This window comes from Corvus moneduloides, chromosome 3 (assembly GCF_009650955.1).
Source record: "Corvus moneduloides isolate bCorMon1 chromosome 3, bCorMon1.pri, whole genome shotgun sequence".
NCBI lineage: Eukaryota > Metazoa > Chordata > Aves > Passeriformes > Corvidae > Corvus > Corvus moneduloides.
In genome coordinates this window covers 50,030,956-50,175,134 of record NC_045478.1, presented here as the reverse complement: position 1 = coordinate 50,175,134, position 144,179 = coordinate 50,030,956, and the positions used below count along the sequence as shown (strand labels likewise).

General features: G+C 37.9%; 1 long non-coding RNA gene across 1 annotated transcript; it reads left to right on the top strand.

The window, feature by feature from the left end:
- Window positions 1–59,113: 59,113 nt before the first annotated feature.
- Window positions 59,114–62,132, top strand: LOC116440595. Its single transcript, XR_004238698.1, has 2 exons — window positions 59,114–59,242; window positions 59,764–62,132. It is a non-coding gene; the product is annotated as an uncharacterized LOC116440595 (long non-coding RNA).
- Window positions 62,133–144,179: the final 82,047 nt, after the last annotated feature.

Genomic DNA, 144,179 nt, shown 5'->3' with positions numbered 1-144,179 from the left:
CATTGTCCAAACTCCGTCAGGTTGGTGCTGCGAGCACTTCCCTGGGGAGCCTCTTCCAGTGCCAAACCACCCTCTGGGGGAAGAATCTTATTATAATATCCAAACTAATCCTCCCCTGACACAGCTTCAGGCCATTCCCTTGGGTCCTGCCACTGATCACCACAGAGAAAAGATCAGTGTCTGCTCCTCCTCCTCCCCTCACAAGACTGCAATGAGGTTTCCCCTCAGTCTCCTCTTCTTCAGGCTGAACAGACCAAGTGCCCTCAGCTGCTCCTCGTACGGCTTCCCCTCAAGGGCCTTCACCTTTGGACACTCTCCAATAGCTTAATGTCTTTCTTACATTGTGGCACCCCAGACTGCCCCCAGCACTGGAGGTGAGGCCGCCCAGTGCAGAGCAGAGCGGGACAATCCCCTCCCTTGCCTGGCTGGCGATGCTGTGCCTGATGCCCCCAGGACACTGTTGGCCCTCCTGGCTGCCAGGGCACTGCTGACTCATGTTCAACTTGCCATTGACCAGGAGCCCCAGGTCCCTTTCCACAGCACTGCTTTCCAGCCTCTCATTCCCCAGTCTGTCCATACATCCAGGGTTGTCCCATCCCAGGAGCAGAATCCAGCACTTTCCCTCATTGAACTTCATTTGATTGGTGATTTCCCAGTCCCCTAATTTGTCAAGGTCTCTCTGCAGGGCCTCTCTGCATGTAAGGGAGTCAACAGCCTCTCCCAATTTTGTATCATCTGTGACCTTGCTTAGTTTCCCTTCCAGTTCTTCATCCAAGTCATTTATGAAGATGTTGAAGCACACAGGGCCAAGGATGGAGCCCTGCAGAACCCCACTAGTGACATGTCACCAGTCTGATGTCACTACAACCCTTTTCCCCTGAACCATGCTTGGGTACCTGGATGCTGTTGTGCACTTGGCAGTGGAAGCCTATCAGGATGCAACATAATGGAAGCGTTCCAGGGTAATGACATCCTGCTTCATTCACTTCCCTCCTCTCCCAACATATTTTTAGCACAGTTCTAAATGTCCTGGTGCAAAAAGTGCCTCTAGGATTAGGGTTACCACTCTTCTGACTGTCCTGCTCACTCTAATTTTATTTTTTTCCCTTCCCTTCCCTTCTCTTCCCTTCCCTTCCCTTCCCTTCCCTTCCCTTCCCTTCCCTTCCCTTCCCTTCCCTTCCCTTCCCTTCCCTTCCCTTCCCTTCCCTTCCCTTCCCTTCCCTTCCCTTCCCTTTCTTTCCCTTCCCTTCCCTTCCCTTTCCTTCCCTTCCCTTCCCTTCCTCTCCCACTGTCTATTGTTCTCCCATTTCCATTTCTTCCTCCTCCTCCTCTTTCTTCTCCTTCTCCTTCTCCTTCTCATTCTTCTCCTTCTCCTTCTCCTTCTTCTCCTTCTCCTTCTCCTCTCTTCTTTCTCCTTCTCCTTCTCTTTTTTTCTTTTTCTCCATCTCCTTTCTTTTCCTGGTCCTCCTTCACATTTAAGACTTAGGATGGCCAGAGAAAAAATCACAATTACTTTGGTCACTATTATGATTCATTATGGGATTTCTGACACTGAAAACATGATCCACCTCAGATTCTTTCACTAAACTAGGGTGCTGCTTGAATGAGAAAATCTTGTCTTAAATTGTGAATCACAGACTTGCCTGGAGGTGCAATTTCAGTTTCAAGCTTTTATGTTTCTGATTGAATTCAGTTGATAAACTGAAATAACAGTCCATGTGGGTTATATACTGGTTGAAGTGCAACTTTCTCACTCAGACAAGTCTATGAATATACAACTGACAGTTGTAGCTTTACATCCTCTGAGAAACAGATACAGAAAGAAATTTTGGCATAAAATACCCAAAACAAGGGAATTTTTTTTTTCATCAGTGTTATCATATATTTTTATTTCCTATAAATATTCAAAGAACAGAACTAGAATGTTAGGGAAGAATGTTCATGGAAATTTTGATGCAAAAAGAGAAAAAAAGCATCAGATTTCCATGTTTCGTTTTCAAAAGTATGCATGAATCTCTACTTGGTGCCTTTTTCCCCAACTTCACTCCTGATGCAGCCAACTCTCTCACTGGAGTCAATGAGCTTCTGCCCCTCTGAGCAAAGGCAGGGTCAGAGACATCCAACATTGCACCTCAAGTCTTGTGACAGAGTGCCTTGAATGCTGTGTTTGCAGCCTGACCTCCTTCCCTCCTGATTCCTCAAAACCAGACCATCCAGAGTGTCTCCTGGGTATCCAGCCCCTCACCATCACCCTTCACAACTGACCCTGCCTTCCTTCCTGTTGCAGCCCAACATGGTGTGTGACAGAACCATAACTTTTCCCCCAGAGCTTTGCTTGCCCCCATGGCTGCAAAGCTTATTAAAAAAAAAAAAAAAAAGTGAAAAAGTCAAAAGAGCAGCCTGTTGCTGACTGGGATGGGGATGAATCGTGTCATAGTTCAGAACACTGTTGTTGCTCTGGCACCGAGTCACCGCGCTCAGTCTCTGCCAAGACGGGTGTCAGCTGGTGAATTATAACATTGGCAGACAGGACAGAGATAAGCAAAAAAACACAATGACAGCTGCTACACAGAACTATTCTTTCTGGCCTGCTGAATACAGTAATACATTGTGTAAATAAAGACAGACAGCTTCATTATGCAATTGTCTATTACTAGGTCTTTGCTGAAGAAGTACTATTGATTCAGGAAACTATACCCAAGCTCATCAGACTAATGTGTTCTTGCTTTTGGACTCCCAGTGTAGCAAGAAATACAGTAATGTAGCTCTCTAACAATACTTCCACAGAAATATGTTCTCAATGGCGAAAGAAGGTCCTGGTGATAAATCTAGTAATTTTGTTTCTGAAAAATGCTTTTAACATCTATTTGAGTGCAGAGCAAAACATGAAAACAGATACACTGACCTTGCATGGCAAGTGTAATATCTAGCAGGAGTTAACAAATAATCTCTATATAGAGATATCAGCCTATCGTTCCAGCAGTGCAAATCAGGAAGCCTTTTTTTTTTCTGTTATGTTTTAGCCCAAGTGGCAAAGAGGAACCACATGGCAAATTATAATAGACAAACCACAGAAATAAGCTGTAGTTTTCTTACTGTAATGTGTTTACTAAAGTGTTTTTTCTACTTTCTTTCACAAAATTATCTTTGCAAACAATGCAGAGGGTCACTTTAGAAAGAGAGATGCAAGAAGGCAGCATTTAAACAATCTTTCAAATGGCCCCATTCACCTTTTCTTTAACCTGAGATCACTGAGCCCCTTAGCTGAACAAAATGAAGTGAGAAATGACTGCAAAAATGTTCTCATGGGTGAAAAGCAGATGAAACTATTCATTTTGAAAATAAAGGAAGGGAAACTTAAATCAGAAGCATATTGTGCTGAATATTGCAGGGCATCTGTCTTTGGAAGTGTTAGGGAGTAGAAGACTCTTAAACTTAAAAAAAAGTGGGAGTATAAATAGACTGTAAAGAAAGGGTAAGCAGTGTTATTCTCAGAAGGAATTAGTCAACTATCCAAAGCTCATGAGAACGATTCCAGTTTTCAAGGGGCAATTGTGTCCGAACTGGCTCAGCTATACATTTGCTGGGATCCTGGAAGCAGTTGTGTGAACTGTGAACAGAATATTGAGAAGGCAGAAACTGTGTGGGAAGCTACTCCTGATTCCTAAACTGACTCTTTTTTAAGTGGGAAGAAGATGTGAGGAAGGCCACAGCTTATTTTATACCCGTTTTAGGTTACCTTGCTCTAGCATAGGAGGTTATCAGCACTGTGCAGTTGTTTTAAAATGGTGATCTCCTGAAAAAGTCAAGTTAAATTGTTTGCATAGATGTATTGTTAACCAAAGAGTAACACAGTGATGGGCAAAGGTCTTCCTGGATCTTTTTGCAAGCTCCGTTTGCACATGCACTCTGGTCTATGAACAAGCACTTATCTAGCCATCTCACAACCTGTGTAGGAAGTATGCAACCATCTGACTTCATCCAAACCCTAGGTGATCTCTGCTAGAAAAATGTTACCAGGTATTAACTGGCATGACTATTCTGGAGCTGAAGCTTCCTCAGAGGAGTTAAAGGGAAGGGGGAGACCTGGGCCAACATTAGGTGACAATTTTCAAAACACTTGTAAAATCACATAGTCTGTTCCATTTGGAGTTGAACACCATCAGTTTGTGGTTCAGTTACTCTACTGCTTCAGTTATGTGAGTAAATTCACACTGCAAGTAATGTTTTTGCTATGACTGTCTCTGTGATGTTTACTTGGTAATTAATTTTAATGACATTGCAACCATTAAATTAGGGATTGAAAGTTTTTTAAAAAATGCAATAGTTTTAAAAGCTGAAAAATCTATTACTGTTTTTCAGTGAGATCTTTTCTGGAATAAGGTATTCTAAATCTAGGAGTACATAGGATATTATTAACATATTTGGGCAAATGGGTGAATTGATATGCTTAAAGATTTATGAATCAGATAATTTAAATATTTCTGTTTATCTTTTCTGTTTCAGTGAGCTTGGCTAAACTATTTTTTAGGTCATGATTGCTCTGAAACATGGTCAAAAGTCTGCAAACTTTTAAACTCAAAGAGAACAAGGTTATTGGTAATACTATTTAACCTAAATTTTCATAATTTTTGAAAAATAACCACTCTGGGACCCAGACAAAGGGCATCTGATATGGCTATGCTCTCCACTTTTACTGCTCATTGTAAATGTAAAAATAGTGACAGCATTGAAAGAAAAAATAAGCACAGATTCAGCAAATAATATAGACAATATTTGCTCTCCAGAAAACCTGGGTTTTCTAACCCAAGGAGCAGGCTTAGAGGGCTTACAAGGGCTGAACGTGGCTGCAGGATCTTGTGAGAGGCAGAAAGTTTCCTCCTTTTACCTATTCTTTGCCAAAAACACCACCTTTCTCCCACACCTGCTGCAGTGTTGCTAGAGACCCACATCTAGAATCCAGTGGGTGAGATCTGCATGCTTCCACCCACCTCCTCCTGCAATGGGAGCTGGAGTCCCATTTACATGACCATGGCAGGAAAAAAAGATGATGCAGAGACTGATTAGTGTGATAAAAAGTACTGTTTGAATGGCTGGACTCTGCCTTTTCTAGTGCAGGTGATGCCTTAGGTTTTAACTTTCATATTTTTCAAATCCTGTACTGCCTAGTGTGTAACTCTGAAGTTTCTTGTAGCCTGTTAGCTTCTGCTCTCTCATGCTAGGTAGACATAACAAAGCCTCTTCAGGCCTGCTCTGCAAGGACACTCAGACCATCCTAGGCCCAAAAAGTATAAAGCAAAAGCCTCTAAAGGGGGGAGGGGGCAAGCTGGGGGAGATTACATCATTAACTGAAGCTTTAATTAGAGAATTAACCCTGATATGCAAATGAACCAAACCTATAAATGTGTGAAGAACTCCTGACCTGACATCCATTTTGGGGTCCATCTTGGCAATGGCCTCTGGCTCCCCAGGGGTACCTTTGAAGGCCTTTCAAATAAATACCTACCTTTATTCCCTTATTCCTGTCTAGTCTCTGGTTTTTTAGGTGGCCACTTCAGGCATCACAGGCAGAAGCAATTTAATGGCTGTAGTAATTCTGTTACTCCCACCATCCTCTGCTCTGAGTAGGTCATGCTTTCCCTAGTCTAACTAACTCTAACTACGTTTATTTAAACATACCCTGTATCATCACGTTTTCATCCACATCATGAGCGCTTTTCATCCATACACCTATGCAACCATAAATTGGACTTCTCAAATGAATTATTTCAGGATATAAATAACTTGGTTAAAAAATAAGTGAACGAAGACATGATAATGTTTCTGAAGAATATTGGTTTTGTCAATAACAGCTGTCTATATTTAGCGATTAAAACATGCAAGTGGGATAATATCTTCCAGTGTTACAAAACTTTATGCCCATGTAACAACTATTTAGGCTAAACATGGTATTCTTTCATTGCTGCTGTTCATGTTTCTCCTGCTTACTCCCAAGGTGTGATATGCTTCCAATTAGCATTATACTGTAGTAACTTTGGACATGAACTCTAATCACTTCTGTGGTGTTCCTAGATCTGTGAGTGGCTGGACCCTGATTACTTGGCTTGAATATCATAAAATTAGATACACACATATATATATTTTTTTACTATTTTTTTTAAATTATTTGTGCTAGCTGTACCTAGATGAGGCTTTAAAAACCATAGCAATGCTATTTCTTTTACTGTCACCCCACTGTGACTTTATATCTGCCATTTGAAGAGGATACAAATTTTGATATACTGTAAGCAAAGCTGTTCACAGGCATTTTCAACATTTCCAGAGGCTGGAAATCTCCAGAGAGTTTTCTCTGAAAGTTGTAAACCAAGCCATTTGAAGAGCATTCTGTACCCTAAGACCCAAGCCTGTGGCTTCACAATTGACTTTCCAAACTCTTTTCTGCATACTAATAAAGATAACTTGAAGAGCTTAGTGCAGCTTAAAGCTTGGTTTTCCCTCCCCACCCTGTCAATCCATATGCCCAGCACCCATTGTACTATTCTAGTGCAAAATTGAACAGCATAAATAAGCTGTTTAGTTTTCAGTACATATAGTTCAAGTTACAGGAAAGGTTGAATACAACACAAATCTACCACAAAATGGCAAAACTGTTCAAAGTGCAGGGAGGCAGATGTTTGAGAGGTGGCCTGAGATGCTTTTCTCTTGAATCTGCCATCTGACTACACACACTTCCTTGCCTCAGCTATAATACAGCCAGATCTAGCCAGACAGCTTCTTGCAAAAGGCAAAAAACCTAATCAGACTCTAATTTTCCCAATCCACCCAAACACATTTTGTATGTTCTTCAAGCCAGATATTTTCTGAAAGCGATCACCACCTCAAAACTGCTATTGCAGCATAGTCACAATGACTTCTGAGAAGTTCCTTCTCCTTTGCACTAGTACTCATGAAAAATAATGCAAACCCTTCCTTCTGCTCTCCCTTCCTTCCTTCCTTCCTTTCATCCTTCCAGGAGGTATGCATCATGAGGTAAAGGGGAACTGGGAAAAAAAAATGCTGTCTTAGAAAGAAAATAATAGCAAAAGAAACATCCTGATTAACATTTTGAGGGTTCCAGTAGTGTTTAAGGCCATGTCTTGAATGTGTACAAACATCTTTTTTCCTCCTACAGATGTTGGGGTGAAATCCCTAAATGTATGCTCCCAGAAAATTAATTATATTTTTTTATTATTTTTCTTTTTTTGTTGTTCTTCACTCATTATTTACTACCCAAGCAAAATTCTGGTTTTCTACAACTAACTCACTAACATATATAATACATTCATCATATTGTAACAATACAAACAGAAAATAAGAAAGGACACCAGCTTCCTGCCTGGCTTTTCTGAAAATAGATGCCTGTTTTCTAGAGCCTGAATATTTCAGGTAATCAAATCAAGAATTTTATATAACTTCAAATACAATGAGTAAAAGATTGAAAGTTATTTCAAGCTTTCTTTAGGATTTCTCAAAGTATTGTGTGATGCCCGGGAGTCCACTGTAATAAATGCAATACAAGTTCATGCACATACAATTAAAATACACCCCATAAAATAAAGTACACATGTAAAAGCTTCACCTCTCTGTTTCTTACCAGATGCAGATCTCTAAAGAAGAGCTTTTTAAAGCATCTTAATCCTATTTTCCTCAGTATAAAAGCTATGTTTAAATGTATAGTTAACATTAAATATATCTGTAAAGTTTTTGGACTACACTAGTAGTCCATATAAAACATTATTATTGACTTGTGAAATAAATATAAGCATATGTAACTCTATTACTGCTTGGACATTTAAAATTCTATGCTGATGGCAAGTAATTGACCTTCAAAATATTCCAGTAAGCTACATAAATGTTAGTATTTCTGTTATACAAGGGAGGCGGGTGGTGCTTGTAGTGGCCATAATTTAAGCAAAGACCTTTAAAATGTCAGCAGCAAGGCTTTATTTGAAACCTTATGCACTTTTGAACTCCAGCTTTAAACAACTTTATGCCCCATAGCAAAGAAATCGTAAAAAAAAACCCTTCTCTCTACCTCTTGCCATGGTTCTCCCTCCTCTATTCTCCTACTTTTGCTGTCCCTTTCCCTAGGAACCTTTCCTTACATCCCCTCTCACAACTAGTGTGAGATGCCCCACCACAGAAAACTGAAGCTATTTTGTCAGGGTATAATCTATTCTTCACTGAAACAATGTCTCCACACAAGTGAGTGAAAGTTGTTCCATTATAATTCTGCTTATTTTTGCTAGAGGACAATCTTCCCCAGTGTGTTTTGTCTTCTTGCTTGTTTAACATATGGCAAGAAAATCACTATGGAGACTGTAATTTAGTAACTCCAAAACCATTATCTTCCAACATCCTGAACTTCTTGGCTCTGTGCTAAATCCTTCAGTGCAAGAGGCTAATATACACTCGGGATTAATTTGGCCAAATAATTTCTCATGTTTACTTGGAAAATCTTGACCAAGATGAAATTTGATTTTAAAAATGAAGAAAACATTTTTGACTAAACATAGTTCTAAAATGTGTTTTCCATTTTCTGCTCATCTCTGAAATTTAGAAAAAGAAAATTCTAACTGCAAACAGAAACAAAATTCATCCTGAGTCTAATTACTGAACTGATGAGATATCTGATATGATCTTATCTGCATTGGTTGTTCATGACTGGATCCTAAAGTGAATACTGCCAGTGATGCACAGTCCCATGTGCTAAATAAGAAAGGAGACATGAAGTCAGCCTCGGGGCTAATTTCTGATTTAAAAATAAATTGCTGGGTACAGCACAAAGTATTGATGTCAGGGATCTGGGTTCTTGAGCCCCCTCTGAGCCCACACAGGGTCAGAGGGATAGGGGACAGAAGACTTACACTGGACTTCTCCAGTTCCACAGCCGTTGGCTTGGTCTGTGAAGGGGTCCTACATGGATGAGCCCTTGTCCCAGACTCATCTGCCTTGTTTCCAGATGAGCAAATGTACCACTGCAGTGTGACCCTTCTGAGTTGTGTCAGGGATGGGTTACTCTATGCTAGGTCTTCTGTCCTAGCATTCAGCTTCTCTCCTGAAGAAATACAGACATGCTACATCACTTTGACAGAAACTCCTGGCAAATTTATGAAGATGCTGTCTAAAACAGATACACAACTTGGGACCTGAGCTGGCTGTGTTTGTCTAAACTTCCTGAATGCCTTTTTTCAACCTGAATGGTTACCAATGCAGATTGGATTTTAAGTGACCTGAATTTAATATTGGGCAGCTATAGATTGTACCTATATTGATACATGGGGAAGGATAAGCGCTCACTGTGATTTAGCCTAGCAAATATGACTTGTCAGGGCAAAAAAAGAGTGCAAGATCCCCACTTTAAAGGTTAAGAGTTTTGATCAGGTCTACACCCATTTTTATGAGTTCTTTCCACCCCAGAAGCTGCCCTGAGGCAAGTAGTCATTGTTTCTGAGTCCAGTGCCCTTGTTTCAATGTTAACAGAGACATTACAAGTTTTCTTCCTAGTGCTACTTGGCAGTGATTTCTAAAAGCTAGCTGTAGGCACAAGCAGCAATGGTGCTAATTTATTCCAATCAACAATGTGTTTGGAGAGGTGCAACTAAGCTGAACCTCCATCAATTTCCCTAATAATTAATAGTAATTATGCAGCCAACTTACCCCATCCAGTGCTTTACTGGCTGTAAAACTGGCCTAAAATGCTGTATGACTGAGATGGGATTGAGGTTTTTTTTCTGATGTCATTACATTCACAGGTTTTTGTTGGTTTTGTAGTTTTGCAGACATTCAGTGTCTCTTGAGGCACTCAGTGCTTTAAACATCAGCTAGTCATTCTACTTACAAAGCCTGTGAATGTGCAGATTTACAAGCCATGGTGTTCCCCATCTCTGCTAGCTTTGCTCTCACTTCTGAAACTGGTCTGTGCTTCTCCCTGACATCCAGCTGGTCTCCAATGCCTCTCTTGCTTCCTTCTCCTCACCAGGGAGCACGTCGTCTGAGACTGCATGAGGCCAGTGTTGGTACTGCTTTTCTGTCACCACAGGTCACTCCCTGTGAGTGTTACAGTGAGCTACACTGGTCCCCCAAGCTCACTGGAATCCTTTAGCCTTCACAGAAGTGACTTGAGTCTAGCTTAAAGTGTCTGTAGGAAGGGTGACTTGTCCAATGAGCAGTGCAGTGCGGTGCAGATCACAGCTATATGGTCTTTTAAAATTAGCAGAGCTTGTTGGCAAGCCAGTCAATAGTTTTGGAGGATGAAGATCAAGGGGAGTGAGGCAGGATGTTCAGTGTCCTGGACAAAATCTGTGAGGTAAAGATAGGTGATGACCTAGAGGAAAAATAGTTCATGGCTATAATAAATGATAAAAGTGAAGGAAAAGGAAAAGTTAAAGGACTTGAAAGAGACAGAGAGAAAAAACGAAAGAGCAAAATATGTTAGGAAATTTGGAAACAGCAACATAAAAAAGGAAGACAGAGGAATTTTGAAAATTAAAATGAGAAAAAAATAAATTAATGAAAGAAAAGAAAATATGCATCCAACTTTGGGATTATGTTATTTATTAATATATGTAATTTATTAATACATTTCTACTATACCAGTATTTTCCCATCAGTAAATGAGACACTGAAACATGAGGCAGAGCCTATGTCAAATGAAGAGGAATCTGCTACAGTCTTCTGAATTGAGATATGGAGATCTTCAGGACAACTGTAGCTGGAGAGTAGCCTAAGTGTCATTCATTGCATTCCTATTGCAACCATTGGTTCAATTGCTCCACAGTTTGCAGAGTTGATAGATAAAAAAAGGCATGGAGAATATTTATACATTCTTTATCTAGAGAAAGCTTGCCACCTCTGGCCAGAAGAATAGGACTTTGTAATTCTGTGTGAATGAGGATATGGTGTCAAGGTGTTGCCTAAAACCCAGAGAAACAGCTTGTCTACTCTCCTTTTCTTGCACATCAGCCGCCTTTCTTTTATAATGCCACATTTATTTCAAAAATACAAAATTCTTCTTGAATATGCTGTTTCTTCAGCTTCTCACCCCTGATACAAGCACTGGGATTGCCTCCCTTCCTTCTTTGCTTTGCTGGGGAGATCCTGCAACACAGTCATCATGTTTATGGGCAAGGAGAAAGAAGGAAAGTGAGAGCAACAGGACACTTGATTCCAGATATTACAAAGTACAGTTTGGACAGGCTAACAAATGCAAAATTTTAGAGATGTGACCTGCAGTTTTGGATAGGAACAGCCTAGAGTTAATCTCTTCAGGATCTAAAGATACTCTGTTCTCTGTATGCTCAGTGTCATTTAACCCATTGAATAGCTGTGTATACACCATTAAAAGATGCATGTATTCTATGGAAATTATTACAATGCCCTGATTTTGTACCCCAAAACAAGTCCTTCCTGTGTGTGGTGTTACACTGGTTTGATCGGATCTGCAGAGTGCTGTGAAGATGAAGACTGCTAAATATAATTACTATTATTACTATCATGTGAAAACTCAAACTGTGTATTAAGCTTGACATAAGGAGAGAGAGCCCAATGTTTTTATCTTTTTAAAAATATGTAAGTGCAAGGTTAAGAGCATTGGGATTAAAAGCAGTCAGAGACAGTGTATATTAAATGGGCATATTTGGCAGAAAGCAGGGAAAGGACCTGGGATCACAAACACAATAAACAGAGCCACAAAACTGTCAGCAAAATGTATTTCTGCAGTCAAACAGGAAAGTGCCAGAAAGCGTATAGAGGGACACAGAAAATAAGACAGAGGAAATCATTCCAGACACATACATGTGGCATTGCAATCTAAAACGTGGAACACTCGTATCCAATTTTACACCCTATACTACAGAGATAATCACATATTACAAAAAACAGGCACAGAAGTCTAGCAAAAGGAAAAGTCTAGAAGTGCTGAAATAGTGGCTGTACTAGATTTGCAGTCTCTGGAGAGAAAGTGAGTAAAAGCAACATAGAAATCGGCCTGTTACCTCTTTTCTGATTTGTGAATTTAAGCACACCAGAGGCATGGTCAGTATTTTGTAGATTTTTAAAATGTATTGTTATAGTTAAGGGACAAATTACATGGCTTCAGTGTATGGCTGTTTTCTATCATCTATTTTGAGGCATTACTGATTTTAGAATATTTTAACTGTCACCCACCAACAAATTTTTTTGGCTGATGTTAATACTTACAGTTAGATATTAACAAAACCAAAAGAAAAAAAACATTTCAATGTTTTAAATAAATAGCATTTATTTAAATAACTAAAATATTGAAAAATGTTGTGGGGTTTTTTCCTCCTCAAAAGACTTAATGTCTCTGTTATGTGTTGAAAGAGAGCAACATCCTATATACACTTTTTTTTGGTGCTCTTTCACACTTATCCCTCCCCATCATGTCTACATTGTCAGAATAATATAATGCTGTTTCACTTCTAGAAAATTTAAATATGTGTACATCTAGTATTGCTTGTAAATACAATCATGCTTTCTTTGTCCCACTAAATAAAGAATAGACTTTGTGCTCTCATAATTTGCTTCAGATATTCTGTGTTCTCTTTGCACCCTCTTATGTAAAACATACTCTTTCATTCCTTTGATTTCAGCAATAAAACCATAAAAGCTGCCAAAAAGTAACTACAGTTCCCTAGGTGGAGAGGTCTTTCTTCTCTACAGTCCCTGACACTCTACAGGAGTTGTGCAGAATGATAAACCTGCAAGTACATCATTGCAGCATTTTTAAAGATACAACTTTATTTACAGCTTTACCAATATGTATCTTTATTTACCTGTGTTATAAACAGGGTATATATATTGAAGCTGCAGGACTTGTAGAAGAAATGCCAGTCATCATATTCATTTGGTGTCATCTTTCATGTAGAAAGACTTTTATTTTTCCCTTGTTTCACTTTATGAAGCTATAGATCACTTTCATGGTCCTGAATCATGTTTAGTCATTTCTTACAAATCAAGTTAGTAATACCTATAAAGCCCCATCATTTAGTGTCCCTCTCAGTTCACTCATTTCAGACTGCTACTGGCCTCTGAGTTAATTATGGTACATGTTAAATCTTTATTGTCTAATTTATGCTGTAACAGGAAAGGTAAGGCTATGGGGAAATTTGCCTTTCTTCAGCTGAATTTAAAGCTGTAGGACTACAGCTGAACACGAATTCTGTAAGTATGAATGACATGTATAGCTCCATCCCTCTGAGACTTCAGGGATTTTTAGTTTTGGACAAACAGCCTGTCCACTAGCCAGAGAGTCTCAGGATGCTTGTAAAGCTGTTGAGTTTCTTCATCAAATGTCCCTGTGAGATGACCTTGTTCACTGCAGTTCCACGCTGTCATTGTCAGTTACTAGGCAATATTTCATCCCTTCTCTCACTTCTCGTACTGACCCCTTGCCATCATTCCCTGCATAGCCTTACCTGTAAACTTGCACACCAAAGCTGCAGTGGCTTTGAAGAGGCTTTAGGTGTGACCTTAGGTCTGGCTTTACATAGAGATACATGCCAGATAATATTACACAGCCGATCACATGCCCTCGTTTTCGATACGTACAGGTCTGCCTTCCCTCCCCTCACACCACCAAAACATGTAGTGCCTGAATCACTGCTTGCAGAGAGCTATTATTAAAATTGTTTTATTTGAAGGGTAGAATTTAATTGCCATAGAATTCAGCTATTATTTATCTGCTAGAATAAAACTGTTAAAAATAAGCTATGCATAAAATTTAAAAGCAGTTTATCAGGTAATGCGACAAATGTTCTAGTTTCTCATTCAGTAGCAAAACTTAAAGGCTAAAAATGTGATACTGACTGTGATTTTAGCAATGGTTATGTTGGTCAACAAATGAAAATTGCAAAGCACTTGGTAGGTAAGAAGTCAGAATATAGGACACAGATTTTCCTCACATGTAGACAAGAGATTTCCTCTTGCTCTAAATTAATTAAAATGAACATCTAGTAAGTATTATTCTGTGAATGTTTCAATTTCAAAATAGGAGCTATTTTAAATAAAATAGAACTGAACTTCAGACACAGCCTTTGGGTAGCCAGCTGTCTGCTTATGTCAGCATTTGACTTTGCTGACACTCTGTCCAAATGCTTTTGTATACAAGCTCAGCTTTCTTTAAACAGTTCGGCCAATTTAATCTTGGCTGAAAACACAACCACCAGGTCTATGATGACTGTTTGAGTTGGCTGCAGGGAAGAAGTCAGTTTCTGGCTAGGTAGCATTGACAGGAGGAAGATTACACTCCATGTGTGAGGGTGTTCCCTGTGTATTTTAGGCATGATCATTTAAAAAACATCATGCCTAAGTAATGATTGCTAGTTAAGAATGTCCTGGCCATTTCCAAAGGGAAATGAGGATTTTGGAAGATGATCTTATTTTGATTCCATGGGTTTTGAATATGTCTCCTGACAGAAAAGTGGGACCTCCTTGCTGAAGCTTGGAAAAGAGTGAAATTAAATATTCAGTCCGAGCTGGACTACCATAATTTTTTTCTGCAGTTTTGATGGATAAACTGATGTTTCATATATTTCGGCCATGGAAAAAGACCAGAAACTGCCTGTAGAGGCACAGGCAGAAGCTCCTGCTGCTCCTGTGATTCTGTTATTGTCAGCAGCAAATCAAAATCCAGTACAGAAGCAAAGCATCAACAGTATATATATTAAATATTCCTGCTATGTAATTAATTCTCCTGGGCAAAATGGACCTAATTCAAAACAAGCTGAAAATGGAGATAGCTACAAGTTGAAAAAAAAAAGAAAAAAGCCTTGTTGCAATCTTCATTTCACTGTTTTCACTGTTAAAAGAATACTAACATTAATACTACTAATAATAAACCCAACTGTTGAGACAAGCTCTTAAGTTCAGCCTTTGGGTCATGCACCGCACAAAGCACATGCCCAGCACATCTATGGCATTTCATAGTATAAAATTTAGCTATTTATGTCCAAGTATTCTGTCTGCACTCTGTTGTCACATTTTCTCAGATCAACAGATTGCCAGGAGCAAGATTGGCAGATGAGTTTACAAATGAAAGCAGTAGATTGATATAGTTGCTTGTTTTGTCTCAGTTCTGAGCATTATTGTACCGATTTATTGTTCAATAAGGAGAACTTACAGTTCATACCAGGATTTTATAGAGTTTTTTCTAAGCTAATTCAATACTTTTCTCATGCTGGATTGGACTTTGTAAAGGCTATTGATCTTAAATGATTTTTTTCTCTTCTAGATTCTCTTTGCAGTGTTTTCACTTTCCAGCATTAGTAGGTGTTTTTTCACAAGTGTCAAGGGACCTTACCACATCTTTTACAAAGAGATCACAAATTGGATTTCTTCCCTATTAAAAACCAGTAGAAAGCAAGTCTCAGTTTTAGACTAAAGGAGAAGTAAACAATGAAATAATAAAAAATCCCAACAAAACAAACAAACCAAAAATAAAATAACAAGAACCAGAAACAAACAAAACCTCTCCCTCCTGATTTACTGTGTTTTTGCTATTACAAGCTACTCCTTTGGAATCATCCAACTCAGCTGATGACAAACTTCTATTCTGCCTTTTCTACCCCACCAAATATCTGCATATGTAACAGGTATTAATCCATGAGTGATGTATCACCTAAAAGAAAGCCAAGTTAGAACACTTGTTCAGTGGAATGACTCTACTCTCAGTTAAAAACAGGGGAGTGTAGAAGTCAAGAAATCATTGCTAGAAGTTCAGATGTACACACCATCTAATGTTGCTATAAAAATCTAGCAGTCCTGTAACTCTCATTTTGCTTTCAGAACTCTGTGGAAAAGAAATATTGTTTGCATGAATTTTTCGGAAATATGAAGTAGATTTTTTCCCTTAAGGGAGAGAAATGATGGGGGGTTGAGGGGGAAGAAGGGAGAGAAGTAGGACACCTGTCCTCCCACTCTTATTTCTCTTATTTCTCTTCTTCTCAGAAAAAAAATAAATCAGTCTTCTCTTTCCTACTAATACAGTCCAAACCAGTTACCTAGATGTCAGTAACTTGAAGACAAATAAAATAAGACAGAAAAATAAACCTGAATTATGGAGTCTCAGAAGAGCACGAACAGAAGTGATAAATATTGTTTTAAAGCACTGGAATATTACTGATAAGTCATGGTTCAATATTTCATATTAACACTTAGACTTTCTTGGAGATATGGTTTCTTTACACCTACTTCAACAGTTACATAACTATTTGACTGTCTGAGTAATAGTGGAGTTTTCCTTTTCACCTTCCTGAGATCAAGTATGTATTTACATAATTCTGAAATATGTAAAGAACTGATTTATTTTGTACACAGTACTGTAGATTCTTTATCCAAAGAACCTCAAAGCTTTCATTAAAACAGCATACAGCTGAGCATTAGGTTTGAACACACTGTACTAAAACAGCATGTACTGAACACAGCAGTCAATCTAAGGTAATGGATTAAGTCTTTCTTCTGAAAGACATCACTGAGCAAAAGCTAAGATATAAGAAATGTATTTAACTCATGTGAAAAATGCTTATAAATGGGTCAAAACCTAATCTGGCATAACCAAAAAAAAGTCCCAGTTGTAAAGGATACAAGCTCATATATTGGGATGACACAAAAAGAAGCTTTGGAAGAGCACAGCAAGTGACCATAATTCCAAAATGAATAAAGATGTCACAGATAATGTTCACTGTCTGAAGCCCCCTATATACTATAATAACACTCAAATTATTCAGTAGGTTGTAAACCTTTTAAACTTTCATCAGATCTCAGAGACATGATTGGCCTAATATACATGAGTTTTTAATCCTGTGTGGAGCAAAACTAATCTGCCTAAATCTCAAGCCTGGTCTACTGGCATTTTCAGCCAACACAGTTGAAACCTGAGATAGCCTGGAATACGGTAGGGAGAACATGGAAATGACTGCTTACCCCTCTGAACTTCTCATGTCCCATACAATTTCTATAGTAGTTCTGGTATTGCTTGTGAAGTGAAATATTTAGATGTTAAATTGCCTGGATTATTGGGGGGAAAAGTTTATTGCAAGTGCAAGCTGAAAGAACTGTATTTCAATCTCTCATTAAGCCTTTTATAAGATAATATGTTCCCAACTTTTATACTACTGCTAATATTTCTCTAGTATAAGAGTCATTTTTAGAAGTTATTTTCCCTGTAGCTAATCATACTTGAATCTGGTGAAGCCATGTCTAAAATACTGTACCCAGCTCTGGGTCTCCATGTCCAAGGTGTATTTGAGAGTTTGAGGAAGCTGGGACTTCACCTAGAAAAGAAAAACTAAAGGGCAATTATTTGTTTTTTACAAATTCTTTCCTTTTATTTTTAGACAAGAGCATCCTTCACTACTTAGTTGTATTATTTGGACAAATATATATATACATATATGTTTTCAATTTTATTTACAGTTATCTGCTAGCAAATAGTTTCAGGACATTGTTGTCTCCTTTCCTTAATAAAGCTTGAACACCATTTATCAGCTTGATTTTAGTCTCAGTATCAATAAAATACAAAATTGCAGTGATATCAGATATCAATGTTGATTTAATTTGTATATTGAAGAAATAATTTCTATTTACAAGCACATCATCTTAGCAGTGTATAGTATGAAACAACTTCAATCTACTTCTCAGGCAAATGTGCACAAGAAAATATTTTATGGATACAGAAGAGATGGCTAAAGTCTGAAGAAGATAACGAGAAACTTTGCATATGCCATTCCGTCAGCCATTGCAGAACTATTGCCTATTTCAACATTTTTTAGTTTCCCAATTGAGTTATGGCTCCCTGTAGAGATGAAATATATTGGTAATAAACCTGTTTTCTTTAGAAGCATTTCACAGACCCCTGAGAAGTAATCCAGCAACCCCAGGGAGCTGCCTAACGTAGTGTTGGAATAGGTCAATGCGCTTGAAGACACATATGAAAAATTTAGCCTGTAAATCCAAAAAGGTATCCTGACTTCACATAACATCTGGAAAAATAGCCAATTGATCCATGATTATTTTTGAATGCCACTGCAATGAAAGTTAAGAAATCACATGTAAAGAATACATATGTTCATTATATAACTTTATAATGTATTTATAAAGACAATGGTGAGAAAATTAAATTGGCACATTCTATTTCTTGCCTATGAAATCTCAGGCCAAAATATATATAGGTCTGTTAATGCAAGCATAAGACATTATGTAATTGAGAGGTTTTAAGTTTGCAGATATTATTTTTATTTATATCATTATTATTATTATTAAGATTTAGAACTTTCATATACTAAATCATTCTGAACTTTCTGGTTATTTTGATGCCTGTAGTGCAACACATATGGATGATAGGGAAGTTCTTTTATTAGGTTTGTAAATATATCTTGATATCATCTAATAGAAAATTGCTGGAGAGATGGAGAGAAAAATATTGTTTTATCTCAAATCATTTATTGAAAAATAATGAAAGACACAAGAAGAGTAGATAATAACAAAGAACTTGCCAAAATCTTGTGAAAAATATGAGAGATGAACTGTACTGAATTGCTTTAGCCAGACACAGACAGAAACTTCAGTGTCTTTCTGTCTATGAGAAACAGATTCAAGACTAGCACAAATGGGTGTCTTGAGTCAGAATGTTTGAGCCAACTCAGCTATATAATGTGAAAGCAATTCATTTATACAGTAATCTTTGGAATAAAGGCAAATGGAAAGGAACTGTTAATTCTTGTCAGTATCAATTATGTTGAAGATACCACAATTTTCTCTTTTTAACAATGAGAACATAATCCATACTAAAGTACATGTTAGCTTAAACTGAATGGGGAATTATTAGGCTTCATGTAAGTAGTCTATAAAATCAGCATTACTTTGTTACTGGAAGATTATGCAGTCTGCTTAATGGAAACAACCCAACCTGACTAAACCCTGCATTGTATTGGCTCTTTAGTTAACAGTCTGCAGTGGACAGTCATATGTACCACATTTGAAATACAGCTGAATGGACCCCTAGCTAAATGAAAACCCACATGCTAAAAAGTAAATGTTGCAAAGCAGGGCACAGAGCAGTTAGTGCACTCAGCACCCACTGACTGTTTTATAAATTAGTTAAATAATTTCTGAAAATCAAAACAAACTAAAAATGCATTTCCTGTTTCTCAAACATGGAAATATTTGCTCCAACCCTCTGTGCTACAACGTTTCTTTTCTATGATGGGCACATCTGTGGGCACCTATATGTTCTACTGCAATTCTACTTCCTCTAACAGAGGAAAATCTCTCATATGTTTTTCTAGAAGTCCAAAAAATCACTGAAAATCTACTTACCCTGCAACTCCATTGGACCCAAAGAGACAGGATGAGAATATCATATGGAGCATAGAAGAAGACTGGGATCCATGCAGAAGTTAATAAACCTGTAGCACATTTCATGTACCTACATGGTGTAGTACAGCATGAACAAGATGTTTTTGGTCAGCAGGCCTGTTAGATCTGCACTGCAACTTGCAAACATGGGGGGGTGGTTTGTTATTTTTTCTTTTCTTTTTTTCTTTTTTGTTATTGCCACTCCTTCTGAGCTGGGGCATCCCTAGCCTGGCTCATTTCACCTGCAGCTCTCCACATGGCTCAACACCATTCCAGCTCTCCGGCTCACAATTTAGACATGAATCAGCTGCTGAGATCCAGCCCAAGCACATCCATGTTGATTAGACCAGGCAACCTGCTAGGCATCTGTGTAATAACTGTACACAGCCATATGTGCAGTCACATATAGAGTGTGGAACGTGCAGCACAAGAGGCCAAAGAGCTCAACCAGCTGTGGACCCTGTGGTCGAGAGCGTCACATTCTTGCTTTCACTCACAATAGATCCTCTGCATTTTTGAACTGTTCAGAGCCCTTCAAAAAGCAGAATGCTGTGTAGCAATAAAAATGTAGAAGTTTAATTTATTAGCTCTGGATAATAACAGTGGGGTTTGCTTCAGGTCTGCTGGTTGCTTTTTTCCTTTCATAAGTTTGTGCACATCCTTTGGCAGTTTATGCTTTACACAACCTTGACTAATGTTCATCTGTGGCAAACAGCCTCTTAACATGACAGTAATGTTGACCTTGAACTAATTCCTCTCCAAGAATGCACATTGCAGAAGTTCTTGTGGAAGTGAAGGAAACAATTCTGTTTTACATTGTTTTCAATTGCCTCACACCTGCTGTTGGGTCTAGTAAAACAGATGAAAAACACTAAGATACAGCAGGAGAGACCTTAGGTCAGAGCTGTGAAAACAACTGATATTTGCTTGTTTTGCATAAAAAGAAATTATCATTTCCTCCACTGAAGACTGTTGATAAGCACCCCAGGGGCTTTTGGTTGTATTCCAGGTAAAATTAATCTTTCTTGATGTCATATAAAAAAATTATCACCTGTCATTATTGATTTGCATATAAAGGCTAATTGAATGTGGGTTGGGTTTTTTCCTAACTTTTTTTTTATCAAGAGAATTTATTAGATTAGTATGGTAGAGTTTCCTTACATTTGTGTTTACTCTTTCTAAAAATAACAGAATGGCTGATAAAAGTATTTAAGAAAAAAGCAATGCAGACTTTCGTCATATTAGAAGTAAACAGAGGCAAGAAATCATCATGATATTTCTTTTCAAATCTATCATAATCAAATACGACTACAAATGAAGCAACAGGTATCTTGTCAAGAAATCTGTATCTGTTTTCTTCATAAGAATTGCTCTCCATACCTCAGAGTGTATGTGTAGAAGTCAGCAAAGCCACTTTAGGCCAGCAGTGGAGAAACAGAAACATTCTGGGATATTTCTTTACTTTTTCTGAAAATATTAATTCACATTCTTAGTGATCATGAGAGTGGATTCTGGCTCCAGTTATCTTCTTTTGAGAAGGACATAAAACATGAAAAACTGTAAAACAAAGATTGCTTTAAAAAATATTCTCACAACTCAAATCTCAGATATAGGAAACATTTTAGAGAAAATACTTTGTCTTTGTGGCATGTGCCACTTCTTCAAAGTTTCTCACAGAGTGTGTTTGGTATATGTTGATGGGATTAAATGTTAGAGTTTGAGAAAGTTAAAACATCTCTCTTTCAATGGGGCTCTAGTGTTATTTTACAAGTTTGTTTATAAAGGCAGTTACATGATCAGAGAGTCATATATCTCTTCTTTTAAGTCTTCCTTTAAGCCTCATGTAAGTTTCCATCCATTCTGATATCACAGCCTACTGTGTACAGGTGCTCATACAAGCAAGAATAAAATACTGGAAGCGTGACAGTAGGTTCAAAGGAAAATCTCTACATCTCCTTGAAAGCAATCACTTTGATCAAAGCCACCTAAGGGTCATTTGTGCTTTTAAAGGTAATAATACACATATTTAATTGTAGACATTTTAATATAAAGCTCTAAGTGAAAAAACAAAAGTGCAAATAAGTTACTTGCCTCTTTGGAGGTCATGTGTAAAGGGTAAGATACCACTACAGTTCCATCTCACTAGCTGGATTTAATCCACATCGTGTCACAGTTCAAGGGTCTCAGCCAGAGTCATTCAACTGTTTTAGGAAACTTTGGGATGGTCATTCACAGGAAATCATAAACTGAAACAATGCTGCTGAGGTACCAAAAAATGATTTGTTTATAGTTTAGAAGTGGTATATATAAAGGTAATTCATTTGGTCTGCTCACATCATTTAATGCAATTGACCTCCAGCTTTTGGAGGAGATAGAGGGGTTGAGATGTTTTTTCAGAAATTCCTGACTTGGATAGGGTTATACTGTATAATTCTAGTGGCTGGTAGTTAAGCACATATTTTATTATTCTCCAGTGATTTGTTGCTTTCATTCTTTCATTCTTTCATTCAATTTTTAATCTCAGGAAAGGCAATACTAATAACTTCTGACTCAGTGTCTTATTAACATAATGTCTGTGCATCTTGTTTAAGCATGAATGAGGTAGCATTTTTCTCACCCTTCTAAACTTATGCAATCATGAAAATAAATTCTTCATTTAATATATGGGACAATATCATGACATAATTAAAGGGTATAAAAAAACCAAAAGCCACAAGAATGTAACAACCAAGGATGTGCTTTAATCAGTAAGTAATGCTGCCTTTCACTTCAACAGTAAAGAAGCTTTTAATTCATAAGCACTTTTGCAGCTGTATATACTGATAGACATTATAGCTATCATCACATCTACCAATCTGTTAATTGCAAATTCAAAGGATCTCAACTGGTAGAAACTGGTACTACTTTAATTTCTACTCATGTTAGTTATAATTGCTACTTTTCAAAAAGTAAATATGATGGGTTTTTTCTTCAACCGTTTTAAAATTCTTTACAAATCAAACTTTCCTCTGCTCTTTCCCCTTAAATAGTAAGGTCTCCAGGCCAATGGACCATTTCTCCTTTACATGTTGTACAGCATTTTCAATCTTACAGTCAATCCCTGGGCTGATATCCAGAATTTGGTCTCTGGCCTCCTGCATAAAGCCTTGGGTTTGGTTGATTTTTTTTTTTTTTTTTTTTTTTTTGCTTTCTAAATTAGCTGAATAGCACTGGTGACCAACTGCAAAGAAGATATGTTTCAAAATATGGCAACTTCACTGGCAAATCCTTGAAGCACATCTGAACAAGCATTGTACTTTCATTGCTACTAGCATCCACCTACTTTTGTTGTGATTACCTATGTCTCATATCTCAGTGTTTGGAAATCTGAAGGAACATATGCTGAAGGAAATAAAATCTCCTTGCTTTATTTTTCCCTCTGTGCTCTGTACTGGTATTTGGCATTAAATCCAGCTGAGGACTGCATTTCCAGCATAGCAGCATTTATATACAGTATATAAGGAGAATCACTTGCCTCAAGGCAAAATAGGAACGAAAAATGTAAGAGGAACGAGTGTGCAAAATTATAAAGATTTCCCTTTCTCAGCTCTTCAGTGTACCAATTCTGAATACTGTGATGAGGTTTGAGTGTCCAAGTCCCCTCCAGGAAAGAGGGAATCTGAGTAGATATTTCCTGCATCCCAGATGCTCCTGTCATGAGGCTATGGGGAAAAGGAGAGCCATTACCGTTGTGTTAAATATGCCTTAATTTTGCCAATTAAATGGCTCTTGGAAAGCAAACTACACAACTGTTGGTTTGTGTCTCTCTAAGTTCAGTACAGAGTGAATTAAAGCTGGACACATTGTGAAAAAAACCAAAACACCCCAACAAACAACCCAGATTTGAATTAAAAAGTGTTAGTTCATTCAAGACAGAACAGCTGTACCAGACTGTTAAAAGTTCACCTAACTTCTGCTATCTCAGGCAAGTTTAGGAGCAAAACCTTCCAATCTCCAGGCAGGTTGGGCTCTGTTCTGGGAACTTTTAAAGCTTTAGGTCCCCAGCCCTAACACAGCATGGTAAGGAGTCTCTGGGGTATCATTAGCTGCTTATATTAGTAGTGAAGGCTAAGAGTCAGTTCTTCTGAGCAGCTATCCAGGCCAAGGTTAATGTTCAAAAACATTTAAAAAAATTGCTATGATCTGGGGAGAGGAGAGGAGGAAAAGAGAAAAGAAAGAAGGAAAGGGAAAGGGAAAGGGAAAGGGAAAGGGAAAGGGAAAGGGAAAGGGAAAAGGAAAGGGAAAGGGAAAGGGAAAGGGAAAGGGAAAGGGAAAGGGAAAGGGAAAGGGAAAGGGAAAGGGAAAGGGAAAGGGAAAGGGAAAGGGAAAGGGAAAGGGAAAGGGAAAGGGAAAGGGAAAGGGAAAGGAAAGGAAAGGAAAGGAAAGGAAAGGAAAGGAAAGGAAAGGAAAGGAAAGGAAAGGGAAGGAGAAAAAAGAAGGGAAGGGAAGGGAAGGGAAGGGAAGGGAAGGGAAGGGAAGGGAAGGGAAGGGAAGGGAAGGGAAGGGAAGGGAAGGGAAGGGAAGGGAAGGGAAGGGAAGGGAAGGGAAGGGAAGGGAAGGGAAGGGAAGGGAAGGGAAGGGAAGGGAAGGGAAGGGAAGGGAAGGGAAGGGAAGGGAAGGGAAGGGAAGGGAAGGGAAGGGAAGGGAAGGGAAGGGAAGGGAAGGGAAGGGAAGGGAATTCCCTTTTTTTGGTGACCACCAGAAATTTCTGTCTAAGTGGAGTGACTTACTGACCCAATAGATATTTAATGTAGACACAGCTTCCATTATATTCTCTGACAGTGTGATGAGTAAATGCCCATCAATCAGCCAACCGACTGGTACAGCTCTCAACTTCCTTCCTGTTGATGCACCAACATCACTCATTCAACTTGGGCAGCTCCCTGGACACAACTGACAGCATCTCTCAACAGAAAATCAAGCCTGGAGCTTGGGCCTCTGTCCTTGCTTTGCAGCTAATTCTTTTTTTTCACTATGGAAATGGCTTACATTCTGCTGTTAAGTCTGGTTTACTGCCATCCTAGGAGGATGTATGGAAAATTCCTATGTATCCCCTATGGAAATATATTACCAGTTTATTACAGCATTTCCTCACACACATTTTATTTTCTTAGACCCTCAGGGGGAGAATTGCCTTACACTGTTCTCAGGAATTTAAAAACTCAGTTGGATCTGGTCGTATTGTGTTCCAGCACTAAGTTGATCATTCATTTGATTGTCATTTGGTTACTGGAAGTGATACATGGTGTCTGTCTACCTGCTAAAATTTGGTGAATAAAACTAATAAAAAGTAACATAACGATACTGACTGCAGATTTTTGCAACCCTTGATGAAAAATGTCAGACAATCTGGAAAAATAGTTAAGTATGTACTGGAAGAGCCAAATCTGGACATTTTTCAAGATAATGTGCTTAGGGCAAAGCAATGCACAAAAATCAAAATGATTGAAAAGTGTTAAGGTAAATTATAATATCCCTCTTTCCATCATAGGATAATTATATCCATCTTACATTTCAAAGACTACTGAGCAATGTAAGGTCACTGTAAAAGACTATTCAGAACTGTGGGCACAAAAAATTTTGGAGAAACTCTGTTTCTGCAGGGCGTATTTCACTGCATGTTGACTTTCATGACAGTTTCCACACTGAAAGAAAATAAATCGTTGAGTTCATGGGCAAGTAGTGTCCTGCAACATCATGGGGCATTGTCTAGTCCATGTAGATTACCAGTTTAAGTAGGCTTCTTAGCCAGAATTTTCTAAATACATGCAAAATGCACCATGTCACTCAGGGTAGGAATTAATCCTAACAGTAAGGCCAGCTGGCAAAAATCAACTCCCACTGGTCCAGAACATGTTACCAGCGATAATTCTGTAATTCTGATTCAGTTAAGTACAATGTGCCCAGATTTATAGGGGCTAAATTTGGAGTACCAAGAAACAAAAAAGTAATTCAAATGTTTGATTAATTTGTGTGTATTTTGAGGGTCATCAAAAAAATGAAACATCTTAACGCTTTCACATCTTTGGTGGGCATCATTAGTGTGTTTTTTAGTAGCTTGTATCAGTATCACTTTCCATGGTTGATGGGCATAGGGGTCAACTGATAATATTCAGTCTATCAGTCTCATAGACTTATGCAGTATGTTGAACTGCATAACTTGTATGTAGACAAGAAAATTTCTTCAGCCAAATTTCTATATTGTTTTTTATTTTCTGAAATGAAACAAACAGCTTTATAAGGCAAATTGTCCAGCAACCTTGAGATCAGGCAGTGCTGATAGGCTGCCAACTATAATATTTTCAGACTAGCAGCCTTTGTTAATTCCCAGTAGACTTACTGAGAAGATGATTTCAGAGAGTCATTATATTCTACTATCTTTCCAAAGTGACACTGAAGGTTAATTAAATCTGCAAAAGAGGTTCATGGTAATGTCTCAGAGAATATGAATAATTACCATACTAGTTTGTTTTTCTTGATTTGCACCAAATGAATAAAATGATATTTTGCAAAAAATTATAAGGAAGATAATTTTTCTGGTGATATAGTAGAATAATTTAATAGTATTTATGGAGTGGATTCATTTGGCTTATAAAATCTGGGAAGTTTTGAGATGCAGACTTAAAATGTTTCATCGTGTGTTTGTTGGTCCACAGTCTTAGTATGAAATATATTGGATATCTGTGAAATCTATTCCTCTAGATAATTTATGTGATGACTAAGAGTCACAGAATGGTGAACTAGGTTGCATATGTCTGCATTTATCATGCTCTAGTGTGTTTGGTGCACCTTGACTAAACTAATGACCATTACCAATTTTTCACAAAAAAGAAAAAATCCTTACCATTCTTTTTTGTTATTTTCCTTATTGAGCAAGAATTATCTGTTCTTTTAATAAAATACTATTGGTTTCTAGAACAAAAAAAAGGTAAAAGAAAAGGGTAAAATAACAACACTGTGAAATGGATGTCTTCCCAATATAAAAATATAATCCAATGTCTGATGAAGACTGATATTAAACCTAGCTAAGTTGTTTTTAAAAACTGTCCTTGGTCATAATGAAACAACAGTGAGGACAAAACTGGCTATGCCAGACACTCAGGTGTTTTCTGACTGTTCATTGTCATTTTACATCACTAAGGAAACAGCAAGGCTACAAATTTGAAAAACAGATGGGTACTGTGGACCCACCAATTTCAACAACTTCATAGTTAAGTCAAAGTGCATAATAAATGTCTAACCTGATAATTGTGGTTCATTTCAGATGAAGCTCTTCTACCTGTGAAGAGTGCTTTAAACCCAGTGTAATACCATGTGATGTCAGTGGAATTGAAGCACATACTTTAGTGCTAGGCTGAACTGAGTGCTAACTCAGTGAATAGCCTCAGACCTGCCCTCAGCCTGCATCTTTGCAGGCAGACTCTATCTCACAAGTTCAACAATAATTTGCAGAACTGAGTTTCATTGTATTTTGAAGTTTTTGTAATTTCCAATGTCAAAAAAAGTCAACTAGAACCCAACTGCTTTTAAGACATGAAATTTCATAGTACTACCCTGTTTTGCTCATCTATTTGTGTGACATCTAAGATGTGAAGATGAGAAAAGGAACAGATAACTCTCAGACTTGCAGTGTTAATTTGTATGTGACAAGATAAAACTAGCTGGAAGGTATTTAGTAGCTATCAAGTCAAGGGGAAGTCGATAACTTTGCTTTATTTCACAGAGAAAGTGGGAGACTATTCCAAAGTAGTTTCAAGTTAATAATCATCATTAGGTAACATTGTTCTCCAAAATTGCAGTAGATAGAGCACTAAAGAATATAGTAATTGTTCTTATTTATTGTATAAATGGACACTTTTACCTTATGCTGGACTTCTAAGGTTTAGATCTTTCTCTCGGGTACATTAATATCAATTGACAAGTAATTCCGCTGCTATCAATAGTGTTTACACAGTAAATTGCATAGTGTAATTCATCTTACATTTGGGCTCTTGGCATCCACCTTTAAAAAATACCATTTTCAGAGCAATGAAGTAGAAATATTTGGCAATTTATTTAAATCAGTTTTTTAACAGGCGGTTTTCCAGTATAGTAAGGTAAGACCATCCAGGTTTGTGTCATCTTCAGTTCCTTGAGTGCTTTAGGAATCTGCCCTCACCAGGAGGTCATATTATATATTTTGAATATTCCAATGATGAATGTGATAAATGCTGAGAAGGGATCCCTTTAATCATGAAAGAAATTGATTTTGCTCCGTAAGTCCATTAAGACATTTCTTGTGTTCCCAGATGGTCTCTTGGAATAACTGGTCTTAATTACAGCCTTTTTAGAAATAATGACTGTGTCACTTTCCCAAGTATGCTGGCAGATTAATATGAGCTATTCTGGGGTATAGATAATTCACCTTTTGGATCTCGGAGAACAAAAATTTTTGCAGTATAGGTTCAGGAGTCCCAGATCTGCTGTCTAAAAATTGAAGTTTAGTCTGAAACAGAGTAGGCACTTAGTACAGGACACTACAGGACCTGTTAGGGATAAGACTACATGCCTTCAGCAGCACATGAGCTTGTAGGATGGGAGCTAGGAAATCCCCTGACATCAGTTGAAAATTTTTTTGTGATCTCACTGGCCTTTCAGACTGGCATCAATGTCCCAATTCTGAAGACATTTACACTTGCTCTTCATTTTAGACAGATGAGCCCCACATATATTCACTGAAAATGTTCAACTTCTTGTCTGCCATTTGCTTAACTGTTTGTTCCTCTTTAGTCTCAATAAAAGTTTGACCTTACTAACAGTATTCAGAAACCTGCCCTTCCTTACACAGTCTCTGTTCTTGGTGTTTCTCCAGCACAAGAGCTTCTTGGGAAGAAGCTCGAGTTTCCTCAGAACACAGTGAACTTACGCATGTTTTCTGTTAACACTGCTGTGAATGAACATCCTCTTCCTTTTTCATTGCCTTTACCTAACCAGGATTTTAGTGTGCAGGATTTGAAGTATAAGCTTGTAAAATTCACAGACAGAAGTCAACTGCCTCCTTCCTTTTTTACAGTAAAAATCCACAAGTGATTGGAAGCAATTTTGCTCTTTTAACTGTTTTTATGGCTGATTGTGGGACAAAAGAAGAAACATATGAATTGCCTACTTGTGGTATCTCCAGAGGAAGGTAGTTTCTCCTTTTGTTGTCCTGTTCTTGCACATCACTGACTGCTCCTAAGTGAGCTATAAAATGATGATACGATTATGCATAGCAGTAAAAGAATCAAGATTAAATGTTTCTCAAGGGCCTCTCTGTGTTAAAGGTAAGGCTCCCCACTGTTTGAAGCCCCGTGAATGCTCCACATTGGGCAGTTATTGTTAGGAAAGTTAGCTGAGATTCTGCTCTGGCTGAAAAATGCTGCGTAGGCACATCCAGTGTAGGAGTGTAAGCCTGGGCCTTCCTTTATAGTTGAAAACAGATTGGAAGAGGAAAGGAACATTTCTTCCTGTGGACCCGCTCTGCCCTCCTGGCAGGAAGCTCTTTGCAGCTGCACTGCTGGCCACCTGTGACAGCAGCACTCAATAGCTGGATATCCTGTTGTATGGCTCGGCTGCTCAGTCATCCAGGACTCCTATGTGGAATGTAAATTGTGACTTTCCAGGGTTTTAAGCATGCCAGGATCAGGTATGAGAAAAGGATGCTGGAACTGGCCAAGCACCGATTCTTTCTGGCACACTGCAAATAATGCATTTGGTTTTCAAGACATGCTCATGTGAGTGGATGAGAGCATGTGTGTAGCAGCAAGAGACAAAGATATTTAATCTCATCTGTGGTTCCAGATCCTCAGGAAGCTATTGAGCAGCTAACATTTAGGGGAGAGCAACTGAAATGAGCAAACATCAAAACTAGCCTCAAAATTTCAACCTTCAGTTGTAAAATCCAAATTGGTTCAAACAAGAATGTCTATGAAAGAACCTCAGTTTGGCCCTTCTCCTCTCCTTTGTGCAGTGAAAGTAAAATTGGAGCATGTGATTTCCTCTCCCAGAAACATGTGCCAGAGGGAGAAATGGATACTAAAGTCTGGAAAATCTAAGTATTAATCACATCTTTTGATCATGTTAGATTTTTCTTTAGGGACTTTACACAGGTGAAGGCATTCCATGTATCCCAGGGTCTAAACAATTTGCCTGAAAGGAAGATAAGGGAACAGATTTCCTTCATGATATTATACATTTGGGTAAATGTTTTACATTCATTCTCTTTGTAGCACCGAATCTTGCCTTGCAAGAGACAGGTTGTCTTGCTTGTTTCTGTTGTAGTTCTATATTTTTATATACCTAAGTTAAATAAAACATAGGATTCCTAGGAGTTCAAAAGCTGAATGAATGGGCAGACTGTTACTTAGACTTAATTCCATCTGGTAATTAAATCAGCATGGACTAGTAAAACACCACTGTACTAGGGCTGGATTCACCTTTTCTACAGGAGGTTCCTTGGCACTGAATTTTAGTGAATCTTGCTAACTCATTTAGATGTTTCTGAAAGGATAGTGAAATTTGTTTAAATGATCATCAAATCTAAATTTAAATCTAGGAGAGAAACCTGTTCGTTTGATCACCTGCAATGCCTATGTTTTGGGGTGTTTGTTTTACAACTTTAAACATACAAACTTAACTTCCTTTAATGCATTTATTGTTGTGCACTGATGAAACTGCAGCAAATGTACACATGCAGTTTTTCCATCTTTCTGCCCATGAGAAATACTAACTATGAGGTTGTCTGGTGTCACTCAAGGCTGTCTTCAAGGACTTAACATAAATTAAGAAAAAAATTAGACAGTTTTTTCAGAAACAATAGCTCCTATAACAGGGGCCACAACTCATAGTACAGCAATATAGGAGATACACGGCTGTACCAGAGGTTTCCTTCAAGGCTGATGTAGCAGTTATAGGTGCTCAATTACAGATTAGTGTGTTTGAGTGTGAGAGAGAAGGGACCTATTCATTCAAGCAGAATGAAACAAAGCTCATATGTAGTAAATGTGTTCAGAGATAAAGGGACCCAGTAAAAGTGTTGACTCAGTGTCCTCTGATAAGAAATTCAGAGAAGTGAGCACAGAAATTAGCTCTTTTTGGGGCCCACCTTTGTCAATATCTTAGGACTAGGTACATCCTTTCTAAATAATGAAAGGGCATTGAATAAACTATACTCACTCTTTCTAAAAGAAAAAGTCTCTAAGATTCACTAAAGCAGACAAGAAGTTGAATCTGAAAGAAGAAGGAATGGTGTATCTGAAAATTTTGCAATGAAAACAAATTTTGAACCTAACTAATTTAGGAAATTTAACACTGAGTTGTCAGTCCTTTGTCTCATCCATCTTTCACAAACCCCAAATTAACTTAAAGCAAATCAGTCCATCCTAATGGAACACATTTAAATTAACTGGACTTATGCCAGAGTTGCATTTGACCACAAAAGTGACAGAACAAACAAAAGGGCTAACAGATATCTCTAACACGATTTTATTAAAAAATTCAGATGAACTTTCATGGAAAATGTTGTGTGGTGGACCCAGAGTCCCACTTGGCCTGTTTCACTTTCTGTAGTAAAGTAGAAGTTTTGTTTTAAGTAACAACTGTCTTCTCCTATAATATGAAAAATATTAATTTTTCTAATATATATTAAAAAGTACTATTAATCGAAACAATTTGATGTCTAGATTTTTTCCAGATGAGCAAACATTGGACTGGGATTTCTCGGAATTTATGATCTCCCCTTTTAATTTCACTGAGAATGCCTTTGTTTTGTTTGCAGGAACTAATCTTTCTCCATATGAGTATGTAAAAGGTCATATGTTTCCACAGCATTTCTGCCAAACACAGTCAAAAGAAAGGGTCTTTTGAATCATGACATGCTCACGTACACAGTGGTTCAGAAGAATGCTTATTTTGTTTCTCCTTTTCTCTTTCCTGTTAAAGTAAAAATTATAATCTTAGTCCTGTTGATTCACTTGCCTTTTATTGAAAAACTGATTTTCTTCTTTGAAGACCTGAAGTGTTAAGTCTACCCTGAAATTATATGTGCAAGCCCAGCTTTGCTGTGAAATTTACCCAGGTGCTAGTGCTGTTTCTTTTACAAGTCTTACAGCTGATAAGAATAATTGCTACCCTTATGTCTGATTACAGCACATACAAGAAAACAGGACACCAGTCCATGATGGTGACAAAGTACTCAGAGACAACCACAGATTAGAGATATCATTATTGTACATGCACTGGTAAGTAGGAGCTACAGTGCAACCCCTGGAGAATATGATGGCATTTTACTGTTTATTAATGTATTTGCTACTATTATTATTTTGTATTACTTAGCTAATTATATGTCAAAATATCTCAGAAGTGTCCATTGACTAGACTGAAGTCTTGTCCTTCATAAAAAGATAAACCAATGCTCCGGATTTTCTTTCAGTGCCCCAGTAGCTCTCATTATCCATTTTTTTCCCCCCAAATCTGTTAGACAGCTGGAACACTTCTTTATTTTTTTTTCTCTACATTTTAGAGTTGATGAGGTCCAGGCATAAGGCTGTTTCAGCTTCGAAGAAACTTGGTTCTTAACTATCATAAAGCTTTTGTTCCAAGCAAATGTTCTGCAGAAAATTTCACAGGTTAAGAAAAAGAAATAGGCCAGATTTATTTATTTGAGCCTGAATAAAATGCAGCAGTTGCAGTAGATACACACACAAAGATCAAACACATCTCATATAGATTTTTTCAAAATCACTGCTCATGCATAAGAGCAGATTTCCCTTCTCAATAGTGACATGTTCCAGCTATAAAAAATTGCTACATAGTATTCCTGCTAAGCAAAAGACCAGAACATTCATGCACAGTCTATTATGGCTCCCACAGTTCCACCCCATGAATCTGACTTGGAAAAAAATTGGAGATCTATAGTATTATTGGATAGGCAGCCTGAAGTTAGGCTATGGGAAAACAACACTGACTGCATGGCTCTTGGAGCGGAGAAAATGTTAGCTTAAAATATTAATGCACGACAAAACATGTTCACTGCATGAGCATGTGAGCAAAACCTGGCAACAGTAGATCCCATTAAGTGATTCAATATACAGAGCAGGCCAGAAGAAGTTATCCCTTTGTGGTGAAAGTGTGACTTTTTGTTTTATTTTCATGAAGTCTTCTCGCCTAGTTCAAGTGTGCATCCTGATGGAGCATTTTTAAGGAGGCCCTTGGAATCCAAGTAGTCACTTTTTTCTTTACAGTCTGGCACGAAAGTTCAAAGTAATCATAATAATATCAAATAGGATTGAAACTTGACTGTCCTGAAATGGACATTATTTAAGAGAATATACTTTAGAGCAGCATTAGCCTTTTTTAATCTATACTGGAACTAGAACTTGCATAAATCTCCCTAGTATCATGAAATTCCTCCTTTCAGAAATGTGAAGTTGTATCAATGTCCAGCAAAACATTTTAAACATACGTGTTCCTCTACATCCTGACATCTCTATTCAAGGACTGTTCACTCTGTCTCTAAGCTTTTCATTGCCTTTTCTCTAGAACCAATCTTGGTCCCCTGTGACTTGGAAGAAGCAGAAAATATGTGCAGAAGAGAAAAAAATATATGCAAAAATATCAGCTTGAATTAGAATGCAGTTTTCTAGACTTTTTGTGGTATTGGTGACCTTATTAATAGGAAAAGATAGGTATAGCTTTCCCACAGAGACTGGAAGAAAAGAGGAGGACAAAATCAAGACATTCATTTCCTGAAAATTTTAAAGGTTTCAAAATTCATTTTCATTACTGAATGGAATGACAAGGACTCATGTCCATATTTACGAAGAAAAAACAAAAAAAACCACTCGATAAAAAGCAAGAAGTGTCCAAGAATTGTTGGCAACGACATACATCTGGTCCTGCTGTGACTGGAACAATCATCTTAATCATCTGATTGCCAGTTATTAATTCCTCAGCTGAAACTCTTTTACTTCATGGGAATAGTCTATCATTTGTTTTCATATGGCACAGCACTACAGCTCTAGTACCTGAACTGCCCCATTCTAACAGACACAAATAAATAAATAAATAAATAAATAAATTACACTAGTAGACCTCATGAAAACATTTGTATTAGTTACATCAAGGGAATGAAATGATAATACTGGACAGAAATATGTTGAATCTTCAGGATGTCTGGCCCTTGAAGAGTTAAATTTACTCTACTGATGGCTTAGTCAAGGCAGACTAGAGTGCATTGAACCCAAGAACTCTAGTCTTCTGCTTCTGCATTTTATATAATCTCTCTGGTTCAGCACATTTTCCTTTAGGGCATGTCTGCACTGAGGTAGACATGCCGCATCTCACTTAAGGAGCTTTCTGAATTGAGCTCTCTGCCAGAAGACACATAGCCATGTCTGTATGTCTGTTTGGAGGTTCAAGCATCCACACAAGGTCTGTGGCAGTGGGTCTGTTTTGTGCGTGGTGCCAATTTCAATGAACCTCTTAAGGGCAAAACCTGTTTTCATCAGTATTTCCACATGGTGCCAGGAAATCACAGAAGGATTCTCTTATACCAGCCTTCCCGGCTTCTTGGTTTCCAAACTATTCACCTACCTTTTCCAAGCATGGTCAGGGAGTGAGATACAAAGTATTTTATGCCAGGTCTGCCAAAACTGGACTGGAAACTCTCTTTAAGCTCAGAAGCTTAAGCGGTACAGCTCTGTAGGTAATCAGGGTTTGGGATAGATGGGAAAAATAGAAAAGCAAGAGTTTTCTTTTCCTGTTCTTCCTTGTAAAGAGGCTTGATGAAATATCTATTTATTTCAGGCCCAAAAATCTCTCTGATTTTACATTGTATGGCTGTTTAGTTTCAGAGAGAAAGGCCCCCAACACACTATGAGAGCTTTTCATCATCTTATAAACAAAATAATAATAGTTAAACCCCACAAAAGAGCAAGAAATTTGGCTGCAGCTGTGTGTCAAAATCTAAATATACCTGTTATGAGACTGCACATCTGCTGAGGAAAGACAGCAGTGATAGCTCTAGCCTATTTAACATCTCTGAGATGTAGTTATGAGACTCACCCAATACAAAATCAATAATTTATACAAGAAATCCTACATATGTCTCCCCTAACTACCAAATAATAGATGAAAACTGACAGATAAAAGCTCAACTTCAACATCTCAGAGAAACATACTGTGTACGTGCAGGGCGTCAGTTAAATTTGTTCTGAGTATGTACTATGTGATGATTGGAGCTGGAAATAAAGCACAGCTGAGAGAAAAAAATAAAAACTTTAGCTTTGGGTAGCAATAAATTGGCTTGGATCTACTCCAGGTAATGGGCAAGAAAGTCACAGGACATTTAAAAGGCAGCCCTGATTCGCTCTTTCAACTTCATTTAATATCACATTGGAAACCTACAGGGGATGTTACCAAAAAAAACTGTCTAGACCACTCTGCAGTCAGACATGTAAGATTCATGGGGATACAGAGCAAGCTAGCAAAGTAAGCAGGGGCCTGTTTCTCACTGTCTAGTGTAAAAGGCACTCTCCTGGGACTGCATCCTGGTCCCTGTTCCCATGGATTTTTCATTAAACTGTCTTTGGATACAATGCATTAGCAACACTCATTGCAGGGAGGTTGGACTAGATGACTTTTAAAATGTCCCTTCCAACTCAACCTATTCCATGATACTGTGAAATAGATGCTGAAGTACGCAGTCAGAATGTGGGATGAACCTGGAGTACATGCACCTACCAGGCTCCCAAACCAACCTGTACTAGTCTTGTCCCCTTTGGCCCTTTAGGTGTTGCTTCTGGGAGGCATTCCTCTTAGATCCTGCAAATGGTGCTGTGTGGCTTTTTAATGATCCTGTTCAAACCCAGGCATCTGACCTGAAACTGAAGCTGTAAAATCAACAGTCTGTCTGGTCTACTCTTAAGGGGCATGAGCAGCCAGGAAATGTTTTTAATGATTCCCTTTCTTGGAATTAGAAAAGAAATTTCCCCTAAAGTGAGATTTGTCCCAGTTCCTTAGGAGACCTGAAACCCACAGGCAGTGGTCTTTCATCTGAAGCAAAGGAAGATACAATACATTTCAGAAACTTGTTTTATTTCACACTCTTAATGTTTTTATGCTGATATAGTGTCCTGTCTTTTTTTTTTGTTTAGTTTTGTTATACTCCTCTTGAAATATGCTATTGACATAACAAAGAAGGTAGAAAATTAGATGACAAGTAGTCTGAAAAATAACATGTAGTTGGACAGATAGGGAGCATTTCACTCCATATATGTACTAAGGAGCACACAACATTCTCCTCACAACCCTCTTCCCAGTTCCTTGGCTTTGACACTGATGGTGTCACCCAATGAATCACTGACCACAACAGAGAGAGAATCCAATCCTTTTCATGAATTCCCTTGGCCACAGATGTTGGAATGACACCTGAATCTTCAGAAGAGCATTTGCAATAACAGCCTGTGTACTGTACAACCAGACTTTGGGCAGTAAAGTTATTGGCAAATTTTATCATAATTTTTTTTCTGTGAAGTTAACTTGAATTTAGTTCACTCAGGCAATTTGCAAGCAGACTGTTGAAATTATTTGCTATCCCAAAAAGATTATTCCACTTTTTAAACAGGGTTGTTTTAACAAAGTCCATCTAAGTGAAAGAAAACCAAACCACACCAAAACACAAAAAAATTAAAAAAAGAAAGAAAGAAAGAAAAAAAAAAAGGGGTTGTAAATAAACTGTACAGGAACTAAGACCTCATACACTTAATTTGAGTTAGATGTGTCAAAAAAGAATTTATCCACCAAATGCCTTATGTAGCTGTTATTTAGCAGCTAGTTATTTAACAGACCTGTGATTTTTTTTTAATTCAAATTAAATTTTTAAAAAACCTTTTTTCACCAGAAAAATTTTTATTGCTTCTGAGGTGTTTTTTTCTTGAAAGGACAAGAGATCATCTTTAATGAAGAACTGGAGTGAAAAACTGGGGTGGAAAAGTTGAGGGCTTTTTTAATCCCTATTAAAATCCCTATTATTTTATTGGGGAAAAAAAATGCTTTTCTGTCTAGCTAGGTCTTCTGTGATAACTTATATTTCATTTTGCTGCATGTAGCTGCCTGAGAAAGTTTTACTTTTGAAACGTCTATAAAAGATGAGAAATACAAAAAATGAATTATCAGTCAGCACAGCCAATCACACTCTTCCAAAGAAATAAAGAGATCACACTGTCTTTAATAATTGGCTGTAAAAGTGGCACCTTCTAATGTAAGAGGTCTATCCTTTGCATATAATAAAACTGTGTATTAAAAATTGTATCTGGTTGGGATTATTAGCTGACAGAAACAAATTTACTGCCTTGTTAAAACCTTTTATCACAGGAGAAAGAATTTAACAGAGCTGTAGTCTTTTCCATCTTGTATGGCAACAACTGTAAACAAGTTACAAATTTTGAGCAATTACGTGCTGAGAAAGTCCACTTAAAACAACTGCATTTACTTTACTGTTGGAGAGATGAAGTGGTTTGTGTTTGGGGCTTTTTTTCTTCCAATTCCAAGTGGATGATTAAGCGTTAGAAAACATGAGTTCAACCTCACTTTCAGGTTCTCAAATCTGAGTTTGCAGCACTAGAAGATTCTACATTAACTTTCAGTTTGTCCCATTTGAGAGAAAATGATCACAGACAGGTCTGCATTATAAAATGTTGCCAGTATAAATTTTTCACTTGCATTTGTGAACAAAATTAAACTGCAAAACACTTTTTTTAAGAAAAAAAGTTGTACTGGAAGTACAGTTTATTTCATAGCATGACTGAGGCAATTTAGGAAAATGTCTTAACACTACTATCAAAAAAAAAGCCCTTTGCAGTGTTTTGCCAAGTATAACTTTGCAGAAAATCTACAGTGATATAGATGAGACACAAGAACTTACCAAAGATAGGTCTTTCATGGGTGGTTCATATAGCTTTGTGATACTGTGCTGTGTTTTAACCCCAGACAGCAACCAAGCTCCACACAGCCACTCACTCACACACTCACCCACTCTCATCCTCACCTGCAGGATCAGGGGGAGAATCAGAAGCGTAAAATGTGGAAAATTTGTGGGTTGAGATAAAGACACTTTAACAGGGAAAACAAAAGCTGTGCCGAAAGCAAAGCAAAACAAGGGATTAATTTACTGCTTCCCATGGGCAGGCAGGTGTTCAGCCACCTCCAGGAGAGCAGGGTCCTATTACACATTGCAGTGGCTTGAGAAGGAGAAACCCATGGCTCCAAACATCCTCCACTTCCTCCTTCTTCCTCTCACTTTATATACTGAGCATGATGTCTCATGGTCTGGAATATCCCTGTGGTCAGTTGGGGTCACCTGTCCTGGCTGTGTCTCTTTCCCACCTCTCATGCCTCCCCAGCCTCTCTGACAACATGGCAGTATGAAAAGCAGAAAAGGCCTTGGCTCTGTGTAAGGCCTACTCAGCAATAACAGAAACATTTCTATATTATCTATACTGTGCTCAGTACAAATCCAAAACACAGCCCCATACTAGCAAATGCGAAGAAAATTAACCCCACCCCAGCTAAAACAAGCACATAATAGAAAGGCAAACTTTTTTTCTTTGGACCGTGAAGAAAAGTTCAATGGTGTATCATATGCAGCCCAAGAAAAATGGGTCAGCAGAAAACTTGCTTATAAGTCTGAAGACCTCGTAGGTGTAGACTGTGAAAACAAAGGTTCAAACCTTGGTCTTGTTCAACCTTTTGGTCTTGTCAAAGCTGGGGTACATGTATTCCCTGGCTTCTTCCAGCCACTTCCAATCTTCAAGTAAAAAACAAATGAAAAGCCACTGAATCTAAACAAGCCAATAAAACACGGAGATAATGCCAGCTTTCTCTGGATGTTAACCTCTATCCATTGATAGACCCTTCCCTCCCTTTCTGCAGCCAGAAAGGTTCTTTTCTCTGTCTGCCCATGAATAAAACTCAGCACAGCTGTGCCAGCCATGCTCCAGTGCACGTCTCTGCAGAGAGAGCCAGGCAGCTGTGGCCTCTCCCCGATGAAGGCTGGCCATTTGGATAGGAGCTTTGGAAGGAGTTATATACATCACATCAGGAGAAATATGCCAGGCACATGTGATGGTTGGGAAAATCAGTCTGGAAAGAGAATTAAGAGTACACAACCTAACAATGATTCCTTTAATATGTTGTGGATTGGTAATGTTTTTGAACAAAGTAGAAGAGAATAGCCTAGAGTACCTGCAGAGGGGGAGGAGGAGGAGACAATGCCCTTATTGTCTTTTAACAAAAACAATTCTGAAGTGTACCTTAGCAAAACTCATAGCTTGAAATCGTTTTTCTTTCCAGTTCAGGCCTGATACGCAGCATGTTTCCCTAGTTTTGTCCTGTCCTTAATTGCATGTAGACCGAAGACTTTTGTGCTGAGCACAGTTTACTACTGAAAGGAGAAAAAATTATTGAATGTTTGAAAAGCTGATTGACATGGACCTTTTTTTCCCCGATCTTTTAAATGCTTCCACCAGTGCTTCCTTATAATCCTAGACAATGCCACTGACCCTTTTACAAATCACTGTACAAACTGAAGACTGAAATTTTATACACAGTTAAAGTCAAGCTTTTTGGCCAGGTTTTGACAGCTGTTATTCTAAAACAATGTTTTGGCTCTGATCAAAAATATGACTTTATTTCCTTTTGGGTTTCTACCAGGAACCATATGACTCTGTCTGATAGATGTGGAGGAGGGGTGGGAGCAAGAGAGCAAGAAGCTCTTTCAGCTGCTCTCCCAGTAGAGCTCAGACTGCAAAATGAAATGACAAAGGAATCTCATTTATCCAGGGCATTGGGTGTGTGGTAGGTGGTCCCTGAACTACTGTTTGAAGAGAGGCGAAAGTCATATTTATGTTGCATATTTATTATCAAAGATCAGGTCCTGAACCGCAGGATCAGTGCATGAGACAACACTTTGATTTTCTACTCTTCTCTGCGAACAATTAGAAGTTGCTTATGCACAGGTTGGTATTTAGCTTGCTTAAAGAGTCAGAAGTCGAACTACCAGTAGATCCATGAGAGCCCTGGGTGGAACCAAGGCAGGTGGGGGTAACACATCCCCTCACCAGCACATTGCAATTACTTGCTCAAGTACCTAACATTCCTTAGCAGGGCCTCAGCTTGGCTTTTGACCACAGGAAATTGCTGTGGTTGCTTTTGCCAACCTATTCTGGTGAGAGATCATATCAGTTTAAGAGGTGGTCTGAGCATATCTGTTGTGCTGGGCAGCCTGAGCTGTCACTGCCTGAGTCTGTAACCCAGCAGTGTCTGAAAGGTGACACGAGCTGAGAGCGACTCCGAAATCCTGCCAGGTTTCACTGGAAAACCATTACTGGCTGCAGGAGGTGGTAATTTAGGAATAGAGAAATTATTTCTGTGGGGATTAAAACAGGGTGTTTAAGTACTAGTGTTGGCTGGGATTTCCTATTACCTGAACTAAACCACACAAGTTTGGAATTCCCTTTTAAAGGTCACTTTTAAATATTGAGCAAAAAGCTTTAAGTGGAAGCTTTCAGATGAACTCTGATCTAACTCCACCGAGCTTTGTGTATGTTGTTGCACACTTTGTGCTAGTAACCATCCTAGCTAGCTGAATTCTGTCCATCTCGCCCAAATACTGCAGAGGGGAATATGGCCACAGCAGCATTAATTCAGGCATTCTCCACTGTCCTTTCAGCAAAATACATCTGTCCTGAAATTCTCCACATCTAGAATGAACAAGTAAATTCTGGATGTTGGAACTGGAATGTGTATAAACACAGATTCTTAGAAAATGGAAAAAGGAAATAAACCCTTTGTTTCTCTGCAGTAGGATGTCAGCAAGAAAAGGCAAAGTATCTAGTTCATAAAATAATGGGAGACCATTACTCTGGTTGAAAAGTATAGGTAAGCTCTAAAATGTGGAAAAAAAGTACTTAAATAATTGCTTTTCCTTTAACTTGGAAAGGCTATGGCTTAGGGTAAATGTCTGAAACTTAGGATGGGTTTGCTTTTCCTGTACTTATTCCACCAAGTCAGTTCTGATTATTTCATTCACTGTAAATATTTTTTTCACTGACATTTTAAGGAATAAAACCAAATATTGAGGTATTAAGTTGCAGATTCTTGCTGTAAGTTTTTGTTCTGCTCCCAGTTTTTGTGACCCTTAGAACACAGAAGACAAAATCTCTGCAAAGATGACAGGAGTTATTCAACCTTTTATAGAATCATAGACTGGTTTGGAAGGAACCTTAGAGATCATCTCATTCAAACACCCCTGCCATGGGCAGAGACACCTTTCACTAATCCTGTCTGCCATTTAAATATTCAGCATGTGGGAATCAGGCTATTACTGTCACAGATCTACGACTTGTCTCTATACTTAGTTTAGGGAACATATTTTACCATGAGAAAAAGCTAACAAGTAAACACACACACAGATAAACAACCAAAAAACCCACATTGACTGGGCTTTTAATAATGTATTGCTTTCTTTATAAAGTTTGAAAGGAAAAAACACGACTTAGAGGTAAGATACAATTGTATTTTCTTGCCTAGTAAAGTTGTCCGATAACATTGCTTCAAAAGAGGCCTTAAGTGGACTCCAGGATAAAGTCTAGTACTCCTGAAAAGTGACTGACAATTATGACATCATTCTTGACATTTATCAAATTTTCCTTGTTTTTCATATGGATGTACTTTCTATTCTGTTCATGTGAGAACATTAGCAAACTACATTGACAAGAGATCTGAGTGCCAGTGGCTGGAGTGGGCCCTTAAGGACTCACAGGTCCATGGGCCAGCAACCAGATAGACTGGGCATTTAAGGTTAGTTGTAAAGAGACAAATATTTTTTGTTTATATATTCCATTATTGCAAGTTTCCGTCCTCTCCTGCAAGGAGAGAAGGAGCTGGAGGGGACCATCTGAGCCCTTCATGGCACTGGTACCAGCAGCACGCTCTGATTGCAGAGGCTCCATGAGGACAAGCATGTCTGTACTCCGCATGTGCGCGTGTGTGTGTGCCCCTACCGGGAACACTTGCTCAGCCAGACGGACGGCTGGGAGCAGGGAAGGGACTTGTAGCATTCTCACCTCTGTGGGGCCAGAGCAGGGGAGATCAGCTGGGACCTCCACCCTGCCAGGTTCAGCCATCCGAAACCAATGAAAAAGATTCAAGCTCTAGGAAATCTGATCCAGATCTCTAATGTCTCTAATCTTAGAGCATTTTCTTGACATCTTCAATTTAAGGTTACCGTTTCCTGTCCAACAGCTATAGAGATGAATATAGATAACTTCATCTCTACATTCTTCTTTTCTGGAGAACATCAAGGGATAACAGACCACGTTTGGAGACCAATGTAATTTAAGCAAGCATACAAAGACTGCTGTGGTTAACTGGAAAAATGCATAGTTCTCTCCAGAGTACTGCTGCCAGCTTGGTGATATTTAATGTTTCCCAATGAAGCTTCAGCTTCATATTCTGTATATTTAATAGACTTGGCCCATGTTATACCACTTAATACATCGAGCAGGCCTGGCCTGTGGCCTAAGGAAAACCTTAGTGAACTCCACCTGTTACATCCCTCCATCCTGGGAACCGGTCAATCCCAGATATTATTTGAGTACACTTTTCCAGCAAGATTGTATCCAACAGTAGTTTCACCAAGACCATAGCTCCCTGGTGTGGCTATGAGAATGACACCTGAGAGAGTATCAAAAACCCCATTAAAGTCAGGATGTGATACTACTGCTTCTCTGCTGCTCTGTCCAGTTATCCTGTCATGGAACAGAATTAGGTTATTCTGACAAAACTTGTTCTTGGCAAACCCATGTTGGCTGCCACACAACTCCTTTTGTTACGCTAAGAGCTGTTGCACTGAGGGTGACCCCAAGTCAGGGAGATACTTCATAAGCCAGTCATCCAAACAGGGCTGGAAGGAAGCACTTGGTGATTCAATCTGCATCTTGACAAGCACTTTCAGACACTTTGTCAAAAAGTCCCTGGCAAAGCATCCAATTCACTCTGTAACTGAATCATTAGTATAATATTTCATGCATTTTGCAACTTCAGGACAATAGGACTTTGGTTAAGAGGAAGACATAACCTGTACAAAAATGAAGATACATAGTACATTTGGATTGCTGCTAAATAAATCTAAAGAATCTCATTTAAGAGTATGACTGCCCCAATGGCACCAGCAGCTACTGAAGATTAGTATGTTAGATATATTGGGTTTCAGTAAGCTTTCTGGAAACACCCTCATCAATTGTGGCTTTTAATTCAGTATATTCCAGCTAAGAATTTTTTTATTGAAAGTTTTACTAGTACCTCTTAATTTCTCTTCTATTGTTATAATTTTAAATTCCCTCACAGTAAATGCACATTACAATTTTGGAAAATGATGCTAGCATGCAATTTGTTCAAAGCGTGTAACATAAATTACAGTTCAACTTCATTGCTTTAGAAGAAGGTTTCTGTCATTTATTTGCTGATTGAGGCCTCAGAAATGGGTTTGTTTCTTCCTTCCACTACCAACTTCCTCTTGTAATTAATGCAAATAAACTGGCAGGGCCTCATGTTACTGTGATTTGCTATATTCAGAATATTTCATGCTAATGAAAGGTTGTACCCATATGCTTACCAAGATGTGATGGAAATCTCTATTTGCAAAAATATTTTGTCCGGAATAGACAGAGGTGTGTACTTCTGCAGAATTACGATTTTATTCATTTGTCCTCTAGTTTTCAATCATTTCACCTTCAGATTCAGAATTACTCCGGCTGTGACTTATCCCCATTTTTAGTCTCATAACCATTTCAGATCATTTTTCAAAAATAAAAACAGATTATTCATGCAGGTGGTTTTCTAGGAGGCCATCAATCCAGCTAACTCCAGAATCCTAACTTAAGCAGAGCTTCATTGACATCTTCTATGTCTGCCACAGTAGGGACTGCAGCTGGATCAGCATAACTGTCTTTGTTGAAAAACAAATCAAACCACACCTAATTTATTGTTCTATGTGTACTAGAAAAGTGACAGGCATGGAGACACATGTGCTTTTGACCATGGTTAGAATAGCATATCCTCAAACCTCTGTGTTCATAAAATGAATGGATGTGGCCCTGATATCTTCCTATACCTAAAAAGGAACCACAAACGACAGAGCCAAGGATGTGCAGATGGATTTTATTTTTTTTCTAAAAAAGAGCATGCAAGAAGTGTGGTTGACTGGCTCAAAGCGGACTTGGTTTTTGGAGGTGGTAACTTCATTTTTGTGAATGGTTTTGAGGTTTCTCAGTCTTGGTTGTCATTACTCTCCTTCTCCAGATTTTTTCAGTAGTCCTGTGGTATGGTAAAACCATTGACAACCATTGTCCCAGATTCACCCAGCACAGAGGACATACTGCAGAGTTGTTCCATTTGGCTCAAATTCAGAGGTACATGTACTGGCACCAAAAGAAAGAAATCCACAGGCAAAATCATTCCTGCAACTTGATCGCTATCAAATGTGAAAAGAAAAAATAGGAAGGAGGAATGGAGAACTGTTGTTTAAACCTCTCTCATAACAGGCTAGTAACAACTATATGTCTTAGAAACTGCAGTCTTGTGATATCTTTATATGACTAAAACTATAGCTAGGAATAATAATACTTTAAACGTTTAACAAAAAGTAAAAATCTGTGTCTAAATACTTTCTCTATGAGGAACAATAGAAATATTTTAAAAGAAATCCCAAAAGTGCAATTACAAATTTTGAAACTCCTCAAGTCACCACTTTCCATATCATCCTGGAAGACAGTTCTAAAAGAATGGGAATATTATTGGTTGACTAAGTGATTGCAGGGGAATACTTACTAATAATTTATTTTTTTCTTAATTAGTAAAAAAAAGACCATTTATTCATTTTCAGTGACAAATATCTCTCATGAAGTTCGGATTTCACTGTGAAAGCAGAACCCTTCTTCCTGAATAACTCAATTTTCTAGCTATGAGGCTAATGTTTTCATAACTAAGAGAGTGATATTAGAGTTGTGAGACAGGGAAATAATAATAAAGAAATTCCATACATGAATATGTTCAATGGACATATTGGAAATTTTCCTTTTGCACAGGTTCATTGTAAAAAGTGTTGGCCAGATCTGAAAGCACTCAAAGGCTTGAACAAATGTTGAAAGATGCAGAGGAGCACAGGTCATGAAGGATATACAGCCTGAAGAATTTTTCAGAGTATTACAAGACTTATATATGTTTAAGTTTGAGAAAACTAGAAATTGTCATTTATCTGATGAACAGTTTATTGTGAAATACTTTTGTACTTGATGCAAATTTCCAGATCTCATCATCTGCTAATACTTAGCTATTTGTCTTTCTTCTTTTATTGTTTGCCTCTCTAAGTCAATTCAACATGTTGTTTATAATTGCTGACAGTCTCTTTGTTAGACATACACTGCATCCCCCCCAAATCTGATTTTATCTTTTACACAAAATAAAGCTGTTCTTATTACAGCCATTAATGGCTGTTAGCCAATCTCAGAACCAGTACTTCTGCTGCATCTTCTTTGACCTACTTCTCTGTTTATCCTCCCTTGTGATTCATTTCTCTGCAACCTCATCACAAAACCAAATACAATCACTTTCTTACTGGCTCCCAGATGTGTATTCTAGACTGATCAGCTTCCCTCTAGATCAAGAGTCACTCAAGGAGATAGCTAAAGTATTTTCATCCTCTCCCTCCCCACACCTTCTTTGACAATATTTCTACTGCTTATTTTTTCTGATCCATATCTCTAGTCCCTTCTGACTCAGACCCTCCTGTAGGTCTCTCTGCCTAGGCTTTGCCCAAATATTAGTTTCTGTCAGACAAATATGCTTACGAACATTCCTGTCTAAGCTAAATTAAGCTAAAGCATGCAACTAAAGAATGAAACTCCTTCAAATTCAAACCATCTTGCATCTTTTCTTCTTCTCCCTGATGTCAGATCATGTCAGATCCGTTATGAATGCTGCAATAAAAGCCATTTTCTGCTATGATCATGTCACATGTCTCTGTACATTCCTCTGCTTGCTCACCATTCTTCCTTATCAAACTCAATCTGCTTGTCTTCCTTGCAGAAACCTTACTTTTCATTTAAGACTCTGGGTGGAGATTCTATCTCTGTCTAGTCCTTCCAAAGATGCTGTTGCTCGGAGACTGGCTGGGCATCAGTCTGCTAGTGGGAGGTGTTGAATGCTTGCCTTTGCATCACTTGGGTTTTTTCCTCAGTTTTTCCTTCATGTATTCAAGTGTCTTTCTTGACCCATGAGTTTTTCTCACTTTTTCAATTCTCTCCTGCATCCCACTATGGGGAGGAGCAAGTGACTGGTGGGTGCTTAGTTGCTGGCCAGTGTCAACACATCACATGTGAAGAAAAAGCTTGACTTTTTTTGCAAAAATTCCCCTGATATGCTCTGATTAGGAATCCTGCAACTTCCACCATTTGATGGCAGTTGCGTAATTCCAGCTGTAGGAAAATTTGACATAATTTGACCTAGCTTATCACGAAAGCTTCAGTATAGCAAACCAGGTCATGAAAAGCTTTTCTCCTATTTAATTTCAAACTCTTAGACTACAGTTTCACATTTCAATCCTTGCTAAGTCAGACTCTGAGAATGAACCATTGTCCTCTTTGGAGTGCACTGGTGGGCAGGGCATAGCCCTGTTTCATTGCTTTTTCTTTTTCTTTTTTTCCCTTTTTGAGAATTTCTTTTGCTGGTAGAAATAAAGAGTATATAGAAGAAAATGTTGCAGATTATAGTGTTCTTTTCCAATCTTCATCACATGAATGCTAATGCCATCGAAGCACTAAAGAAGATACTTCCAAAGTTTGCACATTTGCGAAGCTTTAAGAAGAAAAAATCTCTTGCTATTTGAGCAAGGTGGAGCATATTCAGTTTCATCATGGATGACTGTTTATCCTGCATTCCTAATTTTCAAGGTTAAGAAATCTGCTTGCAATTAAAAGCACATAAAAATTTATAGAAATAGGAGAAAAAGGAAATAACTGGCAGCGTGTTACGGTCTGGACTATCAAGCTGGTTAACCCCCTGAAAGGGGGTAACTTAATGTTAACTTACATTTTCTATATACTGTTATCAAGACAAAAATCAGAGTGAAAATGAACTGGGCTTGACCCAATCAGTAAGATAATGTTTCACCCCTTGCATAACAAACAATTTCTGGCAGGTGGCAGGTACTACAGAATCAGTATTAAACTTTTTGGCAAACCGAGCTTGTGAAGTGATTGCCAGACACAGATGCCTGGAGCAGATCTTCAAGAGACAAAGCATACTAAAATAAAAGTTAAACAGCAAAAATAAAAACCAAACACCAAACAAAAACCCAAAAAACCAAAAAAGATTGCTTTATTGGACAAATATCACAGGCAACTTAAAGCACAATGTATGTCCAAAAGACACCTTGACCGTTACTATCATCGTCATTAACACATCTCCTTGCATGTGTACAGCACAAGCAACTCCTTTCAAGTGTTATTGTGCTTCTCCAGATAATGCAGAATACAACAATTTCTACATCAGCTTGTGAGTGAACTGGTATAATAAACTTTTAATTTATGCAATAAGTTAAAAGTGTTAATGATTTATTTAATTTTGCACAACATTAATTATCACATTGTCATATCTCAAACTACATATAAATATAAACCTAATACTTTGAATGGTGCATGTAAGAAAGTTTGTCGCTATTTTATTTCAAAAATATTAAGATGTTACTTAAGTGCTGATATATACCGTAAATTGGCAAAATAAAATCTTAAGTGTTTTGTTTAGCTTTTCTAGTCATAAAAGTCTTATCTTTGAGATTGCACGTAAGTTCTCAAAACTTATTCTTTTTTGTTGCTGACAATTGTAGCATTTTCATGGAAGACACTTCCAGAAAAGAAGCTGTGGACTTTGTGCTTTGAACTCAAAGACAATTCCTGGACCAGTTTTTCAAGCAAGGTCTGTTGCTTTCATGTTGTAAATGCTGACTTTAGGAAGAGAAACTGAAATAAATGTGGGATTAAAAACAAAAGTATCTTGATCAGTTTTGACATAAAAGACTTTCTGATTTATGTGCTTACTTAATAGCACTGGGGGAAATGTGACAAATGTAAGAAATACATGTTTTTTCTATCACCAAGACGTTCTAACTAGTCTGAGATATTTTTGCCAACTATTTTGCTATACAGACAAAATAGAAAATACAAAGAAAAATCTTTGCATGATGTCCAAAGAGTAGTAAGGACAAAACTGTTGGATTGCATCAAGGTCATGGTAGCCATGCTCTCTACTTTAGGAGATGTTTATATTTTTGGAATTAAAAAATCTTTGGCATAAACCTGCATTGACAGGAGGAACTGAAATTCAGGACTTTTCATTCCAGAAGAATGTGCTCATTTCCACAACCCAAATGCAGGGGTTTAGGTTTTCCATTAGGCCCCAAAATCTGTTCATTCTTTAGAAGAAGGAAGAGAAAGAAAATGCAACTCCGTCATGCCACTGTGCATCCACCTCTGAGTGTATCATTGCTCAGGAAAGTAGAACTAAGGACCCCAGTTACACACTGTCTACCACCAGGCTGTAATGACAAGCATGTGGCTTTTTTTCAGGCTCCTAAACACATAAAAGAATTTCTGTCTATCAATTCCAGTTCTAAAGAGTGACAAAGCCACAAGCCAGTGCTTTAGTCTGAGAAAGCAACCCGAAACATGCCTCTTGGCTGGCGTAGGCTTACCTCTCTTGGTATGCTGGGCATCAAGCAACCCATGGAAAAGTTCTATTCACGTAGGTGCCTTGCTCTGCTCTGTGAATTACAGAGGCCATCTGAGGTGTCTCATTGTACTGACTGACACATTGGGGATCAGGACACATACATGCCTTTGTGAGTTCAATGGGATCGAGCATAAAATCTAAGTTGCAAGGGGGATATACATATCTTTTTCTGTCTCCAAATATTTGAAGAACTTCCAGTCTAAGTCAAAGTTTTGTGGGAAAATTAGACTAGGTTTTGAAATCCATTGTGAGGGATTTTTAGAGGTGATAAGGATGATAAGCCTGACTCAGTAGGTCTGTGTTATACAAGGTGACACACACAACCATAGCACCACTTGGAATCTGCGCTAAGGACCTGTTATACTTGCAAATGATGACAAGCACTGCTGTCTGTCATGTCAAGCCATATCATGTGAAACCTACTCTGCTTTGGAAAAGCTTTGGAAAAGCATATTTATTTCAAATTCAACCTTATATTTACAGTGGTTTCTTTTGCATCTTCAAGTTGAACTTTGTGTTTAATGTCTTTCCATCCTCTACAACTCAAGGCTTTCAGAGGCAAAATAGGTTTTTTGTTGTAATGCTAGGTTTAGTTTAGCAGGCTGCAGCCTTCCCTGAGAGCTCAGCAGAGCTGCTTAGGGCAGTGCGACCATGGTCACCCTCCTGTAGTCCATTTCGGACGGTCCCGTGGTTTTGCTCTGGCAGCTGTCAGCCCTACAACCAGTGATGGCAAAGGAGGCGAGAAGGGTCTCTCCATGAGGGTTTGAGAGGACTTTTAATAGTTACATCTTGTCCCAGCAATCCCCAGAAGCAGAGGGACCTCGCGCCCGGGTGCAGGGCAGTTTTGTCAGATCGCAGGGGCGGTACATGGGCGGGGTTGGGGTACAGGAACCAATAGGGAGAGCCTGAGGGAACGGCCAGGGCTAGGAGCAAGGAACAGGGCGGGAACAATGTGGGACAGGAAAAGTAATGGGTAAACAGATCACTGCAGTTTTTCATTTATTCCTTTTTTAAATCTCTATTTTTAAAGCATGGACAAGTGGCCAGGAGTTGAACAGAGCTAAGACAAAGCAAAACAAATTTAAAACTGGTTGAAAGAAAAAGACAATGTATTGTCAGATATATTTAGTGGCCTGGAAGTTATTTGGCTCTTTCTGAATGCACAGGTAGCTGATTGTATAGTTGTACTGGTTTTGTCTAAGTTTCAGTATTTATTTTTACACATTTTTTGATTGTCTGACTGGCTGAGTAGGTACTAATTTCACTGCTAGGTAAAGCTCAATTTAACAAAGAACTTAAGTGTTCACTTAGCAGTAAGCACTGGGTTAGTGCCATTGATGATATTAAAAGAATTATATGAATCTTTAAAACTTAAATTGTTTTCTGCTCAGCTTTGCTGAATGGTTCCAAATTTTCCATGATTAAGCTTCAATTCAGCAGAATCACAGCAGAATTTGGCCTTTGTAAAACTACATTTCACTGAAACATCTGAAAGTAATTTTTAGAAATAATTTTCTTAAAAGCCTATGGATTTCTGTATTTCTGTTCTGGACTGGTTTAAATCTCCATTATACTGACCAGCCTTATGACAAAGCAAAAAGTATTTTCAGATGTTAATATTGGAATTGTGCATTGAGTTTATGCAATACAGATGTCAGAATCAAGATCGGTTGAAACATTACTGAGAACAGAAAAGTCTATTTACTGACAAGGAATCATGAATTCTGAGCATTTTCCAAATCAGTACACTTGAAATATGATAGAGTTCAGCCAAATCAGTGGAAAATTTTCTTTTGATTTCAGTAGCTATTGCCACTTAAGAGCATAAAAATTCATTTTAAAGGATTTAAATCTTTTGCAGCCTGTTTTACAGCCAGTTTTATTTCAACAAATCTTGTGTGTCTTGATATTCATTGACTGCTCAAGACAATCTATGATTCTATAGAGTCACGGAATTTTTTGGTTGGAAGGGACCTTAAAGATCATCTAGTTCCCACTTCCTTGCCATTGAGACAAATGTCTTCTCCTAGACAGATTGCTCAAACCATAGAGTCATAGAATCACAGAATATGCTGAGTTTGAAGGGACCCATCAGGATCATCGAGTCTAGCTCCTGGCCCTCCACAGGTCATGCCAAGAATCAGACCATGTGCCTGAGAGTGTTGTCCAAATGCTCCATCCAGTCTGGCCTTGAACGCTGCCAGGGAGGGGGCATCCACAACTTCTCTGGGCAACCTGTTCCAGTGCCTCATCACCCTCAGAGCAAAGAATTTCTTCCCAAGATCTAATCTAAACCCACCTTCTTTCAGTTTAAAGCCAATCTCCTTTGTCCTATCACTACATGCTCTTGTAAAAAGTCCCTCTCCAGCTCTCTTGCAGCTCCCTTTAGGCACTGGAAGGTGCTGTAAGGTCTACCAGGAGCCTTTTCTTGTCCAGGCTGAACAACCTCAACTTTCAGCCCATCTTCATAAAAGAGGTGCTCTAGCCCTCTGATCAACTTTGTGGCCTGCTCTGGACTACTATAGTACCACATAATTTTTGCCAACCCCTAGTGCTGCTTTTATCCTTTCAGAAAACTTGGTGCAGTTTTGTTTCTTCTATATAAAATACTTCTGAAAACAGAATCAAGCAGAGCAGAAAGCATTTCTAGATTTAATTGTTATTTTTTTCTTTGTTTGGTTGTTTTGGTTTTTTTTTTCCTTTTTCTTCTCTTTTATATTTTCTCTTTTTTTTCTCTCTGTGGCAGAATTCAATTATACTTTTGTATTTTGTAACATCAGGAGGAGCTACAAAACACACCAAATTGCTCTCAGGCTTATATATTAAATGAGTCAGAAGGGAGACTTAATTCCAAACACCAAATTGCTGGGATTTTTTTCATGTTCTGATAGAACAGATTATTTCAATATTGCAACACTAGATGTCATCACATCATGGTCCAACATGGTGAAATTATATTTAAGCTTTTACCAGGATACAGATGAGTGAATAATTCAAAATTAATGATTTATGTACTGGATTCTGCTGCCATTTTTCTTTTTCTTTTTTTTCTGCATGAAATATTCAAAAGCAGATTACAAGACTCTCTTAAGTATTCCCTACTAGAAATTATTTGCAAGTTTCTTTCCATTTTGTGTCCCAAAAAATAAATTTTAACTGCTCATTTTGAAATTTAAATTCACAATTATTAGTTTTTTAGAACGTTGCTTCTGTTCCTGATTTATTGCACAACAATGTAATATGACAAGCTGAAAACACAAGTGAAAATCAGAACACAAATTCAGGTCTGTTGTTAAATCAGTATCTCCAGTAAAATAACAGTTAAAATTTTAAATTCTTCTAAAAAATATTCAAACAAAAGTAAATATGAAAAACATATTTATTTATGCTAATTATTAATCTTTCTGTAAAATGCTCTTTAAAAAAAGAAGTGTTTTCCTTGACATCAGCTTCAAACAGTATAGTAACAAATATAGATCTTGACCAATGAATGATGAGTTTTTAAAAATTTTTACTGCCCAATTATGCACTTCTCAATGCAATTTAATTGCATAATTAATACTGCATATATATATTTGTGGGACTTAGGCAGAAATGACCCTGCTTATACTGGGCCTTTTACTGAGCTGCTGTAAATTCAGATCTTTTCCTTGTAGTTTTAATTGTTGATAATGTGAAAAGGGCAATGTACTTTATAAATTATTTCTTGTTATGATCTCAGGTCATATCACGGATGTTCTCCAGTCCCTGAAACAGCTGCCATTAGGTTTACCAGCTCCCTTCTTTAGCAGCGTTACTCATGTCATTCTTTTTGATTCAGAAAATAGGATATCTGGTCTGTTTAATAATAGTAAAATTGTTGTTATTTTTAATAATGTATGCAACTCAGTGCCATAATTTCCTGTACTCCAAAAGCACAGGGAATCTCCAGGGCCTTTCAGTTACCTAATACTCTTCTTTACAGTCTTCCTGCCTTCTCTACTCTCTTGTGTTCTTGCATGTTACACCAAAAGGGAAAACCCCATATCTCCATAAATTTAGTCAAATACAAACAAAATCTTTTAATGCCAATAAAACAAAAATCAGAAGGAAAATGTACAAGATTGCTGCAACATCTACTTTTAAAGCAGCTACAAGTTCTTCATTTCGTTTTTTTTGTTATTCAGGTAATTGGGAGTTCTGAAATGTATTTGTAAATACAAAAAGGGCCTTTGAATTCAGTATCTTATCTGATGATCCTTTAACACAAAATGTAATGCCAGTGTGAGTAAAGGAAACGGAACCTTTTACTAAACCCCCTCAGACTACAGAGCAAGGCTTACTTATGTTTTTCTACTGATAACCCAATTAGCATCAAATTTGGTTCTGCAAAACAAAAGGTGGAGAAATAATCCCTGTCTAGACCAGATCATGAGGACTCAGCTGCTCTCCAGTCAGGCCCCACATTTCCTAGATGACTGGTCTACCAACATCTCTGTTTTAAAAGAAAAAGCTAATTAATCTTTTTTTCCTGAGGACAGAAAGAAAAAGTTCAGATCACGAACCTCAGTTTCACTGATAATTTCACAGCAGCAAAATCAAGGCATCCTGTTCTTACTAGTCTTTCCCATTGGTCACTTTATTCTCATGTATTCCAACACTAAGGTGTGCCACCACATTTAAGACACTTAGATAAGGATGCATGGAAAAAATACAGCACACTCTGGATGTTTTGCCGTTGTTTAGTATGCCCACCTCATGCATTTCTCTTACTAGACTGGAATTTTCTTCTTGCTTACTGGCATGAGCAATTTATTCTTTTTCTTCTTATTGTTGATGACCAATATCCATTTAAACTTAAGCCATATCTTAGATTAGTCTAAATGGTTAAGTTAATCGTAATTTTAACCATTCACATTTATTGTGTTTACCTACACCAATTTATGTGATTCAAAATAGATAAATGTGGTTGACAAATTTTGATTTTTTTAAAAATTATATTATCTGGATTTCTTTGCATTTTTTAAACTTTTTCCATTGCACCATCATTTCTGTGTCTCTAGTACGACAATTTGTGGTCTTGCACTTACTCCTAGACAGTGCAACCTGATTTCTTTTGATGGAACCACAGATGCAGGGAGCTATTCCCCAGAGCTCTTAGCTCTCAAGGCCTGTGTGCATTGGCTTATGATCTTGTTACCAGCCACTTCTTGGGCTGAAATCACTGCAAGAGCGAGTTAGTGCTCATTGCTGTTGACTGCTTTCTCTGCTGTGGTGATTCCTTAATGGGTATGATCTGTGGGGGATGGCATGAAGAAGGCAGTCACCTTGAAGAACAAAAAGGCAGAGCCAGGGTTTCTTGAAACAGATTTTGACACATCTTTTTGCAGCCTAGGGAAGGGTAATAGAACAATTCACTGTGATTTGCTGAATAACCTGGAACAGTGTGCCAGAGAACTATAAGTAAGAAAGGCACACGGTTATATTTCAAAGAAGTATTACAGCATTAAATCCAACTTCCTGCTCCTTTCATGAAAAAACCCTTCAGATTCTGCTTTATAAATATTCAGAAGATCTTGTAACAGCAACTAAGGTATGGTATATATTTAATGCTATTATTCTGATATTCTCAACTGACAAATGGGACTTAAGATATGAGGAAGTTCTCTGCCTCTTACTAATATCTCTTATCCATTTAATAGACAAAATGAGAAAGAATCTAGTTATTTACAGCAAGTCATTATATTCCTTTATATTTTGGTAGCACTTCAGTGCAAGAAGTACATTTTTATTAATTCTTTCGTTATTAGAAGTCACTTAATAAATATCTTATTCAAATACGAATAAAGAGCAAGTGTGCTAGCTGCTTAAAGCCTTGATGATTTGACACCTGATTGCCTAAATCCTGTAGATTTGTTACTGTTCCAGTAACTGATCATGCTTATAAATAGTTCAATAATTAAAGTGTTTCCGTTTCAGGGATGCAACATCATGCTCTTTACTGAGCTTCTAGACATAAACATTTGATCCTAATCCTCACATAGGAGCATGTTTTCCTATATGCGGATTGGGTGTAGAAGCTAATTCTCTCACTGCTACTATAAAAAAAAAGGGAAAGAGAAAGAGAAAGAGAAAGAGAAAGAGAAGAGAAGAGAAGAGAAGAGAAGAGAAGAGAAGAGAAGAGAAGAGAAGAGAAGAGAGAAATGTTTTTTTTAAATCAGTCTGAAACTTTACTGCAATAGCAATTCATAACTATCTGCCATTAAACTCTCCTGCCTTTGAGCTTTGACAGATTTCTGGAATGCTGGATGACAGTCATATGAACTCTTAAAATAGTAGCTGAAGGATGAGGAAAAAAACTAGAACCCAATCCTGTCATGGAAACTGAGTGGGTGCAAGGATCTAAGAGGCTATTACAAACCACCTCTGTCTGCAAGAGGCATTGATGACACAAGCACTGACAGAGGGGAGAAAAGAACCAATTCATAGTAAGAAATTTTCACTCATGATAAAATTCAGAATGTCACTCAGATTTTATATGTACCTCATGTATGAAATACAAAAAAAAACCCCATCTTTATAAATGCTTCTGCTCATGCTGGTATTGTATATACAGACCTAGCCCTCCAGGAGTTTCCAGTCTGATTGCATTTCATGCACTGTTTCAGCTTTACAGCCATTGTTTTAGTCAAGCAGAAAAATCCTTTTATTGTGTATTTAACTATTTTCATATTGCAGGATTGAAATATAGAATATTTTCATAACAACTGTTTTGTCTTCCTCCTTTCAGGGAGTTTAGCAGATGACAAAGTTATGGATGCAATTGTGCTGACTTTACTGTTATCATTTAATTCATGCCTGTGATTTCAACTATTACCTGCGTATGAGGGCTACTCCTCCATATTTCTGTATTATACCAGATCCCAAGTTAAAAGTATTCTTTATTTTGAACATAGTGAGGAAGAGTTTACATTGATATGGTTATATTTTTATATAAGTTTCTCTGACATAAAAGTAGCCAGTTTATTTAGATGTGAAAGAAAGATTGAAGAAAGAAAAAGAAAAAGAAAAAGAAAAAGAAAAAGAAAAAGAAGAAAAAGATCATTTGGTTCAAAATCCACACTCAGTTCACTTAGAACTGGTCCCTGAATTAAAACTATTTTGTAAACAAATTTGAGGAAAAAATATCATCAGCCATTTTTAATCTTTTAAATCAATTTTAAATGCCTATAAAACATGTCACCCACATTGGAATTATTTCCAGTTCACCCTTTGTGGATTGAGTTCTCATTAACATATAAGTTATTCTGCTTCCTTTCTATTAAATTCTTTTTTGTCTTCACCTCAACAGTAAGGTGTGTAAACCTTTTGGGACTCCTTTGTTTGTATGAAACTTGCTCTCCAAGTCAAAAAGGCAGTACTGCTCATACATCACGTATACACCAGTCAGGCAGAAATATGTAAGGTGAACAGTTATAATTGCTTTACATAAAGTAGTACCATTTTTACCATGTATTTATATGCCTACATTAATCCATCTTTTCTAGGCAATAAACCAATCAGTATTAAAATGCAATGGAAAAAAACTGTATCCTGCTATTTAAATGTCCCAGTGTTAAGAACCACAGGGAATTCATCATCATATCACACATGTGGGGTCCATGTAGAGGGTCCATCTCCCTTTTGACCTCATCAGGCACCACTGTGGCAGTTTTGAAGTGTCCTGACAGAGCTCAAGCACTGACCAGCCTTCAGGTAGCTATTCCTCTGAGTTCAGGACTGCTCATCCATGTGGACAGAGTGGAGCACACTGTTAGACCTCTTGGACAAAATAAATGCCTAACCTATTAAGACTGGATACATGTCAAAGGCTTGGAGAGAGTACAATTTTGGTACTTGTCTCAAAACATGTGTGACTCCTGTTTTAGTTACCTATATCCATTTTTTTAACCTGTTTTCTCTGTGGTAATTGAGTCTGGTCCACCCTAATTACAACAGTACCAATAAACTTTCATAATTTTCCTCGTTTCATTAAGATCTCTGGAAAACCTTTCATTACATCTTTGAGAGTTAGCATATAGCTCATTTCATTGATGAGATTTCTACATATTTTCTACCAATAAGATGGGATGATATACACTAGAACAAGACATTATTGGCCATTATCCATATATTTAGCTCCATCTTTACAACTAGGCTGGCTGCCCAATGAGGTAGCAATAATGCCATCACTTTAAAATGAAATTTACTGCTACATTAATGAGACTAAAAAAGATATCAACTAACTGTTTTTGTCCTTCTGTTTGCCAAATAATAGTAAGGCAGAGTTTATGAACTCTGTGGGAGCTTACACTACAAAGCTGTGCCTTGCACAGCTCATACAGAGCCATGTTGTCTGTTGATGTAATCACCATGCCAGAACTGATTAAACTCAAAATGACATTTTCTGGTATTTGCAAAGTTCTATAAAGAAGAGCAAACTGTATCTGATCAGAAAGACTCTTGCCCAAAATGTCTTCACATACATAAGGTCAGATCTGGCTCACTTTTCTGAAGCACAGTAAATGTAATTTTTCCTTTCAGCTGTTAAAAATAAATTTTAAAAAAATGCAATCTGTGCAAATCAAATTATAATACAAAGACAACTATAATTTAAGAATGTTGTATTCTTAGTTTATCCTTTGTCCTTACACAATGGCAGATTATGGTATGGGCATTTCAAATGCACAGGGCTGGTGGGAGATTTTAATATTTTAAGACATAAAATCATTAATTTTGCAAAAAGTCAAGGCTGAAGGGAAGTTATCAGTTAAAAAAACTTGTAGCAGTGTCTGTGTGAAAAAAACTACTGGGCATTTGCTCTTCCACCCTGTCAGTTTGATTGTTCATCAGTTGTCTGGGAAGCTTGCACTGGTGTAAGAAAGGGACTTTGTAAGAGCCTACAAAGGGAATGTGAGTAAGCAAAGCTTGGATTATAGACCGGGCTGGTATTGCATAGTAAAGTAGAAAATGCAGTATTCACATATATATTCATGTATATACATGTGTTAATACAGGAGTAGAGAAAAAACCCTCCTTGTCAGCTGACTACTTACCAATGTGTTATTCTACAGTGGAAATTGTATGGTTTAAAGCCTTAAAAATTCCTTACAATTTTCATTGGAATAAATGTTAGAGAAGACAATAGGGAACTCAAGGGCAACATTCTTTTTGAAGAGCCAGCAGGCAAAAATTGGATCAATTTGTTTAGTACAACATTATCTTTAAACTGATTATCCAGCATGCAAATATAGCAAACAAACTAACTAATAAATCTGGAACAAATTTAGTAATATATTAAAACTAAAAAAGTCTAAAATCCATTCAATTTATCAAACCCTTACCAGACAATAGAAATGTTGATTCGAGTGAAATGGATTCTGCCCCTCTGCTGAGCAGTATGAGGTACATGGCTCTTGCAGCTGGCAAATGAAGAACAAATCAATGATGTTGAAATGAAACCTATCTTAAATATAACTATGTTATTGATACACACCAATGTTCAAACAGGTCATAATGCAGTCATCTATCACAAGGTATTTACTCTGTAGCAATGTTTTGTTCTGAAAAAAAATCTTTTCAAGGGCTGATCTATAGATTTTATCTCCTAATACCTGTAAGTGTTTCACTATCCAAAGTCATGGACAGTCATTTTGACAGTAAGTATTTTTAAAAATTATTATTTTATTTGATCATAAGACAAACAAACAAACAAACAAACCCATGGGAAATTGTATGTGTTTGACTTCCAGAAATTATTGTTTTTGCCATTATGCCCTGATGATTTCACAAGAGTGACTATTTCACAGGATGTGTTTTACAGAAAGAAATTGCTTCCTAAGCTGTGTAAGTTTCATATGTACCTTTTACGTGGCAAACAGTCACAATCAAAAGATTTGATATTAGGTAAATAAAATGGGGGTAAAAAAGGAAAAAGTACCTACCAGGTGTGGGGGAGTTGTGTTTTTTTCCAGTGGAATGAGACTGACCCTTGAATCTTCCATAAGACACGGCAGAATTATCAAAGACTAAAACGTATTTTCAGCCCTACCCCTTTTATATAACTTATGCTTATTAGCTTGAACTAGAAGAATCCTTTTAATCAATCTTATTTCAAAACCATACAGATTTAAGACATATTAATCAGCATTGCAGATCAACTCTCAAAATATCATGTTATGGAATTTGATTGTTATTAAGAAAGATACTGTGATTTACTGTTTCATTTTTTGCAAATATCTACTCAGAAAACTTCTCCCATTATTTTAGGTGTCAGACTATTCATGAACAGTCTGATATACATTCTAATGTTTTAATTCAATATCTTTATTCACAATATGCAAGCCAAACATTTTTTTGCATTTTTTTTTGCATTTTGTTGGATATAACATGACACAATCCATGACTCTAGGTCAGCAAAGTTGTGTTTTTTCTCACTTCCTAGTTACATGAGGAAATAATTAAAAACCAGATACAGCCATCTTTAAAAGCTGATGTGCCTCACTGTAATTAGAAGCTGAGTCTTCTAGGTTGAAGGTACTTTCTTATTGGTGACATCTTACAAACAAGACAAGGGCTCCCAGCTTTTACCTAATCTAATATTCTATGGTCATTCTTTTTGTGTCATTTTTCCAGGTGCCTTTTTGCAGATTTCTGAGTCTGTATAAGCTTTTACTTCTACAAAAATTAATAAAACTGCTGAAAATACATGGAACAGATGATTTACAAATGTATCTGAAGTTATGTAAATGCTAATTCATTTTTATAGTGTATGTAATGAATTCTACCAATAGCAAACTAAATTCTATATTTCTTTGTAAAAATAATAACTAAGAATTACTTTGTTTTCCTGTTCAGATGCTGTAGTGTAAGTCCTTTTGAACCACCTTTATGGACCTTTAAAATGGTATGTTGGTATCAAAAGAGTTTGTGTATTTTTGTAACACAAGTTTATTGGTTTTCATGAAAACACATGTGGGCGACAGTTTTAAATAATATCAGTCAAGAGCTTTGCTCATATTTTTGGGTCAGGATCAAGTGCAGAGTAGAACAGAGAGTTTTTTAGTGCATTTTAGTCAAGAACAGAGACTCCAAACAAGAAGAAAGCACCTGGTTGTGTCATTCTCTCACCTAAATTGTCTAAATGTATTCAGGAGAACATTTTGACACAAAACTTGCTTTTTAATATAATGGTATTTTGTTTTCACCTTACCCCAAATTTGCTTTCCTTTTGCAGCTGTTATGCTGCTGTTGTCAAAATAGAAAATGCCTAAAATAATAATAAAACCAGATATTATTTTTAAAGAGGAAATATATTTGATTGACATCTGAAATATTATAGAGGTATCTCTATAAATACAAATAGATACAAGTCTTGAAAAATATGATTCAGCTGTGTCATTTCTCTGTGTTTCTCTTCTCCCCTAGAGAATGAACTTTGGATTTACCCTCTGGAATACAGTGCTGGGAAAGCTCAGGAACTATCATCTTCTATCCTGAAGTCCAAAAAATCTGTAACATCCATGAAGCACAGAAGCAATGCTTCTAAAGAAAAATCTGTATTCTGGTGGAAAACTTATTTAATTATTTTTTTTCAAACACCACATGTACACAGTTCCCATGCCGCAGTCTATTACATAGAGGCAAAGTTTTTGAAATGAAAATGTCTGACAGAGTAAAGATCTCTGATCAAGGGCTTATTTCAGGGATTTTAATGTGCTGAGAATTAAGAGGTTGCATTGGCTAAAAAGGCAGAGCTGTCACTCCCTCTCTTTGCAATATCAGACCATTCTTTAGGCATTTCTTAGACCATATGTGGCTTCAACAACCTTATCTTAGTATAAAAATCTGAGATCACTGAACAAAAATTAGAGTCCAAGCTTAGATAAGGGTAACACTTCCAGAGATCAATCAACTAGTCCATTATATAGTGTGTGAGGCTAAAGAAATTATAGTCATAGATCAAGGCTGGGAAAAAAAGTATTAATGAATTTACAATCAGTGTGGTTGATAAGACCTTTTTAGCAGTGTTACCTAAACAAACACAGAAAAAGTCAACTGAAGCTTTTTATTTGAATATGGATTTAATATTTCATGTGGTGTTAACTGATACCAATATTTTGGTATGTGTTTAGGCATAACTCAGTAAAGAGATTCTGGGCTTATCCATCTCCTGTAGCCAAAAGATATTATGCTCTTCAGGAGTCTTGGCTGTTACAGCATTTCTACCAATTCAGTACACATATCATTTCATTCTGCAAATATACAACATAAGAAAAAAGTGGGAGAAAATTAATAGTGACTGAAAGAATCCTAAGTAGTCCATGAATAACTAAAGTGGGGAATTGGTGAAATTGTCATAGTCATCAGAGGGTAAAGCTCTAAATGGTTTTACAGGGAAAGCAGTGAGAGAATATGGCAACCAGTTTTAAAATGTAACCACAAAAATTGCTGAACAAGGATGTTTGGAGTGATTGCTTAGATGAGATCACTCTGGAAAATCCTTTAACCATCTTAAGAAATAAAATTGCAAATAGTTTTTTTCTCTTTGTTTAAAGTCCTATAAAAAAAAATAGATAAAAATGCCCACCCAGCACACTGTTATGATTAAATAAAATGGACAGACCTTTTTATATTGGACACTTTTTCTTACACAAAATGCAAATTCATGAACTGAACAGCTGCATGAAAAATATATTTTTGTATATATTAACCCTATAATTATTAGTAAATGCATATTGTGTTTTGTGTGTGTTCCATCTATATGTGTAGAATATTATGGGCTTTATATACTAGATATATAGCTTGCATATGAAGCATGAATTTATATGTCAGGAGACATGGAACTGAGCAGTACAGATCAGGTAATACAAGAGAAAAGTTACCTTACTGTGGAGTCTCCTTGCTCATGATATTTTGCCATCTTTTGGTCCTCACAACCTATCAGCTCCCCACTCTAAATCTCTGGCTGTAGAGGTTAGGTGATAAGGCAGGCTATCCACTGCTTTTCTTCACCTACTTGTATTTTTAAGGCAGTGTCAGTAAGGGGAAATGTGGGTTATGCACGTGGAAACACAAAGGAGAGAATTTTGTGCATCATTTTAGCTTCTTGCTGCTTTATTTTTATTTTGTCCTTTTGTGTGTGTTCATATAAGACCACTAAAGGGATTTTAGGCTATGACTGTCAGAGAAATTTCTATTTCCAGAGAGGATGCTAGATATAAGAAATAATTAGAATGTAAGAAAACTAAATCGAAACAGATTCATTTGCAAAGAAGCAACCAAAGCTGTCAAACGACAGCCTTCACAGAATCATCTGTGAAACATTCACTTTGAAGTTCACCAGCAAATGAAATAATAGTCTGTTAAGGGGATTGTGATTTAGCCAAGGGTGTGCTGGCCTGCTGGTGACTGACATCTGATAAGCAGTAAAACTGCACTACACTTCAAGTGGTGGGTTCTTGCTTTCAGTCTGATGAGGTTATCCTATAGCCAAGTCACTTCATATTTCTCTTTTCTGCTACTCTCAGACTGAAAAGCTGCAAGATTTGTTCTTACTCTCTTAATCCTGGAAATGAAATTTTTGGGGAGGATGTGTAGATGTAACACATAAGAAAGAGTTTTAATTTCATGTAATTTCTTGTATATTTTAGAAGAAATTTAAAGACCTGTCTGTTCTGCAATTACTCTTGACAGAGTATGACAATAAAAAGTTTCACGAGGCCTACCAGAGAGAAAGAAACTAAACTGAAAGGGGCTTAAGTTCTTCTAAGCACTCACAAAAAAAAAAAAACAAACCAGGAATACAGTGATTGTGTGGCTTTTTGTCAGGGTGAGGAAAAATGATTTATGTGTTTACACTACAATCAAGAACGTTTTCATCACTTGTGTAATACAATGTTATCTCGATAAACTATTCTGTGAACTTAACAGAAGAACATACCTTTCAGTGAAAAAGTTAGTAACTTTAACGGAGATGTCACCTGAGATGTCAAAAAGAAAGTCGGGATGTGTCTCTTTTAAAATAGTGTCAATTTAATTTGTCTGTGAAGTTAATTGGAAAAAAATGTATCATTCAGAATAAAAATGGATTCAATTCTATCAGTCAAGGGTCTAAAACTAAAATCTAATGCAATTTTGGCTTTTTACTTAGGAAAACAAAATTAAATTGAGGTTTTGTACCACTCGAAACATGGTACCATAAGTCTCATGTCTGAAGTTATCCAGAACGCTTTCACCATAGCCTCTTTAGGTCAGCCCTGCAGGACATTTCCACAGTGCTTGTATCCATGTAGAAATCTTTTCTTCTTTTCTGAGGTGGTAAAAGTATCAGACATGCTATCATTAAAAAATACTAATGCAAAAATGCAAGTGCTGAATTGAATATGAGTTGCTGCTATTGTACGACTCTTGAAACCAGGTCATGCCCATCTACAGAGAAAACAAGTTTACCTGTGGGTAGATTTGTCAAATGCTTTAGGTGTGTTCAATTCTTGAACACAGGGGTACTTTGGTATAGGCAAAATCTTCATTTGACTAAACAACTTCAATCTTGTCGGTTATCATGGTAAGGATGAGAATTTTCTCGTCCTGTGTTGTTTGCATAATAAGACTGAAAGGTGCATTTCAGGAGTCAGTGAACATTTCCCGGGAGATAGGTTATCACATAAGATGAGCTCTCTAACAATTTTGATACTAAAATTTCTATAAATTTTAACTAGCTTAGGCTTTTCCATCCTCCACTTATCTTCCTCTCAAACACATACCCTGTTGGTATACTTTCTCTCTGTGGAGAAATACATGTTTATGCTAAGAAAAAATTAAACCACCTGGTATAAAAATAGTTGTTAAAAGACCTGACAATTTATTTCACACTGCATTCTAGTGAGACAAAAGTAAAGCACAGATAAAATAACACTTCCTTTTGCAGATATGAAAACAATTTCACTGGGAATAGGTTCTGTCATAGCACTTGATAAAATCTTTCATATTGTGAAAAGTAAGCCCTTTTTCTCTTTTTTTTTTTATTTTCTGGAATCCTGTTTCCAGGCAAAAAGATGCAAAGTTCTGCCAAATATAGTGACTTATAATTTTGTTAAAAAAAAAAAATGTTGGTTTGGGGTTTTGGCTTGGCTAGTTTGTTTTGGTGGTTGATTGGTTGGTTTGTTGGGGTTTTTTTTAATGTGGGCATTTTACAACATTTCAGGTGGTGTTTATCCAGCTTGAATCCAGCTTGTCTAGGATTTTTATCTTCAGCTTTAAAAATCTAGCATCAACACTGAAACTCGTAGATTTTTGGTCTGAGTTTTTCATCTTAGAACACAGATGATAATGCCATTGAAATTATGTGTTATTTGTGTCCATTTTACATGAAAAATGTCATCTATAATTTAACATATTGATGAGACACAGCTTGTTCACTGGTCTAGTTCAGTTCCCGCTCTAGAAATTTTCTTAACAATAAATAAATTAATATAGATAACAAGTGTAAATATTTAGTCATATCTGCTAAGATATGCTTGAGTAATAAAATTATCCCAGGAAACAAACAAGTTAAATTTTAATAAATATGACAGTAGTTAATCAGTGCTTTCACAAATGGGAGCAAACATTGGAAAGTGACTAGAGGGAAGTGCTTGGGGTATAGTCCATGTGTAAGTAACATGGGAAGAGTCACACCTTCCATACCAGTGGTCCTTCTTTTAAACCTGATTTCCTATTCCTGATCATTTGCTGAAAAATACTTTCTTCAAGAAGTATCTGTTTTAAAAATTTAAATACCTTATAAACTTTATGAGCAATGATAAAAATAAACAGCATCTGTTACAAACCAATACTTGCCAATGTCAGTAGTAAAACTTGAATTAATAGCACTCTAAGTTTTATAATGATGAGCCAGAAGTGCTAGGTGGAATCCAGATTAATCCTTATTTCACTATTTCTGAGTTTTTCTGGTTTGAAGAGAATGTTTTGTTATAAATACAATCGAACCATTATTTGGCCTCATTTAACTACTGCTGGAGTAATCAGAATTCAAAATGCTTACAATGACCAAAGGATTAAACAAAATCACCTTTAGAGTTCCTCAGAAATACTGCTTATTTTTTTTCCCGGGATGCTTTTAGATAACAGCTCTTTTTCCTTCTCTTTGTACATTTTGTAGTTTACTGGAGTCCAGAGCCTTGAACAAAAATTTTGGGAATACAGGGAACAAAGAGAAGATGAAGAACTTATTGTTATCCAGGTGATATTTTCTGCGTGGTCTTGCATATTCCATTCAGTTTCTAATACGTGGCCTGTGCTCTCTTTATTGGATTTTAGGCTGCTTTTTTCAAAACTTACATGTTCTAGGCTTTTTAGGTCAGTGCAAGTGTTGAACAAGACATTGATAATGATGCATCAACTTCACTTTTAAGGATGGTATTAAGGCCTGGAGGACCACTGACCTTCCCTATGTCACTTTTTGGGTTATTTTACTTCCAGAAGATGCATTACAAAACTCACTATTGTGTTGGGATCTTCCGCAAGCTGTTTAAGATATTTCCTTGGGTTTTAGATATTATTCCATTCACTCAGCACTCAACTACTTCATTGGTAGCAGGGAAATTGTCAGGATGGCAAAGCACACTTTCAATCCGTTCTTTAAAGCAGACCTTTATTTTTAACAGTACCTTCTCTGTTTATGCTAGTACTTGTACTTTACATACTATTTGTATTTACTGCCCGGTTAGGGGGTATTAGGAGAGTTTATGAGCTTCTAAACAAATGTATTTAGTTCATGCTCTGCAGAACACTATAACACCTACTTAATGGTAAGTAGCATTACCTACATGGCCACACTTAAAGCCTCATAAAACTTGAGTATGTCTATAACCGTCCTGTAGTATCAGCACCTTAATTCAGTTCGGAATATGCATAACTACCCTCTATAGCAGTGTGTGGTTGGTGACACGTAGGGAAAACCAGGTCCTCAAATGACACCTCTTCAAATGGTCCAGCCTGTCAAACAGCACCAGTGAAATCAGGAAGCTACATGACTGACATCAGCTGAGAATTTGGTCCAGGAAAAATAGACAATAAAACTACAAAATTATAATTCATAAGTAACTTATTCTGGAAACTCAGGCCCGTAATAGCAATCACTGATATATGCACATCTGGCAATGAATAGGAAAGAAATAGAAAATCATCTGGAAACTTTTTTGTGGAAAGTGCTTACTAAGGAAAAATGAGGTTTACAGTAAGTCAAGTAAAAATTAATCCACATGAAAAGACACATGTGAGTAGGTAAAGCAAACAGCCTATTTTGGGTTTAGATATTTTTAAGAACCAATCCTAAAACTGTGCAGTCCCTCTCAAGCCACTGATAATAAAAATGTTTAATTTTTTGATTCAGATGTATTTTATTTCACTATTTCCTGTGCTTTTCTTCTAACTTAAAAAAAAATATATGTGTGCTACAAGTTGGAAGCATGTGCTGAAACACTTAAACCAAGTTATGAAAACTAGCTATCCCTACAGCTTCTCAAGTTATAACCCATCTTCCTCCTTTTGCCCCATCACAAAATTCATAACATTTTTATGGGATCAACTCTTCAGACTGAAAGGATAGCCAGCCATGACAGGGAGAAATCTGGGTGGCTACACATAGATGTCCAGTGGAATTTTAGGCATTTTAGGAAAGCTTGCTTGGGTTCGAGTTGCCATTTCAGAAGGAGGTAGCACTCCTCTGGGTCCTGTGCCATAACTTCCAGCAGTGTGATACTTCAAACAGCATCAGGAGTATACATATTAGGGCCTTGTTAGATAATAGTTAAATATTAAACTCAAAGTTTAAGACCTTCCTGTAAAACTGGCCTACAGTTCATGATCACGCAAAGTGTCACTGAAAAAAAAAAATAGCATAAAATCTGGCTCAACATCAGAGAAAATATTTGCTGGCTTCAAACTGTATAGGGGTTTCATATTAAAATTAATACTCAGCCATTATTGGTAGTCAGTCAAGATTATATTTAATAAAGAAATACATCCCTCCTACACAAAATGGACTGAAACCACTATAAAATTATCTGCATTTGGATAGAGTAGCAGACAGCTCTAAGTATTTATATATCTGAAACAAGAGATTGTAATGCACAAAGTACAGATAAAAAAGTATTAGTGCTCCTGAGCATCCCATCAGTGCATCCATGCAGTACTTGAATGTGTCAGCTTGCTTTGCTCTGAGAGACTGAATCAAGTTATATCTATAACATTAGAAGTGGGATTAGCATAGTCTTCTGAAATATAGCAGTATTATAACACTCTCTTGTCTTTTTTTTGTCTTTTTTTTTTTCCTTTGGAAATACGAGACAAGATACATGATTCATCAGAGTGGAATTTCCTTTTTCTCAGAATATCCAAACATATCATCAACATATGATACTACTAAAAGTGGGTTCAAAGGGCTAACTCTGATAATGAACTTGAAGAGAAAGTAATCTTGGCCACTAAGATAGGAAAAAAATTTCATCTTGTGGGAATTTTAAAGTAGAATTATCTACAATCTGTACAGTGGGGAATACACCTACAATGATCTTAGTAAGAAAGACTGAATAATTCATCATCTATTTCTTTCACAGGTGATGAACTTTTTTGTCAGAAGAGATTCATGTTTTTCAAACTGTACAATTAAAACAACAGAAGCTTTGACCACAAAGCCCTAATTTGCTGATACTGTGTTTAATAGCAATATGTTAAGAAATCTAAAAGAAATAAGGTATTTCAGTTTTATCTTTGTATATATATATATACACACACATGCAAATAATGAAAGAACAGCAATTTTAGCAAAGTTAATAAAGGTTTACCTTGGAATAGGAGGTAATACCTAGAGTAATGATAAATATGAAAACTGCCAGTCAAGTAATATGTGAAAAGAGGTTAATAGCAACATAAAGGACACAGCAAGACCCTTAAAACTCAGAGGCTGTATAGGCTAATACTCCCATTTTAAGACTCAGAAAAGTTCTATTCCAGGAGCTTCAGATGCAAGACCTGGAAATAGTGAATTAAAAATAAAATGTTATGTTATAGAATTAGTGCCGAAAATTAAATTAGTGGAAAAATGAATCTTTTTCCTGAGCTTGCTCTGTTTTGTAGTTACACTGGGTTTTTTTCTGGATGGAGCTGAACAAGCCATTACACTGCAAGAAAACAAGTGGGGCAGTTTCCTGGGAAAAAAGTTCAACTAACAATTAAAATCATACAGGATTTGTCTTTAATAGTGAAATGAGAGAAATACCTCCAAAGGATAATTATTTTTCTTGTATCTTAAACATCTATCTTTATTTATCTTTAATGTGCTAAATTGCCATCCAGAGGTGTCTATCTCATCACTGACTTCACAGAGAGGCCGACATAGCCTGAATGCTTCCCTGGGGATAGCCAAAGGGAAAAGAGGAAGTCCCACTATAGAGTCTCACTTGGGTGCCTTCAGATGCCTGAAATTAGTCATGAGACTCAATCCAACCCTCACTCAGAAGTCATCTTTATTCATCAGAACACAATGCTACTATTTTTATCATGCTGTTTCAGTGTAACACATTAATACCTTAAAAAATTAACTTAGTTCACAGAACTGTGGTGAATAGTTTTATTTTTGTCTTTCAGAGTAATTAGTTGTGAGGCAAGTTGAAAAGACAAATTTCCTTCTGTGCTCAAACATTTATTTTAATGTCTCTAGGTTACTTTGCAAGGAAGCTGTGTAAAACTATAGTTTTTCCAACTTTCTCATTAACTCCAAAGTCTTTTGAATTTGCAAGATTAGAAGCTTGGATACATTTACACTGAATAAATACAGGAACAGCTATTAAAAGTAAGTTAAAATAAAATGAAAATTAGGTCAACAATTTGTTATAGACTGAAAACTCTCACAGAAATAGGGATATATTTTCATATGGCAGAGTGTATATAATATGTGTGTGAGTGTGTGTATACATATATATGAGACAAAAATTTGCAAGAGCTATTTAGGCAAAAAATAGAGAGAAGGGCTTTAATGTATTTCAATATTCAGATGCATCCATCCTATTACAATGTATCAGCATCCTTCCAACAGTGGATACAGTTATTGAAAAAGAAAATACTGTGAAATGAAGGACCAGTGGAAGCTCGGCTCTTTCAATACACTGTCAAAAAGATCATAAAATCAATTATATGTTTTAATTTTCTAATTTACAAACATTAATCAAGATGAAAAACATACCCAAATAAAACTCACCATGACATGACCTGTTGCTTGTAGGTATCAGAAAGGAATGTCTTATATAGTCATTAAAATTCAGCTCTTGGGATGAACATAAAAACATGCAATAATCAGAGTAAGATGCTGTGAAGTGGTAGTAGCATTTTTCATATGTGTGGACAGCAAACTCCACTTTAAGGGACAAATTGTTAGCCACATGAGGACAAACATTAATGAGTTAAAAGGGTCACTGTTCTGAGTGGTACTGAGTAGTTATTAAAACTATGAGCCACCAAAATAATGCTTGGAAAAGCTGACAAGAATGAGATAAAGCAAACCTTCTTTTTGCCTCTTTCATTTAGACTCTTGCCATTAACATATAAATTAATAATATACCTTAGTAATTTTAGTCCATATTATCAATCACTGTAGACCCTGGTGGATGCTTGGCTTCCCTCCAAAAAGTCAGGAGAGTGAGTACACTTCATACCATACTCCATTTGTCCAAACACCATTAAGACAGGAAAACTACTTCACCCCAGGTCCTGTGACAAAACTAAGTTTTTAAGGAGTTCGTTCCCCAGCAGGCAACCTCTTTCCTTCCAGCACTCCCGACTCCATACATTTGTGTGAGTAACCATACAACACTGAGAGCAACTAGAAATTGCCAGTGGAGATAAGGTAGTTCTGACAGTTCCCACTATGCTTTTAAAATTCATAAGACTCCTAAACCATGACTCAGAAGAGCAGAAACTGTTTCTCCTCAGCCTCTGGAATCATCTGATAAAGCAGTGAAAGCAAAAGGCTTGGATATCATGATCCTTCTCAGGAGCCTTGCAAGTATCAACTGCTAGTGTTGTTTATGCATCCTCCTAATACAGCTATTTCTTGGAATAATTAGTAAGCAAAAATACAGGGCAGACTTTCTTTACAGTATTTCTGCTTAATAGATGTCCATCACGTCTCAATAATCTGAATAGGTAAAGCTTCCTCCCATTTCTATCCTTTCCCATCAAAGCCAGGTTTGAGTAGGAAGGATTGGTATTGCTAGGCAGCGTTTCTGTGGGTGTCACTCAGGGGCACGCAGCCACAGCACTCTGGAAGTGCTTCACAATAAAAGAAGATTTTTGTTGGTACACAATTCCAGCTATTGTTGCACTTCCAGAGATTATCAGAGATAACAGGATCCCATCAAAAAATGTGTCAGGCAAGCCTGAAAATTCAGTCAGCATTCATATGAGATTATTCTCCACTTCTTGGTCTTTGCAAAGTACCTCTCTCATCATTTCAAAATGCTCCAGAGTGTTTGAAGAACAATAATTTAAAAGAAAAGTGCCAAGTTGCTGTAAAAATCTTACAAGTTAGTTTCATGGCAAGCATGCATCATATCTCAGCCATCCTCAAAAAAGAAAATATGAGTCCGCTTGTGTCAGCAATCAGACGTATTTTTCTGTCAAGCAGATAAACGTCTGATATCTTTCTGTCACTCCTGACTCTGTCAATGTTCTTGGGCTCTGTTTATGTGCTCTGATCCTAAATTTCCTGCAGGCCAGTGTGGAAAATCACAGATCCTGCTGCTGCTTTAGGCTGACCTATATTCCCCAAAAGATTAGGCAGCCCAAAACACAGTCTTTAACTTTCTGGGACATGTCTGAACAACAATAAGCTTCATGAGGAGGAAAACATTAACACAAGCTGCAATTCGCATCAGTTTTCTCTCCTGGCAGAGTCTCTGAAGTAGCAGTGTCACTGAGGGCCAGGCACAGCTCTCAGATCTTCTGCTGAATGGTGTTTGACTGGTGATCGTTTGCCTTTTAACTGCTGCAGAAAACAGCAGAAAAGCAATCCTGTTAATGTGGTTTTATTTACCCCAAAAGGGGGCCATGTGGCGTCTTGGGAAAAAAAAAGCAAACAAAAATCCTAATTAGATAATGATCAAAGTCTAGATGACACATCAGCTCCTTTGTGCAAAACAGACAGTGGGAAACAAAAGATTGTTGCAACGTAGGCTCTGCTTGCTTCAGTTCACCGAATACTGCATTCGTGTACATGATGTTCATCATCAATGTAGTTAAAGAAATTTTGGATCGGAATCCCTGAACCTCATTTGTGGGAATAAACTGTGTCCTTCCTAGGGAGTACTTACTGAGAGGAAGGGCTGGGAAGTCTGCCCCAGACTCATAGGTATGTATATTATACATTATACAATGCAGGTCTACCAGTGTACTGGGTGTCTAAGGTCCTTGCCTGGTCATGGAGATCTACTCAATCTGGTGGGGGAAGCAACTAGACCACCTAGGTCCTCTGAACTCAGTTAAACACCTGCAGTAAGCCAGCTAAATATCTCTCCTTTAATCCTATTACAAGCATACTTTACACTCATAATTGTTGAAATAAATATTTTTTTCAAACAAAAAATCTTTGCTAAATGTGGCAAGTTTTTAGAAGCTTTGGTGATGAGGTGCAGACATGGTGATACAGTAAAGGAAAAAGAAGGAAAAATTATGAAGGAAACATATGATATTTTGAAAATTATTTCTTGTCCGTGCAAGTTAAAGGGAACCAAGTGCAGCATGTGTTACAAGGAGACTGTTTCAGTATGTGGTACCTTTCCAAGGCTGTTGTGTAAAGAATTGTAACAAAAAGCAGAAAAAGATTGTGTTAATATGATTCACAATAATACTTAAGTTATCAAGTTTGCAGATCTTCTCCACAATATCCTAGTATGATTACATCTGTGCAGAAATATAAATGAAAATGATACCAGTAGTGGAACGTGGCATAGAAACACTTTATAGGTGAGTGACAACAGGCAGGAATTTTGGAACACTGTGAGAGCTGCCCCACCTGAAAGAGGCTCTCCCTGCCCTCTTCATGAGCACCTTCAACAGCAAACCCCAAGCAGGGAACCAAGCCAAGCACAACATCAGGTCCTAATCCGTGGCAAAACCTGTAACAGGGTGCTAGCCACAAAACTAGGCTGAAGTGTAAATACCCAGGGATGATATTCATTCATGCTTCAGTGATGTCAGGTATTAATGCCTACTTACCTTCTGTCCCAGTTTTATGCTTTTCACTTGATTTATGAATCCCAGTCTTGGCACACTGTTGCTTCAGCACAAAACAATCTGAAGTGTAAAAGGAATTGCCCAGAGAAACTCCAATGATCCTAGGTAATCCTGAAATGCTGTGGTGACTTCTCAAGATGCTTAGACCATTCCTATCTGAGCAGGTTTGAACAACTTTTAGGCTTTTCTTTCTGTCATGAATCAAATAAGCCCTAAAACAGTACTGTCATAATCTCCTAAATCTTTTTTTTTTTTTTTTTTACGGATACAGAGATTAGTGACAATGAAAGATCTCATCGTTTACCAAATCAAGAATGAAGAGGCTGTTAATATATTAATGGTATACAATTACTACCAACCAGTAAACTATACATCCAAAATTCAATAGCAGTAATACAAGTAAACCACAGTATTAGATGCTTAGAAAATGTTAATAAATAGCTACACATTTCTAGAAACCTTTCTGCAATTAACCCCAAGAGCTATACACACCCACACCCATGATTACAGAGGTGCATGCCATCCAACCAAAATTGCCCACACCATTGTGTGTCACCCACATGCTCCAGTTTCTGTGGGAGATGTGCATTACTTTTTGATAAAATGTGTAAGCAGACAATGCAAAAGCCTGTGCAATATAGGTGTTTCAGCAAAGATCCATCAGCTTTTAAAGAGTGCTGAGAGTAGGAGGCTTTATAAATTTGTTAGAAGAGATTTAATTTGATCAGGGCCTGGAATTGTAATGTTAGAGTGGGGTACAGCAAAGGGGACTTCTAATTTGCCGGACAAGAAAACTTATATTGTTATTAAAGAAATTACTTAAAAACTCCTGTGTTAAATCAGAATGGTTCATAAAAGGATTCCTTTAGGCAAAATGCATTTCTCGCTATGAAACTCACTTTGGTATTTGAGGTTCTATTGATTTCAAAAAAGTAAAAGGGATTTCCGGGTTTGTTTCTTTTCATGCCACTCTTCTACTGGTACAGTCTCTTCTACACAATGGTGTTTTTCTTCCTGAAAACAGCTAATTTAACTCTACTGTATAATATGATGAATCCAGCTAAATTTTTTTTGTTGCCCAAGATTTGTTTTTAACCTGGCTGAGCCTTGCAATGTCTTGCTTTATACTCTATGTATTACTCTATGTATTACTCTATGTATTGAAAACCTGTATAAGGATCAGCTGAAGAAAACAGAACGCGAAATTACCTTGACCATTATAAAATCCTGTTTTTATGAAGGTACCACATCGTCATCACAAAGGTCCAGTAGAAAAACAGTAGTTAGGGCTTCAGAAAAAGAGGTGATATAGACTTATAAAGATGGTGAATTACAATAAAACCTCAATTTACTTTGTAGAACTTACTAAACTTACACAAAATTTTTATTCTCTTTCTGTTCAGAAGATTCTTTGAAATCATTTTAATGATACAGGTCAGTGATAAGAATTGAACTAAAGCTGATGATGGAAAAAGTTTTGAACTATTTAATGTCACTCCATGCTAAGCCACACTTTAGGAGCTCACTACTAGAGAATAAATCTACCTGTAGAAAATAGAACATGAGGTACTGTAGGAAAATCCAGTAAAAAAAGATAAGTAATTTCATAAAACTGGCAGCGAAAATCTGCCACTTGTGTGTTTATTGTCTTATAATATTTATTGTCAATATAGAGGCAGAGCAACAACAAGGTAAGCAACCACCATGGGGTAGGATATGTTCTTATAAAGCAAAGAAACCTTGTCTTACTGTGTTCTGAGCAGGCAGTAAAGACTTGAAGTGGCATAAACTGTTCTTTGATTGCTTTTCATTTTGTAAGGCTTAGCATTTTCTGCTGTCTTTTGGAAAAACACTCAAATATTATGAAAAGAGGGAGTGAAAATAAATAAAGATCAAAATGTAATCTGAAATAGACTGTGATCATGGCATTTCTGTTCTGAGAAGCAAAATATAAAACAATAATAAAAAATAATGAAGAAGCATTGTACCCTGTGGAAATTTCAATTTCCAGATGAAAGAGGTCTACAGGTGGGTATCCAAACAAAACAAATCTTTTAAAGTTCACTAAGTGCGATGAATGAGTTCTTCTTATTAGAATGTATGAGTGCCTGTTTTTAAGTTATATAACTAATTTCACCACTGTGTTTGAAGTATGATCTTTTTTTTGAGCTTAGCCTCATAAGAATTTTTTTTTTTTTAGCAGAACTGCAATTCACTAGGCAGCAGTGCACATTCTGCAGACACATTACCTGTGTCCTATAATAAACAACTTCATATGATTCTAGGCCAAGCAATCAGTAAACACATGCATAAATTAAAAGCAAGACAGTTTCTGTAAAAAGTTATTGAGGAAGGAATATGATTTTAAGTTCCTCACTTCCTCTGGGCTCTGACTTGGCATTTTATTGTTCTTTGCATACCAAAGGCTGTAGGAAAACTCATGAGACCTCCTTGTTTCCTTGGAAAGGAACGGAAAATGTCACCTCCATAGAATAGCTATGCCTAAAAATAGCTTCTATTGAAAGATATGTCATGTAACATACATATCTCACATATATAGTTCATATATCTACTAAAAATGTAGAAATAATTTGGATTTCCTGTGGAGGCAAACCCCAACTTTTCTGAACATTTTTCAACATTTACTGAGTGAATAAAGCCTTGTACAAACGGGATCGAGAAATACGTACAGCACTGACCAAAATTCATATTTTTCCAGGCTTTGTTTCCCACTCTGGTAAGCCCTCATTAGAAACGCCTTTGCTCTGTATATGGCACCTTAAAAGTTTGCTGACCTTTTTCAAAAAACCAGTAGCTCATTCTTGAAAATAGAATCGGTGTGCTAAGCCATTTGTCCTAAATAAGGCTTTCCTCTAGCTTCCTAATGGGGACAATTTCTCTTGCTTGTTTTACAGAAACATGCAGAATAATTAATGCAGTTTTGTTTCACAAATTAATTGCAAAACATAAGCATTTACAAGTGGAATACTTAGGTTACAAAATATTTCACTGATAATGGCTACTTTATAATTAGAAGTATTTAGCAGTTACTACTGACTTCCTCTCGTGAGGAAGGTGAATGTAAGGCATTTGTGAGATGAGACAACCTTTGGGATGCAAAGAACAATATTCTATCCCAGCCATATACGAAAAGCCAATTTGCTACCTGGATTTTCTATTTTAGTGTTCAGATCATCCCTAAATGTCCTCCTTATAGCATTGCTAGGAGAGTTAAAATCATCACTTAGAAGAATGTCAGTGCAGTTATGAGGACAGGACTTCTTATTACTCACTTTCCTGATTTTTTTTACATCTTTCTTATAAATGCTATTGTCTGAGCTGCAGACTGGAAAACAATAAACCATGTCAAGCAGTGAGTAGAGATTTATTCTTTACTTTGGAAACAATTTTGGAGTTCTAAAATGTTGGCACAATGCAACCAATAAGCCATGTAATAAACAGGGGGCACTACAATGTGAAATTCCATTGCTCATAATATCCAAAATAGACTAGAAATAGTATTTAGTGCACCCGAGATTGTGGGCTATACTAAATGATACAAAAAATACTTTTTACTTAAATCTGAACCTAAATATTCCTGTTCCTCATTAATCTACAATACAGATATTGAATAAATCTACTCATGCCAGTTCAGATTAGTTTAGATTAGTTCCGATTTCTGTAAGAAAACTTTCTCAACAAATTAGCATGCAGATTTGAACTTTCACAACAAATTAGCATGCACTCACACACACATAAAGTCAAGGAAAGGTCTGAAAGAATAATTCTGATCTAGTCCAACCTCCCTGCTAAGGCAGGGTACCCTAGAGCGTGTTGCTGAGGATTGATGGCTTCTGAATATCTCCAGAGAAGGAGAACTTCACAACCACTCTTGGCAAGCTGTTCCAGTCCTCTGTCACTCCTCTGTCACTCTTGCAGTAAAGTTCTTCCTCATGTTCAGGTGGAATTTCCTGTGTTTCACTGTGGCCATTCAAGATGAGAAAAAAAATCCCCCAACAAATCCCAGTTGTTGCACAGCTAAGTCATGAGCTCCTAGAACTGCATTTTTCAAGGGCACCCCTGCCTCCACCAGCTGAGCTATTGCAGTCCTGGTGCTAGGCAGTCTGTATTGAAGCTCTCACTTCAGAAACCTCTTCAAACTTCATTCATTTAACAGACATATTTGGTGTTTCTTTGTTGCCCCACTGCTCATATTTAATATACTTCCTTAAGGATGTCTGTGTAGCAACTGATAGCAATAGTTACTGCTTGACAGCTATGATTTCTTAACTCTTTTAGAGACAAGCACAGATCTTTGGATCTACCGTTCCCTCTCACAAGATATCTTTTTGTAAACTCTCCTTCCTCTCCTCATTTCTCCCAGCTCCAAATAATCCTGGAGGTTAGAGGCACACTTCTCCATGACCAAGACCTAACAGGCTTTTTCTAAGCAAAGCACTCCCAGCTATTACTTCGCTGCCATTCAAAGATGGAAATCGTAACCAGTGATTTTCACATGTTCTAAAGGCCCCGTCGCAGTGCCTCTATACGCAGGCATCTTTAGGAAGCTGCTCAAAGGGTTGCTCCTCAGCAGGACATTGAGGACCTTTCTGTATTAGGGCTTCAGGTCAGTTCTTCTGGGACCAAATTCAGCTGGGAAATACAGGAAAGGGTTGGATAAATATCAGTCCTCAAAGGCAAATCCTACCCCACCTCATCTTACTGTCTCCAGCAAACGCACTAGTGGTTTTCAAGACTTTGTGACTGGAAAAGTGTGGGAAGCCATAATTGTTCTAATGTTTTATGTGGGAGATGCTCATATGTTTGAGCATATGTAGTTTGAAGGGTATGAAAATTAATCCATAGCTGGAGATAGCCTGCTTTCATTACTGCTTTCTGAGGTTTTCTAGAGATAAACATTTACTTAGAGTTTTAAAAGTCAGCAACTGAATTATCGTAACTGCTCTTTGGATTTGCTGTCCGTAATATGTTTGTCATTTGAGTAGTGGTTCAGCAAAATAAACAAAATTAAAATCCAAAGCCATTCTGTGTTGTTTCACATAGTAGTAACCCCACATCACTTTGCTCATCCTATTCTTTCTGAAATAAACATGCTTATAGCACTACTAAAGCAGCAAAGTGTTCAGTGCAAACAAACAAAATCAATCAGCTGAAGTAGATAACTCCTGGTTTGCACTCAGAGAAGGACACAGAGCATTAGGTCACTTTACAAAGGAAAGATGAAAACAAATCATCACCAATCAGAAGAGAAAAGATCATAATAAATGAGAAATACTGCTGCTACTGTTGCACTACTATAATTTAATAAATGAAACAAAACTGTTTAATTTTCTTACAGCAAGAGTATAGATCACTTGACATGAGGAGATGCCCATCTCTTTTAGATATGTCCAAACTCCTGTGAAACACAAAGATTGTCGGATATTGCTCATGGGGAGCACCTGGTAGCCCAAGTGCTGTGTTGAGAGGGAATGGGATGAGAGGAATGTGTTATAGTACATCAGCTGGAGGATGTACTATAGGGGACTCAAGTCTTGAACCAGCTATAGCATGCAGTGAAAGTAAGCAAGTAAAAAATGCTGCTAAGAAGCAATTAGATTTTCCACCAATGTTAAAAGTTGGTGTTTTCTAACATGAGTTGATTTCCTTTGAAATATTTATTTATACACTTATTAGATTTGTATATGGCTGTGGGAGACACTGCTTTGATCCTGTGTTTTCCCTGCTTTAAGACTCATGGGTCTGTCTTGGTTCATAGTAGTATGCTTGGGAAGAGATAATAGGAAATATGAAGCAAATAAGCATCTCCCACGTAGTCCCACTTGTAATAGTATCTGAACAGGTCACTATCTTAGATACATTTGTCAAAGACCTTACCAATGGCAGATCAAGGACTCCCTTCATCATGAACTTTCAAGGCTGTTGCTAGAGTGTTGTAGGTTATGTGGCTGATAGTCCACACCAGCAAGAAGCAGAGCAGATAAGACTGTGTAAAATTCTGTCATACATGCCAAGGTAAAATAAACGCACTTTACAGATAGTAGACATGTACTGGATCACGTGGAAATTCTCCTCTGACCCTGGAGAGGTGGGGCTATCTATAGTAGTCAGTCAAGTTACAGAACAGGGTGCTAAGGAAAATAAATTATGGACAAGGACTGGTTGCAAACTTAAAATCAGGTAATCTGAAAAGCATCTGGTTTTAGGCAGCAAAATCCCATCCATCAACCAGCAGAGGTTTTGCTTAAGCCTTGTTTTAAAAGCAAATTCCAAAGAGTCAGTGGCTGGCAAAACCAACAACCTCTTAGAAATATCGTCTGCATAAGAAATAAGGTTAAACAATATCCACAGATTTACTATGTAGACACTTCAGATCACTGAATAAAATTTTTGTTGATAATAAATGATTGGCCATTGCTAGAAAAACAATGTGGCAACCAGCCATGTTCTGTTGACATAGTACATATGCCAAAGCATGATCTGGGCCCTGAAGCCATCCATGTCCTCTCTCTAGACACAGACCATCTAGGGGTGATATTTCTGATTAAAATGGGGATTTGTGGATGAGTATATACAGAAGCATTGGCAGCAGTTAATCCAAAGGGCGGAAGAGAAAATGGTATCAAAATTCAAAAATGCCAAATTCAAAAATGCCAAATTTGTGTATCTGACATACCTACATAAAGTAGAACTAAACTCTTCCAGTTTGGATTTTAGTCTTTTGAGTTGCTCTAGAACTTGCTTGTCAAATTTGCATCTGTATAAATAGATCATTTTTGCATTAATAAAATGGTCTTGCTTCATCTCTGCCTAACTGCAGGCTCAGGCATGTATTCAGTCCCTGTTGCCAGTGCTCCTGACAGGAGCTGAGCCATGAGGGGTATGAGCTGGGAGACAAGCGTGGCCCCAGGGCAGGCTGTGCCCTCTCCACCTCTCCACCAGAGCAAGGCCAGGGCAATCATAGGCACAGCCTCTCCCAGGGATCCCAGGAACAATAATAGATGAGCCCGGTCCCAGACAGGAATCTCAGGAAAGAATTAAAGGAGATGCCTGAAAACAGGAATGGAGTCAAGGGTACCTACATCAGGTCTAGGACCAGTCCCAGCAGAGCAGCCAGTGAGTCCAGCCAGTGAGACAGGACCAAGCACAAGTACTCTGAAACATAGCTTGGGCAATGCAGAGACACCAGCCTGGACCAAAACAGAGACCCCAGACCAATGTGCAGAATCTGTAGGGATGTTCAGGCTGATGCCAGCACCTACTGCTGTGTTCAGAGCTGTGAGAGTCTGAGTTTTCCTATTCAGCCATCACATGCCCATGTGACTAATCATACAATAACAGCCAAAAAAATTTCTCCTGCACATATAAAAATTGTTGATTGGAGTAAGTGGACCTGCTCCATTCATCTTGTCTGGACTCCCACAAGGGCACCATTTTCCCATTGTGCCAGAGGTCCATTTAGGCTCAAACCTGGGCACCTGGTGGGCTTCAGCACCTTGGTCTTTCTTGGGCACAGTGCCCCAGCCAGAGTAATCATTGTCCCTGCCCTGTTGCCAGCTCCAGAAGTAGCCCACTCCTGCTGCTTACAGACAGAAAATCACAGTGGTCTGCAGCATGATGTGTCTGGGAGTGGTCCAGATGTCATTGCTGAGAAATATGAGAGTAGAGCTGATCCAGACACCAAGATCTCAGACAACACTGGTGGTTACAGAATGAGGCTCATTATAGAATGCAAACATAGAATTAACTTCTACAATAATTAGGCCAGGTAAAGCAGAGATCATGCTAGTCATCAGTTCCAGAAAAGGCTCAAAATTAAAAAAATAAATTGATTGACTATAAGTTTTCACTATGCCCCAAAATTGTGGTTCTTTCTCTTTCCATTGCCGATAGAGAAAATTTGAGATGATTTCCACAGGTGTAAGGATATGTAATATAGGTATACTGCAGTATGTTAGAAAGTAATCTGGAGCAGGAGGAGAAGATCTGTGGAGTGAAGCACATGATGCTGAGGAACAGATATGTACTCTGTGTCTGTATGGGGATTTTATGTGGCTTGGTCCTAGTCTCACTGCCAGGAGCATATATTGGCATGTCTATCATTAGCAGGTGCAGTACATTTTGTGCATTCTTGGAATAATCTTTAGCTTTAGCTTAAAAAGTCCATTTGTGTGTTGTGAGGCTGCTCTGTGATATGAACCAATGCCCAATAAATTCTGGATAACTGGGAGATTTGTTCCAAACGAGCAGTAATGGTCTGAATTTAGACACTAGTATGGCTGTTTCTGTAGTAGCATAAGGTGGATGAGATTTATCCCATGGTTACAGACACAGTGTCACGTATTGTTTTTCTAGCTGATAGCAAAGTAGTCAAATTTCTGTTCTAGTGAAGTGTTACCTGCAGGTACAGGTAGATTAGATATCAGTGCCTTTACAAAACCAAGTTTTCTAAATGATTGCATTTAGTTTAGTACTGCTGTCTGTGAACACCTGTACAATGGGAGCCAAAGTCTTATAAATAATAATAAAGAAAGCCCCCAGTCTCTTATTTTTTTCATACTGTTTCTTTAGTGTGAATGACTAAGATGACTAAGAAGAGATGAGACTCTCATCTTTGGGAAATCAGTTCTAAAAACTACTCATCCAATATTCTCCAAATATGCTTCCTTATTAATTTTCCTAGATTTATTCCTTGTTTCCTGCATTTTCAGGAATGAATGTTTGTTCATTTATATTAAATCATTTCTTTTTACCATCACTCCCATGGTACATTATTAAAATGCCCTAATTGTATCATATCATATTATACTATTATTTTTATATTTAATTATATATATATCATATATATATTTATATATATAAATATAATTTATATTTAATGCAATTTCATCAAAGTCCCTGATGTACCAAAAACATACCAAAATAGTCACAGAAACACATCTACATGTATGCAGTGAAATAAAACCAATTTGTCCACACAGTAAGGGGACTGATTTCAGAACATAAGTTGCCTGTGCTGCCATGTGGAAAGAGTCCTAATTTACTTGGTGTCTTTGAAGGCTTGTTCTTTTCCATTTGCCTTGCTATAATATAGAAACCCCATTATTGTCTGAACAGAGAAATCAATAAATTCTGCAGTGAAATTACCTTTGGTAGCATTCCCAGTTGTCTTCACCTGACAGTAGTTTTGATGGAGTGAGCACTTGACGAGGAACTCCCTTTTTGGCAGAAACCACCTTATATGACAGGGAATAACACAGCCAGGAAGAGGGGAAGGAAGTCATACTTTTCTGAACTAAGGAAAATGCAACTCTAGTTTTTTATGTCATCTCTTCATTCTCGCATTTCATTCTGCTCACACCTCGGATGCTTCTTGAAGGCTTGTTCTTAGGATTTCCATCTCTGTAAAAGAGGCCTTGAATATTGACATCCCAAACTTGAAACAACTCATATTATTTAGCCATTTTAAAATCACTACTGTCTTATGCAGTGAGTCTTTCTAGCAAACATGGGAAAGAATGCTGGAGTTCTCTTCCAGAAAGAGTGATAGGAGTTTATTTAACTAAATAATGCTGATGGATGTGTCAGATTTTCTTAAAACAGCAAGATATTTAAGCTATGGATTGAAATATTTAGTATCGCCATTGTAAAGTCAGACTTGACATTGACATCAATGCAGACCAGACAATGCCTCCTTTTAAAATTCTGGCAACAGTTATATTTAGTTTATGCTGACTGTTTTGCACACAATTTGAAATCATAAGTATAACCACAACTAATAACCAGGTCTTTAATTTTTTTTCCCACTTAGCTAATCTTTTATATTAAAAAGAGATTTAAGATTAAAAAAATTTTGCTTCCATGAAATAAAATGAAGACATTTTAGTGCAGCATCCAACTTAAGCAAAGCCAAGTCAAAAATTTGGAGATCTGTGAATATCTTCTCTTTGATATTCCTAGGATAAGAAATGAAAAAAAAAAAACAGGAAAAGTAGTTCTAAAATTCTACAAGACAAGCAAATTCTGTGATATTAGATGTCTGATTTTGTTATTTTCCCAAGTTAAATGTTTGAAGGAATCAAGAAACTTCTCACTGAGCCGTCTAAGTTCAAGGAAGTGTTTGTAACATTTGCGGTTAATTCTTATCATGCATGCGTTTGTAGTGGAACTTCATCAGATAGCTAAAATTATTTATCTCAAAGAAGACAAAAGTGTGCAAAACGCTTTAATACCATGATTTAAAACAGGGAATAAACACTTCATAAGAGGCTTAATACAATATTGTGAAAAGATTAGTATTTGGTTTGAGATATGGTAAAGCACAGAACACCAGCCAAATACTTATCATCTTTACAGAGGAAATACGGAGCTGGAATTGTCCTTGTACAGGCGAATGTTGAAGTAAGAATCATTTGGATACTTATTCTGCAAATATTCTTATGTGAAGAGGTAGGAAGATTCCACAGCTGTGAAGATGTATCCTCTCACTTTCAGCCTGGGTGATTGATCGCTTCCTCTGACAGCCCTAACTACAGCTTTGGAAAGGCTTAGATATTGGGAGCTGGTTTGCATCTAACCCGCTGACTCCTAGGAAAGGATCCCAGGAATATCCTGTTAAGAAATAGAGCTTTTCTGACGTATCATAAACCACAGCAATGAGAACCAGATATCTTGTTGGAGTTCCTTGGCTATGATGCGTGATAGTGAAGCGTGGTCTGTCCACGGCAGACTTACAGGTTAGACGGTATTAATCACCTCAGTTTAAGTGGCTGGTTACAAGCACTTTGTAATGTAGCTTGTGGATCTCTGTAATGCTCAAAATGAGAAAAGTCAAAGCATAAACTATAACACAGAAATTTTGTAAAAAGGAAAGGTGTAACAAGTTGGAAAACAATTATTTTAATGGAATTATGACATGATTAACTGGAAGGAAAATTTAAAATTTTCATTTTTTATATAATTTTGTTTGTGCAATCTCTTGAACAAAAATAAATATACAATAAGACATTTCTCTTACTCTCAATCTGCTTGTGCAAGTCAATAATATGTGCAATGTTCACATTTTCAGGTTTTCTATAATATTTTGCCTTTATCTTTTTGAGATTTCTTTTAAATATCTCTTCTTTCCCTTGCAGAGACAATATAAGCTGTCTGAGCAAACAAACTGGTTGAGTTAGCAACTGGAAGGAATGAAACACTTCTAGCACCTAGAGAGATGTGGTTCCAACAATCACCTTAATGAGGAGATTTCCCTTTGAAATCAGCCTGACCCGTGGGTAATAGTTTTATACCAACTCCAACACCAAGAGCAGCTTGCCAATATTCTTGTCCTTTAAGACTCACTGTAACAGCCATCTTCTGTGTTTTCAATTAAATAAATGTTCTACAGATATACAACTGCAATGATTCTCAGACAGAAGGAAATTCTTTCAATTGTTTTGACAATATAGGCCTTTTCCTCTTTATTTGAACATAAGTCAGGGGCTCAGATGTGTCCTTAGTAAAAGTTTGGACTGTGGGGCTAGTAAAGAATGAGTAGAAAAGTAGCACACCAGAGGCAGCGGGAGTCTGCAATCTGATTCTTCCGTTTATCCAATTGCCTGAAAAATAATAACAATTTATTTGAAGGTATTTTCTGTCTCCTCTGTCGTGCCCATAGCTATTCTCTATCTCATTTCTTTATCTTATATACATAAACTTCACATCTCTGGTTATATAAGTAAATAAGATGTGACTTACAAGATCTGCAACACCAAGCCATTTACTACTGTGATGTCTAATGAAGTCTAACTCAAAAAAATATCTTTTTGTATGAGAAGTGCATTTTTTTTCATTTTGTAATTTTCATTTTTATCTACGAAATATCTTAGTGAAACATTTCAAAACAAATCAGTACAGATAAGAATACTGCAGTCTGGTATTTTGATTTAAACTTTGATTAAACATAAAAATAAAAATGAAACATTGGAAATTGTGGCACGATAAAAATGTTTGTGTTGGACTAAACCTTCAAGCAAGAAATTCCTTTAACTTTCATCCTTCTCCATGCTCTTTCACTCATACGTATTCTACAAATTCAAAAAGGAGCTCTGCACCCTGCAAATATTAAGGCCTAACACATGCCAGAGTCAGTGTCAATCTGAATTCAGCTGAACCAAGTGTTCAGGAAGTTAAATATATGTATGCATGTGCTGGAGAGGGACATTATAGGAAATCTTACTGAGACAGAAATATTGGCAATTTTTCTTTCCAAAAAATGGCAAAAATTGCTTAGATAGGACTTAAGCTTAGAAGTGATGAGCACATTTTTGAAAGTACTTTTCAGTATTTTTGAAAAATGTGCTCCCTCAAAATGCCAATCACAGCTTCTGAGCATTTAATTTGCTTGACAGTTTCAGTGTCCCTGCTGCTAGTGGGACTGCCTGGTGTGAGGCTGTGGCTGAGATTCTCACTGCTGCTTTGACAGGCTTCGGGCATGAGAAAGGTGTAATCAGTTCTCTGCAGACCATGCCACAGCAACTGTTGACCCAGCTGGAAAAGAAGGTGGGAAAAGGAAAAGGAAAAAGGAAAAGGAAAAGGAAAAAGGAAAAGGAAAAGGAAAAGGAAAAGGAAAAGGAAAAGGAAAAGGAAAAAGGAAAAGGAAAAGGAAAAGGAAAAGGAAAAGGAAAAGGAAAAGGAAAAGGAAGGAAAAGGTGGATGGAGACCTTTTAGAACTCAGTTACAAAAGAGAATAAATAAAGTGCATTTCAAAGATTTGCTTGAAAGCCTCTTATCAACCAATAAGTTTGTTAAGGAAAAAAACCAAATGGCTACACCATCTGAAAACTACCTTTTAAGTATTTCTTATTGTTATTTTGTAGAATAATTCCAAAATCAATTTTGATTTCTTTTTCTAGCAACAAAAAAAATTACGCTTTCTTTTTTCTTGTTTTCCTATTTGTTTGTTTTATATTTATTTATTAATGTATTTGGGTTGGTTTGGTTTTTTTCCCAGCTCTTACACTAGATTATTTCTAAAAAAGGATAATTCTCTCTATAAAAAAATCACTGTCAGAAACTTAAATATGCTGGACTTCAAAGTCATTAGGAGCAGCTAAGATTTTAAAACATGTCTAAAGAAGATGCATGATAAAATGCCTTCAAAAATATTTTTAGTATTCTGGCCAGTTCCTATGAATCTCAGATATAGGACTATGTGTCATCAGGCAATATGATGCCAAGACAAAAATTAAATTTTCATGACTGCAGATACTTATACACAGAGCCAAAGTGCCAAGTAAAAAAAAAGAAAATATGTTGATCCTTCTTATAGAAGCCTAGATTTCCAAGTCTGCTTACTGCAAGAATGTAGATGTGAATTATGATCTTTTTTTTCTCTCCAGAAGCCTTCACTTTTTTCTTTGAACACAAACAAATAGAAACAGATTAAATTTCCTAGGGCTTAAAAGAAGTGCTGGAAAATCTTCAGACAATTTTTTTTTTCATAGAAGACATTAGAAATGTAATTTCCCTTTCTTCATTGGAGTTTGAATTTTTGTAGCACCATTTCAGCTAAATTTGTTGAATAATCTCTAAAACTAGTAACTATACTTTCTTTTTTTACTATTCTTTTTGGTTTAGAATTTTCTTTTTATGCTTTCCTGAACTAGCACTAGCTGTCATATATGTGGTATCACATGGAAATAGCAATTGTTATTGTTCATCAATCACCACATCAGCCTGTTTCTGGATCAATAATAATGCACTGTACGAAGTTCTGCCAGGCTCCTCGGTGACTCTCTCTCTGTGAGAGAAAATTACAGTTCTCATGCATTTCAGCACTTATAGTATTCATACTCTCATCTCTTTGCAGAGAGGATGTATTCTGAATATTTCAAGGACATATACATATATAATTAGATGTTAAAAGTCCCAGAAAAACTTTGAGCAGATGGGTCTTCTTGTGAATACCTGCTTGTCCAGACTTGGTGACTGTCAGAGAGCAGTAAAAAGGTGACAGGATTCCACCAAGCCCTACTACGGCTATGTTAAGGTCACTTACAAGCATGATCACAAACAGAATCTCCGCTGTCTCAGTTAAAAGATGCAAGTCCTACATGTTTATATACTTTATTTCTCTGCCCCGTGTCTGACAGGGAAACAAAACATAGTTGTTCCTGAAAATCCATGTTAAACTAAAAGAATGATAAACTGTATGACAAAACTTGAAAAATAACAGAGGAGATTGTGCTTAAATTTTCTTAAAAAATAAGTCACCCTTCAGAAAGACAGAGATGTTGAAAACTTCAGTGAGAAAGGTGAAAGTTTTGGATAACTGGTTAGGAAGTGAAGAGAGATTGTAATGGTACATGGTTTATAACATAAATGTTAAACTCTAGGAAACCGTGAATAATCCTTACCTACATAAGTCATCCCATTTGTAAGATGTAAATACTGAGAACCATCTGAAATATATATAATGGTCTGCTCATACTTAGTACATTATTATACTGTGGTTTTTTTAGAAGAATTTAGCAAAAAGCAACTCAGCTGAGAACAAGTCAGCCTAAAATTCATGTCAAGAAAGGAGGGGTTTGAAGTAACAATTTTGCAATCATTGCAAGGGAAAAGTAACTGAGAGGGAAAAATGCAGAAGTCAAAGACAGTCTGACCTTGGGTCAGAGAAGATGAAAAAAGTTATTCAGAAATGCACTTTTTTTTAAGAAAAAAGAAAAGAGAAAGGCATTGAATGCAGAAAGCTGAAAGCAGAATCTTAAAACAGTAAATGGGAATAATTGTGTAGACATGAGGAAACTGTCACGTTCCTGTTCGGATGTAGAAGTCAGCAACTAGAACAGCAAGAGGCATTTTCATGTAATATCCCCAACCAAGTCTTAAATATGTCACTGTTCTCCCTCTGGGTATTCTGCAGTTTCTGTTCTAGGTATATCCTTGTGATCATTTCTGATCGCCTCTGAATTAGCCTCTGGGCTCAGTTGTGGAGATAATGATGCACCTGATGATTTAGGTCAAATTAAAATGTGTTTAATGAGACAAATTTTGTATAAGACAAACCATGATTACTTCAGACAAGGGGTTTGACTGATATTAGTCTTCTAGTTTAGCCTGAACTCTAATGTTTGTGAGATGCTACAAAAAGAATTCAATAGTAAAGTATTTTTTGAATTTGTTTTCTCAACCTTACTGTAGTCGTGTTAGTTTGTGTCAATTTCTGCACCTCTGTCAAACTTGACTGTTCCACCTCTATATCCAAAGAGATATGATATATGACATTCACTCTTGTCCTGCCATGGGGGGCTATGGGAAAATCTAGCTTCATACTTTTTACTACTCCTGCATCAGGTATTTATCACATTGAAGGTACCTCTGAGTTTTTTCTTCTCCAAGCTGAACAAGCCCAACTCTCTCAGCTTCTCATACGACAGATGCTCCAGTTCCTTGATCACCTCCATGGCACTTTTCTGGACTTGATTATGATGTCTTTTCTGTCCATATTACCCTGCACACTCTGCTTGTCAGTCTTGTTACAGAACCATAGAATTAGAGTCACAGAGTCATAGAATCATAGAATATGCTGAGCTGGACTTTCTTACTTGATAGGGGCTCTTCATGTCTCTCCACCACTGTTCCTAGCTTAAAGCTTTCCTCATCAGTTTGGCCAGCCTGCTAAAGATGTTTTTCTACCATTTAACTGGGTGGGTCTTTTCCCAGCAGTCCTTATTTCTCAACAAATATATGATAGTCATATAAATCAAAGCCCTGCTGTTGGCATCAGCTGCACTAGCAGTTGTTGACCTAGAGGATATGCCCACTCCTTCTCAAGACCTTCTTTCCCCTTCCCCATCAGGATCAAGGAGACACCACCTGCACTGCTGTGCTCTTGAGTGTCTCCTCCAGAGCCAAGTACTGATGCTTGATATTTTCCTGGAATTCGCTGGTACTATGGTTGGCATACACATGAAAAAGCAGATGAGGTCTGCTGTTGCCTGAGGGCTAGACAAACCTTGGTAGTTTTCCCACAATATCCCAAACCTACACCCCTAGGAAGAAGCAGACCTCCCCAAGCAGCAGGTCAGGTCAGCAACTGGAGCCTCTCTCCTGCAGCAAGAACACTGCTGTCACTTGTGGCTTCCTTCTGGTCCTACTGCCTGGCTCAGTCTCAGCTGGCTCCTATCATTCATTGGCAAGAGCTCCCAATGCCTCAATTGCCAATCTGCAGGTTGTGCGGGAGCCATCCTCTCCCAGGATAAGAAGTCATCATCTTCCAACCTCCCTCATCATTTCTTGGCCTAATCACAGACTATCTCCACCTTCTGTACAGTTGGGTATCCAGGGCCTCTGAGAAGATCAGGTCAAATTCATTCTCTTGATCCATGCCATTCTCATACTTAAGTCACAAATTTTAAACAACCCTCTTTAAAAAAAGGAAATTTAATCTAATCCCACTAATTCTGAGCAGACATGATGAAGAAGTAAAGAAAAGGGATAGAAAGAGTAAGGAAGGGATTGATCCTTTGTCTTGCTTTCACTAAAATTCCAGCAGCATGCTATCATTAAGAAAGTCAGGATCAGTCAGAGATGATCAATCAAAAAAAAAGAAAACTCACAACTAGTTCATAGTGAAATCCATATGCAATGAAAACCCAGTAACAATATTTCCTTGAGTCTGTAAAACCATGTTTGAAGCCAGGATCTCTTCAGTGAGGGGGTCATGACCTCTCCAGAGGTCACCAAAAGTAATCATAAGGTTGTGAAGCACTGAAATTTTATTAGTTACAGTAAACAAAATCTTGCCTTTCTGCTCCCATTCTATCCTTCACCTTCAAGAACAAATGTCAATCTATCATCAAGACCACAAAATGTATGCCCAGATAATTCTTGCAGGCTTGTCACTCTTACTATGTGTATGTGTTTGCCTGCTGGCTTATAGGAAATTCAAAAGTTTCGTGGCATCCTTCCTTCTTTTTACTTTGCAGAAGCTACACTGGGATTCTAATAACATGGATAACATGCTACACAAAAATCTCTGGAGGTTCAAGGGCACTGAGAAGGCATGATTTCAAAAGTAAATAAACATAACATCATAGAATCATAGAATATCCTGTGTTGGAAGGGACCCAACTCCTGGCTCTGCAAAAGACAGCCCCAAGAATCACACCATGTGCCTGAGAGCATTGTTCAAATGTTTCTTGAGCTCTGGCAGACTTGGTGCTGTGAGCGCTTCCCTAAGAATCTTGTTCCAGTGTCCAACTCTCCTCTGGGTGAAAACCTCTTCTGAACATCCAACCTAAACCTCCCCTGACACAAGTTCATACTTGTGTATGTTGGGTATGTTGGGATGTTCATATCAATGTGAAATACTGTGATAGGTGGACAGGCTATGGAAAGCAGTATTCCAAGGTGATCTTCAAGATCCCATTCCAAGCCAGACCATCCTATGATTCCATAAAATAATATAAAGTAGACATACAACTTCATGAAATCCCAGAGTAAGGCAGGATGCAAAGAAGTTGAAGTCAACAAGGGATGGCAAGCTGCCTGCTCTGAGTATGCCTGAGGAAAGAAAAATGTGCCTTTCCAGGATGATCAGCAAATCCCCACCTCATCTTTGCAATAGGGTTTCTGTTGCTGCTGCCAAAGACAAGAGGGAGGACTGGAAAAATGTAAAGGAGGTATTTCCCAAAAACAATAGCTCTTCCTCTGAAACTCTTTTCTGGCTGTTTTCCCTGGCCTGGGCCTGAGATTCCCCCACACTAGGAGCTGGACCTCATCCAGTTACCTGCCAATTCTTGGGAACCTGAGAAGAGAGTAGGGACACTTGGGTGTGAAACACTGGTGTTTAGTGGGGGCTATCACACCAAAGGGAAGAAACAGGAGTGGGAAGCAGGAACTGAGATGGGAATGTGGACGCTGTACTCCAGAGTTCCAGGAAAGAAAGAGGAGGCATGGCTTCACTCAGGTCCCATGGAAATTTCTGACCTCTTGGCATCTCTCTCCACTTACTATTGCTTTCTATTAACCCATGCTTGCTATTTCTGATGGCACCCGGGCAAAGCTGCAAACACCTTTTCTGAGTTTATCTGTTCAGACAAGTGGGGACAGCGGGAAAATGTTGCTCACCCCAAGCCCATGCAACTCTGTTCTTGATCCCATTGCTCCATGGACCAACACCTGCACTGGTTTCATTTAGTTCTGTCTCACTTTCCCACGATCTATACCTCTTTTCCTGAAGGGCAGCAAGAGATCTTTGTCTCATCAAAAAGTCATCTTAAGGAAGTACTACCTAGTTTCTCAAGCACATTAATTCTTTGCTTTCCTAATTGATTCTATTGTCTATCTTTTAATTGGTGCTTTCATCCAGTCAGTCACCCTGTTGCTTTGCCAGTACCCAAGGTAAGATACCTTGATGTTTAATCATTTGCTGCAGTGTACAATAGCTAATTGTCTCAGCAGAGGACATCAGCTTTGACATTTACAGAGTATTAGGGGAAGGATCTCCTTCTGAACAGATAGGGCCAAGGTTTGTACAGGGATGACTTTTTATGCTCTGTTGTAAGGGAGTGGAATGAAGAGGTATGAAGAAAAGCAAAGATTTGGCTGAGTAGCCCATTTTGTCCCTTACAAGTCTAGTAAGGACCAGGAAGTTTTCGCACAACGTGTTGAAGTCAGAAAGAAGGTTGGAAAAAAGGCCTACAACAATGAACTCAATGAAGAGTCAATTAAGACCTGCTGCCCCACAATAGATTATATGAGAGATATAGTATAGCAAATAAACAAGTATCTGTCCAAAGCCTATTGCCTAAAGGAACAAGAAAGTGCTGAAGGTGAAATCAGGGTGTGCCTTGAATGGTAGCTGCAGTTTATCACTCTGTAAATATTCTTTAGGAAAAGTTAGACACAGTGTTTGACAGGTGGAACCATCTGAGTCCTGAGTAGGCAAAAGATGAACATTTGGCTCTTATGCACATCTCTGTGCTCATGTTCACACCTAAGTTATGCTTTTCCATGTTAGAATTCAAATTAAGATAGCATCAGAGCTGCTTCATACCTTACAGCAATAATTAGCGATGACTAGTTTCTTTCTTTCTTTCAGCCTCACTTTCCAATGCGAGTTACATCCACACTGAATTAGGTGAAAATATCACTTGGTACTTTAAGTGCTATATCATTGTAACTTACAGTACCATAAAAAATAAGTCACACTTTAAAACACTTGCTTTAGTGGATATCAGACAGCTATAGACAGTAGGAACCATGTGTAAGAAACAGTTGAGATGACTTCAAGGAAACATGTCCATGACACCTTAACTATAAAAACAATTTTTAGCAATGGTAATGGCTTCTTAAAACAATAAACACTGTCCGATTATGGACAAACCTGAAATGAAAAATTCAGATCTCATATTGTTTCGGATAGCAGTGAAAGCTAATGGGTTTTTTCAGTCTAAGCGTGGACTCCGATGCCTTTCTTTCAATGAGCTAAATTTTTAAGGTTTGGAATCTTAATTTCAAAATTAAAAAGAAGGAAAATCACACAAGATGAGCTTTTCAAACACTGGAATTCATATTCAAATCACTGAAATATTTATTTCTAAATCTCTTAGGATCAAAAGATAACTTGCCACATTCACATTTTAGTATTGCCTGGTAATGCACAGAATCTATGATTACAGTAATTAATATGGATTAATACAATATTAATTGAATTTCTAAAGCACTAGTTCCAGAAAAAAAGGTTCAATACAATCTCATATTTATCAGTAAACTTGCCATAAAGCAGACTAAACTAAAAGATAGAAGAACATCTTTTCAGCTAGAATGACTGAAATTAAGATGGCGATATATATCTGCTTTTTCCCCAAAATTAAGACTGACTATAAATTAGGATCAGTCTCACAAAATTTAGCCAATGAAAGTGCAGTACAGATGTGAGAGTGACCCACAGGTTCATAGGTTTTTAAGGCCTGAAAAATCATTTTAATTATCTTGTATGACATCTGCTATAATATAGACCATAAACCCTCATCCTGTTTCTTTCCTTCATGCTATTAGCATGCCTTAAAGTATTCCAATAAATAGTAGAACATTGCTATAAAACTCTTCAACCCCCTTTTTAAAATATCTTTTTATTTGCATGAAGTATGCTGTGGCTAAACATTGGACTGTGGGGAAACTTCAGGCTATTTATAGCCTTCACTGGAAGTGCTAAAACTGTACCTCTCATTCCAGACCTTGCCTGCAGGTTTGATGTAATTGCGTGGGTCTTTTGGTCATTAAACCAATGTGTTGGAGGTTTAAAAAAAAAGTTTTATGACAGGCAATGAGGCATCTCACCTGATTTCTTCATAAGAAAGTGTTATTTTTCTACTTGGGATTGCAAATCGCATTAGGATTTCAACATTAAGGCCAAGATAACATTTTACTCTGTAGTTTTACAGGACTTTAATATGAGGAAAAGACAGTTCCTTCCTAGTGGGGACTATCAAAACCTCTTTCCCCAGCTGGACCATCATAGACATGAAAAGGAAAGCTACAGCTCCACTAATGCAATGTTTTCAAAAATCTAAGACCATCAAAACCTCATATAAAACTTGAGGGTTTAATACACAGTAATTGTTGGGATACTTGTATTTGCTTTCTTGAAAATTTTGACAGCCAAAGTTGACAAGTTGCATGGGTGGAAGTTGTTTTTGAGTGATGATCTAAATAGACCTGTCTACTTGATCTAGAGAACAAGCTAAGGTGCTGCTAGGTCTAACTGTTCTTTCTACATCTGCTTTTACAGTGGATTTTAAGTCCAACAGGTGAGAACATCTTTTAAGATGCTTACATACAGTAATCCTAGTAACAGTCTTTGTTCAAAGGTGCTCTGTTGGGGTCCCTCCCCCGCCATGGAGCCCTGGGAGAGGGGCCCTGAGGGCACAGACACGGGGTTTCCCTGCCCCTGCTCAGCCTCGTTCCCATTGGTTGGTTTGTGTTCCCTGCGCGGGCAGAAGGACCCTTGGTCCCGTGACTGGGACAGTTCCTCGGCAGAGCTCCGGCCATGCGGCTGGAGAAATAAACATCTCTGAAACAGCTAGCAAGAATCTGTCTGTCCATATATATTTCCTTTCCACGGGACTCCTGGTTTGATATATGCGTGTTGCAGGATCCCCACTGCAACATAATGGTGGAAAATTGAGAGCAGAACGATCCCTGATCCCTAAGCGACTGATTTGTGTGAGTAAACCCTGGAAACTTTGGATTCCTCTTCTTGGTTTTGCTTTGCTCTTCCATATCTAAACTATGGAGGAACCGTGGGAAGACTCTTGGCTCTCAGAGCCGCATATGGACATTTATCTTAAACTTAAAATGATTCTTGAACAACGATTTGTAAATTTTAGCTTGATTCAAGCTCAAAAAGAACTGAAACACTTCCTGGCATGGTTGTTTAAGAACTTTTTCTATGTTTCTTGGGATTTAATTCTTACGAAGGGCTTTTGGAAAACCGTTTGGACACAGTTAATACTGGAGTCAAAATATATGCCGATGGAAGAATATTTTCGTGAATATTATTTAGTTACCGAGACTGTTGAGCAATGTCAGCTGCGTCCTGGTGAAGGGAAGCCTGGCGCAGGGACCGTGCGGCCCAGGCCACGTGCACCGAGCACTCTGCGAGCAGCAGCGAGGCAGTTCCCGCGCGCGGGCGGAGCCACGCGAGCCGCAGTGTCGGTGGCGGAGCGAGGCGCGGTGGAAGCGGCGGGACCCGGCGGTGCCTGCCCGGCCCTGCGCAGCGCGTGGTGGAGCGGGCCCCGGGAACGCCCGGCCAAGAGGGGCGGCGCGCGGGCGGTGGCTGGCGGCAGCGGCAGTAGAACGGAGCCGTGCCCAGCCGGGACGCGCGCTGGAGCAGGGCGCGGGGGGATCGTCGCTCGGGGGCCCGGCCGAGACGTGAGTACAGCGCCTGGCAGCAGCAGCGAAGCTGCGACCAGAGGAGGCGACGCACGGAGAACTGAGCGGCGCGGCCAGGCCTGGCCCGCACAGCCCCGAATGCGACCCCGGGAAGAGCGCGCAGGCACCAGCAGCTCCAACAATTCCAACACGGGAGCGACCGAAGGAGAGAGCAAAGACGCAGCGAGACAGAAAACAGCAGCCACTCGGAAAAAGGAAAAGAGCATAGTAACTAAGACCTTAGGGATAGTAAAATGGTATAATGTTAAGCAAAATTATGGTTTTATAACAAGGTGTGACAACCAGCAAGACATATTCGTGCATAGAACTGCTATTAAAAAGAATAACCCTGAAAAATGCATCGCAAGCTTGGGAGATGGAGAGGTGGTGGAATTTAATATTGTACTAGGGAGAAAAGGGTTACAAGCATCGCAGGTCACTGGGCCTGATGGTGTTCCTGTAAAAGGCAGTGTATATGCTAAAAATCGTAGTCATGTTAGACAATATCCCCCTTGTAAACCCCCCCTACAGTCTCCCTTTCCTAATCCCACCTTTCCCTTTTACCCTATGTCCTGTTACCCCCAGTGTATTCCCAATCCGTTTTTTCACCCATGGTTTCCCTCACAAAACCATGCTTTTGCCAATTGTTTCCCCAAAAATCCCTTTCCAATGCTGAGTGGGGGATGAAAAGGGGGAGGGAAGAAGTTAAACCCTCTCCTGCCTCAGTTTCCCCACAAAGCATGCTCAGAGTTCTGTCTCCCTTCTGTCAGCCCTAAGATGTTCCACAGAATCTGATTGGACATTTAAAGACTCAGGAGGGTGGCTTGTTTTGTCTTGAAACTGTTCTTGTTATGTTTATCCAGTTGTTTTCATTCTCCTTTTATTAAAATAAAACGGGTGAGGTGTTGGGGTCCCTCCCCCGCCGTGTAGCCCTGGGAGAGGGGCCCTGAGGGCACAGACACGGGGATTCCCTGCCCCTGCTCAGCCTCGTTCCCATTGGTTGGTTTGTGTTCCCTGCGCGGGCAGAAGGACCCTTGGTCCCGTGACTGGAACAGTTCCTGGGCAGAGCCCCGGCCATGCGGCTGGAGAAATAAACATCTCTGAAACAGCTATCAAGAATCTGTCTGTCCATATATATTTCCTTTCCATGGGACTCCTGGTTTGATATATGCGTGTTGCAGTATCCCCACTGCAACAGTGCTCAATGCTCTTCTGTTTCTGTGCATTATATAAATTGGAAAAAAATTTTGCTCTTCAATCCTGTTGTGATCTCACTTTCTCTTCAGAAAATGCTCAGAGATTGAGAAAGCCAAATGCAAAGAAAGTAAATCAGATATTCCTATGCTAACATCTTTTTGTTTCTTTTTTCAGAGAAAAAACTTTAAATGCTTTAAAAAAATATTCTCATACTGAATAAGGAATTGATTTCTGAGGCACAACAGAAAAACAAATCTCTAAATCTAGAACACAAAAAACTTGTTCAAACAAAAGTGGTAGCACTAACAGTAATATATTATTTCTTTTAGAGACTCTTTCTGGATGGATTTATCAGGAGCCTACTACAGCAGAAAAGCTCTTCAAAGAGTCTACAACTCTATAAAGTTGACACAAAGTGTAGATGACCCTATCTGTAGCTGACACTACTGCTAACAATGATCTTGAGAGAGTCAACATTAAAAGATCTCTTTAGATTAGTGCCCACATATTTCATGTGTATCAATATGAATGCTACAGATTACACATGCTAAGATATATTATTTTTATCACCATGGGAGGAGGACAGGCACTGTAGGAAGCAAGACCCCATACTAAGTTTTTTAGCTTTCTCAAAAGTCTCTAAACCTTTCATAATTACCAAAAGTTTTGATTTGCTCTTTTTTTTTATTCCACAGTCAAAGGACAGAAAGTTTCTAATGGAACCTCTTATCCCTGCTAGCTTTCTTGATGAAGCTTTTGTTACAAGCTCTCATAAGCAAAATCCTCAGATAGCCTTAGTAAAAAACTTAACAGTGCTTTCTGCAGACACGAATTTTAAAGAGTTGTTATCTATAGTTTTCGTATGAAGGAGCATTACCAGACCCCTTCCTGATCCTACCAACTCTATTTAGTAGGTCTTCGTTCCTGTCATGGTTGTAGTTCTCTTTGGAAATTACAGGAGGGAGTAATGAAGTTCCTATTCTAGCAGTCACATCCTGACAGCCGTTCTGTCTGTGGGGGGAACTCTTCTGAAATGTTGTCTGCTCTATATCAAGATGGATATGAAAACCTTCTGTCTTTTAGGCTAATTTGGAAAGTAATGAGAACGTTCAGATATTTGAATCCAGCTGTCACCACTCACTCAGGGTGACCTCACTGTGCTAAGGCAGAGTTATATTAAGAGCTATTCTGAGCTAGCTCCAAATGACATGATATGTCTACATGATACAAGTCAGAGTTCACAGAAAGAGAGAAAAAAATTCATTAGGGTAAGTGGAAAAAAATAGATACATTTTCAAGCAATCAAAAACTTTCTGTTAATAAAGTCAGCATACTTCAAAGCTAAATACAGGATGAAAAAATTACTCTCAGCTTAATAATATATGTTTATGTTGTGAGACAAGGTATGTGCAAAGTAGTAGACATTTATTTAGTTACAGTAGTGTTCAGGGATTTTGTAAATAGCTGAACATATATTAAAAGGTCAGTCAAACAAATTTTAAGTTCAGCTCAGGTGTGGTCAAGTGCAATTTTTACTTTGCTTTTCTTAAGGGAATTGGTTGTCAGAGCTAGTCCATCCATTGAATATGGCTCTTTGCAATGATGAATCTGCTGTTTTTCTGTCAATTATTGCTTTTATGATATTCTATATCTTTAATAGAGTTGATAAATAAACTCATCTGCAGTGACAGTGAAGGATTATTTCTCTCTCAGATGACTAGGAAGATTCTTTATGCTTATACTGTCTTTTCTGCCAGTCACAGATATATTTCTCTCTACCATATTTTCCATTTTTCCTTAATTAATAGAGAAGCCAATTCTCCACCAACTGGTAAGACCATTATTGCTGGGATCTTCAGTAAGAGGATACACCTGAGCCACCTGTTAATATTTTTCACCTTTATGATCTGTTTCTGGCTCCAGCCACACAATTGATACCCTAGCTTATTGAGATGCACACTGAAAGCAGTGTGGCAAAGAAGACTGTACATTTCTAGCTGTGTTTTTGTATTTCCTATCACAGTGCTAAATTACTTAATATGATCTTTGCAACTTACCTATTAAAAATTTAAGTGGCTAGGAAAAAATATTACGCATGGTGTTAGAGCTGCTTTGTAATGACAGACTGACGCAAACTGAAAAAAGAGATGATGAATAAAATGGGATTTTTTTTGGTTTTGGTGCAGTCCAGCAGAGCTGCTGCTGTTAAGCCCCACACAAAATATGTCAGTATTCCCATTTCCATTTTCTGCTATTGAAAGATTTGGGTTACAGAACAAGCTTAGATGCCAGACACCTGCCTGAATTTCAGCTAGTTACCATACTTCATTATTTGTATTTAACAACTGTTAATACAGCAGCTGTTGAAGCTACTAATGTTCTATCTTCCTCTATTATTAAGACACAATACTTTTCAAGACAAAACTTTTTATGCAAGGCTTCCAGGCAGTCATGACATGAGATGCTACCATCTTTTGACAGGATTCCCTATGACCTATATGAGTTACAAACGGTGCATGGACAACAAGATCGAATTTGACAAAGGTTATACTTCTATACTGCTTCTGAGTACTCAAATTAGCTAGCCTAATTTGTGAGATCAATTTTCCATTTGTGGGCTTCTTATTGACATAGTACCTGATTTTGTAGTTAGGGCAGCTCGAGGATGCCTTTTTTGTTACTGCAAGCAGATTGATCATTTAAAGTATTATCAGTGTAAGCCTTCATGAAAGGCCTTTTATAGTTTTAGCAACTTGATTAATTTGTTTTACCTTTTTTTTACAGCAGTAGGCATGTATTAAAATTTGCAGATTTATTAAATTTTTCATAAACTTCATTGCAAACTGTCTCCAACAGTGACATTAGTGCTAATGTAAGAGCACTAATAAGACCCACTTTTCCTTCCTAAGCATCACCAAGGAACAAACTACTGTTTTAAAACTGCCTATACAATAGCTTTTTATGGTCTGATGATATTATGGCATCACTAGATGGAATTTTAAATTAAAACTGGGTGTTTTACCTTCTGGAAGCTGTATTACTTCCTCTTTTATTGTGTTGATCTAGGAGCTGACTTACACGAGTGGGAAGAGTAATGACACTTTCATAAGATGGCAAGTGAAGAAGATAAGTGCAAAATTGAACTGACAAGCTTTAAGGTGGTAATGTTCTTGTATGCACTGGTGACAGCTGTTTGGAAGATTTTTGCTTAAAAGAAGTGGTTCTCCAGCTAAAAAGTATTTGATAAAAGATAAAAAAATCTGGGTTTGGCATTTACCTTTGAAACTAATCGCATTCCCCAAGAGAATAAAAAAGATTGTTCTTCTCAATAAGACATGTGCCTGTGTTGCTAAAAATGTAGAGTAGGAAATTGCAGTCTAAGTGCTCTGAAAATCTACTTCATGGGTAAAGCCTGTGAAAAGCCTCCTAGCAGAGGTAGAGGCAAGCAATAAATGAAATATTTACTATCTACACTAAGATAGATAAATATGACTCAAAAAGGGAAATCTGGAAGAAGCAGCATCTGCAAAGACTTCAGAATTCCAAGTAATTTCTGAAAAGATGATTGATATGGATTCACTATGCATATTTTTAATAAACATGGTCACTCATCTCTGTTTAGATTTTTTATTTTACTCAGATCCTTTTAGTATCTAGCTAAACAATATGTCTGTCTAATACAATGCATACACATAAAAACCCCAGCCATCTCTACATTTATGGCTGCTGCCCCAGGGATTTTGAGGGCCAGCTGTTGAAAAAGGAGAGCTAATCAGTGACTCATGGAAATGAAAGGGGTCAAACCTTACCTTTTTCCACTTCCATGAAGTCTGAAGACAACAAAGCAAGAACAAATCAATAAAATGAAAGGCTGCATGTTTTGCCAAGGCAAATTTTACTCTACAGTAAAGATGATCATACAAACAGTATTTTCAAGTCTTAAAACATCAAGTCTGTAGCCATAATTTAAAAAAAAAAAAAAAAAGAAAAAAAATAAACCAAAACCTAACAAAAACCAAAGCACACCAAAAGATACCTTTATTAAATCTGGGGAAGTATGAAATTTTTTGATGAGCAACTGCTATACAACAGTTAAATCACGTTATTCAAGATATTTGCGTTTTGCTCTAATTTAGATATGAACAATTTTTTTTTTTAATCTTATGTGAATCTAATTAGCTCGGATATTTGGAGTTACAACTAATTCTATCAACTTAATTTTGTGAGACACCTTACTTCCTTGTCAGTGTGCCCTTTAGTTAAAGTTACCCCCCAGTTGAAAAGGATTATTTGTCTATCTAGTCCTCTACATCTTTACCAATCTATAGGTTTGTGCTGTAGAAAACCCCCAAAAGCTACTCATTCCCATGCTTTTGTATCTCATGTATATATTCTGGAGAAGAAGGACTTGTACCCCAGATTTGAGAGTGTGTTGATACTGCAATTAAGCTGTGTATTTATTAAAGTTCTGTGCTCTCTGTAGGCCATCACATTTTACAGGTACATTAGAGGTCAAGATACAGCATTGTCAAAGTGTAATCTCCTTCAAATGGCAGGAATTAACCTTGAAGTATCACAGAAATGATAACTGTGCTCTCCAAAGAGAAAATGGCATTTTTCTTTCTACCCTGAAAGTGTCAAAATAGCTTCTTTTTTGTTGCCTAGAAGGAAGATACTCTGTTCACACATTATACATTAAAATGATTGAAAAGGAAGAGGAAAAAGACAAGTTGATAAAATTATCAGATCTGTTATTGAGGACTATTTGTGGATGACACTTTTAACTATGTATTCAAAAATAATCTATCACAAGGCTGAACATAACCAGTTATCTCAGGTTATTTCTGAACTGCCGCTTGCTTAATATTTTTGGAAGACAAGCCCCTTGGGGCAGACTCTATTTCTCAATACATGTGACTACTGTGGAAATCACAATATGCAACAAGCATGATAAGAAGCTTTAATTGACTACTAAGACTGGAGTGTCTAAAACAAGGTGAAGGAATGACAGAAAAGTTCCCATGAAACATTCAGTTACCAAACAACATATAGTTAAGAAACAAATATTTAAATACCTTCTTTTAGAATGGAAAATCATATAAAACTTGTTAAACAACTGAGATATTTTATGTAAGTGTTGTTATGGGACTTATTTTTCATTCTCGTCAAGCACAGACAGAAACAGAATATATCTGCACGTCCACTGTGTCTATTTTTTACACATTCCATAAGACTGATGCTCACAATTATTTGGTATATTGAATTTCTTCAGGACATGCTTTATATTATTAGAATTTTCACTGAGCACAGAGATAAAAGTTTTTAGCAATGAAGTTTTTGAGCAAACTACTGTACATCAGATCAAACATTCCTCCATTGTGATGGATGACTTCCCTTCAGCTCTACACTTCTGAAGCTGTTCTGTTTATTTCATTTCAAGCTCACTTTAATCCACCGTTGAAGGAGCCAAATCTATATACAACATTGAAACTGCTCTGTGTTCCTGTCACATCTTTCCTTTTATTTTTTCACTAATGCTATTTAAAGATTCTCTGCTAGAAAGCTTAGGCTATAAAAATGTATACATGTCAATTTTACATTCTCTGTGCAATCTCTATGATAAAATAGCAAGTGATTCAGTAACTTTTAACCACTTAGCATGTCTTGTTTCTCCAGCTAAGGATTTCTTTTGCCTTTGGTAAATTGTTACATTGGGTCTTCAGTTTATGTTAGCAGGAGAATCTTCTTTATTTGGTACTGTCCTGAAAATTAACAAGTAAGAGAGAAGTTGTATTTGTACTTACATCTTTTATTTTTTCCCCTCCAAATTCAAGATAATTGGCCTCTATATATTCAGAGATGTCTGCAGAGCTTTCAGCATTGATAGTAACTGGAAGTCTCTGGGTTTTAGTGTAAATCCTTTGAATCTTCTGCCAAGATGACATTAGGCCAGAAAGAAACACTCATTAACTGGCCATCCTACAACAAACACAAAGTATTGAACACCAGCCAAAATGAAAATGTTTCCCTGTTGTGTTTACACTTGGTAGCATTTGTGTAAGACACGACTGTAAGATCATAGAATTCAGCTTTCACCATCTCACGGCTCCTGCCTGTAAGCTCATCGGTAAAAGCTGCACAAAGGGCTGTGCTCAGCAGCATGGTACAGATCCTAAGCCACTGGCCTGGTGTTTTGGTCTCATAAGCATATTAGTCAGCTTTATGGGATTTGCATTTAAAAGAACTGTAAGGAGATTAATTGCAGCTCCTTAAGCCACTGAAAAATAATGTAAAATCAATTACTATGTTATTGGCTAGGCCAGACCACGTGGTGGCAGGCAGGACAAAAGTCAAATGAGCACAGCACTTTCGCTCTCCATTTCAGATTCTTGTTAGCAAAGATTTTTCAGATATGTGAAGTTGGCAATGAAATATGGGATAACATTAGCTAATTTTTAACAAGGGGATTTTTTTTTTAATGCTATGATGGCTATATATAAGGCCTTTGTGAGACTACAGTGGTCTTTTGTATTTTACTGAAGACTTCTGAAAAATTCTGCAGATAATGAATAGAGGTCCAATGTTTTCTTCCTGTAGATAAACAGCCATGGAATTATCATTTGATAATCAATGCATAGTTCAGTGGGAACAATTCCATTTGTCTGCATCTAGTACGGTACTTACACTGTACTGAATTCATGAGACATTTTAAACAGTTCATCATGCAGATTCAGATAAAATTTTACTTCTGGGGTTTTGAAAGCAGGATTGAAAATATTTGAGTTTTATTTAGGAATAAGTAAAACAAAAGTACAAACACTGTTCCCACTTAGGTTTGTTTTTCTCATATGCCTGATGTTCTCCATCTTCTACAGTTTCTTTTGAACTTGGGATGTTTTATGGTGCTCCCATACACATTTAACACAGACTAAAGTCCTACTGGACACAAGTGCATGCAACCAAAGCAGGAGCAGGCTGAGCTAAACCTGTCTCTCTTCCCTCTCCTGGGTTCAGATAATATCCCGCAGCAGAAGACCCACTCTGCATGGTAAATCACACATAGCTGCCACACAAGATAGTGCAAATCTGTCTGCATGGGACAGAGACACACACTTCCAGCTGCTGCAAAGCAATATAGTCTCATTAGCTGTGAAGGAAGGAGGGAGCAGCTAAAGTGCTGTGAAAGAGCCAATTTTGTGTGAATTGCTAGAGGGAAGATAATGGGGGGTGAATCTAATAAACCCAAGACTGCTATTAGTATAATGCCTATTAAATTCTTTAGTTTTTCATGTTCAATAGTGATTCCAAATCCAAGTATTTTGTGACCCATCAGGGATCCTAATTCTTGGTGTAGAACATATATGCTAACTGGAAAGGGAGTCCTGCTGGGATTTATCTCATTTCATTATGACACAAAACACGTATTTGGAAAAGAACTCTTCCAACTAATATTTTTACTGAGGTGAACTATGAACAGTGAACTACAAACAATGTTCATCTATGAACATTGCTACCATGATTGTTCAAAGATGGTTGAGTTGTAATTGCCCTTGGTTCTGATCAATGAAATATTATTCTCAAAGCTTGCTTAGACATAGATGTCTTAAATCATTCCACACTGAATATTTTTTTCTACAAGGGAGGCAGGACAACATTAAAAAAGTTTAAAAATGCTGGGACTCAGTTCAGTAAGATGAGCTGGCATTTTCTGGATGCATTGGTGACACATGACGTTATTTCCTTGTACAGCATATTAGTATCACTTCATAACAGTGCATGGATAAAGTGAGATAATTGTTGGCAATGGGAATGTAAAGCATCTTCACAGCAGTGCAGTCATAACAGGATCTAAATATCCACTGCTAAAAGTCCCAACAGAAACAGTCTTTAGATTTAAAGGTGTAAATATTAAGTAATTCTTGAACCTTATAGATATAGTGCACTGGGATTAATTCAGACTAAATTAAAATAAATGAGCAACAAACCAAAGGAAACTCATTGAATTAATTAACATAATTTTGTAATGATCAGGGCCTTTAAATACATATTCTTTCAGGAAATCCACACACCTCACTGTCTATGTCAAAATAATTTTGTCTTCCTGTTTGAAAAAAAAAAAAAAGATTCTTATAAAAGAGAACTGTCTGACCCCAAATCAGAATAGTTTTTGGTAGAAAAAGCAATAAACCACAAAAGTAAATTTTGACAAGCAAGAGTCCTGAAGAACAAACACTTTCTGGGAAGCTCATTACGAGAAAAGAGACTGGTCTCTGCTCTTCTACACAGCGATAAATTTTACCAGTTTGAAAAGCAGAGGAATTATTTGGTTCTGCTGCTTCCAAGCAGCTTGGAGAGCATCCCCCTGCAGACTATAGCTCTGTTGTGGATTAGAGAGGGATGGAGACTCTGGGAGATCTCATTTGGATGCCTCAGCTGTTCTCTCGTTTGGTCAGTGGAAAAAAGATGAGTGCGAACAATAATGTAAGATATTCTGGAAAAATAAACAAACCAGCTGGTGTTGCCTTCTACATTCCCTTAGGTCAAAATACTCAAAAAACAAGGCAGTGATTAAGAGGAGACTGTTTCTCCTGTCATAGGTCAGGAATGTTACTATCTGCTTTTAAGATAAGGCTTGGCAAAATCATTTCTGGCCAGAGCCTTGGCACACTGAGCAAGATAGGAATCTAACTGTGTCCTTTTTACAGCTGGTTGTTAAATACTTCTCTGATGAGAGAACTTGTTGAAATTTCCCATTCAAGCCACTAAGTGTCATAACAGTCTGAATACCTAAAAAGGCTTCTTGGATTTAATAAAACCCTTTCAGGGGAAAAAAAAAATTAAATGCTCTTAGGTTACTTAGGTTTTGGTCACCTGCTAATTAATCACCTCCTGTCTAATCCTCCATAAATTTGAAGCCTCAGTGATTTCCTCTTACCCCCTTCCTGACTGGAAAGTTATATTCTTTTAGAGAGGAAGCAGTAGCAATCTCATATGACATACACAATCATTAAAAATACTTGAAAAATGAGCAACAACAAAAGCACACTCTGAGGTCACTGTACATTTTTTCATGTAAATTATTCCCTCATTTCTAGCATATTTGTATGAAGAACAACACAGAAAGTGTTGAAAGAGATATATTGTGTCTGCTTAGATGAGAACATGCTAATAGGGAGTGGCACGTCATGACAAGTATCTCTCCTTACCTCAATACCTCTCTTTCTTTCCAGTTTTTCCTCTTCACCAAAATGCTGAAATGTGACTAGAGCAGTAACACTGATTAAAATGTCAGATTGCTCTTTCACTTTTTATCTTATTTTTATCATCTACTCAGGTAGGTACAGACAATTGTAGAGGGAAAATGGTAATTCAGTGAGGCTGAAGTTGTTACCCATTTAAAAGATGAGCATCGTGCTTTGCTGCTTACTCCATATGAGGGTCTGTAAGCACAAAAAGAAAGAGATAGAGGGTGCATCAGTGTGTGTGTGTGTGCATGTGTGCACGTGTGGTATGAAGAGCAATCTTGGAAGCATCAGAAGGTTTATTTTTGGTGGTACGGGTGACACCACATAAATTTGGCAGCACAGCTTGCCTCCTTAGAAAACTGTCTGCAATGCTATTATTGAGCAACATCAAGAACTGAATGATTCTGCCTACCTGCAATATAAAACATTCATGAAAATTTCATAGATCCCTTTTTGCAGTAGGCATGTTAAGTAGATTCTGTACAACTGCATTACGGCTGCATTTGCAATTTTACAGTTAAAAATATATTTGTAATTTAATTCATATAATACACAGGGGTTCATAGCATTCTGATAAAAGTCTCCAGAGCAAGCAACTTCTCAATGAGAAAAGGCAAAATACATCTGGAATAGAAATCAAGACGCTCTTCCCCTTTGAAAAATATAAGTAATCCTCACTAAACTGAACTCATATAAATGTTATTCATTCTTTGGCTGGATATGGACTAGCTTGATGTCCATTCTTCCCCAAGACATACCTGCCTGGAGAAGGACACTCATCTATAGGAGATGTCAGAGAAGGCCTGGTTATCTTGTGCCTTCACAGAAGAGATCTGCAGTCTGCTACTCTTTGGGAACAGTGGAGTTCCGCTGTGTCTTTGCCATTATGAGTGCTTCTGAGAAAGGGTAGAATACAGTGTACCATAAATGAGTTGTTTAGATCCCCCAAAGCATCACAGGCAAAAGCAGGTTTAATACAAAAGTGAAAGCACGACAAAGTTCATTGTCAAGGTTCACTTCTACTACTTACTGGATGGCTAAAGCACACAGAGAAAAACCAGACTAAAAGCTACCAGTGTAAAAGTAAAATCAACCTTAAATTATCTACATGCATGTTGGGGATGAAAAAAAGGTAAGGATGGGAAATGGTAAGGATAAAAAGAAATCATTGTGGAACAGTATTCCAGCCTGAGTCTACTTAGATGCAACCACAGCACTGTGGAGTACTGAGATTTTGACTTCTTTAATGTGCAGTGAAAGTTTAGAGGTTTAGAAGAAGATCTGGTAAGCAAGTCAGAGGTTCTTGTTGCTTCATTGTTATGCTCTGTTTCAGGGCAAGAAAATGCCCCTATTGCGTGAAAGGCAAATCAAATTATCCTAGTTAATTTTCCCAGTGATTCCAAAGTCCTACAGTCCCTGAACTGTTTGTTGTACTTGTGTTACTGCTTTAACTTGGCATTTAGGCTAGGCCTATATCTAGCTAGTCTATAATCACAGCTATTTCTGGTCACATTTCTATTGAAGACAAGATAGATATATATCTTTCTTATTTTCTTAGTTTCCCATAGAAAAAATTCCTTGATTCAAACTGAATGCCAGACAGATAACTTAACATCTTCTTCCCTTTCTTATGGGTAGTCAATAAAACTCCATTGTCAAAATAGTACCCAGTTTTATGAATTTCTCTGACCTCTCTAAATCATGGAAGGCTAACTCTTATGGACAATTCATATGAATGTGAAATTTGTGATCTTTATTCTATTTGAATCAAAAATCTCAGATACTCTATTCACTTGTCTTGGGTGAAATTTTACCCATGTCAAGGGAAAATGAAGCAGTTGCACAGCTCTTTATCTCCCAGCCATATTCTAGATAATAAGAAATAGAAAACTTATTTCCAAGAGCCATAACTTAAGGAGCAATTAAAGGAACTTGACAAACCTGGCAAAAGTTGAGATAAAGTCTCTTTCCCAATGGCAGCCTGTAAACCAGGGTGGAGTTCTTTCCTTTTAAACACACATATTTGCTCAAACTGCAATATAGTGTTCTGATCAGTGCTAGGGAGTTCCAATCAAGATTGCAGTGATTTCTTACAGTTTTCTATTAATTTATTTGATTGGTTAAAATGCCACAGTCTAAAAGTTATTATAAGAAGCTAGTTAATCAGTCCAAAAAATATCGGAGGTTCAATAATGCAAAGATTATACCTGTAAAATTTCACAAACATATACTGTTCATTAGAACTGAAAGATGGTGGGGTTTTCAGGTAAAAATTTGAATTTGTACAAAATTTTGATTCTCCATGGTTCTCATGCCATTTTGTTTATCCTATACATTTTAAAGTTCTTAATTTACTGACACAAAGTTGTGAAAAAAAGCAACAAGGCTGTATTCAGCAATTTTTGTTAAAACTCATTCTGCCATGCACTGTTGTACTCAGAAACACATGTTCTTCAAGTTCTTACACAATCTTTCCATGAAGGAAAAGAAATCCTGTGATTTATTGCCCAGTCAAAACTGAGTTGCACACCTAGCAAGATGAATATTTATGAACTTTTCACTGTCTAGATCCTTATCCTGTACTGCATGCAGTGAAAATGTACTGACTTACACTAGTCAACAATCTTTGCTTAATACAGGAAGTCTTATCATTTTACCAGCAATAAAGAAACTAAAGACAAATTTTTCAATCTGAAATATTCAATTAGATCCACTAGTAATATACCTATAAATGTTGTAGTAGTGTAAGTCTATTTTAAGTCTTTTAGGACTGCAGTTTTCACCATTTCCTACTCAAAAGTAATACCATATAAAACAAGGACTCTGTTTCTGAATAAAAATAAGACTGTACAGTGTGTTGAGGAAAGCTTCAAAAGATTGGAAATGGGGGGTAAGAATGTAAAATAATGTGCTTAGGAAATAAATAAATATTTCTATTTATTTGGTTTTGAAAATAGTTGACATGGTTTTTGGCAGCTGGAGTTTAATGGCAATTTCCTCTGTTTAGTGTCAAAATTTCAGATGTTCATAATATTTTAACTAAATGAAATTGCTGTAATTATGCTTACTCGATTTTTAATCCATTTAACTTTAAATGAACAATTCAGATTTCATTATTTACTGCTGTGGATGTTAATAAACAAACTTGTAACTTTGAAATAGTGTCAAACTGAAGTTCTGTTGAAAACATGTTTTTCTTCAGTCCTGAAATGCACCTTTAAAAATAAGAGGTTGAAAAAGAAGAGCAAGCACCAGTCTATCTCATTTCAAGTGATATTGCTGGAAACAAAACCCCCTAAGTAAAGAGCAAAGAACTTGCAGCAAAATATATCTGCTCCTAAAGAACCAGACCAAAAAAAAAAAAAAAAAAAAAAGGCCATTGTAGTCAAAACTCTGTAACATTTGTATAAATTGCATAAACTCCTATTTCTAAAAAGCCCAGGAGACAAGGGGGAAATTGGATGAAATTCTGCCTCTTTCGAAAGGGGAAATTATGCCTGACATATGTCAAAATTCCATCCCAAGAAATATAACGGGATGGATTATGAGAGAAATGATCTCTTCACTTTTGCAGCCAATTGGTGTTGGCTCCAGCTCAGGTATGTGACAGGAGGTCACAAACTTGAATTGCCCTGCTAAAGTGCTGACTTGATAGAAAAACCTAAACTTCATTTGTTGCCATACAGTCTCCTCCAGGTAATAGCCATTTATCTATTTGCATAGTCTACACACCCTCTCTTCTGGAAAGCTCTGCACTTTTGTCAGTATTGCCATAAACTACAGCCAAGGGACACTGGTTAATGGATTGATTTATGTTGAAAGGCTTACCTCCTAAAGAATTGATATACTGCCTTCATAATTTTATTTTTCCAATCCATACTGCAGCATGCTAACCATAATTCCTCTGAAGACTTTATTTACAATTCAGTTGTTATTTGGATATAAAAAATACACGGCACAAGAACTTTCCCTGGTCTTTTAAAAACTGCCTTGGGAGAACAATATCTGACCATAAGTTAAATACAGCTTCTTTAAACAATCCAACTTGTGAGACTTTGCTTTCATAACTGATTAAGTAATGAACAGTCTGGATGTTTTGCAGCTAAGAATGTACAATATTTTCTTTTGCTGGAAAGTATATTTTACAAAGATCAAATGTCTGGACTGGAAGCAAAAAAGAATGAAAGCAAAGTAAAGCAGAATGTCATCAGGAAGGGTCTAACTAAAGCATTTGATTTGCTTCCCTCTTCTATTTGTTTTCTTTAATATTAAATAAAGTCTGATACTCTGTGCTAAGTAGAGGTTTTTGTGAAACCAGGTATTAACAGGCTAATTGGTCACTCATTTCTTAATACATTAATGATATAAACACGACTGACTGAAAGATTTCTTATACGCATAAATTTTGGAAAAAAATGGGACATTTAATATCAAGCAAAATATCTTTAAGGCGGATTAGCTCAGAGGCTCTTCAAGATAAGTCTCATTAGTGTTCTGTTTATATAGAAACACTAGAAAGGATATTGCTTGTCACTGAACTAATGTTTGTGTCCAAGCCAGACGTACACAACACCTTCGCCAAGTGTTTCTTTGATGGTGAAAGCTGGTCATGTTACTACACAACTGAGTCTGTGCTCAGTTTTACATTAACAATAGAAAACCCCTTTTAGACTAAGCATTTAAAGCTGCTGTACTTGGGGTACGGGTGCTCTGTTGATGGCTAGATACATGTTACACTGCTTAGTTCCTTGTTAGGAGGGATCTTCTTGAAGGCAGAAAGGAAAAGTGAAAGAAAAAAATAAAAGAAAAAGGAAAGGGGAAAGGAAAAAAAACAGAAAAAAAAAAGAAAATGAAAGGAAGAGAAAGAGAAAAAGAAATTTAGTTGGCTTTGATTTTCTTTTCATGCTAACACATAATAAACACATAAAAATTGCTCACTTTCTTAATACAAACACCTCCACAACTATTTTTCATGCAAGCTTCTGTGTAGACCCCAAAACATCTAAACTTAGTTTACAGTTGCTTTCAGCTTAGGCTGACTCACCTTTTCAGGGCCATATATCACAGCTATAACAACACAGACCTTATGACTAACCTCTTTAACAATATTGGATTCTCTCTTATCAATTTCAGTTTGGACTCCTATCTTCTGTTACCTTCCAGCAGTAGATGGGTGTTTCTGCCTCCTATCTGCTTTCTTCCCTTCAATTCATATCACTGATCTGCTTATATCCTTGTGTTGGCCATGCTCCTGCAGTCACACGAGCCTCCCCCCTGAAGTTAGAAAGCACCTGAGGGACCATGTCTCTGTATGTTGCAGACTGGTTCAAAACCTTCCCCCTTAAATCCTTAGGGAGCCTTAATTCAGAGACATCTGATTCAGCTCTTCAGGCATATCATGACATCTCCAGAAAATTAGGGGGAGAATTGATCCTCTAGATGACATCTCAGCATGCAAATGAAACCAAGTGGCATGAAGCTGAGCAGTTCTTCAGTCAGAAAACAAAACAAGGAAGCAATGATTATTCTGTGATGTACTCCTCTCCCTCACCCTTCTTCAGCAGTCTTAGATGCTGTGTTGGATTCATACCATGTTTTGTAATATGCAATTACCTGCATTGCAGCATATCTGGAAAGCTGGAGTTATCAGTACAAGCCAAGCAATACAGTGAACACAGTTTGTCAGCAGTCATATATGTCACCAGGTGTGGTACCCCTTGAGGACAACCCTCACTTGTGGTTCATTTGTGCAAAGATTTTGAAATAATTTTCCAGCAGAAGGTGAAATCCCTAGAAACGAAATTACAACTTTTTCTTAAAACTCGCACTAATAACAAAGAGTGTCCATTGAATGCTTTTCAGTAATGACTGCTAACAATCAAAACAAAACATCCCAATTACAATTACATATAAGAATGGGCTGAGTGAAAATGCACGTTCTGAAAAAGCAGAAATAATTATAACTGAATTGAGGATTTAACTCTATTTCAGCAAAAGGGCCCCGAAATGACCGATGTGTTCCCAGCAGCACAAAATGAAACAGCTTGCATGGAGCAGTTTACTGCAACATTGAAAGCTGGCAAATTGGCCTCTTGAACCTCTCAAGCTTCACATCAGTGAGTAGAGCACGTGCTTAAATTCAGCACCTGGCATGTGGCCATTCACACATAGCAAAGGGTAAAGCAGGTGCTGGGACCTCAGCACTGACACATCAGGTTATTTCTGCAAGAAAGGTAAAAATGGTGCTATTTCCTAAATAACTAAGGCATTTCTGAACCATAATGACTTTGATAAATCTAATAGCCAGTCTGTGCTGTGATTAATAGAAAATTAGGGAGAATCGTGGGATTCACAGTATGCAGTCACCCTTTCTTTGTCTCATTTTTCTATCACTTTATTTAATAACGCTGCAAATAAGAAGACTAAGACCAGTATTAAAAAATAGGGTAGGGAAGCTACTGCTGCCTGAAAAAGTACAGCTGTGCAGCCTAGGTTCTGCTTTCAGGCATGTTTTTTGTAAAGCAAGTGAAACTGAAATCTTATAATAAAAGACCAGTGATCTGCAAGATTTTGCAACTTGTTATGTAGTTCACAGGAGATTTGCTAAGACCATGCTGGCACAGATGAGAAACAGAAGTGAAAGCAGGGAGGAATTTGCATACAGAGTGCAGATTTCATTGTTCAGGACAAAGCTGCCCTTGATTTGCTTCAGTCATTGTAATAATCAGCCCAGCCAACTGTTTACATGCTCTCCATTGTGCTGGTGTTGGCTAGGAAATGGCAGGCACAATGGGATTTGCTTTCTGCTGGCACTCTGGGGAGCAGCAGGAGCTCACACACTTGACAGACAGACAGGCAGACGGCCCTTTCTTTCCAAGAAACAAGAGTGGCTTGCTCGCTCTTTAGCTATGCTATTGTGACAATGAAGACAGGAGCATGTGCAGCTGAAAGCAGGGCACGCAGCAAGGTTTGGGTGCCAGGGAAGAAAGGGTGAAAATTAAAGCAAAGTTCTGAGAGCTAAAACCTCAGAAGGCTTTAAACAACTACCCCTCCCTGTCCAAATACTTACACCTCAGCTACTCTTAAGAAATTTTCCCAGTTTCTGGGAAAGAAAGACAGGTGAGGGGGACAGGCCAAGTGTATTCATTCATAACTCACAATGGTCTGTAAGAAAGGAATGAAACTCAAGCTGTATGAAGAGATATGGAAATAGTGGTCCTTTTACTGTAAAAGGGGCGGTAGTGCTGCTGCTGTCACAGCAACCTAGTCACAGCTGTAAATATAATAAGGTCTCAAATTTAAATATAATCACAATCAAACAGAAGGTCATGAAAGACAATCCCCCTATCCTCTCCACCACCCTTTCTTCATTCATGACAGTCTTAATGGGTTTAGGCTTATAGGCTTTTCCTTGGCCCACCCTGGTTTCATTTGAAATGCATGGATGAAAACACTTCTCTGAGCTATTTGAAAAACTTTCCAGAGCGTTTAAAACTGAGATTTCATAAGTTGTGCATTCTTTTTCTTAGAGCCACTTTCTAGAACAAGAAAAGACATCCCTGAAGAATAAAGGAAGGATTACAGTTGCATGATTGGGAAGTGTTTGTAAAACAATTTGGTTTTGCAATTTTCATTGTTTAAAAAATAATTTTAAAAAAATAATTCCATGGCGGAGGATCATGGGATTGGAAATGGGTTTGGAAGGGGTTTATATATACTTTTTTTTTTTTTTTAAATATTCTTGATCATAGCCACTTTCATTAAGGCAAACCCCAAACTTATTGCTGGGAGGACTCACACAAACACATTACTGCAGGCAGCAATCAGCAGTGGGCCACATTCAAATATCTATATTTCTCTTTCAAAACGGAGATGAATTAAGCTCTAAATATTCACTGGTTCTTGGTGAAAAAACCCTCAGTCAGCAGTAGTCCAACTCTTTCTCATCAGCCTACCTGCTAGATTTATATGATATGCACCCTGAAAAGCACATTCTGCTGTCCAAGTAATTGAGGAAATATGATGACTAACCTACAGGATAGAAGAGCGAGGGAAGGGTTCCTCAGCCAAGCAAAACACAGAGGAATGTGTACTTGAAAACAGTGAAATAAGACCGGTGCTATCGAAAGGCCAAATTCTGTGGAGAAACAAAATATCCAGGAATATAATTTAATAAGGTAGAAAGCAAAGTAAGCATTTTACACCTCTATTAAATTTTCCTTACAAGTTTTCTCTGCAAATACAGAAAAGACAAGAATGCCATTTCCTTTATATGGATTATTAACATTTTGCTAGTTGTGATTTATTCCTACAGGTCTGACTAATGACTTGAAATGAAATGGCTATAGCAGGGAAATGATAAATTATCTAGTGTATAACACTGCTTAAAACCTAAACATGTGTTTATAGTTGCTGTTCTGGGATAGCTGCCAAAGGGACATTTTACTTAGCAAGTTATATTAGCGTATTTTTTTCCTATCAACAACAGTAAAAGGTCTCCAAAAATAATAAGATGAGGGGAGGGGAAGGAATCTCATTTGTTTGCTGCTAGGAAGCACCATGAATCAGATTTTCAAAGGAATTTTCATGTTTTCTTAATTAAAAAATTCATTTCTTGATACAATTTGGGTAGAATTTTCAGTAAAAGTACATGTTACCTACTATAGACTCTATTTATATGATAAAGAAGCAAATTCCTCAGCAGGCAAGGCTTTCACAGTCTGTAGAGTCAGTTGTAGTACATGGAAGTAGGTGGTGTTTCACTTTGCGGAGTTAGTTGAAGAAGTAACTTACTACTGAGGACTAACAAACACAAATTATGTTCTCAACAATTCTTAGAGATAAATGAAAAGAACTGAAAATCCACAAATCTTATTCTTGAAGATTTATTCTCTAACAGTAACCATCATATACTTGAATGAAACAGTCTTAATAAATGAAGAAGGAAAAGAAAAATTCTGAAATGTACTATGTGACATTTATTTTTAAGAATCTTTACATCAAGAAGCTTTTTATGATATAAAGACAGATATTTTTACTTGGAAGGAGATAAGAAAAAAAAAGATGTAAAAGTTATCAAATTATAATCACAGTAAATACACACACCATGAAGCCACCAAAAGAATAAAAGGCATGCCTCAAAATCAGAGGTAATATTTAACTGAAGAAAATGGAAAAGAGATTAAATGTAAACTATAATAAGGTCAGCCAGAAAATATTTTTCTGACCAAATTGCTAAAGGCATAAAAGCTATTAAGAAAAACATTTTTAAATTCTTATGAGTAGGTAGCTTGCTGAGAGCTAATATGGCCAATTCAGTTAAAAAGGAGAACTAAAGGAAAATAAGACAGAAGAATTAGGTGGACTCTTTATATGCACTATTGATGAGGGGTATAGGGGGTTCCCATACCATTTTCTGTCTATGCAGGGAAAAAATGTCAACAATAAGTACTAGAATCACAGAATCACAAAACGGCTGGAGTTGGAAAGGATCTCTGAAGGTTATCTGATGCAAACACTACCCCCCACCCCCCTGCCTTCCAATTATAGAAAGGATTTTGGGAAAAATGAACAGAAAGAATGCAATAATATCATGAGTACCAGACTTTATTTGCCCAAACAATTAAACAAAACTCTAATACAAAATAAATGATCTACCAATGAGTTTAGAATATTACTTTAATTTTCATGACAACAGATTTGATACAAAATTTTTCAGGGTAGTCAAACTTAGAAATGAACGTTGAAAATATTAAATTGAATTCAGTATTCATGAGTGCAAAGCAATGTACATTGTAGACAAATTTACCCTACTTATATACACCTATGATGATATCCATTAAAGGAGGTAGAAGAGATTTCCAGGGAACACTGTGTACAGTTTGAGGGAAACATTTGTGCTAAAAAATGCCATATACAAAGTTCAGAACCATTTAAAAAGCAGTAAAGGAAAGTATTCAAGCAAGCAAACACTAGAAATGTTTTGCACCTGTTCTTGAATGCTGCATGCAATTCTACTTGCCTAATCTCAAAAATGATACAGTTAGATGCAAAAGAAACAACACTGGAAATAGGAATGACCAGGCACAGACTTCATCCAAGAAGAATAAAAAATAAGCAAAAAGTGCAAGGGTCTTAACTGACAGAGAACATCTAAAAGTAAGTATAGTACAGGTCAAGAAAATCACAATTCATAAAATCATTAATGAAGTTGTGGTATTTCTCACAGTGCCCAAGTATGAAGTCATCCAATTAAATTAACAAGTAGCACAATTACAATCAAAATAAAAGGAAGAACTTCTTCACACACATTGTGCTAGTAGTGCCACAGGATGTTGTGTAGACTAAAAATAGATATAAACTAGAAAAATAATAGATGGAAGAGAGGCTGTGAGCAGGCTAATAAAGTCAATGGCCTGGACACAACCTACTGCAAAGGAAGTCCTTAAATTGCTGGCTGCTACAAGCCAGGAAGCCACGTAGAGGGAAGAACTCTTCCTTACCTGCTTTCTTTAATATTTACTACCGATGACTACCAAAGGAGGTAAATAAACATTTGATCAGAACTAATGCACTCATTTTCACTTATATTCTTAAGGAAATTAAGTGAAAAGGGATGAGCAGTTGGTAAAGGGGGAGAAACAAGAAATGAATGAAATATATAAAATCAGGAAGGCTGTGAAAAAATCTGGCCTAAAAGGATAGGGACTATCACAAAATGAGTTATTAAAGATGGGAAACTGGACCAAGCTGACCATTAAAAAAACCCCACAAGGCTATGATTTACCAAGTTGGACTGGTGACTACAGTACAGGGATCCAGTGGTGTCCTTGCTCACATAACCATCGAAAATACACCCATCTTCTCTAAAAAGGGGGGCTGGATACAGTGGTTTTGTATAGCTGCACATACTGATACCAGATTTTCAAGACAGCCTTGAGGAAGGAGGCATGGGAAAAAAATTAAGAGCAAACCCATCACATGAACAAACAAAATACAGTACAATCATGTCTGAGATGCTAAGCATATATTCTCCCAGTAATTAAAAGTAGTCTCTTAAATAACACAGAAATATGCACGTAATTTTTATTTCCAGACAGTAACCCCGATTAAGACGACACTTGCTGAAATTGCCAGCAGGTTGTGAGAAAGCTCTTTAGATGACATGACTCCAATACTTCAAGAGAATTATATAGGTGAGGATAAAAAGATAAGAGAGGATAGATCTTAAACAACATTTGTTTTGGGGTCAGATTGTTGTCCTTTAACTCTTAATCGGTGTTTTTGTAGTGAATATTCACAGTCCATTTCTCTCAGCAAGACTTTCTTCAGTTACCAGACATGGGTCTGTTAGGCAGCTCCATTCATTCAGTCATGTCATTTCCTTGTTTCATTAAAGACAGCTTTCATTTCACAGGCCCAGCATGGGTTTTTGTTTGGAAGGGAGAGAGGAATTCAGCTCACTATGTTAATAAAGCCATGCATGGTTCCAGCTTGTTATCTTTAAATTTCACCCTGCAAGGACAATTGCTTTACATTAAAAATGATAGTAATAATAAATTCTAACTCTGTTACTGTTGAAATGCAATCATTCTGATCCCTTTCTGCCAACAAAGGGCTGCAGATAAAAATTAATGTTTTACTGCGGCTGTGGGTGATGCAGTTCTCTCTTTGATCAGTACACATGGGAGGAAGAACTCTGTGGATCTGTGCTTGCTTTTTCCCTGAGACTCAAAAGGGCCACTGAGATTGTAGAAAAGAGCAAGAGGTCCATATAATTTCTGCAGTTTAGCTGTGATGGTGTGTTTAGTGGCCCACTGTTCCTCCTAATGTGCTTCTTCAGTGTTACCCCTCATGAGGGAACAGACACAGTTCCTCCAGTCCATGTAGGTGCAATGGACTTTTTTGAGAGTCATTCCTTCTGTACATTTTCTGAACTGTTGTGCCAAAAACATGCTTATATCCATTGATAATCCAGGACAAAAGTTCCAGATCTCAAAAGAACTTGGGCATTGTGATGCACAGCTTGGTAATAACTAAAAATGTGAACAGGAAGACATTTTTTGCTCTAGGGATGGTGAGAAACTGGAACAAGTTTCCCAGAGAAGTTGTGGTCACACCATCCCTAGATGTGTTCAAGGTGAGAGTGAATGGGGCTTTGAGCAACCTGGTCTAATAGGAGATGTCCCTGCCCATAGCAGAGGCATTGGAACCAGATGATCTTTAAGGTTCCTTCCAACCTAAACAATTCTATGATTCTGTGATTCCATTATTTCCAAGCTTTGAGTGTGTGTGTATGACAGCTTGGGCATGACCCAGGGCTGTGTCTCTGCTGCCTGCTCCTTGCTGGCTGATGCAGTCCAGGGGAAGCTTTTCCTTAGTATTTGGTGCCTGGCAGTCTAATCTCAGCTCTCAAGCGATCCAAAGTGTTTGAAAACTCCGCAGCTCCCTCCTAAATGTGTGTTGTGTAACGGGTGTCCCTTGTGATTGTTTTAATGCATCACTTTAATTAGGTTCATTACTACTAGAGATGTATGTGCCCTGGACTGACAGCTACTTCTGGGTTCATTTTTAATATCAGACAACTTAATGGAGAAAATGTGTTGGTTTTCCTGTGGAAAAACAATAAGTGAAGATGTCAACTGAAAACTGTGAGATAGGGTCAGAGAGAAGCAAACCAAATAAAATTTGGTCTATTTTATGCTGAAATGTATTTTTCACTCTTTACTACTCAAGATCTTTCTTTTAGAATTCCTCCCCAGCAAGCTCTACCCTACAAGAAGATGAGTGAGGCAGAGGATGACAGCTTCTGTACTACTCTGGGCCTTAACTGGCATTCCTTTCTATCCAATCTCCCTTCTCAAAATTGAACCATCTCCTCTTCTCCTACCAATTTATCACTTTTAATTTCTTAATGCCGACTCCTTTCAAGTCACAAGGAACAGTAAGCAGGACTCTGCATAATGGACAGAGGTGCATTAAGTTTACTATTAAAGTAATTTCAGAGATGCCACATATCCAGACTGCTATAACAGCATCCTGGTTCACATTACAGGGAGCATCACTGTACATACTTTTTAAATGGCTCTCAGATTTCTCAGTTTTAGTATGAATGGAAACAACAAAATACATCAGCAGTGACAGTGGCAATCTGACATCAGCTCATCTGAAAACCTTGTTTCTCCACTTTTGCTTTCATCAGTGCCAAGAACATGACTTTTCCATTCAAGTGCCTCATACAAGCCATAGGGAAGCACAGTGATGGATATTCTGTGTGGTCCAGATGGCTTCTTCAGTGTAATGTGAATAGCTGTGTGCTCCCCTCAGCACTGATTTCTGTGCTAAGCGTGCATTCCATTTTTGGATCCTTCTCTTGAGCTTACTGCCTGCATGCCACCTCACCAATATATGCCATCTGTGGCAATCCTTCCTTTGATGCCTTCCTTTTCTCCTGAAGAATGGGACTCTTTTGTACACTTCCCTTCTCTAGAGGTACCCTCTAGAGGTATCCTCTAAAGGTACCCTTGACTTCTTTTTCAGTATTTGATAGCATGATCCCATCCTGGGTAAGTTAGAGAAATGAATGGGAACTAGATAGAATTAAGTTAGTATCACAACTAACACTAGCAAGCTATGACAGGAAAAAAAAGAAACAACACAAAAAAAAAAACCATCAAAACAAAACAAACAAACAAACCAACCACAGGGAAATGGTATAGATGAGAAAATTCAGTAGCAAAGCAGAAATGTGTGAAAACAGCCTGAGAGATAAATGAAAAGAGAAACTCTAAAAACACTTTTTAAAAAGCAAAAAGAGAGAAATAATAATGTCAGCCCTTCCAGGCAGATTAAGGAATGGGAACTCAGCCAACACAAGGAATAGAAGAACAATATTATAATTGATTCTTGAGAGATCTGGCAATGGGCCATTTAGCCTGCTTGTTTTTACCTTGGGTCATTGCCCAGACTGGACAATTAAAAGGATATTTTTGTCATAGAACCAGTCATTTTATTTCACTGCTGTTGAAAAAAGTGTTGCTACTAGCTGTGCACATTGATTTAATCTGTAGTTCTAGGATTTTGTGGAACAAAAAGCACTTGCTATAGTTCAGAAATCTCAGAAGCACAACCCTTTCTTAAGGTCTTCTCAAATTAAAAGAATGACCTTGTAAAGGGTAGGTGAAATCTCACCTTCTCTACCTCCCCTTCCCCCCACTTTTCCCCACAGGGAAATTTTAAATACAAACTGACAGCCAAATTCTCCCTTTATGATCACCTACACTTTCCTCTCTCCCATCCTGACTGTTGACATTTGCCAGAAGCACAATGAATCTTTAAAAAGGAACTTCTGATGACTGGTGTCATTTATTTTCCATCCTAAGTGTGTTGGGTTGACCCTGAGTTGATGGACAGTCTTTAAGACCAATTACGCTTCTCACAATTTACATATTTAAACCGCACAGAAAGGCGGGACTTCCCCTTTTTTGGTTGGAGCTCGCCTGCTGGAAGGTGGGGGGGCTCCGAGCCTCCCGGCCCCGCTGGGCCGGGCCGGGGCCACTGCCCCTTTCCCCCTTTCTCAGCACCACGGCACGGACCCTGGGTCGCTGGGGGGGACTGTCCCAGAGCCGCAGGCAGCTCAAACCAGCCATGGACTGCCACAGCTCAAACCAGCCATGGACTGCCACAGCTAAACCCAGCCATGGACTGCCACAGCTCAAACCAGCCATGGACTGCCACACAGCTAAACCCAGCCATGGACTGCCACACAGCTAAACCCAGCCATGGACTGCTCACAGCTCAAACCAGCCATGGACTGCTCACAGCTCAAACCAGCCATGGACTGCTCACAGCTAAAACCAGCCATGGACTGCTCACAGCTAAACCCATCCAACGCGGCTTCTGGGGACAGGCGGGTCCCTCTCCTCTCCATGCGGAGCCGGCGGAGCCAGCGGGAGCCGGCAGAGCCTCTTGTCTGCAGCCAGCACACTTCGTGCTGAACTGAAGAGGACACCGTGCAGCCAGCAGCACAGAGGGAGCGAGGCTTTCCCCACCGTCAAGCCCGAACAAGAACACCCTTCAACATGGCGGTTTCAGAGTCAGAGAGAAAGAGAAGTGAGTCACGTGGGACGGAGCTGGAAATGGCGACAGGAGAGAAGAGGGCGGTGCCGCAATTCTGGCGCGCAGCTTAAAAGAAACCTTCTTGCATGCCGTGGTAAGAAACCGTAATACCACAAACTGTTTGTCTCTTTAATCCAATGAAAGAACATAGGGGGATGGAGTATCCTCGTGTGCCTGTGAAGATTGTGAAGAGTGCCTATGCCAGGCTATATAGAAGTAGTGAGAGGCTGTTAGAGACTTGTGGCGAAGAAAAGCCTCTGTGTGCAGGCCAAAAGAACTTATCCTTAAAAAGATGAATAACCCCATGTGATGGCCCATGTTTTGTAGTATGAATGAACTGTGAAATTCTTCATGGGAGAGATGTTCTACACACAGCAGACTGTTTGTTTCCGGGCGGGCCTGCTATTGGTGGCAGTTTGGGAACCATGTGCAACTGAAGGAAAACCTTTTCTTCCTTAAGCATAAGAGAAAAGATTTTTCAAGAACTGCAACACTGACTAACATCCCATGTTCTGTCATCCCTTGTGTGAGCTGGATAAAAGGAGAGAAGTGCTGGAAAGAGGGGGGGGGGGGGAATTTACTTTAATTTTGTTTTGTTGTTTTCTCTTTACTTTTAATTCTGTTAGTAATAAAGCTCTTTCATTGTACTGCAACTGTTTAAGGTTTGTGCCTGCTTTGCTTTTCTCCTAATTCTTATCTCACAGAAGAAAAATAAGTAAATAATGGATATTTTGAATCAAAACCACTACATTTAATTGGTGTTTCCGCCCGGTTTCGAACTCAACCCGCTACACTAAGCTAGAGAATGGATGGTGGTGAATATATAGTGTTTTCCATTCAAGACTATTAGCACATCTGTTTTCCAAGGCTTTTTAAGGGTTGCTATGTTCAGCAACAAAGTTATTTTAGTTGCATCAGATCCCATAGGATTACAGCATTTCTGACACTGGAGTTTTCTTACAGGTAGAGTTTTAAGAATCTGAAAATTCAGATTGAGTAAATGTTTTCTAGTGGAATCAAACACTAAAAGTACCATAAAGGAAGAAGAGGAATTGAAGGGCTCGATTTGCAAACTCTCATGCTGCAGGAAGTGACTAAAGCCCCCTGTTCCACATATACCCGAAGGAATTTAAGTCCAAAACTCCTAGCTTCCAAGGCAGCAGCTTGTTCATTTAACTGTGAGATCATCTGCTACAACTACAGTTCCATATTCCATAATCCTTCAGCTATTATTGTGCACAAGACTTAGAATGAGTCTTCTGCTTGGAGAATAAGAGTTAAATCTGGAAGTGAGACACCTGCATTCCAGGACACTTCTTGAACAGTCTAGTAAAAACAGCCTAAAAGTTCCATATCGCCAAGGGACTTTAGTGTGACACTTAAGTTACTGTTTGGGAGTCCTGCAACATGGTTTTAAACAGACTTGTATGGACACAGGAATGAGAATATGGCACAGAATTGAATAAAGGGATAAAATAATCCCCATATTTTTCCTAGATGAAAGGATTTGGTAAATTTGGGTTGAAGTCATCCAGGATTTTAAAAATCATAACATTGAAATGATGGGTTTTGGTAAATTATTATTTCTAATAGAGCATAAATGGAGAAAATTTTCCTTGCTGTTTGGTAAGAGTTCATAAGTGTCTAAATATACAAAAAAGGTAAAAAAAACGCATAAAAAGTAATAAAATAATTGTATTAGATTGTCTTTTCTCAAAATTATTTCCTTCTCATACAAAGAGTTTTGAAGTGCTAGCAGGTTCTTGTGGTTTATATTTTTATATTGCAGTTCTTGAAGCAACTGTATATGCCTGGTTAGCTGTTAGAAAAGAGATGCAGAAATTTATCTGTAAGATAAAACAAGTAATTAAAAAATGTCATTGTCTATACAATTTGAAGTATAAAAAATAAATCATAAAGTAGGATGTCACAGTTGATTCTGCCTGAAAAGGGGTGGGGAGATTGCTTCCTCATTCGTCCAAAGTTTAGTTAGATTTGATTAAATAAAAATATACAAAATCAGGCTCAGATCCAAGATCAACACATCTTGTTATCTTATTCTAACTGGTTTAATTTTCTGACCATATATTCAGGACACATATCAGCAGGTCAGCGACTACATTCCATGACTATTGTCAGTCAAGAGAAATGTAACTGGTTTATATATATATATATATATTTGGGGTTTTTTTTTTTTACAAATTTATCTAGTCATCTTGTCAGGAAAACCATATGAAGAAAAAAAAACCATATTTGCAAATAATTATTTTTCACTCATTATCAATGGGACCATTGGAAAACACTGAGTACATTTAAGCCATCAAAACGGAGGCATGCAGAACAGTTTGCTATGCATCTTGGCACACTGGATCCTAGTACCCTCTGGCATTTAAAGCATGGAGTCCCAATTGTTTTCCCAATGCACTAGAAGCTCTGTGGGATTGTGGACTTCCCTTTGCCACAGGATCACAGAAACTGGTAACCTCTGGATATCTCTAGATCAACCCCATACTCAAGGCAGGGAGAGTTAGAGCAAGTTTCCCATGGTAGTGTCCATTTCAGTTTTGTCTCCAGAGAGGAGACAATTCTGGGAAACCCTCACAGTGATACTTTTTCCCTTATGTCACTGCTTTCCCCTTACCTACACAGCCACCCGTGTCACCAGCTGGGTTAGGCATGACGTGCCCTTGGTCAATCCATGCTTAAGTATCTTGAGGGGCCTGCAACAGTTTGTAGCATAATCCTCTTTCCATCATTTATGCTCTATTAGAGCTGTCTCAATTTCAAATCTGTTTGATATCAAATTGCAAGGGAAAGTGATTTGGAAGACAAGTATCAATCACAGAACATCACCAGGTAGATTTCTTGTATGTGTGTGTATGTACTTGTGTGTATGTATAAATGTATGTATAGAATTTCATAAAACAGGTTTATTTAAATCAAGGCATAAAAGAACCAAGGAAATAATCTTCATCTTTTCCCTCTTGGGCTTGTGAGTTCCCTAGTGCTGCACCTAGAACATGCAGAGTTAGAAATGATACAGGACAAAATGAGCTAGATGGGATCAAGCATTAATTTCCTTCTGACTTCTGATTTTTTTTAAATGCAAATGTCTTAATTTGTGTGAAAAAGTTCAGGTGAGGTAGGCTGCACCTGTGTAGATGAAGGTAAATGTGGATCTTGAGTGAGAGATACTTGAGTTTATATTGCCCTGTAAAACTTCTCCATTTTTAAATGGAATTTTTGAATAAAACTGCTGAAGTATGTGAGCTCTCCTCAGCTGTCATGTTAACTCCTAACCACTGGCGACTGGGAGGCTTTTCCATTCAGTACAGCCAAAAACAGATTAAATTAATAAAAGGGAGCAGGCTAGTGGTATAATCTGATCTACAGTAAAGCAGTCTGGTCTAGAAACCTCTGACTTTAACATGAATTAAAATCTGAAAGTTTTTTCTAAACTTTCATTGCCTTCCTATGTTCCTGCAGAGATTGCAGTTTCATGTGTCACAGCACCAGTCCCAGAGTATTTTTCTTTTGTAGAAACTCTTCCCTACAGATTGTGAGCATGCTAAGACAATGTATATGACATAAGCACACACATACACACTGAAAGTGACATTCTACATCCAAACTGGAGGTTGAAGGGGAAAGGACAAGAGGAGGGAAAAAGCCTGCCTTTAACAAGCCAGAATGGTACCAAACATGATGCTAACTGGGAGAGCACTCTGCTCTCTTAAAAGCAGGCAGCTCTGTGTAACAGCTTCCTTTTATTCCAAGTAATTGGATCTCTTAAAATATGTTTAAATACCAGTGAGTGAGTATCACAAGTTATGTCACTTGGCAATCTTTGAAATCTCTTTTCCCTCAGGGTCAGCAGCAGGGGCAGTGAACCTGGAAGATGCTAACAAGGCTTTTTAAGGCCCGAGTGGTCTCTCTCCAAATTGAAAATCTCTTAATCTACTCATTGGATTTTACAACACAAACTCTGTTTCTGCATGTATTTCTTTCTTTATACATCCTGAGAAGTAATAAGAAGTAGCTTTTAAAATAGTTTCCAACTGCTACATGTTAGCTTGGACAGTATGGAAAAAAACCATGCAAATATATTTTCCTTTTCCAAAAGGTTCTAATTAGTGCCAGAAAAGCCATAAGGGTCTATACCAGTTCTGATTATGCAAAACTATTCGGGATTTTGGCTGCAATTTTCCCTCATATTCTTCCATTCCTCTACAACCGTACCCTAACTCTACTGTCTTTTGTGTGCTTTTACTTCTTTATTTCTTCAAATATGACCATCATATCCCCTTAGTTTTAAGACTTTTATCAGAGAGCTCAGTGATTGAAGCAGATTTTTAATTGAGACACTTAATGGACTTTGATTATGTGTGATGGGGGCACGTGCATTCCCAAATGATTGCACAACCACAGCACGGCTTTTCTCTGGGCAAACTGTGCTCAGTGGCACGAAGCTCTCTGTACAAACTGGCTGGAGTGGTGCTGTTGAGGTCGTTTATAAAAACGACTCTGGAGCCTCTCTTTGCAAATTGTCAGTGTTGTTTTGAGCCTTGCCAAGTCAAAGTCCTTGTCCCCAAGCCCTTCCTCCAAAAGGTCCATATCTTCCTTATCCTGGGTGCCCCAGAACTGATCACAGTACTTCAGATGATTACCTCAAGGTCCCTGAGGTATCTACATGGCTCTTTGCACCTCAGAAACCCTACATGGCTCTATAGCAGCATTTATGGAAGGCCTTTGATTTCATGTATACTTCACAAAACCTGCTGTTTACACAAGAACGATATCCACAATTAGGGTTTTTTTGCATATATTTGCAAATAGAAGGAGGAAAAAAGAGTTATTTTATCTTTTGCTTACAAAAATAATCATTGAGAGCAACCAAGAATTTGCACACAACTAGGCAGGGCTCACTCAGAGAGGGTTTCTGAAAATGAAAGAAATAGAGACAACCTGAATGCATGTGCAATTTTATTCTTACCATTGGCTGCTTTCCTTTCTGTGCTATTTTGATCTCTAGGCATATGCTCTTTTGCTTCTAACATGTTTATGCAAATTTTCTCCAGTTCCTACCTGCAAGTGTTCGCAACATGACAAGTATTCTGACATATTTATGTGACATACCTTTTGAGAAGATGATAAGGACATTGCAGCACCACACTTGCAATGCTATAGATGAGGGCTGTCATGCTTTCCATTCTAAAACAATATTTTTAGAGGGTTTATAGTCCTGGAACAAAAATTATTTTTGGACCTTTATTTAATATACATGACTGGAATAACATATCTCTGGATGCAATGTGAGAAAATATAAGTTCAGTAGAATTTAAATATTCAGTGCCAATGAATATACACAATTTGTGAGAAATGGGGTTTTGCCCGCATCAGTATTCTTTAAAATTCTGTTTTGCAGCTGGTTTCAACTCTGCCATAGCTACATAGATTTTAGGATACAAATATGTGCACATCTGTTGTAATTCATATAAAAATAAAACATTCCTGTAAGTGTGAAGAATGAATGCCCCTCTGATGCAGGTGGTTTTAGACAAAAGATGGTAACAATTCAAAAGACCTGTTAAAATGGTACTGATGTTTTATGGAAAAAAAAAAAACAAAAGGAAAAATACATAAATCAATGGTTTGTTGCTGCAAGATCTCATATGTTTCCTCTGCCACTCGGGCACATGTTAAGGATGTTGCAGACAATTGCTATTTTTAAAGGTTTTTTGTTAACGTTCTTTAGGTATATGGAAATGTTCTCCCCTGAAAAATACTCCTTAACTACTTCAAGAAGCAGTTTTAACAGACATTGCCTTTCTGCCATTTGAAAATACCATCAGATCTCCTTTGGATTCAAACATAGCATGGCACTGTTCTTGTACTGGTATCAAAGCTTGTGGTACTTAGTCATTCTTTTCCAGGTACCTAATAACTGGAGAAAATGGATGACAGCTAGCTAGAAGTAGTTCTCTTTAGCAATGTCATCAACTGAGGAAAAAAAACATCTCCCAGCATCCTCTAAAATTTGTTTGAAAGGAAAAGCTAGAGTCTGCAAATACAGTGTTCTTCAGCTCACCTTGATCTTCTGCAAAACCTAGTTGTGTCAAATTCCAGTGAAAAGTTTCTGCTACTAGAAGAATCTAATCACCTGAAAAACTAGTAGTGTCTCAGTGCCATGCTTCTGCCCAGAGCCTCATGGTATTGCACTGGACATTATTAGGCCACATGTCAGCAGTTTCTGTGATATGACTGAGCCACTGCTGCCCTGTGTGCTCATTTAAGAAACCCAGAGTGGTGCCACAAGTGCCTCTGGCTTGGGCAAGTGATGCCATCCTGTAAAGCATGGGATGCATGGAGCAAACTGACTGTGTTCTAGCATCAGTTCTTTGCTGAGATACCACACGTTCAAACAACCTACATGTAAACATCCAGCCACATCACTTTACATCCCAAGTGAGCCCCAAGCACCTTTGTTCAAGGTCAAGTCAGCTCAAAGTACAGGCAGATGAGGTACAGGCAGCACCCCCATGGAGAGGAAGGATGAGAGTTATCTACCCAACCCTGCAAAAAAAAAGCTGTTTCTCTGCTGAGATTTTGAGCAGAGGACAAGGGTTCATTCCAGGTAACATCTTACTCCCGTGAAATTCTGTTCCTTTGCAGATGTCTTAACCCCCTAGGTGCTTGAACTCCTTAAACACTGCCTCTCCTCACCAGAAAGCCTCTGGAGCCATTAGCTTTAGGTGTTCATTCATGCCAAGGAGCACACAGAAACTGGTTTCTACCTGCTAGAGAAGGAAACCTTTCACAAAACCAAGTGCTAGTGGGAGCACTGGGCCAGGAAGTATGGAATCACACTGAAGTCCTATTTACTCCCAGGAGTGCAAACCAGTGGGCCAGGAAAACTGACAGATCACTGTGCCCTGGCCACTCGCTCTCCTCAGTTATCCTGAAACCAGCAACAGCAGAAATTGTGCATGTGGAAGGGAAATGAGAAAAGAAGGAAACCAAATCTATTTTAAAAGTTAGAGGACTTGGCTAGCAGAGGGGAAAGCTGCTTCTGTCTCCTTTCCCTCTTTACTTGTAGGATAGTGTGCAACTGCAGTAGAGAGCATAGGTGGGAGCCCGCATCCTCCATGGGTCATGGGCTGCTCCGTGGCTTGTGTCCATGATGGTTCATGGGTCTAACTTCACCAGGAAGGTTGGAGCATAGCCATTCTTTTTTATTTCTAGCATTCAAAGGTTCATAAACTGTACTGCATGCACAGAATACACCATCTTCCCTCCCCCATTTATATGCAGATACACACAGATCAAGGTATAACTTAAAGGCAGGTTTCTGCCCTGGAGTAAACAACATAACTGGAAGGTTACTAGAACAGCAGGTGATAATGCTATTTCTTTCTTCAAAATAAAGCCAGGCCTGTTCCATTATGTGCTGCCTATATTTCAAAATGCATATGGGTGCTTACCATTCCCAACTGGTAAGCTAGGCCTTCAGAAAGTTATGTACTAGCTAGAGCTTGTGTACTAGCCCTTCCTTTGAGATCTGCTTTCCTCCTTTGAATTTACGAACTTTTTTCAGGGACACTAGCATTGCCCCTCCTTTTCCCCTCTTGCAACAGATCTCAGCAGTTTGCTATCTAACCCTGCCTTCTGTCCTGAATAGACTCCACGAAAAATGGCGTTTTATTTATATTATCCTTTTCAGGATAATATGACTTGAACAAATTTCTTCTATCTGACATTTCTTCTTTTAGCCTAAAACTTTATTTTAATTCTAGGAGAAAGCTAATAATAATGAGGTAAAAAATAATGAATTCCTCAGATTAAAAAAAAATAATAAAATAAAAACCATTCACGTGCATTAAAGAATAAAGACTGCTATAAATCACATTCATTCAGAGAAAAATAATTTTAAAAAATCTGTGATTCGTAGATTTTTACGTGAATCATGTGAATCATTCCAACCTCAGGAAGGAGTAGGGCTGATGTACCTTGTACTTTATCCTATGTGGGGATTTTTCCACAAAGAATAAATCAACAGTCCTGCATGGAAAGACAGTCCTCCTCAGTTTTCACAACCCCACATGCCCACTGGTAAATTTATGCCCTAGTCCACCTGCTACCATGGCATCACGCCCACTCATACCAGGTGAGTACCTCACAGAAGCCAACCATCAAATCTCTGGACGGCTTGGGAAGGTTAATACAGAGAATACCAAGAGTCAGGTTTTTGAAGAGGCTCCTGGCACATCTTGTGTTTTTAATGATTAGGAACTCACCCTCAGGGCTGTGTGTTACGAGCTCAGTCCTTGTAGCAGGGGACTGGAGCAGATGGCTTGGCAAAATCAAAAGGTTCTTGCCTTTACAAAAATTAAAGATTAATTTGTTGTTTTCTTCTAATAGGAAATTTCATGCTGACGAACAGTATTGAGCTGACAGGCCTATATTTCTCCATCCATCTTCGGTTCAGAGAAAAGCATAACCATCCTTATGTTAACTCCACAGACTGTCTACACCCTTCTATGCAGTGATGAGAAAATATTTCAGCATTCCCAGCTATTTTGCTTTTGGCGTCTCTGCTGTGGTTTCCAACAAGGATGATATCACTATGTGTTTATAGATTTATTTGTTTGTTTTTCATGATGTGGGCAATAGTCTACTACAAGCTGGCTTGAGGTCCAACTATATCATGTAGACCAACCATCTGGCTCAGGATTAATAAATGGTAACAGTTTTAGCCATTGCTGCAGATATGGAACATGAGAGGAGAAACCTTCTTATTGGATAAGCAATCACCCTGTCACCTGAAGCAGCCAGATTAGTCAGTACGTGGTGCTGAGTCCTAACAGACTTTGATGGTCTGATCAGCAGTGGTATGTAATAGAAATGCATTTCAGAATATTGGACAAGTGCAGAGGATGAAAGGGGATTAGTCTTTTCTGTACAGGGGTAATGGGAATTAACCATGGTCATAAGTTTTCTGTTGGAAATTTTCATGTTCCTGTGTGAACACCATGTGTAACAACAAAGGGTTTGTGAGATTCAATGTAATGGAATCTGGTTTTATATTTAGCCGGTTTAATCTATTTCAAAAGACAGAAGGATTGAAAAAGTGTTTTGCTGAAAATGACAATAGATATCCACACTGTTTATCCAATGCTAGTAGCTCTTTTTAAGGCATTTCTAAAGCCCACACTCCAAAATCTTTACCATTTTGGACCCCAAACCCTCATAGGAGGTCATTAAGCATACAGGCAGAGGAACTGCACAGCTGCTCCTCCAGTCATACTAATCTCTAGACAGATGCTCTTCTTGTTCATGGGCTATGATGAATGCCAAAGAAACTATTAGAGAAGAGATTGACTTAGACTGGACCCTGATCCTTGGAGAGCTGGTTTCAGACTGCAAGAAGAACTGAAGCATCACATAGTGAGTTGCAACGCAAATGACAATGTGATCAGACAGAGCTGCCTTTCAGCTGGGTTTTCTTCTCCAGCATTTCTGAATGCAGTCTTGCTTGAAGAGACAAAACCCAACACTAAAGCATGCTTCCATTATTTTCTCTACTTACTTGCTTGCTGAATTTGCTGCAGCTATCTTGGCTGCTCAACTTTACCCAAGTCTGACTTACAAGAGATTCCCAGGCATTTCTGTATCGATCCTGTGTTCGTCCACTGGCTGCTGTGATCTGGTACCATATCTGTTGGAAATATTTAAAAGCAGTGAAAAGTAGGCTAGAGGCAGACAGCCATTCCCCAACATGATCTTCCCTGCCCTGCAGAGGAGGCCTGAACACAAACTAGTTATTATAAAACTCAGAGATCACACCTGCTCCCCTCCTTCGAGGCTCACAGAAAGATCACATGCCTTTATCAGGTCTGAGTCCAGGGACCTGTCTGTCCAAAGAGAGGTGTCATCTGTGGTACATCCCACTGCAGACCTTACTTTTCTGACCTTCATAGCTACAGCAGATGTTCTTGTTATGTTGTTATTCTGGGGAAGGGAGCCTCTCTGGGCTCCCAGGCTCTCATCCAGCTGCAGCTGTGGAAAAAGGATACATATAATAATAATGGAATCTTCTTTCTGTCGTTTCAGCTTACATCATCTTGGCACCAGCAGACAAGGTAGCATTAGTCAGTCAGTCACAGGGTTTCTGTGGACTTTTCTTCCAAACCACCACCCTTCTGTCTCCATTGCCACTCTGCCTTTGCTCTTATTCTCACTCCTTCCCAACTGGAGTGATTTCAGACCTAGGAAATAGAGTGGCTTTTCTGCTGACCACTGTGCATTTCCTCAGCTCATACCTCCTACATGTGCTAACTGTGACATTTGGAAACACAGAAAGCTCAATCCACTTAGTAAAGGTGTACCTATGTAAAAGTCTTGCAGTGCGTTGCTTGCAAAGTAGCAAATACCTGTGTCAGCCTTTATTCTATGGACCAGTTCTCTGGTTTATGCCTTCTATAAGGAGTAAAATATAAGTTGCCCCCACTAAAGACTTACAGAGGATTTCGAGCAATATATTCCTTTACATGTATCTCAAGCAGCTACATCCCTGAAGGATCTCTACTGCTAGGGAAATACCCTGAAGGGTATCTTATCACATATAATTGCACCTTTTTTGAAAGATATACACAAAACTACTTCAAGTTGTTATGCAAACAATCCCTACTTATTTTGTATAGGGATTCACTGCAAGAAGGAGCAGAATCTGTGAGCATAAAGAATGATGAGGAGGCAGGGGGAACACTAGGGGAAAGGAAACTTGTTCGCAGTATGCTATGCCAAAATGACGGGAAAAGCTGTGTAGTCTGATTTGTCAAAAATAAGGAAATGTTACAATTTTTAGGCCTGCTATAGTTCTTATTTAATTTTGCAGAAGCTTGTAAGAGGCCATTTATTTTTAACATAAAACTCTTCCCTGAAACTACGGCTTGCCAGGAAAACCAATGCCACTGTTGTACATTGACTTAATCATAAAGAATGAAAATAAAATGCTCTTAACTGACATCCAGGAAAACTAGCTGAAATGAATTGCAGTTAAGCAGGTAAGGCACAGTCTTGACAAATGTGAGAAGACACAGAGGACAAGAATTGGTAATGACTTTTCCATGTTAACAACATCTAAAAGTGTTACCCTCTATGTGTTTGTGCTAAGCCTGCTGATGGGCTAAAACCAAATAGAATTCCTGGACCAGAGTGAAAATCTCAGGAAAATGAGCACTGCCTTCCTATAAAAAATAGGGAATCCAGAATTATTGCCTCTGGCAGTGAATAAAATTTGAAAGCAGACTGTGTTCCTGCAATGCTCTCTATTCAACCTTAAAGATCCAGTATGCTTAAGCATTATTTCACATAGAGCATGGAGGCAGGTATCCAGTTTTCTTTTCTTGTTAACACCCCCTGAATTTCATCCTCTCTTTCTGTTTCCTCTACCTTTCAGATTCCTTAGGGAAGACATGTGCAGCTTGAACAACCCAAACCAGAGTTCTTTCTCCTTAAGAATTTTTTATATTTGCTATTTCTTCCAATACGCTTCCTATTTTTTCTGCCAAATAGCACTCACAAAAGCCCTCTTAAGAGAATAATAAGAAAAAGGCTGAACAGAAGGTGTTTAGTCTGAATGCTGGCTTCATTTCAGCAAATCAAGAAGTGAGTATGTTTCAGACAACTTTGTAAATCACAATCTGAACACAAACACTAGAGCCTCATCATATTTCACTTTTGGATACAAGCATGGGTTTCATACAGAAGAAGAGCTTATTTTTTTGCAGATAGGAAATTTGCAGAGGGAACCTTAAGATCAAACACTAAGAAATACACAAGAGAAAAAGACAAGAAAAAGAAGGCATTTAACTTTTATGTGGTTGCATTTTATTGTGACCAGGGTTGAACCCTTCTATTTACAGTTGTGGAGAAAGAAAATATTTTCCTGACCACAGTTGAAGAGAGACCCTGACAGGGCTTTCCTGCTTGCCATCTCCCATGTCATCAGTGTTTTCTGGGAGAAGAATTTGAGGTGGTTTTCCACCTAAGTGGTTACAGCTGTTTCCACAGGATCAGTCAGATGGAGTTTCTGCCTCTGTTTATTTTGGCTCTGATTTTCGGCTGGAGCCCAGCAGGATGACAGTGTTTGCTCAGGGTCTTGGGACTTTGGACAAACATTCCAGAATTTCTGACTTCTTAACATTAATGTTTGATGAATTCTGCTCTTAATTTCTTCTGGAAAAATGTCAAGCCCACTGGGGATTACCCTTAGTCCTACAACAGACTTTTTTTTTTTTTTTTTTAAGGGAAAAGGAGAAAATCATTTGCTAAGCTGTGAAAATGAGCATGCTTTAAAAATTAGGGAATGCACTTTTCTAAAACTGCAGGCTTCAGTTATTTTGTAATTTTTTTTGTAATTTTTTGAAAGTTTTCTTTTTAAGAACACTGCTTGACAGGAAATATCTACAGCTAAATCTTCCACAAAAAACTGTTACACATAGGGCTTTAGCTGGGAAGGTTATTATGCAGAAGTTAAGTAGCTCTTTCTCCAAGTTGCTGTTTTGATAGCCTCAAAGCATACTGCGTCAATTCACCGTTGTCAAAGGCGACCTTCAGAAATCAAAATAAACACCCAGGTGAAATTCTGACCCCAGTGGAGAGAACAGCCTTTATCATTGACTTCAGCAAGGTCAGGACTTCCTCCTTAGTACCTTATCTCCTGAACAATGGAAAAGCACAAGTCACACAAGCCACATCTTGAGGAGCATTTACTAGCTCAAAGGGATGGATAGAGAAATTTATTTGCAAAAATATGCATAAATGCACAGAATTAAATCTATATTTAAGTTATATTCAATAAGCTCACTGTATTGCATGGAGTGGCTGCTGATTTTTGTACCTACATATCTTTAGTAGCTTGCAAGGAACATCTAAATGTTCTATATGTGTCTAAATGATACTTACACCATCATCAGCTGACTTCAGGTTAGCTAGACAGCTGTACTTCAGAGGTCAGTGTCTGATTTACACTAAAATACCACTAAAAGCTAATGTTGTAGAGTCCCTATGGGTAACAGGGGTTCCCTCCAGAGACACATCAGAAGGAGGCAGATGGGGATTAGGCCCAGATAGATCTGGGAAGGGTTTTTTTGTTCCAGGTCTGTGTTCTCTTTTTCTTCTCCATGCCTCTTCTCCCTCCTTCAGTAAGAAAAAAGGGAATCAGGGCCTCCTCAAGTAACACAAATGGTCTTAGCTTTGTTGATTTACACCAGCTAAAGAACTATCTTCAAGAGTTATTATAAAGCTTTCAAAAACAAACAAAACAAAAAAAAAGGAAAAGGAAGGAACTCATGTAAATGTATTTGTGTAAATATGACTAGACACAGGAAGGTGGTTTCCTAATGAATATACAAGCTTTCACAGCAGCAGTTTTATGCAAAATGCTTCACAACTTTTCACAGGCTGCAAGCAGTGTACATGGGCCATGGTGACAGCATCCACCTGTCTGGAGAAGTTAGATTGAGGGACAGATCTAGTTTATTATTTGGATCCTGATTACTCTCCTTTCCTTCTCAGTCGGTACTGTCAGTGGTCTAGATAAGGAATATATTTAATCTGTGCCCATACATTTGAATTTACTGTGCAAAAAAAAGCAGAAAGAACTGGAGGGAAAAAAAAATTTGTAGATGTGAAACGTTGTGTTTGTACTTTAAAGTGCAAAAAGGACAGATCAAAGCATTTATTGAAGCTCACACCATTTCCCTGTGGAAAAAAAGGCAAAACAAAAACCAACAAAACACTCTGAAAATGTCTGCCTTGGGTATTTTCAATGGACAAAGAGCAATAGACCATCAGTTATGAACTTTTTGCTTTCTTTCTTGCTTTCTTTCTTTCTTTCATGTAAGTGAGGCTGGAAAGCTGGAAATGGCAAGGCTGGAATTCTTTATCTGGGGGCATAGAGAGAAAAGGTAAAACAAAAGCTAAATATACAACATAAAATTAAAAAGAGAGGTTCTCAGAACAACAGTTTGGAAAATTTGGCTGCTCCACCCTATGGACACACAAGGCTTCCTTCCAAGTGACTACCAGAAAAGGAGGGATTACCATCCTAAAGCCACCTTTGATTAATTGTCACAGCATACCCTCTATTTGGTGACCCACATTTCTATTAAAAATAGTAACTAGCCTAGTAACAGTCTTGGGGTGTATTTTACCCAGGTAGCTAGGCCAGCCCTTTGCTTGGAAGCTGAGAGGTAATGCAATATCTGAAATATTTGGAAAATGTGCTCAATCTAGGCCAGATAGAAGTTTACAGTGGAAAAAACGATTTGAGCATGCAATTCACTTTTGTGAGATATTAAGCAGGAGGAAGGAACAAAAACATTAAAAATGTATTGTCAACTATATAGATGTATAATATATAAAAATCTTTTAAAATTGTCATTCTTTGGAGCATATTTACATAGAGACATGATCTTGTAATAGCAGGTAAATAGGGTATATTAACCAGCTGCCAAAGATGCAGTGGAACACAATGCAAAACACTGAGTCCATTAGATGACTGACACCTGCATGTCACATCTCTTGATAAAATTCTGAACAGCTTCTGATGACACAAATAATTTGTCTTGCCAGGAGGGAGATACTTGGATCCTTAAAAAGTTAAAAGATAGTTATGGGGGGAAGGAAAAAATCTTTAACAATATTATTGAAGATTTGTTCATGGTGTGTTTGCTGGTTGCATAATTACTAGGGGAAATATATTAGGTAGTGTGAGATCATAAATAATGCACTCATGAGGAATGTGGGTGTGATTCTTGTAAAAGGAGAGCCAGAAGAATCTGTTACAAAGTTGACGTTCCTCTGAATAAATCTGTCTAGCTATTGTTGCAACAGTCCATATTCCCAATGTATCAATCATAGAGGTTTACTATTTTTCATCTTTCATTAGAACAAAAAAATACCTTCAAGCTATATTAAATCCATATGTCATTTGGAACACAGAGAATCCAGTTTTCTAAAACCATTAAGTGATTTACTGATATGTAATTTCAAATCTATCCTTTCGAGGCACTACTGAATTCATGAGCAGAGTTTGGAAATATAAAGACAATATAAAACTTAGTTCTGCTAAACCAAGTCCATAGCACATCATCATACGAAGCAACGCAGACCTAGAATATGAAAACCACACTCAAAAATAGTAAGAAGGATTCCTTGTTGGACTATAAATGCATGTAGATACATATGGATGTATGGATACAGATGGACTCACCAGAATAATTTTCTTTGTTAGTAATGGCTAATAGCAACTGTTGAAATTTTGCTAGAATATTTTTGCAACTGCTAGTTTATATAAAATGAAGGTAAGACACTCTAAAATGCAGACAGCACTTTATAACTTGGTTTAGAATAAATATCAGCATGGCCAGCAGAACTGAGCCATCCCTTAAGCATGCTGAGAAGGTAGGCATATAATAAGAAAGTCAATGAGAACCAGTTTACACATCAGCAGAAGATGGTTGTATAAATAGAACTGCAGAGTGGAAATGAACTCTGAATAAACCAGGTTTTGCTCAGAGACAGGCAGCTGCAGCATTAAAGTTTGTCACAGGCTCCCCAGTGAATTGGTCACAGCACCAAACCTGCCAGAGCTCAAGAAGTGTTTGGACAGTGCTCTGAGGCATGTGGTGTGACTCTTGGGGTGTCCTGTGCAGAGCCAGAAGTTGGACTTGGATGTTCCTTGTGGGTCCCTTACAACTCAGGATATTCTATGATTCTATGATTCTATAATGCAGTGTTACAAGTATCACGTTATACCAGCAAGATACAGGAAGGCAAGAAAAATGTTTTCAGGTCTGAGGAATGATCTGTCTTCAGCAGTTGTGTAGCCATTTGCAGGAGATACACAATTAATCTGGAAGGTACTGGAAGATACAGATGAGTTTACTATTGTCTTCATGAGGCTGATCGTTGTCATACCAATTCCACACTAGTATATAATATGCTAATAGAAGTACCCTCAACTAGAGCATGTATTACTTTTTCCCAAATATGCAAAAACTGTATGATAATCAGGAACACAGCTGATGTTTCAAAATAATGCAAACTGGAGGGAACAGAAATAAGGAAAATATTCTCAGTCACATATTATGAAACCTTCATGTTTGGCACAACCCTCTCTTGTCCAAGAATCTGGGACCAGCATGTTTTTATCATCAATGATTTTTAAAATTATATGTATAATATCTAGTTAATGTATAAATGTATAAATATATTTGTAATGCGTAGGGATTCTTAGAAATTCAGGCCCTAATAAAACAAAATGGTTTAGTGCCTCAGGGCCTTTGGGAGCTCATAATAAATTATCTCTGCAGGTCAGTCTTGTAGTGCACTAGCAGCAAAGTGTGAAAATGCTGGCACTGTTTCAGTGAGCAGTGGCTTTTAGCTGCCAGAACAGACACCTTTAAAAACCAAGAGATTGATTAAAACTTCTCAAAAAAATTGCAAGAAAATTATTTATTCTACTATTTAATACAAAGATTACTGTACTTGTATCTTTCCTCGGCTACTGAAATAGCTGATGGGTACCAAATTAAGGTTATAGAGTGCAGCTAAAATTTCAGTCAAAGAAAAAGACAGGTTGTAAAAGGAAAGATAGAACAAAAGAGCTTCAGTTGCACTGAAAAATCAGTGGCACTAATCACTCTAGAAAAGCAATTTGGAAAATGCCCCCAACAGTCATTGTCACGAGGAGGTATTAAGGGCACCAGCATCTCTCTGACTCAGTAATTGCCAGTTATGTCTACAGCTAATTATTTACTGGCTCCTGGTAGCTCCTCTGGAGCTAGTTTTACTGAGTAGAAAGAATCAGCTTGTGGTTGAAAGGAACTGTAAAAATACCGGTAATTTGTTGTTGCAGACTGGTTTTCTTTTGCCTTTTCAGCAGCAGCCTGCAGCAAACACAAGGCTGTCTTGTCATTCTTCCCTGTCATTCATTGCACTGGTCTGTTTGTCTCAGAGCAGAAGAGGTAAGGCAAAGGCATGCTCTAAACAAGTGTGTTGTACTAGTGAAGACTGTAAATAGAGGCAGGGTATGAAAGTACCTCCCACTGAACCACATAAATAGCTTTGTTGAAACACAACCTTTCTCTAAGGAGAAAATTGTTTGCAGTGGAACTAAAGGTCTTTAAAAAGCAATTTTTCACTGATTTACACTATGTATTCTTAAAACAAAATAAGAATGCCCTCACATAAAGGAGGAGCTGCATGGATGAATTGTTTCTCTCGGTTAGACAGGCTTTCATGTCAAACTGATCTTGTTTTGAGCTGCTTTTAGCTTCAAATATTTATTTTAAAAGGCAGAAAATCATTGTTAATTTTATGTTGTCAAACAGCCAGCCCATGCTTCATTTGGGAGCTAGCAGAGAGAGACAAGCATAAGAAACATCCTGCTATCTAGTGGACTGGTAATTTTATTCTAATCAATTTAACAAATTGAGTGTAAAAGCAAAAGGCTTCACAAGGGAAATATTTCAACTCTAGTCTTGAATCTCTGTCACTGTCCCTTCACTCATTCTTATATCACACCTTCTCCAGCCAGGAACTGAACCCCATATGCTGCCAAATATGGAGAATTTTTTAACACTCTTCCTAACACCCCTCCTAACTCCCCCAGTTTCCACTTGCCTACTCTCAATCTCTTTCCTTACAAAGTGGGGACCACTAGTCCATTACTTCTATCTTCTATGCCCTTTCTAATTCTTCCTCTAGTTTGTCCTCCCCAAAGTCTCCAAAGCCCAGCCATGCCCAACACATGTTCTTTTTATCCTGTGATGCCGGTTATGTGAATCCCAGCCGCCCTCTCCTATTTAAAAGTGAGCTACGGTATCTCATGCATGTCTGTGGAGAAAATCAATGCCAGAGGCAGGTGTAGGTGAACCTGAATAGCTGAACCACACAAAACAGAAGGCAGAGTAGCTCAGGTGAGCCAGGCCAAGTGGATCACAAGAAACATAGACTCCAACCATCCCTTCAACAGTTTATACCTAATGCTAGTGGCAGCAACTAATCATACAGTACTGCCACTCTCTTGGGAACAAAGAAGGGCTTTTTGCTTCATCTTTGGGAGTGGCAAGAATGAAAAGGCTAAGACATTTCAGGGTTTGGGAGCATACCATATAGATTATTTTGGACATACTGATTTGGACTTCCATGTGTGTAGCTACCTGGGGTAATGCTAATGAAGAAATTACTTGATGCATGCTACCTGCCACAGGTTTTATGAGATAATCAGTGATCCCAAGCCTAGTGTTATCAAGACTAATATAACACTAATTTAGATACAGAGCAAGGGAGTGCAGATGGACATGAGCCACATATGGATTGCAAATCCAAAGTTTTCTTGCATCGCTGTTCACGGAATAGATCATGTTGGAAGGGACCACAGAGGGTCATCTGGTCCAACCTCACTGCTCAAGCAGGGTTATCCAAGAGCACATTGCTCAGAATTGCATCTAGATGGTTCTTGAATATCTCCACTGAGGGAGACCACAATTTCTCTGGGCAACATGTCCCAGTGCATGGTCATCTGCACAATGAAGAAGTTCTTCCTAATGTTCAGGTAGAACTTCCTGTGAGTTGGTTTCTGCCCATTGCCTCTTGTCCTATTGCTTGGCACCATGAAGAGCCTGGTTGTTTGCTATATCCCTGCCATTGTTCTGTTACAGTTCCACCAAGAATAGACAAATTTATTTCTGCTTATATGTAATTATTTCTGAACATGTAGCTGTAGTTTTGGATTGCTGAATTCTATAGCTTTAACCTGATGTTCACGGCCACATCTTCTTGTGACAGCAGTAAAGACTCACTGACTATTACTCACTTGACTTTCATTAAATCTGCACACCAAATTATATGCACTAGTGAAGGGTTTGAGCTTTCCTACATAAGCAGATACCTGCTTTCAATTCTTTTAGGTGTCCAGAATTCATTTCACTGAACAGAAGGGCCTAGTCAAATATTAAAGTCATGTTCTGCAGAAGGAACCTGTTTGCCTTCAGCTTTCACTGAATTTGTCACAACTCTACTTGCAGCACATTTTGGAAGAACATATTTTAAGACATACTGCTGTACAACAACTAAATCTCAGTGCTGATAAATCACATATCTGGTCTGAAAAGGCAGGAAAAAGAGGAAGGAAAAAGGTCTCTAAAAACCTTTACAGCTGGCTAAGGGAGAAGCATATGGAACTTTCCTATGTATGGATATGGATATGGATATGGATATGGATATGGATATGGATATGGATACTTCTCCTAACAGTTAATAATAGCCTTCAGTTACAGAGCAGTGTTTGTCAGGATAGACCCCAAAGCATTTTACAGCATCCAGCTACTATATGCACATTGCTGAAATGCACTAAGCTATCCTCTGAGAGAAAAGGGCAGTTGGTATTGTGGAACAAAGGGTTCTGTGATACTGGATACGTATGAAAGTTTAGTTCTTATCAAGTGAGATACTAATTCACAGCAACAAAGATCTTGCTTGGGTTTGTAAAGGAAAGAGGCGCCTTGACAAACAATTGACCTGCATCACACTGAATGTGAAAGGAAGAGAGATTTCCTGACATGAACATAAAGAAAAAAATTGTTCAAGAGGAAGATAACTTCTTCTTGAATGGCTCATGGAAACATCATCTCCTAGTGTTCTCTGATTTCAACTTACTAAAAGGACATGTCAATAGTCTAGTTTTGCCTGGTTCTTTATTGTGGTTACAAACAGTGCAATCCTCGCGTTTCGGCCACTAAGTCCCTTCTGTCAAGGTTTTGTCACAAGCCATGGTTGAGAACTGGAGGGTGATGCTACTGTCATGAAAAAAAATAAGTTAACACAGAATTGTAAAAAATTATCACGTCATAAAATGAAAACATGTTGCTTGGTACCCATGGCAACTGCAGAAACCAATGCTCTTTAACAGCCTTGCCTGAAATCATGTAAACTGCTTTGATAAAGCATGAATTGTGGCAGATGGATATGTGAAAATAAAAATAACTTTGCATACAATCTATTGCCCACATGGGACACCCTTGAAATAGTGTGAGTTATATAACCCTATCAGGAGTCATTTTGTTAGGAGACCAAGATAGAGGTAGCATTTTCTTCATACATCTAAACAGAGTTAAGAACAGGTTCTGCAGAAATGGTGTAATAACTAAACCTAGCAAGCAAATTCTCCCTTGCATCTCTGAGAAGTAAATCTGAGCTCCACAGAAGACGAGCTGTGAGTCTCTTGTGCCAGAAAAGGGACTAGTTTTGGGCTGTGACCCAATTTCACGGTTAGAGCACCTGCTTCATGGCATAGGCTAGAGCCACAGATTGGCTTTCTGTAAGCAAGAATCATGAGGGGACCGTGGCAGAGGTGAAAACAGAGCCAGACACACGCTAGGCCAAAGTAGCCTCCCCCAAGCCACTTCAACACTGCTCCATGGATCCGTGGTTGAATATAGTTCCACTGGTTGTTTTTCCTTCAGAAAAGAAAACCTACCTTCAGCTCAGTATAAGCCATCACTGAATGAACTGGATACCAGTTAGTGTCAGAGAAAATTAGAACCTGGGTCTGTTAGCACCAGATTGCAGATTAAACCTACTGCTCTGGTTTTAATAACCTTTCCCTTAAAGGAGCTATGTCTTGCTTCTTGCTTTATATTTGGCTTTTGTACAACAGCTCTGGAACATGCAGTATCCATCACTTCAGGGAATGAGGGTGAGAAACATGTGGAAGAATTAGGAATTGCTCAAGAATATGAATCTACAGTTCTGGTAAGAAGAGCTCCTATTTATTCAGAGGTTGTGTGGCCTGAGCAGCCAGGGTTCCCTCCTGGGCTAGGGGCATCCTCTGCTCAGTGCATGAAAAGGCAGCCTCAAGGTTGTTGATCTTTCCGAGGCAGGAACCATGTCCGTGGTCTTTATTTTTTCTCTCTCCTGGAAATTAAACTAAATCTATCAAATTCCATTTTGTAGAACCTGATAAGTCATGAAACAGAGACTACTCTTCGTCTTTACAAATCTGAACACATGAAGCTAAATACCCAAATTTCAGTAAATTTAAAACTTCACCATAAAGGCTCTGGATTAACATTGCCATCTCCAACACTGGTGTCCTCTGCCCATGCTGGAGCTGAGAGGCATCATTAGTGCTTTGTAAAAATATCACTTTTCCAAGGAGCACACATTGCTTTTTTTCTTTATCCTAGTAGTGTTATCAGATAGTAATATGTAAAGTCTGTCTTCACCTTATCATATAAACTAACAAAACCAAAGCAAACAAACACCTAAAATGTGCACTTTGCAAATAGGACCTCTTCCACTGGAAATGCCATGCCTACTTCTCATTTCCCTTCTTCTGGAAATCTCCTTGTCCCTTTCAAAAGATGCAGGTCACATGAACTCCAGGAAGAGTTGTTTTAAGTCAGAATGTGCTCCAATCCAGAAATGAGGTCAAATGCAATTGTTATGTTAGTGAAAGAGAGTGACTTCAGAAATCGCCTATGTAAACACTGGAGGCAACTTCATGTTTCATGGTGGAAGTGCACTAGGGGTTGAGCTCACAAAGCCATACTGTCAATTAATCACAACTGGAGAATGGCAGTTTGTACTACCCCATACCTTGTTGAAGTCACAAATGAACTCAGCAAGTACATGAAGAGGCCCCAAGGTATTTTAGGTTAAAAGCTCTTTCCCTCATTTTTCTGGGTTCTAGCCTGTTGTCTTCTGAGTAAAAATTTTTCTTGGCAGTTTATTTAATAGGACTTAATTGTATTTTTTTTTATTTTCAAGATGGACTCCAAAATTTAATACTCTTTCTTGCAAATGCTAATAACCACACTGTTTTTCAGCACTATTTTATTTATTTGAAACTGTTTTGTCGAAGGGACATAGGAATTATTGCACTCCTGGAAAATAGCTCTTTAGAGACTTACACTTTTCATTCCAGTTCTTCTGTCGAGTCTCTTTGGCTCCATCTTGTGATACGCTCAAATTAAGAGTCTATACATTGTAATTGCCATCTCCTTTTTGCTGTCTCAGCACTTTTGCTGTTTTTTTAATAATCAGAAGATTCCATTTGAAGCAGCACTGAGCCTTGAAAAACAGTGGGAGCAGAGAAAGGTCTAGCAGTGTAGTCCTCTTGGATTTATTTCAACATAAGAAATGAACCTGGACCTTTATGAACACTAATAGCACAATTTTTAATAATAGTGGATATTTTTAATAATAATTACAATGACAATAAAAATGTCAGTTCTTTACAGTGTTCTTATATGAAGCTTCAAAGCAGCTTAATATAACTAAAATTGTATAAATAATATTTTCAAGACATTAATAATGTCATAATCTCAATATAACATGTTTTTGCAAACTGTGTGTGAAGGAAGTGAGGCAAATGATGATGTCATATTTCTGCAGTAGTAAAGGTCCTGAAAACTACAGTGTCATATAATTCTAAAAATGTTTTGCTTTTTTTTGTCTCCCTTATGGAGATAGAATAATTAATGTTATCTACTAGTGACACTGGAAATAAACTGAAAGGAATAAATAGACTCCTGAGCTGCTTCAAACTCCAGAAATACAGCATAATATATGTCAAGATCCAGTCTACATCCCATCAAAGCTAAAGTGTGTCCCAGAAAAACAGAGTCTCAGAGACACTGGTACAATTTGGACACAGAACTTGCTGAATTCACTGGTATGAGATAGATAGAATCTTTCTTTTTATATTCAGAGTTTGTCACAGAAGGGATTTTATCATAAGAAGACGAAATTTGAGATTACTGTGTATTTAAAATGAACCTTTTGGAGCACATACAGATTTTATTATGCTTTGTATGCATACAGTTCTCATGAACACTGCATACAAACACACACAAGACTTTTATAACTTACAAGGCTTTCTGAAGGCCACTTCAAGACCTCACATCTAAGCTGCAAAGTTCTCCGTGCTACATCAGTTTGGGAAGCACACCTCAGTTGTTTTGCCAAAGCTTTACTATTAGTCTGAACGAAAGCAAAACACAACAAAACCCCGACATCTTTTTCCACGTCATTTAGTTTTCATTCCTTTCAACCATTTTCCTGTTTTACTTTGGAAATCTCTTTACTTGGCTTTCATGTTTCCTGCCTGCATCACTTCCTGTGCATCAGTCACATCCTGTCCATCTCTCCCTTGCAGGTGGCATAACCTTTACTCGAGAGTCTTTGCTTTGTGTATTGCAGCACATCCTGCTCTGCTCCTTGTCTCCCTCGGGTCCAGGAGCCATCCATTTCCTTGGGAACATTCCTGTATTGAAAAGGATTGGCGTCATTCTTCTTTGCAAGCACTCAGAGGCCTCTGCTATGCATAAGCACAAAGAGAGGAAACAAAGACAATGTTAAACTTTTGAGGAATATGGTAATTCGTAAGGGACCAGCCTTTGCAAGCAAAAGTCAGTGGTGGCATTAGAGTGTCAAGAATAATTTCCTCAAGAGAGATGGAGATGTTGACACCACCAGTCTTTTACCTTCAGAGAAGCTTATGAAAATAACTTTCTCCAGAGGGACTAAATGAAAAGAAATATTTCTATACTGCCTAATCACAGTTTGTCCCAAAAGCCGCAACTACTGTTGGTGTCACTGTATTTTCCAGTGTCTTGCTGTAAATATAGGTGACTGTCCTTTTCATTGCACTTTCTAAATGCAAGTGAATGTGATGTAAAAGAAAAACCATAAAAGTAGTGAAGAGAAACACATCTGAAAGAAGCTGTCTTTTCAAAGATCACAGGTTTAATACACCCACCTCTGTATACAGTTGTCTAGATGGCAGCACTATTAAAATCACTCAACAATTTTTTAACCTATAATTTTGTCATCAACAGAAAAGAAAAAAAAATTAAAACTCTGTCTTTTCTTTTAGAGTATGAAAGCAATGCTGTATTATGATAGTACTGCTCAAAGAAAGTCAGTGGGGACCACCAACATCAGCAGTTCTTTACAGACTGCTACTCCCATCTCTGATTCTTGTTGAAAGCAATTTTCTTAAATTAAAACCTTGATCCTCTTTCCCCCTTCATTTCTCCCATTTGAGCTAAAGAAAATGAAGCACCACCAGGAGAAAAACAATAGCAGTATTCTATAATAAGAAATAATGTCCTTTGTGGAGAACCCCAGAGTACCACGGTGTTCACAAACACTGACGAACACTTTTAGCAGAATGATTACTAACAAGCCTCATGTGGTATCTGAACAGATAACCTGCTTTTAATCCTATCAGGAAGTAAAAAACGAAAAGATTATTCCAGGTATGGCATGATTCTGTGCATCTTAAATACTGAGTGTTGAGTGACTTCAGCTCCTGAATCAGTCCTTTATGGACAACTTTCAGATATGCTCCTTTTAGATACATGTTCTGACTTACAGCATCACAGAATGTTCCGGCTGGAAGGGACCACAGAGGGTCATCTGTTCCCACCTCCCTGCTCAAGCAAGGTCATCCCAGAGCACACTGCACACGTTTGTGTCAAGATGGTTCTTGAATATCTCCACTGAAGAAGACTCCACAACCTCTCTGGGCAACCTATTCCGGTGTATGGTCACTTGCACAGTAAAAAGTTCTTCCTCATGTCCAGGTGGGGACTTGCTGTGCATCAGGTTCTTCCCATTGCCTCTTGTCCTATTGCTTGTCACCACTGAGAAGAGCCTGGTTCCATTCTCTTGACACCTTCCCTTTAGATATTTATACATTAATGAGGTCCCCTCTCAGTCAGTACTCTTACAGTAAGTGTATATGTCATATCTCTTCAAAGAAAGAGGTGAAAGCATTCATGTTTTGGAGAGTAATTTATTTCCCTAACCCATTCTTCTGCTCATACATTTCCATGTGAGAGTTTTGGCTGAAGCTTGAATGGTGAGCATATGCAAGACGTGCTTTCATATGAGATACTGTTGATATGACCTCAAACTCATATTTTTTGCTTCTTGTTTCTATAAGACTGTTTTTCTGGCTCCTTG